Below are 144,179 nucleotides of genomic sequence, written 5' to 3'. Positions count from 1 at the left end.
CTGGAATAACCCATGATGTCTGGGTTCACACAACATCACGCAACCCCCAATCAACCTGATCAAGGGTTGCGTATTCAAAATGGCAGCCACGTGCACCCAAAATGCACCACAGCTTATTGTGGGTTAAATAACCCATGATGAGCGGGCCGTGTCATGTGAACTGGCCAAGTTGGTGATCTTCTCTATGGGTGGCTAATTCTGCCATAGCTCAGATTGGGCTGTGTGATGGCTCAACAGGGAAAGTCACATCATAGTGGAAGTTAACTATTCAGAGCACAAGACTTTACATGATTTGCTTTACAGTGTAATCCTAGACATGTCTACTCAGAAGTAAGCCTCACTGAATATAATGGTAATTACCCCTAGGACAGTGTGTATCCAACCTTAGGCTGCAATCCTTAACACATGTACCATAGAGAAAGACCTATGGATCACAGTAGGACTTATTTCTGAGTAAATATGTATAGGATTGTGCTGTTAGGCTTCCATCCTAAACACTCTTACTAGGTAGTAAGCCCCACATAATGCAGTGAGACTTAATTCTGAGTAAATGTGCCTAGGATCACATTTTTAAAAGAAAAAAACATTTATAAAAGCATACTGTAGTCCCTTTCTTAATGTTTGACATTCTAGTTAAAGTAAATATAATTATTAATCTCTCACAAGGCCACTTTGGGTGTTTCCAGATTATGCTTTTATTGTGCAATCGTATTGCTTCATTCACGGAATTTTATGGCAAGTCCAGATGACAAAGTCTTCTATTTGTAACCGTTGTGTGTTTTCCTACTGCTTCTTCCTGTCTTTATTCATAGGGGGGATAGGCAGGGAGGAGGTGGAGGAGGCCCATTAGGGCTGAAGCCCAACTATATCTTCCCTAATCCCCCCTCCCCCTTGCCCCCCCTTGAGGAGCGGGGAAAGGGAGGGAGGGGGAAGGAGTTGTCTTTTGCACTTTGACATTGTCATGACAACAAGGACTAAGTCATGTGCTATTTGCATTTTGTCTTTTTAACCACAAAAAGGGGGATGAGCCTGGCGGTCATTTGTATAAAGTGGGATGTGTCTGGGGCAGTGGAATTCAAAGTGATGATTGTGTGGACTGAGCACTTCTTTCCTGTTGAAAAAGAATGACTCATCATAAGAGTGCAATAGCAATTCTGACCAGTAGAGGGTGCTGTGGTGTTAGGGGTTGCACAAGATGGCAGATGTCACAAAATGGCTGCCATGTTTCAGGAATCCGAATCTGAAGCTTGCACACCGCTAATTTAAATCAACAGCCCTTGCTTCCAAGCAACTATAGTGAGGATTGGGCTGTAAGTTACACAGTGTTTCCAGATCAGGCCTGGGATGTGTGGAAATGGTAAATGTTGTATATTGATATGTTTTTTAAAATCAATTTTTAATTGTGAGTTTCAACAAAACAAACAAAAACAACAAAACCAAAAAATAGAAAATATAACAACATAACCCTAAAGTCCCCAGTTTCAAATATTACAACATTGGGGCAGGGGAGAAAAAAAGAATAGGTGACACATAAACTTCAGTAAAAGTTTACCAGCTTCAGGTGGTTAGCCAACTACAGCCTCTCCTGGACAGGAATAGCTTGGCCACAATGGTACAGGCACTAATAACCTCAAGACTAGATTACTGCAATGTGCTCTATGTGGGGCTGCCCTTAAGACTGCTCCAGAAGCTGGAGCTAGTACAAAACGCAGCAGGTCAGCTCTTGTCGGGAACTGCCCCTTTTCAGTATGTAACTCCTTTGCAGAGGGAACCGCACTGGCTGCCCATTCACTACCAGGCCAGGTTTAAGATTTTAGTACTAGTGTACAAAGCCCTAAACAACTTGGGTCCAGGATACCTGAGAGAGCGCCTTCTCCCTTACCAGCCTGCCCGGTCACTGAGGTCATAGGAGGGCTTGCTCTTGGTGGTTCCACATGGACCTATGACCCAAATGGAGTCCACCAGGAGAAGAGCCTTCAGTGTGGTGGCCCCCTTTCTTTGGAATTCCCTGCCCCTGGAAGTCAGGCAGGCACCAACACTGCACTGTTTCTGGCACCCCTGGAAGACAGCACTGTTCCAGGAGGCATTCCTTAATTGACAAGTTATGGTTTCTATTGGTATTCTGTTTTTAAAATATCATAATTTGAATCTGGTATTTTAATCTCTTTATCCTTTTACTGTTTTATCTCTTGTGTTCACCGCTCCGAAATTTGTTGTAGATATGGAGCGGTATACAAATATTGTAAATAAATAAATAAAAGCAGGATTTATCCAAATAAAAGTCCATTTGCAAGTGATGCCTACATACCACTCTTTCGAATGTTGCTAGTGTTGTTAAGTCTTCAATCCATTTCATTATAGGCAGTGAGCTTTTATCCCTCCAGTATTGTAGTATCAGTCTTAGCAGCCATGAGGGTGCGAAAGATCCATTTATGCTGACCGTGTGTTACATTCAAAAAGCAGGTAAATATTTTAAGAGAACATATACATCAGTAAATATTAAAGAGCTTTCCAATACAATGTTTATCTATATGATAACTTCCTCCCCAAAGGAGGCAACTATTGGGCATTTCCGAAACATATGAGTAAAAGGACCATTTTACAATTACAAGGTGTAATTGGAGCATTACACCTCCAATAATTAGCCGAGTCTGACAAACCTTTGTTAAGAGACGTGGTGTCCAATGGACCCAAAACAAAAGTTTTTGCTGAATAAGATATCTCTATTTACCTCTGGTTATATCAGATACCAGCTTTTGCACTCTCCTCTTTCACCCTCAACAAGAGGCTCTTTAGATCCTCTTTGCTTTCTGCCATTAGGGTGGTATCGTCTGCATATCGGAGGTTGTTGATAATTCTCCCAGCAATCTTAATTCCGACCTCTGATTCATCCAACCCAGAATTTCTCATGATGTACTCTGCATATAAGTTAAATAAGCAGGGTGACAATATGCAGCCTTGTCGTACTCCTTTCCCAATTTTGAACCAATCGGTTGTTCCATGTCTGGTTCTTACTGTTGCTTCTTGACCCTCGTACAGGTTTCTCAGGAGACAGGTAAGGTGGTCTGGTACTCCCATCACTTTAAGAATTTGCCACAGTTTGTTGTGATCCACACAATCAAAGGCTTTAGCGTAGTCAATGAAGCAGAAATAGACGTTTTTCTGGAATTCTCTTGCTTTCTCCATGGCATATAGAAGGGGAAGAAATGGAAGCAGTGACGGATTTTACTTTCTTGGGCTCCAAGATCACCGCAGACGGTGACTGTAGCCATGAAATTAAAAGACGCTTGCTCCTTGGGAGGAAAGCTATGGCCAACCTAGACAGCATAGTAAGAAGCAGAGACATCACCTTGCCGACAAAGGTCCGTCTAATCAAAGCTATGGTTTTCCCAGTAGTAATGTATGGCTGTGAGAGCTGGACGATAAGGAAGGCTGAGTGCCGAAGAATCGATGCTTTCGAACTGTGGTGCTGGAGAAGACTCTTACGAGTCCCCTGGACTGCAAGGAGGTCAAATCAGTCCATCCTAAAGGAAATCAACCCTGAGTGCTCATTGGAAGGACAGATAATGAAGCTGAAGCTCCAATATTTTGGCCACCTAATGCGAAGAGAAAACTCCCTGGAAAAGACCCTGATGCTGGGAAAGACTGAAGGCAAAAGGAGAAGGGGACGGCAGAGGATGAGATGGCTAGATAGCATCACGGATGCAATGAATATGAACTTGAGCACGCTCCGGGAGAGAGCGCAGGACAGGAAGGCCTGGCGTGCTATGGTCCATGGGGTCACGAAGAGTCGGACATGACTGAACGACTGAACAACAACAACATTACTCTTGCTCTTGGTAAAATTTTATAAAATTATTGGTTATTTTATAAATATAGGTTATTCAATAATTTTACTTAATTATACATTAAAACTGACAGCATGCTTTACTCTTAGGCCTGAAAGATCCATCTTTTTGGAAGTAAGAGTGAAATTTGCCTCCAGTTTTAATTCAGAAAAATAGTGTGTTTCAGCTAACAAGAATTGGAAAGCACTGACTTGGCAGGTGGAGCAAAAATGTCAATAACAGAAAACTTTTTATGCTCAAACCAAAGCAAGTAATAGGATTTTACAGGGCAAAACCCCTATGTATGTCTTGTTGTTGTCTTGTTGTCGTCTGCGGTGATCTTGGAGCCCAAGAAAGTAAAATCTGTCACTGCTTCCATTTCTTCCCCTTCTATATGCCAGGAAGTGATGGGGCCAGATGCCATGATCTTAGTTTTTTTAATGTTGAGTTTCAAACCAGTGTGCATATAGGAATGCAGCCTTATGTCTATTTCCCAGTAGTGGGTTTAACCACACAGCTCGTTTTCCTTTCCGTGGTTGCATGTGTGTGTAAGAAGATCACTAAGCTACCGTTTCTAAGCAGGTACAATGATTGTTATCATGATTTTTGCAAAGGAGTGAAAGACTGGTCATACGGATAGCTCATCAAAACCAGTCCATCATTTTGGTACATATTTTAAAAAATTAAACAACCAGGCCATGTGGCACATTAAGCCCAATGCAGAAAAACATGCTTTTTTGCAGGACACTGTTTTAATTGAACTGCCATCACAGTATCTTTTCATGTCTCTATCCATCATGGCTAGCAGGCTGGTGAGAGCTCAGCTGAACTGGCCTTTGAAGGTGCACGAAGAACCGTTCCGCATTTGCAGAAGCCCAGCCTCTTCAGGGATGGTGGTTTTGTGTTGTTCAGCACAGTGAATATAGGCCTAGATATTAGCTCTGTCAAGCTGAGGAAACCACCACACCTAAAGTTTACTTCCTGTTTAAAAACCATGAACTAAATGAAGTTTTGAAGAGGTTGTGCTGGTGCAGCAGCTCTGTTGAAAACTCATTTCAGGTAGACAGGGTAGAAATACTTTTGCCCGTTGGCTGAAGGGTCTCTTTCCTGCTGGGGACAATGCTGCTTGCTGTTTGCACTTCATCAGGAAAGTCTGTTTGGCCAGAGATGATAGTGGGTCAAAAGAAAAAGAATGATAGTTCTGTCCACTCTGTGAACAAGCCACATCTCCAAGCTCAGGGTGCTTCCGACATGGCTTTTATTCTGCAGTCGCCGTACCTCATTCACAGAATTTTATTGGTGGGGATTCCAAACAACAACGTCTTCCATTTGTAATTCTCTCATGTTTTTCCACTGCTGTTTCTGTCTTTTTACTTTCCACAAAAAATCTGTTCAGGAGGTCAAAACAGAATAGCTGCACAATGTCTTTTGATTGGTAGTGCTAGGAGCCATCCATTTGGAGCATGCTCAGTTTCTCCTAGAATTGAATTTCCTTTTTTAAATGTACATGTTATGGTTTAGAACATTGCCAGAAGGAATGAAAGACTCGAACATAGGAGATTAGTGACAACATGATCCCAGTGTGCAACCACCCCCACCCCCACTCTAACCAACCATTATCCATTATAGGGAAAAGAGAAAGAGATAGAATGGAGTAGGGGAGGAGACCAATCAGTGAAAGCCAGTGTCGTGTAGTCATTACAGTGTTAGACTGGGACTTGGGGGACCCTGGTTCTAGTCTCCACTCAGGCCATGAAGCACACTGGGTGATTTTGGGCCAGTCACTGACTGGGTGCAGATGACATGCACATTGCCTGCCAGGTTGAATATGCAACCCCTGCTTGCAGGTTATCATGTTGCGCAAACCCAGTGGGCATAGGTTATGTAAGCGTTAACTGACCCCAATATAACCCTAAAACAGACCTTGGGTTATGCGAGGGTTGTTTAAGTCTCATATAACCCACTCTCGCTGGGTTTGCACAACATGCCAACCCCCGAGCGCTGGTTGCATATTCAAGATGGCAGCTACATGCACCCCACATGGGCTGCAGCCTCACCATGGGTTAAATAACCCACGGTGGGCTGTTGTGTCATGCAAACAGCCCCACTGACTCTCAGCCTAACCTACCTCACAGGGTTGTTGTGAGGATAAAATGGAGAGGAGGAGGACCATGTAAGCCACCTTGGATTCCTTGCAAGAGGAAAAAAAGGCAGTATATAAATATAATAATGATAATGATGCTGAAATTTGAAAAAGAGTAAATGAAAATGGAGATGCTAATGGTCCAGCCAAGCTTTACAGTTCACTATGTAGAGAATTATTGCTGAAACAAATTGAGAAATGGGTTCTAGATAAAATTCAGTAAACGTGGAATATTCTTTGTTTCTGTCATGTAACAATGAGGAAGTGTACTTGTGCCTGGAATATTATCTACATAGTTTTGTTCGCTTCCCTTTCTCTCTACCCCACCTTCTCTGTTATGTATCCCTTTTCTTTTAGACTTTGAGCACAGCCAGGGAAATGTTTTATGTTAAACCTTTTGTACAGCACAAGAGACGCTCAATGAATGAATAAATAATAGCCTACCTGAAAAACACAACAGCAAAGACTTTGTACAGTTTTGTGAAAACACAACAGCAAAGACTTTGTACAGAGGATTATTTATCTGGAGTAATGGGAGTGACATCCTCTTTTCAGCTTTTGTGGCAATGGCCCTCGTCTAGCATTTTGGTAGCTTGATAACTATTCCAGTAGTTGGGGGAGACCATCGAAATTTACTCTGAGTGTGTGCAACTCAACTTTAAGAAACGCCTGCTGTCAGGGAAGCCCATCTCCTCTGTTTCTACTTTAGTCACTGCTCAGGGCATTTCCTCTGAGGGTGGGAACTTCTACATCTCTGCATCAGCAGTGACTGAATTATCTAGTTATACCTGATGTAGACATATGGCAGAATTATCTGCTTCCATACGGAGGTAGGTTGGAAGAAGGCAAGAACAGTGAAATCATGCAGAGATGCAGTAGGCAGTCTCCTTTATGTGGGTACTTTAAACCCATAGGAAATTTTAATTTAAAAAATTAATGTATGTCTCACAGCACAACACACTAGTGTGCCCAGACACACAGTTTACCATCCTAATCCCATGCATCTAAGTAAAGTGGTGGAATTGACTGGATCAGACTGCAAGCAGCTTCTGGTCAAGTCCATTCACTCCTAAGGGAAATTTTTTTTTAACGGGCTACATTAGCACATATTTTATTTATTTATTAACTAAATTTCTTAATCACCCATCTGGCCGGTCACCTGGCCACTCTGGGCGATGTACAACGGTACAATTTAAAACAGTAAAATTATACATTAAAACATTATTTAAAAATACCCCAACCCACCCCAAATGCTTGCCTGAATAACTAAGTTTTCAGTGCGTGGCAGAAGCTCATGAAAGAAGGTGCATGGTAGAGTTCCCTAGGGAGGGAGTTCCACAGAGTGGGGACCACCACAGAGAAGGCCCTCTCCCTCGTCCTCATCAGCCTAGCTGTCCTGGCTGATGGGACAGAGAGAAGGCCATCCAAGGCTGATCTTGTTAAGCGGCCTGTCTGGTGTTGCTGGAGGCATTCCTTGAGATGGGATGGGCTGGAACCGCATAGGGTTTTAAAGGTCAAAACCAACACCTTGAATTTGGCCCGGAAAACGACTGGTAACCAGTGTAACTCCTTCAGCACCAGAGTGATGTGATCACGCCGGCGGCTGCCTTTAATCAGGCGAGCCACCGTGTTCTGTACCAGCTGTAGCTTCTGAAATGTCTTCAAGGGTAACTCCACGTAGAGTGCATTATAGTGGTCTAGACGAGAGGAGACCAGGGCATGAACTACTGATGGGAGCAGATGGTCGGGAAGGTAGGGGCGCAGCTGCTGTATCAGATGGAGTTGGTACAACGCTGTCCGGCTCACGGCTGACACCTGAGCCTCCATGGACAGCTGGGAGTCTAAAATGACCTGGTCTTTCAAGGGTAGCCGTACCCCATTCAACACCAGGTCAACATCCTTCAACCTCCTCTTGTCTCCCACCAGAAGCACCTTGGTCTTGTCAGGGTTCAGCTTCAGCTTATTCCTCCCCATCCAGCCACTCACCGTCTCCAGACATTTGGACAGGGATTCTACGGCCAACCTTGGTGAAGATTTGAACGAGAGGTAGAGCTGCGTGTCATCCGCATATTGATGACACCGCACACCAAGCCTCCTGATGATAGCCCCCAGTGGCTTCACTTCGATGTTAAGTAGCATCGGGGAGAGGATGGAACCCTGTGGCATCCCACATGTGAGCGGTCCGACACCTCCTCTCCCAGTGCTACCCTCTGGTACCTGCCGGAGAGGAAGGACCGGAACCACCGTAATATGATGTCTCCAGTGCCCATCCTCTCGAGGCGGTCCAAGAGGATACTGTGGTCAACGGTATCAGAAGCCACTGAGAGGTTGAGGAGAACAAGGAAGGAGCATTCGCCCCTATCCAGAGCCCTCCTCATATCATCCACCAAGGCGACCAAGGCTGTTTCTGTCCCATGCCCAGGCCTGAAGCTCGACTGAAATGGATCTAGATAATCAGCTTCTTCCAAGTGTGCCTTCAACTGCATCGCCACCACCCTCTCAATCACCTTGCCCCAAAATGGCAGATTCTAGACTGGGCAAAAGTTGTTCAGAACTTGGGGATCCAAGGAGGGCTTTTTAAAGAGCAGTCTTATCACTGCCTCCTTGAGAGCGGATGGTGTCACTCCCTCCTCAAGGGAGGCATTTACCACCACCCTGATCCCCTCACCCAGCCTCTCTCTGCAGCTCATAATGAGCCAAGATGGGCAAGGATCAAGTAAGCAGGTGGTCGGCCTTACAGATGAAAGCACCTTGTCCACTTCATCAGAAGGAAGAAGCTGGAACCGATCCCACAAAACCGGTTTGCCACAGGCCGCCTCTTGCTCACTAACTGTATCCACAGCGCACGGAGTAACACTCCTAATAATAATATGGAAATATAAGCATCTGTTCACATCTTTTTCTTTTTCTTTTTTAATGGAAAGCTGATTGTCTAAGCAAAATCAGTCACCTGCAACAGTCACCCAAATGTGGGCCCTAAGAACTTATTTATATCATTGCACTTGTATTTGTTCTTAGTGGCCCTGTTTTACATCTTGGCTAGCTGAAATATAATTAAATTGAATGACATGGCCTGATTTTATTGCGGTTTTTGCTCATTCTGATTGTGTTATTATTTTTAACATTGTTATTTGTTTTATGTTTATTGGACTATATATTGTATGCTGCCTTGGGAAAATAGGGCATTTTGAAAGGCGTCTAATGAATGTTGTAAATGAATTAATAAATAAATTGAGAGACGCTGCTTGCAGCAGTGCTGATCACACTCCTGGGTATTTGTTTCAGCTTTCAGGGGCACAGTCTGAAGTACTATGAAAACCTGAAATACTGAGACGCCTGGGTATCATGGTGGGTCAGCTTACTGCAAAGTAAACATGCATAGGATTGCACAGCATAACATATAACATACAGATCAAAGTGGAATAATGAGCTCAAGCTTTGTCAGGGGGAGCTATAAATGTAATCACATGGTCCAGGCATCTAACATCTGAATGGTAGACATTTCCTCTACAGGGCCTTTTCTTTATGCATTTGTGCTTCCTTTGTTCTCCAGCTGGCAAAGAATCTCAGGTCAGAATACATATTAAAGAACAAGATGTTCCCACCGCAGCAAGATTATCTTCAGAACATTACTGGAGTTCTTTCTAGCTCAATGGGTGAAAAAAGTAAATCCCTTATACAGACAATATTAGAAATCTAATATTAGATTCAATGAATTCTATCCAGAGCATCCCACCCATTAATGGAAGGGACTGAGATCCAGCGGAGTCGTCCGCTGAAGAAGGGAGGAGGGTAATTTTTTCTGTTTCCTTTTCCCTCAAGGCACACTGTTCCAGAGCATCCTGTAACCTTCTGGAGCAGCTTTAACAGGACACTAGGGCTGCAGGGGGAAGGAGGAATCGGTGAAAACCATCTCCCCCTCCTTCCATTTGGAGTGTTCTGTGAGTGGAGTTCCACTCATGGAAACTCTGGACTCGCCCTTTGTGTGTCTCAAGTAATCATATGGGAAAGGATGGGTATGTTGGATGATGGATATGGGAGTGACTCAGCACACTTGTGTCTCTCTTGAGAGCAGAGATATGAGAAACTGATCACATTAGGAGCACCATTTTAAACATGTTTACTCAATATTAAGTCCTGCTGAATCCAATGAGACTTACTCCCAAGGACTTGTGCATAGGATTGCAGCCTGTGGGCCAAACTATACATGATGGTAATGGAATTAATGTGCAGCTTTTAATATAGATAATAGCAGCTGCAGGCCACCCCCCACTCCCTCTCCCAGTAGCTGCAGGACTGCAGGGGGTGGAGAAGGAGAGCTTAACCCTTCCCCTTCAACCATGATCCCAACAACAATTGCCTCCCTAAAGCTACTATTTGTATAGGGAAGGAAGTCTTCACTGGCACTAAGAGAAAGTGAATCATTTCTTCAGATCAGGCAGCTGCTATTTGTAGTATATATGATTTGTGGCAAAATAATTATGCCTAACTTCATATGTGATTGGTGTACATGCTGTGATGTTCTCTGTAGAAAAACAGATGTTTTTCTGTTTGGTGGACCTAACATTTTTAGGCATGGAAGTGAGAGGTAGGAGCATGGTACCTTACAGTAGTTTGCAGGTCATCACAAGAAGACAAAGGACGTGCGACACAATCCTATGCATGTTTATTCCGATTTTAATGGGACTTATTCCCTAGTACGATTTCAGCTAATTTTTTGAGCAGTTCTCAAAACCTGCTTCAAGTCCACACTCTCCAACTTGGAAGCCCTGTGTTTAGTATTGCGGGAACTTCACACATGCTCAGAAACTCTGGAAACAACTTCTGATGCCCAGCTCTGGTGATCCCTGACTCAGTGATGCCTTTGATGGGAAGTAGCACCAAGAAACCTTGCTGCAAAGGTGTAGCATTCTCCATACACAGAATATGTAACTGTTTCATCACAGTGGACCAAATGCATATTTTAATCCATACAGGTTCCCGCTCTCCCCCTGTTGCACTATCATCAAATGCAGAAGAATTTTATCTTAAAAAAAAAAAAATCCAATATACAAAGAGCTAACTCATTCTCTGAGTTCCTTTCTACATGAGCCATTTATTGTGCCCTCATGATTCCTCACTTATGGTGGTTTGCAGGTCCTTTATATGACATTGTCATTCTCCAGGCTCTCTCTCATGCTTTGCAATCATTTTAGCAGGGGGTATGTGTGTGTTTCTAATGAGGAAAATCTGGTATTATTTGTGAATGGCAGGATAAAGCCTGGTGTAATTGCGCAATTCTGCTATACCAAGTGCCACCTAGTGCTGGTGTAATGGAACATACGGAAAGGAAGAGAAAGAAAACCCCCTGGGGAAAAACATGTGTAAAGGAGCTAATCTTAATCCTGCAATTAATTTGGAAACAGAAGGCTTAGTAAAGTGGCAGGTTAAAAGCCTCATGTAGAAAATCCTTGAGTGTGGATCCTTATGTAACCAAAATGACACCATCAACATACTAGAGATTTAGGGGAGCCCCAGCAGGCTTAGGGGAACCTCGAAGTTTGCAGAACTACAAAAAAGGTTTAGAAAGATGCCCCAAGGGATGGGCGGGGGGACCAAAAACAGCCTAATGTGGACTGAACATGCTCAGTGGTCATGGGATGCTCTCTGAGTGTTGGAGGGGGAGGGAATGGAAAACTGTGGGGGAAGGGAAGTGCAATGGAGTATCCTGAAAGAAGGCACAGCAAGCTGACTGGAACTCTGAAAGGAGCATACCACACTGCAATATTTTGCATATTCTACATATTTTGTATACAACACTTGTATATTCTAACAGTCAATGTTATGAAGAGACTATCATTTGTTAAAAAGTAGTAATGGGAGTAAATAAGTTTGGAATTGTAATATTAAGCACACCTATTTTATTCTACTTTCAACTAGTATCAGAGAAGAGATATGGCACATGAGTTATGAGCCAAAATATACAGTGATTGAAATATATGGCACACGTCCTTCTACTGAAAAGATAAGTTTTGTATAGGCCGATGTCAATACATCTTCAGATGCAGCTTTATAATACCCTTCACAAGCTTCTGTAATTTATAAAGCAGGCCATGCAAGCAACTGCCTTGCACTGTTGTTTGTCCCATCCTCTGATATTCAGAGGTACCCTGGAGGGTCCACTATCACAGCTAAAATGACATGACTTTAGCTACCTTTTAGATCTGATTTTGAGGATCATTCACAACGACTGTCCAACAAGGCCCAGTATTTGTGAGCAAAATCTGGCACCGGTGAACTCATTCAAGTTTTTGTCAGTGATCTCTGTTAGGTCAGGAAGTCATAGATTCATAGAATACTAGGGTTGGAAGGGGCCTACAAGGCCATCGAGTCCGCCCCCCTGTTCAATGCAGGAATCCAAGTCAGAGCATCCCTGACAGATGGCTGTCCAGCCTCGTCTTGAATGCCTCCAGTGTGGGAGAGCCCACCACCACCCTAGGGAATTGGTTCCATTGTCATATTGCTCTAACAGTCAGGACGTTTTTCCTGATGTTCAGCTGGAATCTGGCTTCCTGTAACTTGAGGCCATTATTCCGTGTCCTGCACTCTGGGAAGATCGAGAAGAGATCCTGGCCTTCCACTCTGTGACAACCTTTCCAGTACTTGAAGAGCGCTATCATATCTCCCCTCAGTCTTCTCTTCTCAAGGCTAAAGTCCATTTAGATGAAAACATTCTTAGATATTTCATCAGACTTAGATGTCCTGGGTAAAAATATAAATAGATGTTGCGTGAAAAGGCAGAAAATTGCCTAGTTGACATGCCTCTGAGTCTGCAGTTTTTAAAAACAACAACCCCAAAGCATAAAATAGATACTGCAATACATAAATAATTCAAGGCAAGTAAGAAAGCTTGTTTCTTCCTTCTTTTAATGTTTTATATTTGATATTAACTTTTTCTAATGACAATGATTTAGAAAGATGTTCAGATGAATTGATCTAGGCAGTCCCATGGGGATATGAGACTGCTGCTGGTGGGCAACAGGGTGGGTGGAGGAAAAATTTGCACCTATAGTAATCACTGACATATTGTCGTTAACTGTTGTCCTGATATATTGTTGTCCTGTCTCACTATCCATTTAAGGGCTCAATCCTATGCATATATAGATAGGGGGGAAAAAACTCCTAGCATGCCCCAGCGAGGTTCTTTAAATGTGCCAACAAGCATGCAGATAAGGGTGATCTGATAGACATTGTGTACTTGGACTTTCAAAAAGCTTTTGACAAAGTCCCTCAACAAAAGCTCCTGAGTAAACTTAGCAGTCATGGGAGAAGAGGAAGTGTCCTCTTTTGGATCATTAATTGGTTAAAGAACAGGAAGCAGACAGATGGAATCAGTGGACAGTTCTCACAATGGAGGGATGTAAGAAGTGGGTTCCCCCACGGATCTGGGACCTGTGCTTTTCAACTTGATCATTAATGATCTGGAGTTTGGGGTGAGCAGTGAAGTGGCTAAGTTTGCAGATGACACCAAACTATTCAGGGTGGTTAAAACAAAATGGGACTATGAACAGTTTCAAATGGATCTCTGCAAACTGAGAGAATGGGCATCAAAATGGCAAATTTAGTTCAATGTAAGCAAGTGTGAAGGCATGCATGTCGGGACAAAAAAATCCCAAAGGAATTGAGGCGGGGGGCTACTAGGAGGAGGGCCTTTTCTGTTGTGGCCCCCTGGCTGTGGAATGAGCTCCTTAGAGAAATTTGCCTGGTGCCCACATTGCTCTCCTTCTGGCACCAGGTGAAGACCATTTTATTCTTTCAGTATTTTAGCATGTTAGCTTCTTAATCTTTTAGCTCTGGTGTTTTAAATCTGTATTTTAATTTAAATCTCTGCATTGAGGCTAGGTTTTATTCTGGTTGTTATATTGTGGTTTTAAGATTTTATATTTTGTATTGTTTTATGTTGTGCTCTGTGGTTTTAATTTTTGTGAACCACCCAGACAGCTTCGGCTATTGGGTGGTATAGAAATGAAAAAAATAATTTTTAAAAACTTCACGTATCCACTGATAGGATCTAGCTGGTGGTCACTAACCAGGAAAGGGATCTTGGGGTTGCTATGGGTAGCTCAATTAAATGTCAATCCGGTGGGCGGCAGTTGTGATCAAGGCAAATCCTATGTTAGGGAACATTAGAAAGGCATCAGAAATGAAACTTCCAGTATAGTAATGCCTCTGTACAAAGTTCTTAAGTACAGCAACATCCACCCTCTCATCACACTGATCTCTAGGACCAAGTTCCCCATCCACTGGGATAACTGTCGAGGAGGAAGTGAGGACAGGCAGTGGGCCATTAACTGCTAGAACTCTTACGAGTTCCATAGCCTTGCTTGGCAGGGTATAACAGTTGTTGACTAGCCTGGAGATGGGTTTGTCTTGGATGGATTGGCTCATTCTGATTTCCAGACTTTACAGAAAAGGTCTGTAGTGAGCAACCCCCCCTACAGTCCCTGCTAGGACATGTTGGGGCGGGAGAGAGAAAGAGAGAGAAAAAGAAACAAACAAATGAGAAAGGACAAAACTCTAAGGGAGCAATTCTATGGCCACTAGACAGCAGCTAGACAGCCATAGGATATCTTGTTTTCGGGGAACTGACCTCGGAGCCTGCGCTCCAAGCTTGGTTCCCGGAGAACTGACCTCCCACCACTTCCATGCTGCTTCAGAGGCAGTGCGGAACAGCCCCATCCTCTGCGCTCACAAGAGGAGTGCGGAATGGCCGAAAAGAGGCGTTCTGGGGTGGGGAGGACAGAAATGCCTGTACGACACATCCAATGCGTCGTACAGCAGCCTCCTCCCCCACTCAGCCCTCCCACGGCTAGACAGCCGCAATTGGCTGTCTAGCTGAAATGCAGGGCAGGAGGAGCACGGAAGGAATGATCCCCTCTTTTAAGAACTCCAGCTCGGCTTGACCATTTAGCTCAGCAAGCAGAGCCAGTCTGGGAGGCTAGGACACCTCCTCCCCCTGAAGAAGCAACTTTTGTCCCTGCCTACAAGCTCCAGATGGAGGCAGCATCCTGAGGTTAAGGAATGCCCTCCATGAGGCTCTGAGAACAGAAATCCACAGAAAGAAACAAATGTCTGTGTAGCAGCACAATTCTATGCATGTTTCTTTGGCATAGTCCCAAATCAGTGTGCTTAAACTGGCAACCAATTGTGGTTTAGCTATATGGAAAGAGAGAAACTTTCAGATTTGGAGCTTTTCTACATGAGGCATTATTGTGTGTTTGTGATTCCTTACTCATGGTTGTTTACGGGTTCTTTAGATGAAGTAATTATCCTCCAGTTTCACTTCTGTTTCTTAAGAGCGCTTTCCCATATTTTTTTAGGGAGAGATGGGAAAATGGGGTATTATTTCTGAAAGTGAAAGAACTACTCCCGTATTTGTGCTATTCCACTATAGCACACTGCCACCTACAGGTTATGTAGCAGTAAAGCAGGAAAGGGAAAGCTCTTTGTGTAGAGCTTGGATCTCAACTTTGTGACAAAACTGAACGTAGATACAGCAATTAACAGCCTCGTGTAGAAAAGCTCTTGGATATAATTTATATTTATCATCTGAAATAGATTCTACAAAAGGGCTATGGAAGGTTACTGTCCTTAGAAAAAGACACTGTACATAATGACATGCTATTCTAGTAGAAAATTACAAGTTTCCAGTTTTTTTTAAAAAAGTTCTGATATGACTCATTATGGCTGACTGAACGATCTTTTGTTTCCTGTGTGAGATCATTGTTTGCTATTGGGTAAAATAGTCTCTAGTAAAGAATGATTTCAAAAGCACAATTAGGAGGTTACTGTGTTCCAGCTCAAATTGTGTTAAACTAATAGACCTGAAAGGCACCTACTACTGAGACACATTCTTTGTCTGCCCAGGACAATATGTCACTACTCATGTATTCTGTGCATGACTAGTTACTTTTTCAGGCAGGATTAATTTTTATTGTTTTAAAATTAATATTTCAATACTGATTACAACTGATAATATAATATTGTGAGAGGAGGAGCCAATAGCCACTGTAAAAATGGTACAAACATACATAGCTAGGACTAACCATGGAATAAAGAGATTTTTTGTACTCAGTCACCTGCCATTTAACAAATTAATTAATTAAAGTTAAATACTTTGCATATTCATAACATTAGTATAGGTGGTGCCTCTTTGAGGACATTGAAGAAACTATGAGACCAGTTACATTTTAATAAACAAACAGCCCTTTTATTCTTACAAGTTTTAAAGCCTTGTTTGGCCTGGGATCTGATGAAGCAGGCTTGCGCATATAGATGTTCACAGTGCAATAGATTAATAGAATCATGGAGTTGGAAGGGACCTTGCAGGTCATCTAGTCCACCTGCCTGCCCAGTGCAGGATCTGCAGTGCATGATGCAACTACAGCATCAGTGGCCGATAGCCATCCAGCCTCTACTTAAAGCCATTAGCCATGCTGGCTGAGGATGATGGGAATTATAGTCCAACACAGCTGGCAGACACCAGGTTGGGCAAGGCTGCTTCTCATAACCTCATGATCTTATTCACCTTTTCTTTGCCTGCTCGTTGATGGAGTTTTGTCTTTAGCATTCCAAGCGCCCATGTTCTTCATATTTTTGAAATTCATTGAACTGAAAGGGATTATTATACCTTTCTAGTGATTAAATCAGCTCTGACTTTATTGCTGGTCTTACATGAGACCTGAGAAGTGCCCTGTAATTTCTCAGAACTGCTCCCTCAAGCTGCCCATTCTTTTCAGGTCTGTGTCAAAAATCAAAGCTGACCAGTCAATGACAGACCAATAAAATAGAATACTTTAGATATGGACAACTTAAAAATATACTGATAAAGGACAGACATCATAATGCAGCTCCTTTTAATTAAGGGGTGCAATTTCCCAAAGCACATTTAATAGCATGCAACTTTGCATGTATTTAGATAATATTATTTATTTATTATGCATTTATTAAAACATTTGTATCACACCTTTCTATTGCATAGCAATGCCCAAGGTGGCTTGCAACCAACAACATAATTTATAAATTCAATAAACTATGACAGCAGCAGACACACAGTTTGGGGGCTCATACTATCATCATCATCATCATCATCATTTACATACCACCTTATCTGCTAAAAAGACATCAAGGCTGTGTACAACAATTTAAAATAATAAAACCCTGCAACACCCCCCCCCCCAGCAAAAACATTAAAAACTACACATTTGAAAAGGCTAAATTGAAAAGATGTATCTTCATGCTATTTCTAAAGGTGAAGACAATGGGGGCCAGTCATGGTTCTTGAGGGAGCGTATTCCATAGTTCTGGGGCAACACAGGAGAAAGCCTTTCACATGTGCCTGACAAACGGGCCTCTGTGGATAATGGTGCCCTCAAAAGGGCCTCTTCTGCAGATCTGAATGCTCATGCAGGTGCATAGTGACAGAGGCGGTCTCTTAGATAGCCAGGTCCTAAGCCATTTAGGGTTTTAAAGGTTAAGACCAACACCTTGAATTGAGCCCAGAAAGCAATTGGCAACCAGTGCAGCTTTTTCAGGATGGGTGTAATATGCTCCTGGTACTGTGCTCTGGTTTGCAGCCTACCTGCCATATTTTGCACCAGTTGAAGCTTCCAGAAACTCTTCAGAGATAGCCCCACATAGAGTGCATTGCAATAGTTTAAACATGATGTAGTAGAGCCATGGATAACTGTTGCCAACCAAGTCAGACTGATTCAGGAACGGTCACAGCTGGCACACCAAGCACAATTGTGCAAATGTACTCCTTGCCACTGCTGCCACCTGAAGATCCTGGGACAGCATAGGATCTAGGAGCACTCCCAAGCTAAGGACCTGGTCCTTCAGGGGGAGTGTAACCCCTTCCAGAACAGTTGAATTCTAGTCCCCAAGTAGGGCTTTCTACTGACCAACAACACATCCATCTTATCTGCATTTAACTTCTGCTTATTCACTCTCATCCAGCCCATTATCAAACCCAGGCAACGTTCAAGGGTTTTCAGCTGCTTCCTTGGTGTTACCTAAGAACAATAGAGTTGGATGTCATCAGCATATTGCTGGCACCTTACTCCAGAGCTCTGAATGATCATTCCCAGTGGTTTCATGTAGATATTAAACAATGTGGGGGAGAAGACAGAACTCTGTGGGACACCACAGGCCAATAGTTAGTCATGGAGTTGAACAGTAATCCCCCAGCACCACCTTCTGGACACGGTCTGACAAAAAAGACTGGAACCACTGCAGAACAGCACCCCAAGGCCCTCTGGGCAGCCTGGCCTCCTGAAGCAGGTCTACCTGAAAGATAGGATCCCCAGGCAAGTAAGCAAGCAAGATGGTAAAGGATTACTGTCAAACCCAGAGCAGTTGCTCTTTCTTCTTCCCCCTATAGCTACTGGAGTGGCTGCTGCTGTTATCCAAAACTAAGCTTATTCTCCTTGAAAAAGATGGTAACAAAGTACCATCAAGGAGCGGGCAAAGCAAATGTCCCAGGATAAGTTATTTCAAAATTTGAGCACCACAATACAGAAGACCCTCTCCTACATATCTTCCAGCAAAGCTTCTTCTGATGGTGGTGGGATTTGGAGAAGACCATACTTTGATGACCTGCAAAAGCAGGAAGCCTTATGAGGAAGGAAGCAATCCTGTAGGCAATTCCAACTATTTTAAGACCTTGAAAGTGATCAGAAATTTGAACTGGTTTCAGAAACAATGCTGTGTCAAAAACACAGTCCAGCCAATGTTAAGCACTTCAAGTTCTTCATTGATTCTGATGGCAAACTTAAAACATGTGCTTAGCTCTTTCATATTGAAATCAGTGGAACTTAGAAGTGCTTCACATGGGCTGGATTTTGCCCCAACCATCTATGATGCTAGAAAACCTTTTTGTATGCAAGAAACATGTTTGTTGGAGGGGATGCCTTGTAGTGATTTTTTGTTTTGTTTTTACCCAAGTCTAGGAAAATTGACAAGGAAACTTTCATATTGCAAAAAGGAAGAGCTGGAGGATCGTTCACAAAATGGAAAGTTTGTATCATATAAGTTATCAGATGGTGAACTCTAAAGATCCATTTTTCTCAAAAACTTTTAAAATGTCAAACTGCTTTGCATAATTAAATACTAAGAGGGAGTATTTATGAAGGTAATAAACGTGAAGCTTTGTTCCTTACATTCCAAAACCTAAAATTCTTTTTAACAGGAACTTTAGATGTCACACTGATTACATGTCCCCTAGCAACCAGAATGTTGTTGAAACGTTAAGTGCGTGAGTCATTCCAAAAAAAAAAAATTACAGTGGGACGTTGTGAATTTTAATGCATGGCACTTTGATCATACAAGAGTCTCTCTTTTTTTAGTTAATTATTGAGTTAGGGTGCAGTCCTATCTGGATAGTTGGCAGCCTCCGAAATCGGAGGCTGTGAGGTATCCAATGCAGGGCGGGCTGGAGCATGGAGTCGATCTTCGCATCTGTGCTACGGCTGCCCTGCATTTTTGGCTAGACGGCTGATTTCAGCCGTCTAGCTGTGGCTTCGGGGAAAGGGAGGGAAGGAGGCTGCATGGCACATGGGAAGCTGCATAAAGCGGCTTCCGTGGTCTGCTCACCACCTCGCCCCTGGGACCACCCCTTTTCACCATCTCCACACTTGGTTTCTGAGCATGGAGACATAGCTGGTGTGGAGAGAACTGTGCAAGCGACAAGGGGACAGGGGAGGGGCGGGAAGCATGGTTTCTGGGACTTTGGTGAATGTGGGACAGCTGAGAGCCTTAAGTTCAAACCCAGACTACGTTTCTGACAAAGCACAACAAAACAGAAGTACTTTGGGAATAAACCTTGCCATCAGCCACAACAGGCAGTGATATGGAACCTGACGAAGAAATGATGCTTCACTCATTTACACTGTAATTTATTTGTACAAAATATAAATTATCACTACCAGTCATTGCACTAAAAAGGGGAAGAAAGAGTAGCTGGTACTACGTTCATGAATTCTGCCTTTTCACACCACATTGCACCAAAAAATCTCTGAGAGATGCAATATGCTTGCAAATTAATGTGGACGTATATATGCATGCATATCTACAATCTTAGTAAGAGATTAACTCTTTACGCATACACAGTCCTTTTGGAGGTCCTGGAGGAATTCATATTCATGGACACACAATTCCTAAGCAGGTCATATTCAGCATTTCATATTGGCAACAACTCTTCCAGTACTTGAATGGTTGGAGCAAAAGTAGAGTGAGCCCTAAAATCCATAAGCCCCACCTCTTCATCGCTTCCAGTTTCTCTAACTGGAAATAAGAACAGCTTCTCTGCTACCCCACTGCATTAAGACTTTTTAAAAGCCTCTATTGGTGCCAGGCTTTAAAAAGCCTGATTGCAGTGGGGGAGGGGCAATGTGTGTGTGTGTGTGTGTGTGTGTGTGTATGTGAGAGAGAGAGAGAGAGAGAGAGAGAGAAAGAGAAAGAGAGAATGAATGGCTGTTCTCACAGCATGACAACCCACTGTGCGCTGTGGTGCATGTGGTTGCCATTTTGAATATGCACCTCCCACTCAGGGGTTGTCATGTCATGCAAACCCGAGCATGGCTTATGGGAGGGTTAAGTAATGGTCCATTTTGGGGTTATGTGGGGGTTGTTTAACTCTTGCATAACCCACGCTTGCCAGGTTCGCACAACACAACAACCTCCAAGCGGGGGTTCCATATGCAATAACCCATGATGAACCCACACATGTCATCTGAACCTGGTCAATATGTACGAGCATCCTATGGCCTTACCCCCTTCTCCAGCTGCTTTTTTGTATTTATTTATTCTGTAGCCAGCCTGTATCTTGCACTGGCTTCAAAGGAGGTGTGTCATCAAACTGACCCTTAACAGTTTATTTTCTTCAAAAACTGTAAGAATGTTTAACAGGGGCTTTTAGATTTCAATCCTAAACACAACAGGGAGTAAGTTCCACTGAACCCACTCAGTAAATATGTATAGGATTGCATTGTCAATCTCCAACTTGATCCAATTTTACTTATTCTAGGATAGATGCAACTCAAATGTATTCATCTATGTTTACTGTCTGGATGAGTGGTTATGGTGGTGGGGGGTGGGGGGTGGGGTTAGAAGGGTCCACTGGCATTTGTGTCTGTGTGTGCATTTATAAGCATGTGCATAGAGTCCAGATGCATCCACTACCCACCCCACTCAGATATTTAACATCTAGAAACCCAGAAGATGAGACTAAAGTATGTGTGGACGCTAACGAAGTTTTAAAAAGGTATCCCAGTATTTCCCCAAATGGCATATTATGGACAAAATTTAGACCTAGCATGATTCCATATGAGGCTTTTATCACATAGTTGCCCTGTCTCATTCATAAAACTTTACAGAAGGCCCAGACCATGTCTTCCAGTTGCAACCCTCCCATGTTGTCCCACCACTTATTCCATTCTCCCCCCGCCACACACACACACACACAAAATCTATTAAGCAACAGAATAGCTGAACAATGTATTTTGATTAGTAGCACTAAGTAGTATCCTATCCATCTAGAAGTACCCTGAATTATACTACGGATAGGTACGGATAGGTAAACAGGGATTATCCTTTGTAAATAGGAACAGTTGGACTGTTTAGTCCATCATAGCAAAAGCAATTTACAGTATTCAAGTCAGGTAAAATTACCATTGTAAACTTGTTTACTGGTGGTCCTTTGCTACCACTGCTGCTTTCTACAACAATAGCCAAACCGCCTTCCCTACCTAAATCCTGAACCACATACTCCTAATTCCATTACCTTTAATTTGTTTTGTTCAGCAAGGAAACAAGAGAGGACTTTGTAACCTATTAGTCACTCCACAGAAGTAGGCAGACACCTACTTACTTGAAGTTTTTGAAGAGACTGAAAAAAACAGGAGTTTCTGAAAAAGAAAAATCACATATGCAAACCCACTGGGACCGAACGCCTGGATATTTTTGTTCAGACTTCTGCATTCATCACATTTTGACCCAAAGATTTCAACGTTTTGTATAAACCTCCTTTGAAAGAAAAAGCAACATTCCTAAGTTCAACTAAGGGGTTCATCACACGGGAGCAGAAATCGGCATCAATACTCCATCTGGTTTCATCACGGGATTAGATCGGGCTCCTTTACACAGTTGTTTCTATCTTGTTATATTCCATTCCCTACCTTTTCACAGGGTGGCTACTTTTCTGCAAAAAGCCATTACATGCACTGGGGGCATCGCAAAATTTCCTCCCTCGTTCCTGCCCCTTTCCCTCCCCTTGCAGATTACTGGTGGTTTGGTTGCAATTGACACACGGTGCAGGTGGACAGCAACCCTACCGAACTGCCCGAACCCTGCCCCTGCAGGCACTGGTTTCCCGGTGAACTGCTGGAATGCCGGCAATGCTGTGCTGTGGAGTAAACAACAAAATTCGGGAGCAAAAGTCAGGGCATTGCATTTAGTCATGGCATGGTGTCAAGCTGGCAGGTCAGTGTACTGACACACCCACCACCCTGACATCACTGCCATCGTCATCATGACCACACCCCAAACAAACCAAAACAACCGCCCACAGCCACACAGCCACAGCAGTTTCTTCACGCTATGGGACAAATACACAGGGAGGTCATGGTGCTTCTGTTGGGCAGGCTGAAAAAAATCCCATTTTTTTTTCTGTTTGGGGATAACACAGGATAGGCAGGGGTAGATGGCAGGAAAATCACTGGAGGATTATGATGTCATATAATGGACCTGCAAACTTCTGTGAGTGGCCAGTCATGAACGTGTGATAGATTGCAGGTGTAGAGATGCCCTAATCCTTTCTTAAGGAGAGAAAGGAGACATAGGATGCCTCCAGACAAGGCTTTTATTGTGCAATAGCCCTGCCTCATTCATGGAATTTTATGTGTGTGTGTATTCCAGATGACCTTGTCTTCCATTTGTAACCCTCCACTGTTTTACCACAACCTTTTCAATCTTTTCACTTTCTGTGAAACATCGGTTAAGGAGGAAAAGATGGAATAGCTGCACACTGTCTTTGGAGCGATAGTGTTAGTTGCTGTCTGTCTGAAAGCACCCATAAACTGGGATAATAGGCCAATATTTTTAAAAAATGTTATTCAGTGCCATGAAATGCACATCTAACAGTGCTTAATGACAATTAGCTAGCTCATCACACAATCAGGGATGTTAAAGCAGCTTTGGACTGTTTTTCATATCCTGGCAGAGGTGGTGTGAAGGCAACACTTTGGGTGTTAGCTTGAAGAGAACAGGAAATGCAGAGGACTGGGGCATCCTCTTCCTGTCCATCAAAATAATATCTGAATCTGTATCAGGAAAATGAGATCAATTTTTCTTTTTTAAAGCCTGATGGTCACACTTTCCTTTTTAGTCTTTGATGCCTCTCATGGCTTAGGCTATTCTGCCAGAAATACTGGAAAGGTTTATGTCATAAACCTTATGGCTACGATGGAATAACTTATGCAAGCATTCAGAAAAGCCTTTGAACAACTGGATCTGAGCAGGCCCAGACATTCAGTGAGATGTCTGATAAAACAGAAGGACAGAGCAATCCTGTCTACATACCAATTATGTTGGGGGGTGGGGGTGGGGAGGAGAGAGACACCACTATGCTGGTGGAACAGCCACTGTATCTTATATCCACTGTATCTTGCATCAATTCGAGGGGGAAATACATCACTAAGAAATTCCCCAAATTGAGGAAAAATGGCAGACATACCCCCAATACCCTTGGAAACACTTATGGATCTCCCGCCCCAATTAGGGACTGTGCCTGTGCGGACTGCTACATGCTACACAGACACTGTGGGAGCCCAGCTGTGCAAGCTGGCATAATCTGAGAACAGGATTGCTTTGTTAAAGGCCTGAAAACATAAGGTCAGAAAAAGAGGTCTCTGTTGCCTTTTGGTGCACAAGTGCCTCAACAAAAACAATTTTTTGGAATAAAAGTTCCAAAACAATTGATCAACTGGGTAGCAACACTTTTCTTGTTGATTTTTCAAGGTTTCTTCTGGTATTTTCAATCTTGCGAGATCAATTTGATCTGCTGGCTTCAGTGGAATGGCAGTATTTGCAATTGAAACATTTGTTGGTATCTAGATTTGGTCCTGCTGCTTTTACTGCCTTGGAGTCTCGTTCGCTATTGGAAATACTTATTGAAGCTGATCAGCTGTATTGATCTACGATTCATGTTATAAATATTTATTATCAATGAATAAATATGGCACAAGTGGTTTACAGCAGGAATGGAACAGGGAATTGGAACGTCTTATTTTGCTTAATCAACGGACTGCCATTTTGGCGTCAGTATCAGACATCTCAGCGGATCTTCAGTTACGCCTTATTCAGCAAAAGCTCTTCTTTCGGGTCTATTGGACGCTACAACATCTTTTTAGTAAAGGCTTGTCAAATTTGGCTAATTGTTGGAGGTGTAATGCAGTCAATGCTTCTTTTATTCATATGTTTTGGAAATGCCCAATGGCCGCCTCCTATTGGGAGGAAGTTATTGTACGGATAAATTAGAAAGCTCTTTAATATTTACTGATGTAAATGTTCTTTTAAATTACTTACCTGCTTCTTGGAATGTAACACATGGTCAGCATAAATGGATTTTCTGTGCCCTTTTGGTTGCTAAAAGACTGATACTACGATACTGGAAGGATAAAAGCTCACCACTTATAACGCAGTGGACTGAAGACTTAGCAACACTAGCAATGTTTGAAAGAGTGGTATATAGGCATCAATTGCAAATGTACTTATATGCGGATATTTAGTCTGCTTTTACTGAGGTTTATGTGTAACCTTCCCCCCTGCTTTTTTTCTTGAATATTGTAATGTTAGAAACTGAGGATTTTGAACATGTTGTATTTTTATTTCATTCTTTTTTTTTTTTAGGTTTTGTAATGTTTTCAGTTTGGTTTGTTTTGTAAAAATTCACAATAAAAGTTTTTTTTTAAGGTTTCTTTTGCTGGGCCAATTAGACTAGGAAAAAGCATGGATGCAGGAATTGAGTTCGCTGAATACCAAGGCAAGGTTTAAGGAATGAATCCTGAAAACTGGAAACAAGCAGCATATTTGTCACAACAGAAAGCAAGCATTTCTTTCCCCCCACAATGTTGTAATTAACGGGGGTGGGGAGAGACCCCAGGATAGAGATATAAAAGCACAAGCATCCATGTTTGCTTAGATGATAGGAATTGTATGTTTTTGAATGTGTGATGTAGTGGAGAAAGTGCTGCACATGAACCAGGAAGACCTGAGTTTTAATTCCCACTCATCCATAAAGCTCACTGGGTGACCTTTGTTTATTTGTTTGTTATTTATAATTAACATTTATATAGATTCCAGAGCAGTTTACATAATTAAGGGCACAATCCTATGCGAACTTGGAGGCGACTGCCTATCCAATGCCGGGCAGGAGAAGCACGGATCGTTCCCTCTGTGCTTTTCCTACCCTGCATTTGTGGCTAGATAGCCGATTTCAGCTGTCTAGCCATGGGAAGGAGGAGCGGGGAAGGCGGCTGCCTGACGACACATAGGATGTGTTGTACTGGCATGTCTGTCTTCCCCACCCTGGGACGCCCCCCGGAATACCCTGTTTTGGCCGCTCCACCCTCCTCTTCCAAGCACGGAGCGTAGAGCTGTTCTGTGCCATCTGCGAGGCAGCACGGAACAGGGGGAAGGTTGGTTCCCGGAAAACCACATATCCTATGGTCATCTAGCTGCTGCCTAGTGTCCATAGGATTGCTCCCTAAAATATAAAAACAAAGGGCTTTAGGCCAGTAACTCTCTCGGGGCATAATTTATCTCACAGAAGTCAAAATGGGATAACTCTATTTACGCTGCCTAGAGATGACCTGGATTATCGATATGATTGCTCCTGAATGTCCTTGACCCAACCACAGAGCCAGGTCTGCTCCGCAGTTTTCTGGAGAGCTGCAGGCAATGAAATGGTTGGGTTGACGACTAGAACATACATGGCAGAAAACACATAACAAGCACAATTGAACACAGGTGAGAAACCATGACTGGGCTTACTCTGTGGAGATGATGGCAGTGACAAAATCTCATTTCTCCACCACCACTGCATCTGCATAGGTTCAGGCAGCAGAGCTAGGGATGTAAGAAAGTCATTTACCTTCTCGACAGAGTGATTCGCGGTGGGGGGGAGGTGCTCCGTGCCTCCCCCCGAAATCCTAACCCCGCCGGCTCCACTCCACGGCAGCTCCATGGAGCCGCCAGCCGGGTGCATTCGCAGGCGCTGTGTGGAGTCTGCGGACACAAATGGCAGCGGCTACCGCAGCTGCCATTTGTGTTCCTGTTTTTTGGCCGTGATAGGCTACGTAAATATTTACGTAGCCTATCACAGAAAAACAAAACAAAACCAAGGGCGCAAATGGTGGCCGCTACGCCATTTGCGTTCCTGTTTTTTTGCCGTGATAGGCTACGTAAATATTTACGTAGCCTATCACGGCCTCCGCAGGGATGCAAATGGCGTCCCTGCGTTAGCCGTGATAGGCTATGTAAGTATTTACGTAGCCTATCACGGCAAAAATAGGGAAGCGAATGGCGGCCGCAGATGTGGCCGCCATTCGCAAAGCAGCACAAATGGCACCAGTTAAGTGTCCCATTTCGCGTGCCTTTCGTGGGGTGGTGGGGCGGGGGCCTTCGAATGCAGTGGCATTCGACTTCACCAAGATCCGTGGTGGAATTCTCTGACATCCCTAAGCAGAGCTCTTCAAAGCTTCGAAGATCATGCCTCAATTAGAAAAAAAAATCGCAGAGAAGCCCTGATTCTCCAAGGATAACGCCTTAATTAAAAAACAACAACATCCAGAGCAGGGGATAGGAGGGGGTAAAACTTAGTCTCATTTGAAGGGATAGAACAACCCCCTGCTCAATGCAGGAAGCCTGATTCCCAGGCAGTCTCCCATCCAAACACTGAAAAGGACCGATCCCACTTAGCTTCCAAGATCAGAAAAACACGAGAACATCCAACCCTTTGCTTGTTGCTGAGGAGATGGGGGCTGCTGAGGAAGCTATGCAATTGGTAGCTGGAAGAAGACGTGGGGCCATTGAGAGCTGTGATTGGACAGGAGGGAAATACAAACACCGCTGCATATGGACAGGCGGGGGAGGGGACTACGACCGGATATGGTAGTGAAGGCGGAAAATCAGAGCACGTTAAGGGGAAATACTGGGATATTAGGGTATTGAAAGCAGGAGCACGGAAGTGGGAAATTCTGGTTCCAATTCGAGGTGGCTACTGCGTAGTGTGAAAGGTGGGCGGTGAAACCTCATTGGAAGTGAAAAAAGACGGTTAAGTGTAGATCCAGCCAAAGAAAAAGGGGGGGTGATGCCAGGGGGTGGGATCACCACTTGCCTAAAGGGTCATCAATATGCAGATCTTTCTCAACTCTTTTGTTTCCATCTACTAATTCCAAGGAATCTGTGAAACTTCTGAACATGTGTCTGGAGGCTGTTTTGGAATAGATGAGGGTGAACAAGCTGAAACTTAATTCTGACAAGACAGAGAAACTGTGGGTAAGGAGGCTGAGTAACCTGGAGTCTGACCAGTTCTGAATGGGGTTGCATTCCCGCTGAAGGACCAGGTTTGCAGCTTGGGGGTTCTGCTGGACTCAACTTACTGCTTCCACTACCACAGGCAGTAAGCTTATGCATACCAGTTGCTGGGGAACACAGGCAGGAGAGTGGTGTTGCACTCATGTCCTGCTTGTGGGTTCCTGGTGGAAGCTGGTTGGCCACTGTGTGAACAGAATGCTGGACTTGATGGACCTCTTGGTCTGATGCAGCATGGCTCTTCTTAACTTTATCTGTGGAAGCACAGACAGGTAGCAGAAGTGGTTAGAAGTGACTTACTCATAGAATCATAGAATAGTAGGGTTGGAAGGGGCCTACAAGGCCATCGAGTCCAACCCCCTGCTCAATGCAGGAATCCAAGTCAGAGCATGCCTGACAGATGGCTGTCCACCTGTTGTGACTGGGAATGGTGGACCTTGCCTCAGTTACTCATGCACTGGTTACATCCAGACAAGACTACTGTAATGTGCTATACATGTGGCTGCCTTTGAAGATGGTTCGGAAGCTTCAGCAGGTGCTAAATGCAGCAGCCTGGATGCTTGTGGGAGCCAAGCATTTGGAGCACGTTACCCCAATATTATCAGCACTGGCTACCTATTTGCTTCTGAGCTCTATTCAAAGTGCTGGTTTTGATCTTTAAAGCCCTAAATAGTTTGGGACCAGGTTACTACATGGACCACTTGCACCAATATGAGCTTCTTCAGGCTTTGAGATTGGCCACAGAGGCCCTGCCCACAGATCCACCAGTAGGCACTATCAAACTGGCAGCAACACAAACCTGGGCCTTTTTGGTGGTGGCCTCCATCTATGGAACCTCCTCGCCCAAAATATATGTTTGGCTCCCTCAATTTCTTTTTGAAGGGCTCTGAAGGGGGTGTCACCTCTTGGAGTTTAAAATTATTTTAGGGTGCAGTCCTATGGGGATAGTTGGCCACCTCCGAACTCAGAGGCGGCTGACTATCCAATGCAGGTTGGGCGGAGCATGGAGGGGATCTTCTCTGTGCTCTGGCCACCCTGCATTTGTGGCTAGTTGGCTGATTTCAGCTGTCTAACCGGGGCAGCTCAGAGCAGGGGTGAGGAGGCCAGACGGCACATAGGAAGTGTCATACTGGCACTTCCACAGTTCCCTCCCCACCCCTAGGAATCCCCCCTTCTCGGCTCCTCTGTGCTGCTCTTCTGAGCATGGAGTCAGGGACGAACTGCGCCTCCTACGAGGCAGCAGGGGAGGGGGCGGGAGTCGGATTTCTGGGAACCAAACTCAGAGCGCCAGCTCCAAGCTCAGTTCCCATAAACTGAAAAATCCTATGGCTGTCTAAATGCTGTCTAGCAACCATAGGATTGCGCCCTTAGAGTATTTTATGACTGTGTGATGTTATGTTGATTGTTATGATGTGTTCTATGCTTCCGTTGAAATCTTTAGGTTTTAGAACATTTTAAAAATATATTGTGGTTTTAGTGATTGAATATTATTGTTGTTTTTCAGTCGTTAAGTCGTGTCCGACTCTTCGTGACCCCATGGACCATAGCACGCCAGGCCTTCCTGTCCTCCGCTCTCTCCCGGAGTGTGCTCAAGTTCATATTCATTGCATCGGTGATGCTATCTAGCCATCTCATCCTCTGCCGTCCCCTTCTCCTTTTGCCTTCAGTCTTTCCCAGCATCAGGGTCTTTTCCAGGAAGTTTTCTCTTCGCATTAGGTGGCCAAAATATTTGAACTTCAGCTTCAATATCTGTCCTTGCAATGAGCAGTCAGGGCTGATTTCCTTTAGGATTGACTGATTTGACCTCCTTGCAATCCAGGGGACTCGTAACAGTCTTCTCCAGCACCACAGTTTGAAAGCATCAATTCTTCGGCACTCAGCCTTCCTTATAGTTGAGGGCAATGAAGCAAGAGGGGAGATGGCTAGAACGCAGGTGGAGGAAAACTCGTGCTGAGTCTGACCGAACACAGGTAAGAGCCCACTATCGAGCCTACTCTGTGGCGGTGAGGGTGGCAAAGAGACAGTTCTTTTCCACCAGCATTGCATCTTCTCAGTGTCGTCCAGCGGAGCTTTTCTGAGTGGTTCGCGGCCTGTTACATTCTGGGCCAGGGAGAGAGACGGTGGAACCCTCGGTAGCACACTGTGACAATTTTGCACGGCACTTTGAGGATAAAGTCGCTCAGATTCGTCATGAATTGGACACCACCATTAATGCAGTTCCATTGGTAGAGGCGTTCAGAGCACCGTCTGGTCCAGTTTTATTGGATGAGTTTCAGTTACTGAGGCCTGAGGATGTGGACAAGGTGCTTGGCCAAGTCCGATCGACCACTTGTGTGCTTGACCCTTGCCCTTCATGGCTTATTAAATCAAACAAGGAGGGGTTGTCCGGCTGGGTCCAGGAGGTTGTAAATTCCTCCTTGAGAGAGGGAGTGGTGCCTGCCGCTTTAAAAGAGGCGGTAATTAGACCACTCCTGAAAAAGCCTAACCTGGACCCAGAGGATGTTAACAATTATAGGCCAGTGGCCAACATCCCCTTCCTGGGCAAGGTGCTTGAGCGGGTGGTTGTAGGACAGCTCCAGGCACTGTTGAATGAAACGGATTATCTAGATCCATTTCAATCGGGCTTCAGGCCTGGTTTTGGAACGGAAACTGCCTTGGTCGCCCTGTGGGATGACCTCTGCCGGAAGAGGGACAGGGGGAGTGCGACCCTGTTGATTCTCCTGGACCTCTCAGCGGCTTTCAATACCATCGACCATGGTATCCTTCTAGATAGGTTGTCTGGGTTAGGAGTTGGAGGCACTGCACTACAGTGGTTCCGCTCCTACTTGGATGACCGATTCCAGAAGGTGGTGCTGGGGGATTATGCCATGGTAATTGTGCCATGGGGTTCCACAGGGCTCTATTTTATCCCTCATGCTGTTTAACATCTACATGAAACCGCTGAGGGAGGTTATCCGGAGGTGTGGGCTGAGGTGCCATCAATATGCAGATGACACCCAGCTCTACCTCTCTTTCTCATCAAAACCAGGTGAGGCAGTGGCTGTTCTGAATCAGTGCCTGGGCACGGTAATGGACTGGATGAGGGCCAATAAACTGAAACTCAATCCAGACAAGACGGAGGTACTGTTAGTGGGTGGTTCGTCTGCCCGGCTAGGTGATATTCAACCTGTTCTGGAGGGGGTTGCACTCCCCCTAAAGGATCAGGTTCGTAGTTTGGGGGTGCTCTTGGATCCAGAACTGTCACTTGAGGCACAGGTGAACTCAGTGGCACGGAGCACTTTTTATCAGCTTAGGCTGGTATACCAACTACGCCCTTATCTGGACAGAGATAGCCTAGCTACAGTGATCCATGCTCTGATAACTTCTCGTCTGGATTACTGCAATGCGTTATACGTGGGGCTGCCTTTGAAAACGGTCCGGAAACTTCAGCTGGTCCAAAATAGGGCAGCAAGATTGTTAACAGGGACTGGCCTGCGAGCTTATATTACGCCAGTACTTTTCCAGCTGCACTGGCTGCCAGTCCATTTCCGGGCCCGATTCAAAGTGCTAGTGTTAACATTCAAAGCCCTTAACGGCTTGGGGCCAGGTTACCTGAAGGATCGCCTCCTCCCATATGTGCCTGCCCGGACCTTAAGATCATCAGCAGCGGCCCTTCTCCGTGAGCCCCTGCCAAAGGAAGTGAGGCGGGTGGCTACTAGGAGGAGGGCTTTTTCTGCTGTGGCACCCCGGCTCTGGAATGAGCTCCCTAGTGAGGTTCGCCTGGCGCCTACATTGTATTCCTTTCGGTGCCAGGTGAAGACCTTTTTATTTTCCCAGGCATTTTAGCTTTCTAAATTTTTATCTTTGCTGTTTTAAATCTGTATTTTAAACTCCTGCACTGCTGCTAGATTTTATTGTGGTTGTATTGTTATATTGTGGTTTTAATATTCTATATATTTTAAATTGTTTTATTGTGTGTTTGGTTTTAATTTTTGTGAACCGCCCAGAGAGCTTCGGCTATTGGGCGGTATAGAAATGAAATAAATAAATAAATAAATAAATAAATAGTCCAGCTCTCACAGCCATACGTTACTACTGGGAAAACCATAGCTTTGATTATACGGACCTTTGTCGGCAAGGTGATGTCTCTGCTTCTTACTATGCTGTCTAGGTTTGCCATAGCTTTCCTCCCAAGGAGCAAGCGTCTTTTAATTTCATGGCTGCAGTCACCATCTGTGGTGATCTTGGAGCCCAAGAAAATAAAATCTGTCACTGCTTCCATTTCTTCCCCTTCTATATGCCAGGAAGTGATGGGGCCAGATGCCATGATCTTAGTTTTTTTAATGTTGAGTTTCAAACCAGCTTTTACACTCTCCACTTTCACCCTTGTATTATTTGGGTCTAAATTTCATGTGAGCCACTTTGGGAAGACTTTTAGCCTTGAAAAGCAGCATCTTCTAAGTAAATAAAATAAAAAGTTTAAGAAACATCAAGCTCATTAGAAAGATCTTACCAGTTGGAAATGCATATGGGAGAACGTTCCCTCAGAAACTCTGTTTAAATCTAAAGAAGAGTTTCTATAAACTCCTCTTTAGATGGTACCTAACCCCTAAAAGACTGAGTCATATATATCCAGGTACAGATGATACATGCCAAAGGTATGGATGTGTGAGAGCAGATATATCACACACATCTTTCAGTATTGTTCAAATATCAAGATCTCTTGGGAAAGGATATTGAGAAACATCAATAAAATGACTGAATATAATCTGATTTATGACCTGCATATCATTTGATTATGTGAAGAATTAGGTACCTCAAGAAGATCTGGAAATGATCATTACTTTGCTAACGGCTGCTAGTACTGCATATAAATGGCAGAAAGCAGATATCCTATTGATAAGAGAATGTACAATGAGGGATATGGAGCTGGTATTTATGGTGAAACTCACAAACATTATTAGAATGAGAAAGGGTAGATATGGAAACAAAAGTTTTATTGGAAAGTGAATAATAAAAGCATAGAGTAAGGTGCAACCCTATGATCTGCTAGGAACATTGTAAAGGTGAAGAGGCTATGTAAACTTATAAGGCAATATAAATAATTATTATCAATTGACTGGAATAATATTATGAATGGCTGAACATTGGAAGCATGCATAAAACCTGACATTTTATTATTTATTTTTTAAAAGCCAAAAGAAGAACATCTTATCATTTAAAACAAAGTATGTACATTTCTGAGTCCAAGTGCAATTGCCCCCACTTCCTACCTGCTGGTTTCCTAGGGGCTTGTTCCCAGCACGCTTCTTTTCCAGTTTGCTTGCCAGATGGCTGGATAACTCTGTGCTGCATGCAGTGGGCAATCGGCTGTAACTTCTCCGTTAGACCACCTGGGGCAACATGAGCTGTTAAAAGTGAGCTGCTGGTTTTGCTCTCCATCTTTCTTAATTTTTAATGGGGTAGAGAAAATCATATGGCCCATGAACATTAGGCCATTTCAACAATCTTTTAAAAAGGTTTATTTGTTGCAGGACTCCAGGTGTCTTCCATAAAGGTAGCAGTTCTGTTGCAAAGCTATCGTCGCGTATTCAAGTTACAATACATGTATCATGAAGAATCTCTCACACAATAATCACTTTTGGACTGCACAACATAAAGGGAAGGAAGGACAGGAAGTATAGGAGAACACAGTGTGATAGAGCACCCGCTTTGCATGCAGAAGGTCCCAGGTTCAATCCCTGGTTTCTCCAGGTAGGGCTAGAAAGGAATCCTGCCTGAAACCCTCGAGAGCTGCTCCCACTTAGTGCCGAAAGTACTGGGCTAGATGGACTCAGTATAAGGTAGCTTCCTGTGATACCCATAGCTCCCTTGGGAGGAGGTCTGACTAAAAAGCACACAGATCTTTATGGAACAAGGGTTCAAGATCTGTCTGAGGAGGAGCAGAAAGAGCTCCAAGTGGGAAAAGGAAGAAACAAGGACAAGCAACAAGGGAAGTCACCGCCATTAGCTTACATAGGATACCATACCATATTTCCTAAACAATACAGCTGTTAAGGGTGTGGCTCTTAACAGCTGTAACTTCCCAGCATTTTGGAGCATGACTGGACATGAAAACCCTTAACACAACATATCAAACTAAAAGGGGTTTTGTTAACTGAATAGTGGAATTAAGGCTAAACTTAGCCCCTCCGTGCCTGTCTAACAACAATCATGCCAGAGGCAAAAGAAGAGCAGGTAGAATTAGAATCCTGATTTCATGGAGTGGGTCACTAACCACCCCACCACAGCAGCGGACATAAGGACATATCAACCTGGTTTGCATTACATGGTAAGCCACTGTGGGTTTATTCATCCATGGGAGCTCTGTGCTGGCAGCCATTTTGCATATGCAAGCTGCGGCGGGGGGGTGCTGTGGCTTGTCGAACTGTGCAAACCCAGTGTGGGTGAGTTGTTGGTGTGATTAACAAACTACCCACAACCCATGGCCTGTTTTAGGGTTGTGAGTGGTTTGTTAGCTATGGAAACAACCCACTCACACCAGGTTCACACTACATGACAAGCTGTGGCAGCCCCTCCCCCCCGCCCGAGCAGCTTGCATATACAAAATGATGGCTGGTGCCTGTCACAGACCCCTGTAGGTAAATTAAGCCACAGTGGCTTGTTGTGACGTGCAAACAGGCCCAGTATGAAGTGTTTGTCTGCCACTAGTCTACAAGCCAATGGAAGATCATAGCTCCATGGCAAAGCACATAGTTTGCATGCAGAAGGTCCCAGGTTCAATTCCTGGCATCTTGCTAAAAGTAGCAGGTGATGGGGAAAAACCCTCTTATATACCATTAAGATGTGTATTACGATTCTCTCTTGCACTAAATGTAACATTGGCGAAATTTGTGAATGTGAGATAAGTCAGTGTAGGAGAAACTAAATCCACATTCTGGTAATTTAGATGTTATATCCAAATCACCTTAAGCAAAATCCAATGTAAGTCTCATACTTGTGAAAATTCCTTGGAGTAATTATAATTTTTTCCCTTTATATTGCAATTATGGCAAAAAAGAAATCATTTTCATACCGAAGACAGTTGGGTATTTACATAGTGGTATATAGTTTGATTTGAAACAGTTATTGTGTTCTGTTCAGTGTGAGTGAATTCTAAGAAAGGTTTTTAAACTCTCAACTCAAAAGGATGCCGGCTTCTGAAGTTTACAGTGTCATCACGTTAGTGATGTTTCTACGTACCCACAAGAAATTAGTTGTCTCGTAAAGACTGAATAAAACTAAATATAGTCAGGAGGGGGGAAAAAAGCTGTTAAGGGCTTGTCTTTCATCCAGCTATTTTTATCCTCAAAGACTTCCTAATCGACATCTCACAACAGCTGGCTTTGAAAGCCGTTTGAAAAGGTTAAAACAATACATTGTTTATCTTCCTTGTGAGCAGTGCCAAAAGATATCCAGATAATTTCTGTTTCCTGCATTTAAAAATTGTTTAGGTAAAGGGAGCATCTGGGATGGTGATATCTACTTCCACTCTCATCAATTGTTTTTGTTGTATTAAAACAAATGGACATTCATATAGGCAATGTGGCGCAACAAAATCAAAGTGATTTTATGACAGCCTTCTAATAAAACAACAGCACAACCTTGTTAACTGTAGCCAATAATATGTCATATTACGTCTGGATTTCCAACTCCCTCTCTCCGCCCTTATAATTTTTGGACAATACCGTCATAAATAAATAAACTCCACATTTTAACATTTCCAACACGTTCAGTTTGGTTCTACAAGTTTTTTCAACCATGAGACATCAGATGCTATTAGTAAATTATATACAATCATATTTAAGATACAAAGATGTGGGTCAAATCCAACTTACGTCCTACTTAGAGCACACCCAATGAAATGAATGGGACGTAAGTTAATCATAAGTCTCATTTATTTCAATAGGTGTGCTTTAAATAGGATGTATCTTGGATTTTACCTGGTTTATATGTATAGTGTGTGTGTTCTGGCATGAAAGTTCTCCCTTAAAACCTGATCTCTGTTTTTTAAAGTAGAGGAAAATGTCAGATAGTAGCAGAAGTGGTGCAGAGAGGGAAACAGGATGAGCCACAAAGCCTGACACACAACAATGCTTAACAAGCTGAGCATGACAAAACATCAACAGATAAAAACTTATGTGTACTGTTCAGGATTAAAATATGGCCATAGGAAGTATCCTAATATTTTTTATTTCATGGAAAATTGGACATGTGGTCAAAGTTAAAACATTTGGTATAGATGTTTCAGCATGAGTCAAAATGGGGACTTTCAACATGGTCACTAGGGGTGCTGAGTAAGACAGGGAGTGGGGAATTTTAGTTTGCTGGGACTAAATATACCTCTGTGGTTTTAAAATGTTGACAGGTAAACAAGCTTTGCAGTTTCACTTCAACATTCTGCATGTTTCTCTCTTTAGTAAATCAAAATGCTGCTGGTGAGACAGACCTCAGTGATGAACATAACACAACATCATGTAAGAATAAATTTTGTGACCTCCTTTAGGAACGTCTGATCTGAGAGGACAACAAAACACTCAACCCCATTTATTGTTCACCCTATTGAACGAGCCACATTAAACTTTTGCTGTGAAAGCTTGATGAATGGCCATGACTCAGCTCCCAGTATTTCAGCTAAGGGGGGGGGGCTCTCCCTCCCACAACTGCTTCTACAGGACCACAGCGAAGGCAGAACCTAATTTAAGAAGGCAGTATGAAAAAGCTGGTTTGAAACTCAACATTAGCCATGAAATTAAAAGACGCTTGCTCCTTGGGAGGAAAGCTATGGCCAACCTAGACAGCATAGTCAGAAGCAGAGACATCACCTTGCCGACAAAGGTCCGTCTAATCAAAGCTATGGTTTTCCCAGTAGTAACATATGGCTGTGAGAGCTGGACTATAAGGAAGGCTGAGCGCCAAAGAATTGATGCTTTCGAACTGTGGTGCTAGAGAAGACTTTTACGAGTCCCCTGGATTGCAAGGAGGTCAAAACAGTCCATCCTAAAGGAAATCAACCCTGACTGCTCACTGGAAGGACAGATACTGAAGCTGAAGCTCAAATATTTTGGCCACCTAATGCGAAGAGAAAATTCCCTGGAAAAGACCCTGATGCTGGGAAAGACTGAAGGCAAAAGAAGGGGACGGCAGAGGATGAGATGGCTAGATAGCATCACCGATGCAATGAATATGGACTTGAGCACACTCCGGGAGAGTGCGCAGGACAGGAAGGCCTGGCGTGCTATGGTCCATGGGGTCACAAAGAGTCGGACATGACTTAACGACTGAACAACAACAATGAACAAGCAGGCTTTCAAAAAGGAGTCCCCCCACCCTCTCTTGCTTGTCTTTTCTGTTTAATTGTATATTTTTTAAAGTTGATGCTTATTGTGTGAATAATTTTATGTAAGCTGCTTTGTGAGGTCAGCTTGAAAAGAGGTATATAAATGCCTTAAATAAATGCATGAATAATACCACCACACTCTCATCTCCACTTCTGTGTTATGGGCTCTTAACGAAAAATCTACGAATTTTTTTTATGTCTCAGCTTCCAGCGACAGCATGCTTTTTACAACAGATCTGATGTATGGCATATGGCAGCAATTTTACTTTGGTTGTAAAAGCGATGGCATTGGTTCTCTCACTGCCTGCCATGAATGCTGTTGAAAGATAAAGCATGTCCCAGGAGATTGTATCATTGTGTTATCTCAAAGGACAATTTGAGTTGCTCTTTTTCTCTCTCTAAAATCATAGAATCATAGAATAGTAGGGTTGGAAGGGGCCTACAAGACCATCAAGTCCAACCCCCGTGTGTAACCCCCACAAATAACCTGTGTCATGCAAGATTTTCTTTACAAATATCTAATGAATTATAGATTTTTAAAAAACAGACACAACAAAACTGACCCTTAACACAATACTGCAAGAAGCAGCACCTAGTATATTTAAGTCTACCATGACAAGAGTTATACAAATTTCTGTGTTAAATTCCAATTTAATTAATGTATTCACATACCATAATCATTTGTAATAGCAATACCATTTTTAAAAATGTCACAAAGGGTTCCGTCACCTCCATGACAACAGTTGGCTAGAGCAGCATTTGTGCTTTTCTTCCTGTGACAAATATCTTTGTAATTATTTGGAGGAGAAGGTTCTTAGCTCAGTACACTGATTGACAGCCACTCTCCAGGGTTTCGGGCAAGTCTTTCCCAGCCCTACTTGGGATCTTCTGCATTGAAGCATATGCTGTACCACTGACCCACAGCCTTTTCTCCAGTTCCTGGCATACATGGGTATAGAGAGGGCAGGAAAAACATGGGAGCAAATGGCAATAAAAACAAAAAATGCAGTTTGTACCTTTTTGGATGATCATTTCTGACAGCAGTGATGGCATTCCAGTTTTGCTAGTAACTAAGATTATCCTGTTATCACCGATCACTGCTGTTGTGAATGACCACTTTGCTTCTCTTAGGCTTTAGAGAGAATGGTCAAGACTGTACTTTTTGCTTTTCATTGCCCTTTGCTCTCCGCCCTCCCTTCTATTCCCTCGGGCTTAGTATATATGCACACCTGCGAACTGAGGATACCACTTCACGCATAGGACGAAGCGGATTCTAGTCCAGCAAAGCTTAAATCGTATTTATAATAAATCGGTCAGTCTCGCGACGCAGCTTTCTGAAGGCAGAGAGTCTGGGGGTGGGGTGGGGGCGGAAGAGAAGTGGCAACGGCAGCCCCCTAGAATCCCAAGCCTGCCACAAGCGAGGGCACACAGAGGGCTGTATCCAATGTTAGCCTAACTTCAGCCCCATTCATTTCAGAGGGTCTACTCTGAGTAGGAATATACAACGCCCGGAGACACGCGGCCGCCCCTGCAGCCCTGAGAGTTTCTGGCAAAACAAAAAGCGCGCGCCCTTGGCGAAGTTGGAAGACGCCCCCCGAGCTGAGGAGCCGCCGCCGCCGCGCCACCATTTCCTCCCGCCGAGAAAAGTTGTCCTTAGCTCCGCCCCCGCCGCTCCGGGCAAAGGCGTTTTCGGCGGCGCTTCGGGGAGCGCGAGCCGAGTTCGGTCGTCCGCGCGAGGCGGTGGCGCGAGCTCCGCTGGAGGGCGCCGCCGGGGACAGGCAGAAATGCGCCGGCGAGCCCGCGCTGGGCTTTCCGCGCGCGGCACTCTGCGGGGCCCCAAAGTCGACCCGGCGGGGCTGAGGTGGGCGCCGACATGGAAGCCTTAGCGAGCAGGAGCCCGACCCAGTAAGTCTGCGTAGAGCCGTCCCCCTCCCCACCTGTTCCTTCATGCAGCTCCCCGTCCCTTCCGCGGTTCCTTTCCCCCTTCGCCGGTCAGCGCGCGGCTCTCGCCTCCTTCCCAGGTTTGCTTTCCGAACAGGCATCTTCCATACCGAGGAGGAGATTGAGCTTTACGTGGTGCGAGAAAACTTTGGATTTTCTTCTGCAGGGAAAAGGGGCCGGCAAAAGTGGTAAAAGATAAGAATATCTGCCCCCTCCTTTTCCATTGCATCTGAACGTGCTGATTCTAAATCGGTAGCAGTAAGCGGGGCTGGTGGTAGCATTTAAAAAAAATAAAATGAAAAGGAGGAGTAACTTACTCTGTTTACCTTTGAATCTGGCAGATTATGCTCCACCACTTCTGTGGGCCAAAATGAACAGGGTACCAATGGCTTAAATCATAGACATCTAAGCAGCATTGTTTTCAATACTAAATACAGAGTTAGCAAGTAGGGAACTGTTGTCTAATAAAAATATATCCCACTCATTATTGTATATAGCAAGGTAATTATGCTTTTGGGAATGGATCTTCAGTGCAGACTACTGGGAGGCTGAATTAAAAAAAAATGTGGCCCTTGTGGGAAAATATGGGGTGCAGGAGAGTCAAAAATGCTTCCCTCCCAAAACAGACATTGGCCGTGGATAGTGCATGAGCACCACCCTTTGCTGCCATAAAGGTAAAGGTAAAGGTGTCCCCAACCAGTCGTGTCCAACTCTAGGGGGTGGCGCTCATCTCCATTTCTAAGCCAAAGAGCCAGCGCTGTCCGAAGATGCTTCCGTGGTTATGTGGCCGGCATGACTGAACACCGAGGTGCACGGAACGCTGTTACCTTTCCTGCCAAAGTGGCACCTATTTATCTCCTTGCAATTTCTTGCTTTCGAACTGCTAGGTTGGCAGGAGCTGGGACTGAAGACGGGAGCTCACTCTGTCACTCAGCACTTGGGTCTCGAACTTCCAGTCTGCAATTCAGCGTCTTAACCACTAAGCCACCACGGCCCCCATTGCTGCCATAGTCAAGGGTTAATTATGTTGGCTGAACTTACAGAAGGAGCCACAGATCCTCCATCCGCCCCCCAGTGATTGCTTTGGGGGAAAAGAAGGTTGAGTCTTCCCTTGCCCTCCAGTGCAGTTGCAGGGTATGTGTGTGAAAGAGAAATTGTGCTTGAGAAAATACACCGTTTGGCATACTGTATCTGACATCAAATCCTTCCCAAATTATCACCTAGGGGCAACCATTTTGGGGACAAATTTCTACACAGATCAGAAACACAAATTGCATGGGGTCCCCACCACTTGATACAAATAGTTCTGTGAATTACTTTTTCACCACTCTTTTAATTTTTTAAAAAACTTCCCGCTGTTCTTTGCTGTATCCAAAAAGCATTTGTTGTTGTTGGACCACATACTTTTTGAAACTTGAATGCACAGCTGAATGAACTATTCAGATTACATCCTGACATTTACTCAGAAGTAAATCCCTTCAAGTTAAATAAGACCTGGTTTGCATATAACAACAACCCAGAGTATGGGTTGAGTATGGGTTGAGAATGGGCTGATGTCATTGAACTGTGGGTTGTCGTTGAATCATGGGTTGTCATTATGTGCGGACCCTGCACTATGGTTTCACTATGGATTGTTAACCACAAACATCCCAGCATTCATAACCTAACAACAAACCATAGGTTCTCTTCCTGGGTTGTTCATGGTTCACAACTCATAGTTAAAACATAGTGTACGGTTCACATGGAATGACAACCCATGATTCAACAACAACCCATCCCCAACCTGTATTCTGGGTTGTCATTACCCGCGAATTGCATCTTACTGAACTTGATGGGATTTAACAACCCATGATTCAACAACAACCCACAATTCAATGACAACCCATACTCAACCGCTATGCTGGGTTCTCATTCTAACCAGGTGAATCTCTTGCTCTATATTCCGATCAATGGAGTATACTCCATTGCTCCAATCCATGTTTCAGATTGTAGCCTTTGTACTCATTGATAGAATGCTTTAAAAATATTATGGGTGGGTACCTTAATCCCTTTAATGTTTTTTTCACGTTTATCTCTTAAGGGTGACTTACACACAGTGGTGGCACTCAGATGAAATCCTAAACAATGTTTTACATTATGAGAACAACATGCCCCCTCTTCCTCTCCAGCATGGCTGCAAGGAGAATATTGGAAGCTTCTGCTTTAAATTAAGTCTGGTTGTGTGTTATCTGGTCCCTTAAACCACAATTAATTAACCCCAGTTAATTAACCACTATGGTAGTGGAAACAAGCCAGCCTCATAAACTATGGATTGAAGCTGGCTTGTTTCAACTAATCATAGTTAAGATTAAGCACAGTTTGTCTGGGCTTGGACAACAAAGCAAGCTGTGGTTAATTTAAAATGTAAAGTGAAACTTCTGTACTCCTTGTAGGTGTGTCTGAGGAGGAGTGGGGAGGGGAAATAGGGCAAGTCCAAGGCTCACTGTGGCTCGTTTTTGTTATACTATGGTTTTGCATTATGTGTGAACCAGCCTAGTGCTTTTTTCTTACCTTGATATGTAATATGAATATCAAACCTGCCCTGCTGAGAATGTACGTTTGATTTCTTTTCTATGTTCTGTTTCATTAACAATCGTCACATATGACTCACGTAGCATCAGAAGCAGGCTTCCCAACCTGGTGGTCGCCAGTTGTTTTGGACTACAATTCTTACCAGCCCTAGCCAGTTTAATCAGTGGTTTGGAGTTGTAGTTGAAAACATTTGGAGGGCACCGTGTTGGAGAGGGCTGCTCTTTGTGATATTCCAAATGGAGCTAAGTTTTTAGAAAGACCTTCTTTGTCTTGTCCCCAAATGGTCATGCTTGTCAGGAGTCAGTCTTTGTATTTGGGGACACCTATAAGCAACATAGAAAGTCTGACTATCAACTAATTATAAAGGACAGATTGAACATTAACAACTTTTCACAAAACATTTTTTTTCTTGAATATGTTGTTTCTTGGGCTGACAATATATGTGCAGAATGCTGCTGCTGAACAAGGACAGCAGAAACTCACCTTGATAGATGGACCATCATATTCTTCACCAACAAGAGTCTTACAGAATGATAATGAAATGTTCTGGGGTTTGGATGTAGAGCATCCAGTGCAAATTTTTGTAGAGAACTGCAACATCGTTTCTTGTCCCCTCCAAACCTAATTCATGTCCGTTAATGTGAACCAGAGGCCTCAGTAAGACTTTGGGATGTAATTTCTTTCTGCCTTTTCTCTCAATTGTACAAAAACTTGTGGATTTTTATGCTAGAGGAAGTTTGTGCTTACCTTGGTCCCTGTACTGTGTGAATAAGGGCTGGCTTATAGGTTATGTTTTAGTTCATGGTTAAATACCACTTGGGGTTGGATCCAATGTGAGCAGATGTCCGCTGGTGCAATGGGATTTCCCCATCCTCTCCTCCCTCCATGCACATCGCAAATCTGCTTCAGAAGGTTCCCTAACCCTCCGAAGCAGATTTAGTGGGATGTGGAAGAGGAAACCTGTTTGACTAGCAGTTTCCGTTCGGCTAGCAGATGACCAGCATTGGATCCAACCATGGGTGCATATTCTGCAGTGTGCTAATGAACTGCAACTGATGTTGCAATCCACTTGCAACAGGGCCTTTAGTGTATTGGCGCCCTCTGTGTGGAATTCCCTGCTGGCTGATGTCAGGTAGGCAGCACCATTGCGTTGTTTTCCGCATCTGCTACAGACATTTTTATTTAAACAAAGCTTTCCTGAGTAAAATACCAGCTATGGTTTTATTGGTATAATCTAATTTGTTTTTATTTGCTTATATTTTGACATATCTATTTTTTCCCACTGTTCACTGCTTGGAAATTTTTAAGATGTAGAGCAGTTTATAAACGTTGTGAATGAATGAATGTTGCATTGCTGTAAGAAATTTGAAATTTGGAACATAAACTATCATGTATGTATTTTGTAAACTCTATAGAGAAATATCACAGAGTTTCCTTGAAGGTAATAAAATATGTAGATTTCCTACTTGTTCTATTTCCAAAATATGTGAGAACAGAAACACAGTGACTGGGTTTGTATGACATGCCATGGCTTGTCTTGGGTTATTCAATCTGATAGGGCCTAATTTGAATGTCTTTATCCTCCTCCTACGTTCCATCTTAAGACTGTAACTACTAAATGCAGACTTCCAGGCTTGAACATTGGCCATTTTTTTCCCTTTTTGCTTTGTTTGCCATCTTGCCTGATGAAGATTTCTGGAGAACTGAAAATCTTGTGACCTTTAGTTGGCCTAATAAAGGTATTGTCAAAATATGAATTTTGGAGTTTTTCTTATTGTTACTATGGCTATCTTTGCTTTTCACAATATGAGATAGAACTTGGAGGTCAGTAACATATTCATTCAATTTATACCCTACCTTTCTTTCCCAATGTAAACTCACATGGCTGGGTTCAGACAGCACAATAACCCACACTCAAGGGGTTACTTCAGCCCAGCCACACTAACAAACCATGGTTTATTAACTACAAACAACCCACAGTTCACAACCCAACAACAAACCATGGGTTCTGTTCATAGGTTGTTTGTGGTTAACAAACCATGGTTTGTTAATGTGGCTGGGTTCAGACAACATGGTAACCCATATTTCAACAACAACCCACAGTTCAGTGAGAACCCACACTCAACCCATACTCAACCCTTGCATCAAAGGAAAAATGCAAGAATGAATTAGTGTACAATGCATAAATAATTGGCTCGATCCTTTTGGCTTAGCTCTTTTGAATTAATACTTGCTGTAACTCTTAGGTATAATATACTATCAGAAATAGGTTATTGAGGGGAACTTGTTCCCCCTGCCCCATGAGCTGACTAAAGTTTCAGTAGCTGAGGTGGCTTTGAGTTGTATAGCTCCACCTTGATTCTCTGGCTATTTTAGAGTATGAGAAAGAGAAGGAACCCAGAAATTGGCTCTTGTATATATAATTATTTTTTAAAAATTAAAAAACACCCATGGAAGAAAGTATATTTTAGGGCCTCTACCAGATACAGAAATTGGCTTAATAGAATTATTTTCCTAGCTCTAAATTTTTGCATTGCTTTGCTAGGATATTTAAAGGGTGTTTTGTTGAGAAGCGGGAGAGTGAATTCATTTTTTGTAAACTACCTTAAGAATATAATTGAAGGGCAGTTAAATAATTACAATAAATAAATCAATTTGGTTAATTTCTTAGCTGTTGTGAAATTACCAGTAGCTAAAGCTTTGAAACAGAAATTGGTATTAGTTGTTGAGTCTTAGTTAGTGAAGGTATGGGATATAATCAATTTAACAGATCTTCCTAAATGTTAAGTGAAGTTGAATTGGAGCAATAGAGGAGACATGTCAGATCTTTGAAATGTATCATTGTAGTTTTATAACTATAGGAGATGGATTCCTTAAAGTCCATTAGGCTTATGTAAAGGCTTGAACTCTCATTTTGACCTCATGTGGTGGTGGTGGGTAAGTGGCTTCGGGATAAGGGGTTTGGAGTGGAGAAACTGATAGCAGGGGAAGATTTTAAGTATCCTGCTCTGTCTCTGTTCCAAATTCCCACCTCCCAAAATGTCCTAACGCCCCAATCAAGCCTCTGAACGGTGAGAGGATGAGGGGCCGCAGCTCAGAGGGAGAGCACATGCTTTGCATGCAAAAAGTCCAAGTTCAATCCCCAGCATCTCCAAGTAGGGCTAGGAAAGGATCCTCCCTTAAACCCTGCAGACCTGGCAGTCGGTGTTGACAATACTGAGCTAGATAGACCAACAGACTCAGTAGAAGGCAGCTTCCTATGTTCCTAACTCTACCAGTGTGAGCACTGGGTTTTGGTTTCCTTTGAATAAAGTCACTAGAGACATAAGGCATTTTGTAATATTTGTATTTATTTACAAAGATACAGTACATGTTGAGGTTCACAATATTAATACCCCAGCAGATACTAACGCCCCATCAGGTTTCCAGGTGAATTGCCAACAGAGCATTCTTGCAGAGAGCAACTCAGCTCTCTGTCTCTTTCAGTCCTGCCTATGGCTTTCTTACACCATCTTAACTTTTATTGAGACATATAATTGTATATTACTGGCTATCAACAGTCCTTGATCAGGTCTTAAGAGGCATTGCCTCAAGGCAAACTACAGCAGTAGCTCTACTCACAGAAATCTTATTAGAGACAAGAATTGCAGAATTGGAAGGGATCTCAAGAGATGGTTGAGACCAATCAACAATTTATAACACAATTGTTTTATTTGGATGAACTGAGCTAATTCCCCTGTCTTGTAATTTGAACCTGTAGGACCTGAGCTAATGGGTTCAAATTACAAGAAAGGGGATTTTAACCAAATATTACAAAGCATGACTGTACGAATTGTTCAACTGTGGAACAGACTGCCTTGGAAGGTGATGGGACTCTCATTTGTTAGAGCTTTTTAAGCAGAAGCACCAGTTCTCAGGGATGCTGTAGCACCGGGGTTGCAGTAGATGACATTTGAGGCCCCTTGTATGAGTCTCTGACTATGTGAGGTGTGATTGTTGGCTTTTGTGGATGCTTAAAGAGTTAAACAAAAATTGTTGAGAATTCTTAATGAAGAGTTCTGTATGCTCTAAGAACCACTTGTGGCTCAGAACAGATGGAGCAACTATATTTGTGGAAGGGAATGTCTTCTACAAAAGGGGGAACCTTTGATACATTTTCTCAGTAGGAAGGAAATGCCTGAATAGTCCAATTCCTGTGAGCCTAATAGTAAAGTGTTGTCTTTTCCAACCTGCTGCAGAGGCTCTTGTGAAATGGTGTTCTCACATGTGACTGTTGCTTTTTTTTTCCTTTAGGAAAGCTTCACAAGGATGCAGCATTGATCCAAAGGCAGCTGTTGAGCTGGAGCAGATCTGTTGCCCCCATTCAGATCTTGCCAAAACTGCTGAGTTCAGTGTAACAATGTCTTTGGGGCACTTAGCCAAGGGAGCCAGCCTAGATGACCTTATTGATACTTGTATTCATTCTTTTGGTGAGTTGGGTTATCTGCCTTTAACTATTTTCAGTCTGTTTTGCTGTAGCATTTTGGGCACTTTATTTTGCACTGTTTTAGATATAATCAAGTGTGACTGACATTATTACTCTTATGCTTTGCATACATTGTTATGTGAGTTTGTGTGTTTGTGTGTGTGTCTAGAATGTTTAACAGTATAAGTGGTGTCCTTGCAGAAACTGACAAATGCACCAGAGTTATCATCTTGATGGAATTATTTCATCCCCCCTCCCCGTTTCCAGATCTGAATAAATATTAGGCACATAGATAATTTTTAAGAAATGCATATGGACTGTTGCAGAACTGAATTGAAATGATCAAATCTGGGTATTCTTTTATACTGTCTTTTTGTAAAACTTGCATCTTAGCACAGCTAAATGAATGGTTGCAGTGAAGGGGGAATACTTGTTATTTCAGCACCGAGGGAATTGTTTAGCCTTCTTGTAAAAGGGAAAGAAATGAAGTAAAAAAGCTCAGTGGTATAGCTTTTAGCTAGCATTTGAATTATTCATGCTTTTTACTTCTTTGCCTTACAGAATGCCTTTGAACAGATTTAGCATCATGCAACCTAATCCTATGCATGTTTACTCATGAGTAAGTCCTACTGAGTTCAAATGGGACTTACTCCCAAGTAAGTGTACATAAGATTGCAGCCTTAGATGTTTACAAATTAGTATTCTCATTCGCTATTTTCATCAGTATCTCTATTAGCTATGTTGTAATTGTATTATATCATATTGATAAAATAGACAAGTGCATTAAAACCATTAAATTATAAATGCTGGAAGTCTGATAAGGATTTTTGTGTGTGTGGGTATTCCACACTACTGTCTACATTTTCACTTGTAATATTTTTTATTTGTGGTGGGATGAATCTATTGGAACAGTTTGTTTCATGCCCCATTTATTTTTACAGTTTTAATTTTTTATCGTTTCTGTTTAATAACTATAAAAATACAGTTGGGAGTGTATATTATTCCAGTGGCAAGTAAGTGAATAGCATGTTGTCTTTGTTTGTAGGAGGGAGAAATAAAGGATGTACTGTTTATCAAGTGCAGATGATTGACCAACCCATTTGAATTATTGTTCATATGCATGTGGCATAATGCAGTTTGATAGCTTTCTTTCCAGTGAACAATTTAGGGGAACTGAATAGGCTCAGTACTCTACCTTCCTGAATCATGCTCCAAACGATGACTAATCCTCCCAGCACTTTCAGAGGAAAGGCATGCACCTTATTTACTTATGGCAAAGCATTTACAAAGCAAAATGCATACTAGTTGAAGAATTTGACGGTATCAAATTTCCAGTAATCATTTTTGTTCCCTGCTTTGTGTTTCTATGCTATATGTAAGGCACATAATGCATATGCTTTATCCACGATGGCAGTGAAACTAAGATCTCATACTTCTGCAGTCACCTAAGCAATGTATATTATTTCTATTTTTGTTCAAAATGAATTGAATTAAATAAACTGTTGATACCACAGAACTTATTCTGTTAGCAGCCCTCTTGCCAGTGTCTTAAAACAAATGTATCAAGGGCAAACTCTCATTTTTTGCCTTAACATTATTTATGACACAATCCTATTCAGATAGGCGGCCGCCTCCGAACTTGGAGGTGGCCACCTATCCAATGGAGGGCAGGAGAAGCACGGAGGGGATTGTTCCCTCCACGCTCCTCCTGCCCTGCATTTTCGGCTAGACAGCCGATTGCGGCTAACTAGCCACAGAAGGGCTGAGTGGGGAAGGAGGCTGCTGTATGACACATTGGATGTGTCATACAGGCATTTCCGCCCGCCCTGCCCTGGAATGCCTCCCGGAATGACCCTTTTTGGCCACTCCGTGCTCCTCTTGTGAGCGCGGAGGACGGGGCTGTTCCGCTCTGCCTCCAAGGCAGCACGGAAGTGGGGGGGAGGCCAGTTCTCCGGGAACCAACCTCGAAGCGCAGACTCCGAGGTTGGTTCCCGGAAAAGCAGATATCCTATGGCTGTCCAGCTGCTGTCTAGTGCCCATAGGATTGCTCCCTTTCTGATTTCATTGCAGCTTTCCTCCAAGTAAGAATTAGGATTGCATCCTAAGGTTGTATTTCTATGCTCACTTACTTAGGAGTAAGTCTTATTTGGGACTTACTTCTGTGTAATCATGCATAGAATTGGGCTGTAGGCCATAGCAACTGATTTATCTATGTTGTTCTAATACAACAACAAGCAAGGATTACAAATTACATATACTAATGCTATTAAAACATTGACACATTATGTTCAAAGGTTATATTTTCATTTATTTTTGGAGTCAGGTATTATTACTATCTTCCATAATTTTTTTTCATATGTTCATATGCAGTCATTGCAGTTGAACTTTACAAGGTTCACGCTTAGTTTAAAATCTGGGGGCTACCACAGAAAAATTATGAACATTGCTTTTCCATTGATAGACAAGATACAAATATAGTTCTCCAGACCAGTTTGATGCTATTTTAAGAATGTGCATTGTACTGAGTATCTTGGGACTTCCCAGTAGTTTTAAAACAGTCATGAATTGCAGGTGGTACAACCGGATAAGGAGCTTTAAGGAAGTTTTTCAGTTATTTTTGGAAGCCATAAACATTGCAATGGAGGTCACTAGAAAAGGAGGGAATTGCCAGAATTCTGCTCTACTACTTCAAATGCAAGAAGTTTATTTGTTGAGTTAATAAAAGCAACAGACTGTACAGTTGATCCATTGGTACTGGTGTCTGTAAGCTATTTGTAATTCTGATTCTTAACTCTGAAGTTTACAAAGGTCTTGATTTCAGCGTTACCTGAGCAGAATATTTCATTTTGTTTGTTTTAGTATGGTTAAAATGTTTGAACTGTTGTGGGATGAACGCTTAAAATTTTTGTTTAAATAAAACTCACTGTTATTTGGACCAAAACTTGGCCATCAGAAGGTTCTGACCATGTGCAGCGGAATTTATTCATGGAAACTTCATCTGTGCTTTAAATGAGTCCCATGTCTAATATGTATATGGTTCCATGCCTCTCAGTAACTTGTAATTCTGTTGTTGGAGGGGGTTTTTTTGTGGCAAGGGTAGAACTCATGGAACTGTCTCCAAAATTGCATTTGCTTTGGAAATATGAAAATGGTACTGAAATATATGTTGTCCATGACTCAGAATTGTCAATTGCATGAAGTCCTAACAAAGGACTGAACTTGACAACTACCATTGTGTGACATATGAATCTCAGTTTTCATTACAAATTGAGAAAATGCCTGTCCCTTACAGCAGCACATAAAAAGCTAAATCAAAATTATATTCTATAGATTAGTTTATATTATTTAAATTGCTTAGAAATTAGTTTTACTTCCATCAGCCATGCTTATTTGGCATTGCTCCTCTGGAATTTTCTTCGGTTGGGAAAGGTTGGTAGGTGTTTCAGCATTAACCATATCATTAAGGTAAGAACAAGGACTTGGCAGAAACCAGCTATTTAAGCAAACACTGCTGCTTCCAAGGTTAAATTTGTCTTCCTGTTCCAGGAGGAGGAAGGGATTGTCTGTGTTTTGTGTGAGGTGGGTCCTGACAGGTAGAATTACAGCCATCTCATAACCCATCATCTAACTATTCTGTCTTTCTGTCATCATGTTGAGAGGTCCTTAGCTTCTGAATCTTTGTTTAATTATGCATTTGGATTTTCAAGCTATACTCCTTAGTTAGCAGAACCTTTTAAAGACAGTACTACATGTTTTATCCTTGCCTTATATTTAACAACTCTCCTGGTAGCCATAAGCAAAGAGGAATTCTATCCCGTGAGTGAACTGGTAGAGGAAGGAAGGATTTCTCCATCCCTCCTCCACCAGTCTGCTTGGTTTCTGTGCTGGCTGAGGAAGAAGGGAAGCTAGTCAGTCCCTCAGCTCCATTCCGTCTCTGCCAGCACACTTGGTAGACTGCAGTTTGTTTTACTAGCTGGTTTCCTGGCTTTCTATATTGGACATGGAAGAGGTGGCTTCCTATTCTCTATGGACAGCATGGAAACATAGGATAGTATCCTTTTAACAGGCTAGTCAAACTTTTGCAGGGTTATTTACAGGGATGTTTTATCTAGAGTGCCCCTGCCAAAAAGAGCAATTCTGAATTCATGTCATAGTCCCTTATTCTGCAGATAGAACTGCATGGGAACTAGGCAGACTGGTTCCGTACTTGATTCCTGCTATTTTAGAGACTTGGGATGTAGTATCTATATGTTTGTTTTTGCAGGATTTTGATTACATAATGTATCTTAAGGCATTTAATACATAGGTTTTTTAAAAAGTTTTCTCTTGGTGTGTTCTCTTTAAGTATAAATAACACCATGATGCCATTAGGGATGTCAGAGAGATCCGCAACGGAACCAAATGAGTATTTTTATGAATCCAGACTGCAGCAGACTGGCTTTTCCCCTGTCAGGTGGATTCTGCAGACTTGTGGACTGTTTTTCTAACCTTTGGGAATTTTGCTCAAATTTTATCATAGAAAAATAAGCAAAAATTTAAAAAACTGGCCAAAATGTGCATTTCCCCCATAGGCTAAAGTGTGAAAATGCCCAGTTGGGGAGGATTTGTGCATTTTGTGGGGAATTTACACATTTTTGGACATGTGAATTTGCGCAAAATTTGCAATTTCACAAATTTGGAAACTAGAAAAAGATCAGTTCCATCAATGGGCAGACAATGGAATGAAAGGCGCCTGACAACCCACGAAATTTTACACAGTCCATACATTCCTAGATGCCCTTTTTCAAAATACATCATGCCCTTCTAATCTGGTATAGATTGAACTTCGACTTGAACATTCAGAAACATAACTAATTAAATGTATTTGCAAGAGTGAAGGCTTATCAGTTTCACAATAAATTATTGGAAGTAATTTCATTCATGAAGATCTTTAGGAAATTGTAACAGTAAGTTATACAGCAGGACTTAATATATTATAATGTATAAATGTGTATTAAATATATGAAAAATACCTTTTTCTTTTTTTCTTTTAACCAGTACATGTCTGCCCTTTTATATCTTCAAAATATCAATATATATTAAACTGTTAGTGACCTGAGCTGTACACTTAGGATTCTAAAATGTTCAGGTGTTAAGATTTATTGTTTTGTATTAAAATGAGATTAATCTTTGTGCTTTTAACTCATCCTAGTGTAATTCTGTCAAAAATGGCATAAAAGCTTTAATGTTGCTTGGCAACTGAAATGAAGTTAATGGGGAAGTAATCATATTACAGGAACAGAAGACTTCTTTAGAGCCCTTTAGAATGCTAATTTAGTTAACCAGAACTGATTGTGTTTAACTAATGTAAAACAGCTATCGATACATTAACATTTTCCATAGAAGCATCTCTTTAAAAATTCAGACTTAATTGTTTTAAAAACAATTTAAAATTGCAAATCACTGACTTTTAATGAGCTACAACTGCTTACATTTCCTGAAGAATTAATATCATATAGCTTGATGGAAGTTGTTAGAATGAAAGTAGTAATTTCCAGTGTTTGAAATCATACGGATGGAAAATATTTTCTTTCATAAAAAGCATAATCTAGTGACTTCTAGTTTATTGTCCAGAGAAAGATAGCTCAACTGTCCCCCTGTACTCTTATTCACAATGTGATGCACTGAGCCATATACCCTTGCCATTCTAACTATATTTCTCATTACACATTCCTCATCATGCATAGCCCATGATGCCGTAATACCGTTGTGTGTCATAGCATGGGTGGAGACTGTGTATCTGTTTATTTAAATTCTATCCTGTACTATCAAAACTGAGAGCCATATAATCTTTAAAAAGAATTACTTGAAAGGTAACATCAAAAGAGGTGGGTTAAGAACCTATTAAAAAAACATTAAAAGCTTGGTGGGACCAGTAAAACATATCTCTGGAGAGAGTTCTACAACAAGGGTGCAGCCACTGAAAAAGCCCTGTCTCATGTCATGACCAAGCAAGGTGATGGAACACAGAGCTGGGCATTTGATTTTGACTGTAACTTACAGGCAGGTTCAAGTGGGAGGAGGCAGTCCCTCAGATATTCTAGCCCCAAATTGTTTAAGACCTTATAGGTAATAACCAGCCTTGAAACAAACAGGAAGCCCGTGAAGATGGAACAGGCTTGGTGTAATATGTGAGTGCCAGAAAACCTTCTGGCTGCACTTAGCACTAATTGCAGCTTCCAGACACTCTTCAAGTGCAGCCCCATAGTGAACGCGTTACAGTAATCTACTCTGGGTGTGACTAAGGCATGCATTACTGAGGCCAGAGCTTCCTTCTCCAGGAAGGGATGCAGCTGGTGCACCAGTTGAAGCTGGGTTATGGCATTCCTAGTCATAGCAGCACCTGGATGATATCCAGGCATAATGCCAGGTTTAGGAGCACGCCAAGTTCCAAACCTGCTCCTTAGAGTACAACCCATCCATAGCAGGTCATATTGTTTTCATTCCCAATTCAGCTTGTGTACTGACCATAAGTACTTCTGTCTTGTCTGGATTAAGTGATGCAGTAAAACAGCATCCAATTCATCACTGCACCCAGACACTGATTCAGGGTTTCCCAACCTCCTTGGCATTAGTTGGGTGGGATATCATCAGCAGATGGTTGACGCCCAACCCCAAAACTCTGGATTACCTCTCCCAGAGGTTTCGTGTAGATATTGAATAGCATTGGGGAAAAGAATGGAACCCTGTGGGACTCCAGAGGCCATTGGCCAAGGAGCTGAGCCATAATCCCCCAGCAGCACCTTCTGTGAAAGCCCAACCATATGGGACTTAAGCCACTACAATGTTACCTCCTAGCCCTGTACCATCCAGAAGTCCCATGATTGATGGAATTCAAACTTGCTGAAAGGTCCAGGAGAACCAACAGGGATGCACTTCTCCTGTCTAGCTCCTGGCAAAGGTCAACCACCACAGCAGCCAAGGCCATTTCAGTCCCCAAATGAGGTCTGAGTCCAGATTGGAAAGGATCTAAATTAGGCCCCAAACAGGAAGGTCTTTGCTTGCCAGCAGAAGACAATCAGAGAGGCAGGTAAATGGGTGTCCTTAGGAAGGGAGTTGCAGAGCCACTAAAAAGCTGTCTCCTGTGTTCCCACCCAGGCACACCTCAGATATTGGCAAGACATGGAGAAGGGCCTTGCTCAAGGATCGTAATATACAAGCAGGTTCAGACTGGAGAAGATAATCTTTTAGGTAACTTCAAGGAGATCCCAAGCTATTTAGGGATTTATAGGTCTTACCCAGCACTTTGATTTGGGCTAAGAAATGAACTAACAGGTGAAGCCAATAAAAAACATTTTGCAGAGCTAGCTCCAGGTTTGAGAGTGTCCTGGGCAAAGTGTACTCTGCTTGGCCTCCTCCTCTGTTGGTGGGCTCTACTGGGCTTACCTGGTAGCAGCAGTGCTCTGAGTAGCATTAGGTGGCTGATGCCATTTTAATTTTCCACAGTGTCCTAGAGTGATGCTACATCAGTGGTATTGTGAGAAATTAAAATGGCAGCTAGACTCAGTTGCCTGGTGCTGCTAAAAGCAGTGGGCTGGGAAAAAGTTAACTTGGGGTTCCAGGCAGGTGTTACCGGTGGGCCCTAGTAGTTGTCCAAGGATGTCAAGTTCTGATGCTGGTCCTGACTGTTCGGAGTAGCTCAGTAGACCAACAGTCATCAGCAGCCCTCCATTTTCCATCACTGCTATTGCACTGAAAGATCTCTAGCAGAAGATAGATCTCCAGATATTTGGGACTTTAACTCCCAAAAGCCCCTGCCAGGATGGCCAGTGGTCAGGAATCCTGGGAATTGTAGTCCAAAAACATTTAGAGATCTACTTTCTGCCCTGCTCCGCGAGCTAATAGTTGCTAAAGGAGTGGCTCCTAGGGAAGGGGCCATAGTTCAGTGGTACATATGTTGCATGCACCAGGCTCCAAGCTCGATCTTCAGCAACTCTGGGAAGCGCAGGGAAAACTCCTGCCTGTGACTCTGGCGAGCGGCTGCCAGTCACTGTCGACAATACTGGGCTAGATGGACCCATGATCTGACTCAGTATAAGGCAACTTCCTTACGAGTGGCAAAATCCAGTTCTTCAAAGTTCTATCAAGGATCATCTGCCATATGATGGTTCCTGTGTTTGTTATGATTTTGTACAGAATTCTTGTAACTGTTTTGCACAGTGGAAATTTTGTTAGCCACTTTGTGCCAATGAATCTAATGAATACTGATAATGCATCTGGAGTGTTTTGAATGTGCTAAGGAGCTTATTATTTTGCAGGCCAACATGATACTTTATTCACTCAGTAGCTCTTCACCCTATCAATTGCAGTGCTAAAAATGTTATTCTTTTGATTTAAAAGGAGGCATTTTAATGTAAAGTGCTTCTTCGTATATTTTTGCTATGCTTGTTGTCATTATGGAACAGTGGGTTAAAATGTAAAGTAATCAGGAATAAAGCTGTAGTCAAATAGCAAGGCAAAAGACACTGTGCAACACCGGGCCTGTCTGCACGATCAAGCAGCCCACCATGGCTTACTGAAGCCACAGTGAGCTGTGGCACCTGCCGGCAGCCATTTAGAATATTCAAGCCATGACTGTGGCTTCTTGTGTCGTCTGAACGTGGCAGGAATGGGTTGTGTGTGGGTTAAACAACCCTTGCAGAACCTGTGGCTTGTTTTAGGGTCATGCAAAGGTTTTTAACCCTTGCAGAACCCATCCCCACCAGGTTTGGATGACACAACAAGCTGCAGTTGCAGCTTGAATTTTCAGGGTGGCGCCTGTGGGTGCCACAGCTTGTCATGGCTTAAATAAGCCATGATGAGCTGCAGTGATCATGTGAACCCGGTCATTGATTTCTGCTATTTGTGTGATTGTGTGGATGAATTAATAATCAGTATATTGCGTGATGGAAAATATAATCTTTATTAGCAAAATGCCTCGAGAGTTGTGTAGCAGAAATGTGAGAACATTCTCTATGTTTTTAGGAAGTTTGAGTGCCGCTGTTTTTAAGTGCAAATTGCGTAGAGGCCGACCATCTTCTGGATTTCTGTGGAGTTGGGCTTGTTGAAACATGCTAGGTAACAACTAGAACTCAAATAGCAGAAGGCCAGGTCAAATCCAACTAAACACAAGTACAAGTTGAATTTAGGGCCTATTTTGTGGTAGTGATGGTGGCAAAGAAAGTTGCTTTTTGGCTATTATTATATCTCCCCAGTGTCATCCATCAGAAATTTACTAGGTAGTTAAGGCCTCTTGCAATCTAGCCAGGATGAAGACAGAATGGAACCCTCAGACGCCCATTTTGGCAAATTTGCAAGCACTTTACAGATGAAATGTCTTGCATCTGCTCTGACTACAGTACCCCAGTGACAGAATCTGTTTTGGTAGTCACTCAGGTTCAGTGTAATGATTTTGTGATGCATACTTCTCAGTTTCTACAACCTGAGGATATGTGCAAGGTTGTTGGAGGCATGAGATCAACAACATCTGTCTTAGAACCATTTTACATGTGCCTTAATCTACCAGGATTAAGGTACTGGGTTAAGGAGTTATTTAGTGGGTAAATGACTCACGGAGGGCCCAAACCCGGATACTTTAAATCCATATCTAGCAGCTATGGCTTTCTTTCATCTTTACACTAGCATAGGCACAGGGCCCCTGATCTAGAGTGGGGACCCTAGCATGAGGGGTAGGACGGCCTTTAAGATCTAGATTGAGGTCCTGTGCCTACTCTAGAGTAAAAATGAAAAAGATATAGCTACTAGATCTGAATTTAAACTAATGTCTGTTTTGGCCCTGAAAAAAAAGCTTGTGTCCTGCTTCCTTTTAAGGAGGTGGTAGTGAGATTCCTTATAAGGAAACCATAACTTAGTCCATGTGATTTGAACAATGGAAACTGTCTCTAATTTGGGCAAGGCCTTTGAATGTGGTAGCTAGTCAGCTCTAGCTTTTCTTGGATGAAACTGATTTCCTACCTGGCTATGGGGCTGCCTGTGTTGTCATGGTGATGACTTTTGCTGGGAGATAGACAGTGGGAGTGTGATTTTATTAAATGTCCTCTCAATAGCTTTTAATACTATCTATCATGGTATCCTTCTGGACCTCCTTGTGGGGATGGACTTAGGGAATTATGTTCTGCAATGGCCCCAACCCTTCCTGAAGGGTCGGTCCCAGAATTTGGGGCTGGGGGACTGATGCTGTGTCCTATGGCAAGGATTGTAGGGTTCTACCTTATACTCATGAACTTATACATCTCTCACTCCGGGAGTGAGCGGAGGACAGGAAGGCCTGGCATGCTATGGTCCATGGGGTCACGAAGAGTCAGACATGACTTAACGACTGAACAACAACAACAACAACCTTATACTCTGTGATTTTTAATATGTGCATGAAACTGCTGGAAGGTCATCCAGAAACTTGTTGCCATCCATCTCTTGTCTCTATCATCTGATTCTGGAGATGCATTGGAAATGTGAAACTGTTGTCCTGGGGAGAGTTTGGAATGGATAGGGTGAACAAACTGAAGCTTAATCCGACAAGGTGTGGTACTGCTAGTTGATAGTGCTAACAATCTTGGAAGAAATATTCAGCTTGTGTTAGATGGAACTGCACACCCCCTGAAGAAGCAGATTTGCAGTGTGGGAGTGCTCCTGGATCCATCCTTACAGGCAGATGTGCAGGTGACAGTGGTGGCCAGGAGTTCCTTTTACCAGCTTCATCTGGCTCGCTAGCTGTGCCCTTTCCTTGGGGAGAAATCAGATGTAACCACAGTCATTCATGGCCTAGTAACTTTCAGGTTGGATTACTATAATGCACTCTATGTGGGGATGCCTTCTGTACCTAATGCAGGTAGGCATTATTTTTTACTTTGTGTTTGTGATGATTTCTCTGTGTGATGACATGTTTTATGGTATTACATGTTTTTATGGTTATGATTTATATTTGTGATTTGTAAGAGCAATCCTATTGCCCATAGACAGTGTGTGGGGGATGCAGGATGCAGCAGATCTCCCACTCCACCCCCCCGTGGCAGAAAACTCCATGGCAGCTCCTGATCTGGGGAAGGGAGGAAATGAGTGTGCTGAGAGAGGGGAGAGGCTATGGATCCACTGGATCCAACAGCCTCTCAGCTCCTGTCCCTTCCCCAGAGATTGCAAAGGTGGGCAGGGAGGCAAAAATAGCCACTGTTGCTCCTTCTGCCCAGCTGGCAACAGCTGGCTGGGTTTAGGATGGACAGAAAGCATCAGAGCCCTCCATCATTTGTGCATCTAGCCCATTGCTCTCTAAGTCTCCTTGAGTGTGCTTGTCACAGAAAGGAGGAGTAAAAATGCAAATATAAACAGACCTATCATTGTAATTGCAATGCTCTTTAAACAACTGCCAGTGTTAACACATTATTTCCAGAGAATAATCTGAGGGTGCACAATGCTGTTAATTGTTAAAAGTAAGCAGGTCTTGGCCAGGTCAGTGGCTGGATGGGAGACTTCCTGGGAGCTTTTAAATAGAGCAGACTATAAGTGTAATAAATGCCATTTAAAATTTATGACTTGTGCTGTTTCAGAAATGTCTGGGGGAGTACAAAGGCTAATCAAAGAGGACCTCTGACATAGCAGATTATGGATCCTGCCACAGGAGAACTGCATTTCAAAGGAAAGAAATCTGCTGTGAAGCATTATTTGGAGACATGCCATTTCACTACCTTTTAATGCTTTTGCATTAAAGTAGTGTGGTTTTTGTGTTGGATAGCAAGGTATTTGTTACTAAAGCTGCAGTTCCTAAGCATGCTTGGAATTATGTTCCACTGAAACCAACAGGACATCTAAGTAAACAAAGATCTGGTTCACACATAACAACAAACCATAGTTGTTGTTATGTGCGAACCCAGAACTATGACTTAACTATGGGTTGTTAATCATGAACAACCTATGAAGAGAATCCATGGTTTGTTGTTGGGTTGTAAACTGTGTGTTTTTTGAACTATGGGTTGTCATTATGTGTGAACCCAGAACCGTGGCTTGTTCATGGGTTGTTTCACCAGACTACAGAGGCAATGGGCAAGACTGGTAAAAAATAAATAAATCAGCTGCTCTACATGCCACTACTGCAGTGCTGCAAAGGTGTGCGAGATAAAGGAAGGGAGTGGGTGAAAAGTGCAGGAACCAAACAACCCAGGAATGGAAAAAAAAATAACTTGCCATTTGCTTGATTGTCTGGCAGCCAAATCATTGGTTAACTCTGGTTCAGTAACAACCCATGGGTTAATTACACCATGGCTTTTCAGTACGTGTGAACCAGGTCATTGTTAGGAAGGGTAGGGGGTGTCTCTTGATTTATCCTCTCCCTGAAATGCATAAGGTGTCTATGTGCTGTTTGTTCTAATACTAGGTACAAGGATGAGCATGAGAAATAGGGCTTGAGAAAGTAAAAAAGAGTAAAATTATGCAGTATAAGGGTCAGTCTAAGCTCATCTACTGAAAACATTTGAAGTTAGTATAGAACATTAGAATACAGAGTGAACTGATTCAGCATTCATTGTAAAGATGAAAGAGGAATTTCCAGGTTGCAAGCTGGCAGCCCTATAATGAACTGGATGATTATATAATGAATTTATTTAAAACATCCTATTTAGAATTTTATGGTGGTGTACAATCAATTATCACAGCATAAATAATGAAACAGTAATGAAACCGATGAAGATGCGCCTGATCTCGTCTGATCTCGGAAGCTAAGCAGGGTCAGCTCTGGTTAGTACTTGGATGGGAGACCGCCTGGGAATCAGACTTCCTGCATTGAGCAGGGGGTTGGACTCAATGGTCTTGTAGGCCCCTTCCAGCCCTATGGTTCTGTGATTCTAAACCCGTTAATTAAAACATACACAAGTTAAAATAGTGTTGAAAAGACTGGAAAATGGATGCCAGGCAAGCCTCTGTATGGGGGACATTCTATAATTGGGATGCCACTGCCAAAAAAAGCCCTGTCCTTTGTTGTTATATATCATGCCTCTGTAAGGTGCCTGAAAAAGGGCCTTGGCAGAAGATCTTAATGCATGGGTAGAGTTACCTCATAGCTTTGCTTTAAGGACGTAATGGTGATGGTGGTGGTAGGAGAACCATGTACCAAGTACTAGAATCTGGGGTCATCCCATGAAGCTGATTGGTGGGAGATTCAGTACATATAAAAGGAAGTACTTCTTCACACAGTGTATAGTTAAACTATGGAATTCACTACCACTGGATGTAGTAATGGCCACCAATTTGGACGGCTTTAAAAGGGGGCTAGACAAATTCCTGGAGGAAAAGGCTATCATTGACTACTAGTCTTGATGGCTGTGTGCTACCTCCAGTACCAAAGGCAGTGAACCTGTGTATACCAGTTGCTGGGGAACATGGATGGGAGGGTGCTGTTGCACTCATATCCTGCTTGTGGCTTCCTGGTCGACAGCTGGTTGGCCACTGTGTGAACAGGATGCTGGGCTAGATGGACTCTTGGTCTGATCCAGCATGGCTCTTATGTTCTTATGTTAATGCGCGTTGCCTTGAGCTCGTTGGAGGAAAGGTGGGATACAAATGAAAATGAAACCAATAGTGTATATCACGTGGACAAAAGTTTTCTGGAGCTGACAAACCACTGAATATTGATAACAAGAGGAAGGCTGTGTTTTCAAGAGAACTTTCCTTTTACAATGTATGGTTTTATTTTTAAAGTAGAGTAGCTACACCACATTTAAAAGCAGGTTCTTAATGCAAACTGTGGCAATTTACTCCCCCCCCCATTTTAACATTCACTCAGTAGGTTGCTGCTCAGCAGGCTGTGTGGTTTCACTGACAGGTATGCCAACGGAAATGAGAGTGAGTCTTGGAAAGCTTTCAGCTTTTTAAGGCTAAGATAAAATGAACAAGCATAAAGTGCATATTGAAATACACTACCATGTGGAGATTGACACACACACACACACATATAATGTGCTAGTTATGTTCTGATGTTTGCATGCATACAACATACATGCTGAGGCCACTGACTCTGGGAGATTTACTTGGCATGCATACAACATATGTGCTGAGGCTGAACACATGTGGCACACGCTCAGTGTGGTTTTCTCAGTCAACAGGATGGTGGTGATCTGAAGGTGGGAGATTTAACGTCTGTTCCCTTGTCATGGTCAAGTCATTTCCTGTTGAGGTTTAGACTTTCCATGGCTTTTCCCCTCTGCAGTGATGGGGGGGTCTGCTAAAATGGTCTGCCCCTGGAGGCTAATGGATTGTAATGGATTCCAGAAGGCTCTTGGGGATTTTCTTGCTGGTGTGGCTGGCACTGGTCACTTTCTGAAACATGGTGGTGTCCTGGGCAGTTGACATGGTCACACCTAAGCACCCTCTCTCTCTTTGCAGAGCCCAGGCAGTGCCTTTGTATACGTCTGTGCTGAGGGCAATAAAGCAAGTGGGATGACAGCTAGAATGCAGGTGTCAGGATTCCCTTAGCCCCCACTTCACTTCACGCCCAAACATACACAGACGAGAGGCTTCAGTCTACAGCTTTTAATCCATTACTTCACAGGTTCGTACAGATGCAAATTCTCAGAGACTCTCCGTCTACAAGGAATACCTTCAGGGGATTCAAATGGAATTTACGAGAGTTGCCCGTCATTTGAAGAAGGAGGCGGTCTTGCTAGCCTAACTTAAGGGGGGGAGGTCTCTCTTTTGTTGTGAGGCCTCTAAGCACAGCTTTTCATGCAAAGCCAATTGGGTAGACCGTCTGTGTTCCACCCCTGCCTTCTCTCTCTTTGCTCTGTGCCTGGCATCTATTAGGTCCTCCTCCTGTTCGCTGTCTCTCATGGGGGTGAGGGGTGAGGAGGGACCCTCAGGCTCAGCCATCTGGACGTTTGTAACCTGAGAAGCAGGCCTATTCATATCTGGACTAGCCTGGGAAAACACCTCCCCCATGTCTGATGGTTCTCCTTTAGAATCTGAACTGCTATCTCACTCCCTGCACTCAGAAACACCCCTGACAGCAGGTGGAGGAAAACCAGTGCTGAATTTGATCAAACATGGCTTAGAGACCATCATTGAGCCTATTCTGTGGTAGTGGGACTGGCAAAGAAACATTTCCCCCCCTCCATTGCATCTTCAGAGTGTCACCCAGCAAAGGTTTTCAGGGTGGTTAGGGGCCTATTGTAATCTGGCTTAGAGAGAGAGTTGGTTGTATTCTTGGTAGCACGCTGTGACAAGTTTGTGCAACTCTTTGAAGATAAAGTCATTCACATCTGTCATGACCTAGATTCCACAGTTAGTGCAATCCCAGTAGTAGAGATGCCCAGAACACCATTTAGTCCAGTTGTATTGGGTGAATTTCAGTAGTTGAGGCCTGAGGATGTGGACAAGGTACTTGGTGATGTTTGGCCAACCACTTGTATGCTTGCCCCTTGCCTCTTTTGGCTTATTATACCCAGTAGAAATGGGTTGTCCATCTGGGTCCAGGAGGTTGTAAATTCCTCTTTCAGTGTTGGAGTGGTAGCAGCCTCTTTAAAAGAGGCAGTAATCAGCCCACTCTTAAAGAAACCTAACCTAACCTGGATGCAGAGAATCTGAACAACTATAGGCTGGTCGCTAACACCCCTTCCTAGACAAGGAGTTTAAGCAAGTTGATGAACTATGGCTGAATGGATGGATTTCTAAATCCATTTCAATGTGGTTTCAGGGCTGGATTTGGAACAGAAACTGCCCTGGTTGCCTGTGGGATGACCTGTGCCCAGAGAGGGAATAGGGTGAATACAACCCTATTGATTCTGCTGGACTTCTCAGCAGCTTACACAACCATTGACCATAGTGTCCTTCTGGATAGGCTGTATGAATGGGGATGTGGGGTTACTGTATTGTAGTGGCTATGCTCGTACTTGGATGATTGATTTAAGAAGGTGCTGCTAAGGGATTATTTCCCTGCTCCATGGCAATTGTGCTATGAAGTTTCACAGGGCTTCGGAGAATGATCTTTGCACCCCAGAAGACAGTGTGGCCACTGCATTTTGAACCAGCTCAGGTTTCTGGATTGTCTTTAGAGGCAGCTTTTCAACATCTACATGAAACCACTGGGAGAGGTTATCTAGGGATGTGGGCTGAGGTGTCAGCAATATGTGGCTGATACCCAGCTCTACCTCTTATTTTCATACAGGTGCTTCTGTACAGTGTTTATAATTATTTACATCTAGAAAAATAAGAAGTCTTTAACAGATGTCTAAAAACAAGGAGAGAAGGGGCCCAGTGGATTTCCACGGGAAGGATATTCTATAGTCTCAGCACCAAAACCAAAAAGACGCTGTTCCATATATCCTGCCATCTGATCTCACTCAAAGGGCTAGATGCGCCTGATCTCAACGAATCTCAGAAGCTAAGCAGGGTTAGTCCTGGTTAGTACTTGGATGGGAGACTGCCTAGGACTCAGGCTTCCTGCACTGAGCAGGGTGTTGGACTCAATGGTCTTGTAAGCCCCTTCCAACCCTATGATTCTATGAGTCTAAGGGCAGGACAGAGAGCAGACTTTCTGAGGTCAATCTGAAATGGTGGGCAGGCTCTTGTGAGAGAAGACAGTTCCTGAGGTAACCTGGCAAGCTCTTTAGGGCTTTAAAAGCTAAAACCAGAACTCTAATAAGTAACCATTGGAGATGGCATAAGGTTGGAAAATAATCTTTGCACCCCAGAAGACAGTTTGGCCACCAGATTTTGAAACAGGTCCAAGTTTGATTGTCTTTAAAGGCAGACACACAGAGATCATTGTAGCATTCTGGCACAGAAATAACTAGGGTGTAGGATAATTGAGGCCAGGTCTCAACTGATCCTTTAATTGAAGCAAGTCACTGGTTTGTCACCTCTACTACCTCTCCAGGAGCAGATGTCGGAAAAGAATGGTAGTTTCATCAGCATACTTACAACACTTTAGCCAAAATGTCTGGATGACCTCATCCAGTAGTTTCATGTAGATATTTAAAGGTATGAAGACAAGATGGAATACTGTAGTACTCTGCTGTGGGGTATAACAGTAGATTCCCAGCACCATCTTGTGTGACAGACCCTCTAGGAAAGATCAGAACCATTAGACTTGGTTCCATATCCCCATCAGCATAGAAGGCTCAGGAGTATACGATGGCCAATTATATCAAAAGTTGTTGAGAGATCAAAGAGGATTAATAGGATCACACTCCCCCATTCATCTCCTGGCTCACGTCATCCACCAGGGCATCCAAGGCCATATGACAATGTCTTATACATGGTGCTCTAGCCAAATGTCACCAGCTACCACTGGTCTGAAATGTATATCTTGCAGGGAAGGTGTAGGTTGAGAGGGTCACCTCTGTGCTCTAGCTATGCATTAGCGATACTGGGGCTTCTGTTGGTTGAAAGACTTTTTGTACATGCTTTGCTAAGTATTGCACACACACACATATACACACCATATTTATATTCTGTCCTTCATTCCAAGGAACTCAGGGTAGTGTACATGGTGTTGTTCTATTTTTTCCTCACAGTAGTCCTGTGAGATAGCTTAGACTGAGGGAAGGTGACTGTCCCAATGCAATTAATGGCTGAATGGCTCTGTCAAACAAGCACAAGTCCAAGGCACACTCTCTAGCTCAGAGGTTGGCAACTTGTGGGTCTCCAACTGTTTTGGGCTACAACCTACAACCCCTATCATTCCTAGCCAGCATAGCCAATGGCGAGGGATGATGGGAGTTGTAGGCCAAAACATCTGGAGGGGTGGAAGATACCCACCCTTGCTCTAGCCTCTGTACAAAAATGTGTTGGATTGTACCAACGATGTAGATGTCTGGTCTACACATTAGCTTCTCCACATGGAGGCCACTTTTGCATTACAACATCTGCTTTTAATTTAATGGTGAGCTTTCACACTAGCACTGGCAGCAGCTGTTGGCATAGTAACCTAGCCATGCTGATCATAACTACTTTAAACTCTTGTATCCTACGATATGTAATGGTCTACTGCTCCTTGGTTTCTGGCCTGTTGCTGAGAAAAATGGCAATACTCACAATATTACTAAAATCGGTTGTTTTTTTTACAATATAACTTTGAATATAAGCAAAAGTTGGATCTCAGATCTTGCTGAATACTTCTTCTGTCCCATCTGAACAGGTCCAGAAATTCCCTTAAACCAAGTGAAATTATTAGGAATACTTTAATGAAAATTGGTTGTCCATTGCATAGGGCCTGAAAATAATAAACTAATGAAAGTAGGAAATATGAACATCAGGAAAAACTTCCTAATGGTCAGACCAGTCAGACAGTGGGCGGGTTTGCACATCACACTAAGCCACCTTGAGAATAAGCCAGTGTGGGTTGGTTGCTCGCTAATCTGACAGATGATAGGGTGTCTTGTGGCTTGCTGTGGCCTGTTTCCCCCCTTGGCTCCCAGCATGTATCCCAGGTGGCAGAACTTCTTGTTTCCTTGTTCCCTACGTCAGCACCCTTTCTGCAGTTGGTCAACTGGTGTTTCCAGCTCTTGAGGGACCCCCCCCTCACACACACATCAGATTGCCGAACGGAATTAGTTTTCTGAGCCATTATAAACACGTCAGCACGTTTGTAACTCTTGTCCTCAAGAGCGCAAGACCACCTGCCTGCTATTTAGCCAAGCATATCAATGTCCCCCTCTTGATAATGTCCTAGTCAATATCATCACTTCCATGCTTCCCTTGCTAGTGAACCCCTTTTTTAAAAACGCTGCTTCATGTTCTTCTGAAGTAAGAACACCTATCCCTAAATCTCATTTTTTTCCTGCAGCTTCCAGCTGCTTTCAACTTTCCCACCACCCCCACCTTTTCGTACTTGTTGCTTCTCTTCATTGGTCTCTGTTGCTAGCTGTCATATATACATGTGGGTTTCAGAGCAGTGAGCAATATCGTTAAACATACACAAATGTCATGGCAAAGCAGTAAAATGGAGGGGGAAATTGTGCAAATTTCAAGACAGAGCAGTAAAACAAAGGGGAAAATTGTGCAGATCTCATACCAGAACAGTAAAGTGGAGGGGGAAATTGTGCAAATTTCCTAGTAGCAGATATTCACTCCTGCACACTTGCACAGGACTGAAAATAATAATTTTAAAATTGTGAATGCGTCTGGGAATTTCTCTGGTCTTTGTTCTCGATTTTTAGGAGCATGGTGCAGAGGGCACTGCGAAGGGATAAGGGAAGATGGCGACAGCACTAGTGAGATTGCGAGGAGTGGCAAGAGTTGTGAAAGGAAACCTTGATGACTTATTCCAGAAGATATTTGTCATATGTTGAAGGAGGGCCTAAACCTGATTCAACTTCTGCTGCATATTTAATTAATGGAGAGCAGATGGCATAGAAGTTTTCTGGTTGTAGGGTATGTTCACCAAGTTGCTTTGAAAGCTTTTCCATTAAAGCAATGTCCCAAAGTTTTGCCATCCAGCAGGGATAGTTCCTTTTCCAAGTTCCATTTCACTGCTATTTCTATTCACACAGCTACCCAAAGGAAAGCTTGCAGTTCTCTGTGCTTAAGAACTGAATTTCATGGATTGAACCCTCATGGATTGTCAAGCACAGGGAAAGCTCTATTTTTTGCTTTGTAATATCCCCTGCCTTAATAAAGATTTGATCCCAAAGTGTTTGTGAAGGTTTACAGCCCCGCTACAGCTCTGCGTTGCCTTCAACATAATGGGCTAGTGATTTTGTAAATGGAGCTGACCTTTTGAGGCTGGGGGCTCTAATTTTGATCAGAGCAGTGGTGCGGAGGGAGGAGGTGTTTCATCTTCCTATTTTCCTATGCCACCCCCCTTCCAACTGGGGACAAATGGTGTGGTGGGAGGGTTTGTTTGTTATATTTCTATCCTGCCTTTCCTCCAAGGAGTTTGTTGTACATGTTTCTCCCCCAATTTTATTATCACAACCACACTGTGAGGTAGGTTACGCTGAGAGTTGGTGACTGGCCAAAGTCACGTGGTGAACTGAATAGCTGAATGAGGATTTGAACCTGGGGAGGATAAGGCTATCAGTGGCTCCTAGTCCTGATGGCTATAGGCAACCTCCAGTATCAGAGGCAGAATGCCTCTCTGTATATCAGGGAAACATGTTTGGGATAGTGCTGTTGCACACATGTCCTACTTGTGGGTTTCCCACAAGCAGCTGGTTGGTCACAGTGTAAACAGAATGCTGCACTAGATGGACACAGAGACTGCTTTACAGTATTAAAAAATTGGGAGATCAGGACACAGACTTCCTACTTTATGGGTGCTTCCAGAAGCAGGGCTCCTAGAACGTCCAGTTGAAAGACATAGTAGCTATTCCATCATTCTCTCCTTAATGGATTTTCTGTAGTAAGGAAAAAGACTGAAAAATTGGTGGGGAAGCACAGGAGGGTCACAAATGAAGGCAATGTCATCTGGACCTCCTGTAAAATTCCGTGAATGAGGCAGGGCAATTGCACGATAAAAGCCTCAACTAGATGCACCCTGTGTCTGTTCTGGCCCTAAGTATTGCTTCTAGAGTATATAATTCTGTTTTGGTTATTTTACCTTTATCCATATCTAGCAACATTTTAAAAACCACCTGTTAGAGAATGTGTTTTACTTGTTTCATTGCAGTTTATATTCTATGCTAAACTAGCAAGGAATTTTCATTTTTATTCCTGACCATCACTCTATCTTAAATTTTGTATGAAACTGTAATCTTTGGCCACAAGCCACAAAGCTGTAGGTGGTTATCAACACTTGCAATGTAAGTTTTGGTTTCAGTGTAAGTACTAGGGCATTGTTCAAACCAATGCACCCTGCAGCAAACTGAGTGCTAGGTTTTTACAAGTGCTTTTCCTGGTGCAAAAAAAGTTAAAAGGTGCCATTTGGCATTTTTGGTTTAATTATTAATTCAGTCCTACTCTTGGATTTACTTCCATCTAAGAATTGATCCTTTAATGATCAATGTAAGTCCAAGGAACTCGTTATGGAAACAGGTTCAACTCGGCTATTGAATAACAGCTGTGTGGTTGTCAAGTTAACTGGTTTCAGCTTACTGTTGCCTTGTATCAGTATCTATATCTTATGTTTGATGTAAGAATCTGATTGTGTGATTTGTGGGAGAGTGCTATAATTGTGCTCGTGTCCTGCTTTTGGGCTTCCCATAGACATTTGGTTGGCCGCTGTACAAACAGAATTCTGGAGTAGATGGGCCTTTGGTCTGATCTTACATTGTCATGTGCATGTGCTTCCATCCCATTCTTGTTTCCAGTGTTGATACATTTTGTTGCTCAGTAAGTCATCCTGTCTCCAGAAGGTCTGTGAGCAGGCTAAACCAGGAGCTGGGACATCTAGCACAAAGTGTGTCAAGAGATTTTTGTAATGTTCCTAATGACACTGAGTTGCTTAATATTTTCAGATTCGGAAGGAAACCTCTGTAAAAACTACCAGCTGCTGAAGGTAACATTGACCATGCACCGACTTATCATCTCCTCCACTGAGATGCTGCGAAAACTAATAGATTTATATCCTTTTAAACATGAAGGCCTGGCATGCTATGGTCCATGGGGTCACAAAGAGTCGGACACGACTTAACGACTGAACAAAAAAAAACATTGGCAAGAAATGTATTAATTACTAATTCAGAAGCTATGATAACCAAAGGATTTGTGCCAAGTTGGCCAAATCTTTTTCAGAATGGGTACTAGCCATCAGCAATTGCTTTAACTACTTCTGAAGAAAGAAATTGGTCCTTAGAATTACCATTGATTTTAATTCTAATACATGATTTTGATCTCAGATTCAGTGGGTGAATTTGCATGTTATGCTAAATCACCCTGAGAATAAGACATGGTGCGCAGATGGCTAACAGACGATTGCCTGCTTGGTGGCTTGTTTCTCCCTCAGTCCGTCTCAGTTCTCCTGGCTGCTGCCAGCATGTATTCCAAGGGCCTTTATGGCAGAAATAATAATTTCCTCGTTCCCTATGTCAGCACCCTTTCTCCAACTGGTCCGCTGGGGTTGTTGGCTCATGAGGAAAACTTCCCTCCCCCCTCTCTTGCATCAAATCGCCAAAGGGATGTAGGTTTCTGAGCCTGTATGAATGTGGGTACATGTTCACAAACTAAAAAAAAAATATTTTAGGGGTCTTGTGCAAGTGCACAGGACTGCAAGACTGCCTCTCCGCTCTTGAGCCCAGAATAACTGTATCCTCCTCTTGTCAATGTCCTTGTCAAGTTTCATCCTCCACTTGGGGCTTCCTGAGCGAAACTTCCCCTGCATCAAATCACAAAAAGGAAATAATTTTTGAACCCTTATAAACATGGAAACTTCTTCGCAATTTAAAAAAAAAATGGGGGGGGGGCTTGCACAACTCCACAAGACAGTAAAACTGCAAGACTGCAAGGCTGTCTGTCCAGTATTTAGCCAAGCATACTAATATCCTCCTTTTGTCCTTGTCACTTTCATCCTCTGCTTCTGGGCTTCCCTTGCTAGCAAACATCTTTTGTTTTTAAAGGGTGCTTCACATTCTACTGAAGTAATAACACCCACCCCTAAAGTGCCTTCTTTCCTGCAGCTGCCAGCCACTTTTGGTTCCCTCCACTATGCCTGTCGTTTTCCTGTACTGGTACCATTGCTAGCTATTAGATGTACATGAGGGTTACAGATCAGTAAGCAGGATTGCTAAACATACACAAATTTCAAAGCAGAGCAGGGACAGGGTGGGTAAACATAAGCAAATTTCAAGGCAGACAAGTGAGGTGGATTGCTAAAGAGAGGCAAATTTCAAGGCAGTGCAGTAAAATGGAGGGGAAATTATGCAAAATTCATAGCTGCAGACATTTGCTCTTGCGCACTTGCCAAGGACCGAAATTTTAAAAAAGAATTGTGAAAATGTTCACGACACTATTGGATGTTCTTTGTTCAAAATTTCTGTGAAAAAAGAAATTAAAAATCCATCCTGAGGCAGAGGGCACTGAGAAGGGATGAGGGAGAATAGTGATAACACTAGCAAGATCGCGAAGAGCAGCAGGGGTTTTCGCACCTCTTGCTGGGTGGCTCTCTAGCTGTTTCCAACAACCCATGATAAAATCACCCTGCTGGGTTCGGATGTCACAACAAGCCACCCTGAGAACAAGCTACTCTAAACAGCCCTACTAGTACTGGGTTCACATGAACATGGAGAGAAAATAAGTCATGGTGGCTTATTTTCCCTCCCTGCGTGTGCCGGTTGTGAGCCGCCTAATTAGTATAGCTACCCTTGCTGGGTTTGGGTTGTTGTGCCATCCAAATCTGGCAAGGGTGCGTGGCTGGAGTGGTTTACAAACCACCCTGAAACCCATGGCTTATTTTCCTTCCATTATCATACAAACCTTCTGTACAAGCCATGGCTTCTCAGGGTGATTTGTTAGTGGAAAAAAACCTGTGATGGAAGAACTGCTGCAGGTTCAGACATCACGCTAAGCCACCCCGCAACCACCCACAATAACAACTCACCATGGCTTAGTGTGACATGTGAACCAGGTCAACAAGTAAAGTAAGAACGCAGTTGAAATCAATTAGCTTGATATGACACCATTGTAGTACTTTCTACTTTATTTACAAATATATCCTTAAATAACTTCACTAAGTGGGCTTTTTCTGCTTCAGAATGAAAGGTTCCTGTTCCCTTTGCAGAGTTTGCCAAAACCACTTTCAATTCCTTTTTGAATTAAATTGTTCCACAAAGTTTGCTGATAATCTTTGTTACTTTTTCTCCAGAAGCTTTATTTAATTTTAACTTTCTTATTCATTTGATGGTTTTTCTTTTTGTACTGTCTCAACCTGACAACCTATTTGTCTTTTGCTGTTCTGCTTTCGAGATCAAACCAATCCTTATAACTTAATTTATTTTATAATGAAGTATGGACCTTTTCAGATGTTACCCCCTTTCCTTTATGTGCAGTTAGATGGTGGGTGGTCCTCTGGCTAGCATGCTTCTTCCGCTGTCCCCCTGTCGGAAAAATCCTATTTTTCAGATAGGATTTAATGAGCTTATTTTCTCTTGCCTTTTGACAAACTTTCCTTATCAGCTGTCTACATATCTGGATGCTTTGGGAAATAATTCTTCTTTGCTTTGCCATAAGATATGTTACCTTGTAAGGTAAGAACACTTTCCCTTTTTTAACAGGTGGCTTCTTAAATAAAGTACATGACAAAAATTGTTTGTTTCTATCTATCAAACGTTATGAAATGAAGAAGAATGATAATGTTTGGGTTTCTTCAAAGTGATGGCTATAGGACAGTAAATAGAGCCTGTAAAGCCTCTATTGCAGGAAAACTATGTTTTAACTATGTATTACCTGGGGAGGTGGTGGGCTCTCCCACACTGGAGTCCTTCAAGACGAGGCTGGACAGCCATTTGTCGGGGATGCTCTGACTTGGATTCCTGCATTGAGCAGGGGGTTGGACTCGATGGCCTTGTAGGCCCCTTCCAACCCTACTATTCTATGATTCCCCAGGCTCAAAAAGCTGTAGCTGATAAATGCAGCTCTTTACCCACAATTGTGATTATGACTGGTGTGTAAGTTGTGGTTATATGAAAAAGACAGCACCTAAATGGGCTGGGACAAAGAAGGGCTATCTAGTCTCAAATGAACCTACCTCAAATAGGCATTTGAGGTCTTGCTTTGGGTAGCTCCACCTTTTGAAGTTGGATGAATGGTTACCAGAAATTGCCTTCTTTGTAGTGATCCTTCAGCCATGGAACTCCCTCCTCAGGTACACTTGGTATGCTTGTCTGGCACATACATTCTTATCTTTTCAGCAACCGTCCCTGGTTTTTTTATTTCAGGCTGTAGTGTTTTAACCTTGGTGCAATGTGTATTTTTATATTATTTAGCATCAGTGGTAAGCTGCCTTCAAAGTGGAGAGGTGGGGTGGGGATAGACCTTTTAAAATAAATAAGGTATAGTCCCAGTGAAACTTTGTTCACATATGATATATTTCTAAATCTGCATGTCTGCACCATTTATGAATTTTTTTAAAAAAGTTTAAATTTTATTGACCTGGATTCTAACATTGGTGGGCAGAAGTCCACTCACACAATGGCATTTTACGCCTCCTCCTACTTGCTGTAGCCCCCTGCACCACATACAAATCAACTCTTGAAGGTTGGGAAACCCTCAGGAGGAGCATTGGATGTAGTATTTGGGGACTACAACTGGAAGAGGCAACTGGAGAATATCAAGAACCCCCCTCCCCTTGAAGGAATGTCTTTCTGTCATTCATATAGGGCATCTTTGGATCCAAACCACTGAGCTGGGTGTTACCACTTTAGAAGCTGAGTGGTTCACAGCTGTACTATTCATTAGCTCTTACTAAATTATAGAACGGTATTCTACAGGCCAAACCATACATGACATTATTGATGCAATAGCACAGGCAATTGTGTGAATACAGCCATGAGGACTCTGTTCGAGTTCAGGACTGCAGTGAGGACAAAGGGTTAAATCCCACACCTATCCTGCCATGGTTGTGATCAGGAACTCCCTGCCACCTCAAATGCTACTTACTTAAAAAATATTCACACTATTGCAAATTGTGTCTATAGAGTTGCATCTGGTTTGCTCCTGCATTTAGAAATTAGACAAATTGTGAAGGAAAAAACAACCAGTTCACTGCCAGTTAGGAATTTTTTTTCCTATTTCCCCACTCTTTGAAGTTCTATGAAGACTGCACTCCCCTCTCCAGCACTGATCCAAAAATCCTGCAATACAAAAATAAATGGAAAAAGCAGCAAAAATATAAAATAGTAGTGGGAGACTTCAACCCTCAGATTGATTGGTATTGTATGGGTCATTACACTTGAAACTAAGTATAGGTACAGGAAATCAGTTATGTCTCCCATTGATTTCAGTGGGACAAAAGTGTCACTAAAGGTGCAATCCTATGTATGTTTAGACAGAAAGAAGTCCTGCAACTCACAGCATGCCCCAGTGAACAAGGCTGGCTGGGGAATGCTGGGAGTTGTAGGACTTTTTTCTGTATAAACATGCATAGGATTGCACCCTAAATTAGTCTGGATCCAACCCATTATGTCTTAGAACAGTGGTGGGCAGAAAGTAGATCTCCAGATGTTTTGGACTTCAACTCACAGTATTCCTGCCCATTAGTCATGCTGGCAAGGGCTTCTGGGATTTGAAGTCCAAAATATCTGGAGATCTAGTTCTGCCCACCCCTGTCTCAGAATACTAAGGCTGCAATTTCTGCATACTTACCTTGGAATCAGCTGCACTGAACTCAATGGCTCTTAACTTATAAGTAGACATGCATAGGATTGTGTTGTAAGTCATGGAACCAACATAAGGAGAGGTGACTCATGATTTAATCTTAAGTAGTCCCCAGAGTTTGGTGTATGATGCAAGTGTAGTCAAAAAACAGTGACTGCAACTCTTTCAAATTAAACATGTGTTGGTGGAAAATTGCCCAGAAAATCCAGTACAGTCATATATTTAATTTCAAAAAGGGAAATTTCCCCCAAATGAGAGGCTTACTTAAAATGAAGTAGAAATTTTAGGGCTGGGGGTGGGGAACACAGCTTCTAGCAAACTGTAATGAAGTAATGAAGATATTGAAAAGCAAATTGCTAAAGGTATGAAATATACTTTAAAAATTATTTAAATATAACAGGAGCAGGAAGCCAGCTAGTGAAGCAGTCAGGTAACAAATGAATACAAACACACACAGAACTGAAGAGAAGTTGCATAAATACTCTGCTTCAGTCTTCAGTGAAAACTGGAGCCACATTGTAGCCATTTTTCACCCCAGAGTATGTGAAAAATTAAGCTACATGGAGATGACAAATGATGGCCCAGTTTGCACGATCACCACAGCTTAAGCAAGCCACTGTGGCTTGTTTAAGCCATGGTGATTGTGCAAATCAGTTAAATGTCACACTCAGCTGAGAGGTCTTAGCAAACATGAAATATGTAACTTGGAAGATAGCCACTGTAACACCATTTTTACTCACTATTTTTCATTTTGCAAGTACGTAATAGATACTACTTTAAAAGGGATGCTAAAATTGTGAGGAAAATCTGGAAGATGTGTTTCTAGAGAAGGATTAAGAACTACAGTTTATAACTACTTATAATGTACAGTTATAAACAGAACCAAAAATGCTTTCTTTTGTTGCCAACAGGTATTGGGTAAGAGAATTCTGGGTCATGTTCAAAACAGATACCAGTCTTACAAACACAATGGAGGAATTTCAGGAATTGGTGAGAGCTAATGGTGAGGAGTTACACTGTCGCCTAATTGACACATCTCAAATGTGAGTGTCAAGGTCTTAATATATTGGGAGAAACGCACACACATTGCTGTTAATCTTCCTGAAGAATAAAGTGTAATAAATAATCCATAGTTTTGAATATTTCCTTCTCTCATACAAGAGGGACAATGAAAGACTTCTGTTCAAGTTCTTAGGAATAATTCTCTGAGCAATCTGTGACATGATGGCTACTTGGACCCCAAATACATGGGCAGAGCTCCATGTGGCCAGTGGGTTGCTTGGATTGGCTTCTTTTTGTGTGAAATTGCTTCTCCCTAAGGTAGTGTGGCAGTGTTTATGGCCATGCCATCTCTTTTGTGTGTGGGGAATCTATAATTGGACAGCAGAACTTGCCAGGGACATAGAAGTGTCACACAAATGGCTTACCACATGAAGCTGTGTCCATGTGTGATTAAAAATGAAGCCACACTGCAATCTCAAATTCAGCCTTCGAAAAATGCTTAACATAAAGACTTCCACCACTCATACGAGAAACCTAGATATGTGTGTGTGTGTGTGTGTGTGTGTGTATCTATATCTGTATATCTATATCTATATTGCAATCGGCTTTGGTAAAGCCAGTACCCAGTGATTGGTTTGGGAACAATTGCTGCTGCAGTATTGCTGAAGCTAAGCAGCTGTGGACCTCATCAATCCCTTGGATGGGAGGCTATTGTGGGAAATCTATGTAAAAACAGAACATACTACCAATATAATACAAACAGCTAAAGTCAAGATTTTACTACCTGATTTTACTGAAAACAAAACCAGATTTTTAGCTTGGAAAATTTAAACACAACAAGACAACCCCCACCCCCCAACCTCCACCCCAAAATACAAAACTCATAGACTAAATGTTTGTTTAATACTATTTGAAAGTTTCTCTGTTAAACCTGATGTTTTAAACAAATTATTTATAAACTTGTTATCACAGCAGTTCTTTTTAAAGTGGTGCAATCACACCATCTTCTGTTTGTGAACATACAAGAATTACAGATTCAGAAACAGATTGCGGAATAGATTCTTTCTATTCCTGTGACAACAGGAATAGAAAAGATAAGTGGGCTTTTGCAACAAAATATTATAGTATGGACTGCTTCTGTTCAGGTTTCTAGGCTCTCCAGATTTTCCCCCTCCATTTTGTTTTTTTTCTGGGAGGAGGGATGGACACATTTATGCCCAGTCCCAGCTACATGAAAGTTTTGATTTCTCTGTTGAGCAACTCTCATTTCCATCCCTGGAGACATTTTACAATGACCCAGTTTGCACATAACAGCGACAAATCAAAATGGATGCAGTGTGTGCCCAGCACACATCACGGCAAATTATTAATTGTTAAATTAATTAATTAACCCCCGATTTGCCATGCCGGGGACACGCCGTGTCCATTTTGAACATTCAACCTCCGATTGGGTCGATTGGGGGTTGCTACATGATATCTGAACCAGGACACTGTAGGTTAATCATGGGTTAAACAACCCACAGTTAATCTACATTGGGGGTTTTCACACAACACGCTAACCCACACTCACTGGTTAAGTGTAGGTTGTTGCTGAACCATGGGTTGTTTGTTGAACCGTCGGTTAGTGTGTTTCTGAACCTAGGACATTTTCCACAGGGTGGTATGTTAACCATGCAGTGTGGCTTGTTAACCACCTTGAACAACCCAGCAACAAACCATGGCTTCTCAAAGTGGCTTGCTCTAGAAAAGTAAGTCCCATTGCATGGTTAACAAGCCACTCTGCGGAAAATGTCCTGGGTTCAGACAACTTGCTAACCCATGATTCAACAACAACCCACACTCAGCCACTGAATGTGGGTTAGTATGTTGTGCAAACCCAGTCAGTTAGTAGTTCAGTTAACTGTGGGTTGTTTAACCCATGATTAGCCTATAGACTGGGTTCACAGAACACAATAACCCACATCCAGGGGTTGAGTGTGGGTTGTCATTGAACCATGGGTTGTTGTTGAAACGTGAGTTATAATTTTGTCTGAACCTAGCCATGCTAACAAACCATGGTTTGTTAACCATGAACAACCCAGAGTTCACAACCCAGCAACAAACGATGGTTTCTCTTCATGGTTTGCTGGTGGTTAACAAGCCATGGTTTGTTAGCACAGCTGGGTTCAGACAACATGACAACCCACATTTCAACAACCACCCATGGTTCAACGACCATTCACACTCAACCCATACTCAGCCTTTGAGTGTGGGTTATCATGTTGTGCGAACACAGCATACTGTCTGGGTTCAGACATCATGTAACAACCCCCAGTCGGAGGTTGAGTATTCAAAAAGGGCTGTGGAACACACCCGGCACTTGTTTCAGCAAATTGTGGGATAATTAAGAACATAAGAATTGCCATACTGGATCAGACCAAGGGTCCATCTAGTCCAGCATTCTTTTCACACAGTGACCAATGAGCTGCCCATGGGAAACCTACAAGTAGGACATGAGAGCAGCAGTACCCTCCTGGCCATGTTCCCCAGCAGCTGATCCACATAGGCATACTGCCTCTGATACTGGAGGTTGCATAGAGCCATCAGGACTAGGAGCCACTGACAGCTTTCTCCTCCAGGAATTTGTCTAAACCCCTTTTAAAGCCATACAAATTGGTGGCCATCACTACATCGTGTAGTAGTGCATTCCATAGTTAATTAACCCACGGTTTGCTGCTGTTATGTGTGAACAGGCCCATTTGCTTCTCAGTGGGAATAAGGAAATGACCTATCCAGACAGTAAGATGGTTCTGTCTCCTCTTTTGATCTCTCTTCCTGACTTCTCCTTGTCCAGACACTCCATTCCATTATCCCTCCCACATAGTTGTCAGGGCTGTTTCTCTCCATCAGTCAGCATTCTGTGTCACTGAATTATCATCAGGCTGTTTGTGGGTGTTCCGTCCTCCAGGGTGCAATCCTATGGCCATCTAGACAGTGTCTAGATGGCCATAGGAGTTTTTGTTTTCTGGGAACTGAGCTTGGAGCCAGGGCTCAGAGCTCAGTTCCCAGAAACCTGACTCCTCACCCCCTCCCTTGCTGCCTTGTAGGCAGCGTGGTTTGTCCCCAGCTCTGCACTCGTAAGAGCAGTGCGGAGCAGACGAAAAGGAGGCATTCCTGGGGGAGGGGAGGGGAGGGGAGGAGACTGCGGAAGCGCTGTTACAATGCTCCCTATGTGCTGTCCGGCCTCTCCACCACACTTCGATGCACCCTGGCTAGACAGCCAAAATTGGCCGTCTAGCTGCAAATGCAGGACAGCTGGAGCGCGGAGGAGAGGATCCCGTCCGTGCTCCACCCGTCCTGAATCTGATAGTCAGCCACCTCCAAGTTCTGACTATCCCCATAGGATTGCGCCCTTAGGCTTTTTTTCGTAAAATTTTTTATACCCCTTCAAACTTGAGCGTGCTATACTTTCCTCTTTTGGGTGCATGAAGCAGTTTTGTCTACGTTTGCACAAACATGGGAAAACTTGTATTAGAAGAAACAAGTTGGGCCCCTGCAAGAAAATGTTGCAGTGTGAATTGCTTCTGTTTAGTGTTCCAGCCACTCCATTCTACTGCCCAACATTCAGTCAGCAGTCTGAGCCCAGTCTGCCCGCCCCCATTTGGTTCCCCCTCTTCTATTCTGGGCTTTGAGGGATGGGGTGGGCACACTTGTTCCCAATCCCAGCTACATTACATTCTTTCATTTCTCCACTTATGTCTGTTGGCAGCTCTCTCTTCCATTCCTGGGGACATTTAAAAATAGCTTCTCAGTATGAACCGGGAAAAATATAGATCATACGTCTTTCCTGCCACTCCATTCTATTCCCCTGCTCCCAATTCTATCCATTTTTTCCCCTTTTGCTCACGCAGCATTCCATGCCATTGAATTGTTATGGGTCTGTTTTGGATATTTGTTTGATTGTGCCCCCTTAGGGTTTTTATTCTTCTAAAAAATGTTTTAGCTTCTGCAAATCTTGGAGTTACCGTGAATGTGCCAGAGCTTCCCGCTTGTGCATGGGTGGTGCAGTTTTGGCTACATAAATGTGAACATGGGAAAACTTGAATCAATATTAATATATATGACCATCGTATGATGATATACATCAGCAATGGGCAGAAAGTAGGTCTGGATCTACTGGTGGACCTCTGGGTGATTTGCAGTAGAACTGCAAGTATTTCTGATACCCAGTTGTTTAACAATAGGAGCAACAAATGATTCCCAGCCCTGATATTACGCTGCTAAAATGAAGAAAGCTTGGGGTAACTGAGAGTGGATTCTTTGTGGAAGTACTATGAGCTCCATTCAGTTCTGGTACTCAGAACAAATTGCTGGGCTCAGAGTTCTTGAATTCTAAGCCTGTGTCTTTTGGACTAGGCTCCATTTGGTGTATCTCGGGGTTCTAATAAAAAACCAAAGTAGATCCAACAAGCCCGAAGTCTGTCTACCCCTGGTATACATCAATTGAGGGACAAATGACATGTGATCCTGAGGCTTCAATCCTGTACCCAGTTATCTGTGAGTAAGCCCCATTGAACTCAGTGGGACTTACCTCTGAGTAGACCTGTGTAGGACTGGACTGTCAAGCCGTGTGTAATTTCTCTCATTTTTTTTTCTTTCTTTTATAAAATACAGCTGTGAAGGCTGCAATCTACAGTGGAAGACTAGGGTATGCCTGTGAAGGGGCTTGTCAAGTCTTTCCCTTCTGGAGGTTTTCTGTTAAAACTGCCCACCCCCACCCCCAGTATGTTTTCACTGCAGGAGAAGTTAACATAAAGATAGCATCTCCTCCTTCTCCCATATTTATAAATCAACCCTCAGTAACTACTAAAACAGTAATAAAAAAACAGGGTAAACCTAATAACATCAGTCAGTCACCTAAGCACAGGAGTAAGCAAATCTCCATTGAAATAAAACCAGAAACAGTAGTATGCTATAGTAGTAATATATCTCATTATTCCAACTCATCTTGTATTTTTATTTATTTACTGCTTGTTTTAACTGGTTAAGTATAGATCTGAGGGAGGATTGCTCTTAACTGAGGTTCACTTCTAGCAGTTCTCTCCTTCAAAGAAAAAAAAATAGGTTATGCAGTGATACCTTATTAGACAGAAGGATAGTTACTAGTCTCTTCAGTAGTCCAATATATGTAAAATGAGCATGAGATTATTCTTTGCTGCAGATAAAAGGTAATTATGACAGAATCATTTCATACTACTGTCCACAAGGATTTGTAACACAAATTAGCCTGCTTCATTAGTCTGCTTCAGGCATTACAAAATTCTAAACATGGAGGGCAGACAGGTTCCTGATTGTGTGGAGCTCTGTAACTGCATTCAGCCAAATATGGTTACATTTTCACTTCAGATCTTCCTCATCAACTTGGGGTGGTCAGGGGTGGAGTGAGCAGTGTTGAAGTGGCCATCCCAATTTGCCCTCCATACTTGGGACGTTTGTACCACCAAAAGAGGGCTATACAGACCACAAATACTACTTTCTTCCTTTAGTTATTACCAGCTGCGTGATTTCTGTCAGAAGAATATGTAAGTAAATTCTGCTGTATGAGATAAAATATCACATCTCTCTCTCTCTCTCTCTCTCCCAAGAAATGCTCGAGATTGGTCCAGAAAGATCACACAGCGGATAAAATCCAACAGCAGTAAGAAACGAAAAGTCTCACTGCTCTTCGATCATTTGGAACCAGAAGAATTGTCAGATCACCTTACCTACCTTGAATTCAAGTCCTTCCGACGAATATCAGTGAGCTGATGGCTTTTTATAAGTTAACTACCCAAATGGTTTCTTTGAATAGGGTGTGTATATAGATGGTTCAGTTTTAAAATAGTTTGATGGCAGTTGTGTGCTGCAGTGAGAAACTTCTTGGAGCTTCCTTGTGATCTTGATGAGTTGGTGCAGAAAGAAGAAAGGAGCGTTAATGAGATGGTGGTCTTGTAGTTGCACAAAGTTTTCCACCTAATTCCTATATTTCTGGGAGCAAGGAAAGAGATTACGATGAATGCAAGTTGGTAAGCACTAATAGTGCCTAATATATCACTAATATATGTGATTACATATTGCTTTTTATTTCCTGTATTTTTGAGATTTGTGCTCCATTCGAGATGTGTCATATTTTGACGCACCTCAAATGGAGCATAAACATATAAAACACTGAAATAAAAAAAATGGGAATATAGAACAATCCTGTGACCCCAAGACAGTGGCTGGAGCACCATAGGATGCTGTGAATCCACTCCTCAAAGGCCGAAGATGGAGCTCTAGACCCGAGATGAGGGGGCCTGATCATAGATTTCCCACCCTTTTCTTCCTCAGTCCTCCCAGCTACCATGGAAAGCTCCACAGAGGTTCCTCTATAGAGGTCAGGAGGGTGGAAGGCAGGGGTGTGTGCCGGTAGGTGGGACAGGGAAAGGAGAGGAGTGGCTCTCAGGCCCTGGCTTCTGCCCTGGCAGTGTGCAGCAGCTAGATGGGGTCAGAGGCCCATCTAGCAAAAATTACGGCAAAGGAGGAGGCTGTAAAAGCTTCTGTTATCCCTCCCACCCTGCAAAGCTCTGGCCAGCAGGGCTTTGGATTGACAGGGCTCCAACATTGGAGTCCTCCATCCATCAGCCATCAGTCTCGTAGGATTGCACCCCTAAGCACGTTTCATTAGAAAGTGTCAGGATTCCCCTGTTGCCTACTGAATCCTCCAATAGCCAGAATCAAGACAAAAGGGCTGCTTTCCAAGGCTTTAATTCCATTCATCCTAATGAAGCATACAGATGCTAATTTCCTGAGATTCAGAGGAACTACAAAGGAACAGCCATATAGGGGTTTCTAAGGGTTAGGACGTCAGTTGATCTCCGTTTGGGAAAAACACGGCAACTCTCTTAACTTAAGGGGTGGGAGGGGAAGATCTCCCCCTCTCCCGTGATGCTTCTGGGCGCAGCTGTTGACGACGAGCCAGTCGGGCTGAGCGCCTAAGCTTGGCTCCTGCAATCTCTCGCTTGTGCCTGTGCCTCACGTCTAAAAGCTGAAGTTGTCCCGCCCTTTCCATGCCTGGGTCAGTGTTGCTCCCAGAGATGTGAGCAGGGGGGGGGCTCCCCCTCCAGCTGCGCCTCTAAAGTCTGAGAGAGCTCCTCCCCCATGAATTGTATCTGCTTCTCAGAATCAGAGCTGCCTTGGGACTCTGTGGGCTCTGATACAACCCTGACAGAAAGGCAAGTTGTACCTAAACCCTCACCTTGCAAGGAATGTGTTATGAAAAGAAAAGGCTTCCTTTTAACTAGCAGGTTTTCAAATGTTAAATATTTTTTTTGGAACAGGGTGGCAAGCGTCACTTGCTGTTAAATGAAGTATAACCTCGGAAGCTTTAGACAAGTTGCGCTCCCACTAGATAGAAAGGCACTAAAGGAATTATATTGTTAATGGGTTGTATCCAGTGGTGGCTTTGTGCTAATGTAAAGTGCTTCTGCTTGCACAAGATGGTGTACCCAATTACTGCCAATCCCCATGCCTGTTGCAAGCCTGTGCTCCATATTCCATACTCTTCCAAAGGGTCCCCCAAACCTCAAGATCAGCTTTTCAGGAGCTGCAGGGGGGAGAGGCAGTTGGTAGGAGGAATCAGGCCTCCATCTTGCATGAGTGGAAGTGCTTGCCCTTAGTTCAGGTGTGGGTGGGAAATGTTTGGCCTGCAAAGCTTCCCCTCCTTGCCCTGATCCCATTGGCAAGAATGGGATGCTTTTTTCAAGCCTATTTGCCACACGGGAGGCTCTTTATTTTCTTCACTCTTTTGCTTGAAAATGCCTAACCATAGTACTTTAAAGCTGTGGAATGAATCCCTGGGCAAAAAGAACCAACAGCCTCTTCAATAATTGTTGTGGATACTCAAATGTAAGTTATAGCAGTTCAAGGAACAAACTGTAAAAATTCTCACTTAGTCATGCATCAGTACTCTTTATTTCAAGCTGTAGGTCATGACTTTTCTCATGTGCTAAGTTAAAATCTAACAGCTTTGGAATCTGTCGTCACATCTTTGTGCTCAGACTGCTACCTGTAAGCAGAAAACTTATTCATCCTACACACATACACTTATATAATGCTTCACATTTTGACATTAATAATTTTTGGTCCAAGAAGGATAATGCCTTATAAAAATCTCAGCTCCTGATAGCACTAACAGTCTATCAACTTTTTGTAGATGTTGATAAAATAATACAGAAATCATTTAATTTGATCTCATTTATGCATGGAATAAAGCATTCCATTTTATGAGTTATGTATATCAGCACAGTTTGAGCTACTAAAAATTATTTTCCTGCACTAGAGCACATTGCTAACAGTACCCTACAGATTGCCCATGTTCTCTACCTTGTCTTTTTGCAAAGGTTCCCCTTGCATAAGATAAATTTCAAATGGCATAAAAGCCAGTGCATGGATTACTTTTAAATTAGGCAAGGCATCTTACAGCTGATCTGACAAGCTGAAATAGAGGCTTGAAACAGCCACTTTATAGGTATTGATCCATGTCCTGCTTGTACATAATGCATAGAGCCGCCTGGCATGTGGGTTGTTCTTATGGAGGGTTTCCACAACATTACCAAGATCTGGCAGAGAGATTCTCAAAGTGATGCAGGACAACTGCATGTTACAGCACTGTACATGTTATATGGAACTGTTTTATGGAGCCATCATGTGGCCTTCAAAGACTTCATGTCACTGATACAGGTCAGAAGAGATTCTCTGATTTATTTTCCAGGCTACTTCTAGTCAAAAATTGGCTTGCTTCAGATTATATTTTGATTGCTCTGTTTGCATTTCCATCAGCAAAGATGAGCTCGTATAGACTATTTCAAGTTATAGAAAAATATATTTGTCTTATGGCAAAACCATGGGGTATGAGGAGTATACCACTAAAAGGAGAATTAATGTTAATTTTCCTCTGTCCCCTTCCCTCTTTCTTTGTTGGAAGTTTTCAGATTACCAGAACTACATCATGAATGGCTGTGTGAAGGACAATCCAACGATGGAACGCTCGATTGCTCTTTGTAATGGTATTTCTCAGTGGGTACAACTAATGGTACTCAATAGACCAACACCACAGCTTCGAGCTGAAGTATTCATCAAATTCATTCATGTGGCCCAGGTCAGTTCAGTTATAAATTGTTTGGAGTTTGGTTTATTCTTCCTTGATTCACTTAATAACAGGCGTTCCATTCAGTCCCTCCCTCCCCCATCACTGAAAAAGCCTCCCCAGCATTGCTGCCAGCACCCACCACCATTTGGTCCCCCTGGCAGTGCTGCAGCCACCAGTCACACCCTTCCCCTGGACAGGCTTACCTGGTGGTGTTGGGATGAGAGCTGACAATAGATAACTACGGGTACTGACATTGAATAAAATTGTTTATTTCATTCAGTGCATTTTAGCCATCTTTCAAGACTGTATTATCATCCACTTGTTTCATTGAAATATACTAGAGCAGGAATCCTCAACCTTTTTTGGTCAGTGGGCACATAGAGAATGTTGTGAGAATGTTGTGGCCATTCTCACAAAGTGACTGCCATAGGGGGTGCCCATTCAGAAAATGGCTACCATGGTGGGTGTAGTTGGTCACAGAACACCCATTTGCCAGAAGGCAAACAGGTGAGAATAAAAGAAAAGTAACTTGCCCAAAAAACAAATGAACAAGGCAGAGGTGGGGACTGAGCTACAAAACACAAACCCATTATTTCAAATCCATGTTTTTCTGCTCCAACAGTCATTTCACAGAAAGAGTTGTGTTAAATAGAAAATTTGAAATTTCATTGAGGCAATGTCCCTGTCCAGTGATATCAGTCAACAGCGTACATTTGACATAATAAAAATACTGAATAATGGTTGCTATTTGTTTTTTTTAATACAGAAACTTCACCAGTTGCAGAATTTCAACACATTAATGGCTGTGATAGGTGGTCTTTGTCACAGTTCAATTTCTAGACTTAAAGAAACAAGTTCTCATGTTCCTCATGACATTCATAAGGTTAGTTGTACTCTTCACTGTATTCTGTTTATTTTACAATATTTATACACTGTTTTTCAACCATAAGAATTTTTAAAGCGATTCACAGTAATAAGATCAGATTGATTAGCAGATGATATTGCCCTCAGAATGATGGATCCCAAAAGTATACCCAGTTATTTATTATTTGTGTTACAAATTGGAAATAATGCTTGAATTATTCATTTCAAAGAGTTTTGCTGTTGTGACTAAAGCTTATTTTTTTAAAAAGAGAGGTTGTCTATAGGATTGTGATGAAAGGCTGTATAACAGTCAGGTTAGTGGCCTCATTTTGGAGAAGACAGAAATAGAGAAAGACAGCCTTCTCTGTTGTGGCCCCCACATCTGTGGAATGCCCTTCCCAGGGAAGATCTGGCTGGCATCTTCATTGCATACATTTATGGCATACTCCTATGCATGTTTAGACAGAAAAAGTCATACAACTCCCAGCATTGGCTGGGCAATGCTGTGGCTGGGATTTTTTTTCTGTCTAAACATTTAGAGGATTGTGCCCTTAGAGGTCAGGTTAAGACTATTCTTTTCCAGGAGGCATTTAATCTTTAATCTGTTGCTCTGATTATTAATTTTACTGCTGTCTCCTTAAGGTTTTAATATTGTTTTAATGTTTAATATTGTATTATTTTGATACTTTTATTGTTGTATTTTTGTTTTGTTTTATGTGTGTAAACTGCCCCGAGGGCATTTGCCAGTTGGGCGGTACACAAATAAAATAAAAAACAAACATTTGGATGTAACACTAAATGATAATTTAGCACAGCCTTCCCTACTCTGGTGCCCTCCAGATGTGTTGGAGTACAACCCCCATCATTCCCACCCAGCATGGCTAAGCTGGCTGGGAATGATGTCAGTTGTAGTCCAACAAATCTGGAGGGCACCAGGTTCGGGAAGGCTAATTTAGCATTACAAGAACATGCTGCAGTGAACCTTGGGTTCATGCACTCGTCCTTTTCCTACAGCTCCTCCTCTGATAACTGATGCGTTTGGAAGTATTGATTTTTAGGTTAACCACAGTTTAGCATGTTGTCTGAACCTGGACAAACTCTGGTTAATCTTTACTATGCTTAGTTGAAACAAGGCAACTTAAAACCATACTTTAGGAAGTTTGTTTCAAGTAACCATATTTTGGATGATACACTAAACTGCAGTTAATCTAAAGGAAGTGGAGGCTTCCAATCTCCTCCTTGTGGTTGTGCCAGAGAGTGGAGCTGAAAGCATTTGAGCTCAAGAGTCACACAGGCTCATTCTTATAATGCTGAGCCATGGTTTAGTGTTATGACCAAATGGAGCCAGTATATTTGCTTTTAATGTAAATACAAATGTGCTGGATTAATTGGTTTGTTATATGTTTCTAAAGTAGCCCTAATGATGAGTGTAGCGAATTAACTAATTTTGCTTCCATTTATTTCCCTTTAAGGAGTTCAGTGAAATGACAGAACTTCTGTCGTCCTGCAGGAACTATGATAATTATCGGCGTGCTTACAATGAGTGCAGTAACTTTAAGATCCCCATACTTGGAGTACATCTGAAAGACTTGATCTCCCTTTATGAGGCCATGCCAGATTACTTGGAAGAGAAAAAAGTTAATATACATAAATTGTATTCTTTGTACAATCATGTCAATGAACTGATACAGCTTCAGGAAATGGGTCCTCCCCTGGAGGCTAACAAGGATCTTGTTCATCTCCTCACAGTAGGTCTCTGTATTTATAGGTTGTATTTTACTTTAACTTGATTATTCTGTGGGATTACTTAAATGTCAGAAAGCTTTGACTGTTAAACCAGGCTGGGAAATTTAAGCCAGGCAGGGTATTGTTTCCTTTAGGCCTCTGTTCAATAGTGCAATGAAACATCAGTAGGCAGGTAAGCCTTTTGATTTCAGGAAAAACAGCATAAACAACTTTTCTGAATAGGGCCAGGGGCCAGTGGGTTCAAATTCCCTGAGGTTATGGGCCTAGTGTAGTTGCACTGAGCCCTAAACTTGTGGGAGCACTGCAGCAGTAAGATCTGAATTAACTGTAAGGGAGCAATCATATGCATGTTCAGACAGAAAAAGTCCTACAACTCCCAGCATTGCCCAGCCAGCACAGTTCTGGATATGCAAGCAACTGATGCAGAAATTTATCTCCAATATGGACAACTGTTGTGTTTCCAGTAAAGCAGAGCCACATCTATAAGCCTATTTTTACATGCAGATGATGCTCGTTGGATCAAAATGATTCTGTTGCACAACTATGATACATATTCCCTGCAAAGAGAATGTAACCTTTCCAAAATACAGCATCCATACTTTAGGCTTGTATCCCATCGAATTATTTTTAATGGGGTAATACTGAACTACCTTGCAACAACTACGTAAGGCCACTGAGATAGTGCCTATGAAACATTGGACACAGTTCTGGGGTTCTCCCCCAAACAAATTTGCACTGGGAGAGAATTTTGAGAGAAGTCTTTGCCTAACAACTGGTTGATACCACAACAGTGGATCCTAGGAAAAAGAGCAGCTGGTTTTAGCGTGGCCCCAGTCTCACCTTAACAAGTTTTCGGCCATTCCTTCAGCACTGGGATTTGTATGGACTAGTGCTGGAAAATGTGTTCATTTTGTGTTGCTTCTGCACCCAGACCTCAAATTGCTGCCATTATTTATACATTTTAAATGGTTCTGTGTGGTATATTGTAAACTATTTTTTTTTTTGCGAACAGGCAGGCTGCATATACACAAAAGACAAACTCACCAGAGATGCTGCAGCATCTTGGATAGTGAACTGTTCTTGTGTTTGTTTTCAGCTGTCACTTGATCTTTATTACACTGAAGATGAAATCTATGAACTTTCATATGCACGAGAGCCAAGAAATCATCGGGCTGCAGTAAGAATCCTAACGAATTATTCCAAAATAGTATAAGTTTCTTTCTTGTGTAGCTTCTGTGCAGTCAGCCTAGATGTTGATTCTTACTGTGCTATTTTTATTAGATTAATATAGGTTTGAGTTTAATTTATATGCTGCTTTTCTACAAGAATTGCGTTTTTATGTATTGTAAGCCACTTCAAGCACAACAATAATGTTTCAGAAAAAAACACCATAGCATCTAAACATTTCAATTTTGCATTAACAATATTTCAGTTAATATAATACCTTAACAATCCACTCAAAAACTAAAATTTAGCCTATTCCAATTATAAATATCAATAAGTACAAGTTCCTTAAGTCAAACAAACAAATAACACTAGCAATATTGATTACTACACCAGCTACGTCAAACTCAGTCTAGAGTAGATAAGAGTTTAACAGGCAACTTAAAACCAGTTCAGCACCTTCAAAGCAGTAGCAAAAAATAAAATAAAATGCCTATTGCCTTAATAATCTAACCTAGAAGCCAGTGTGCCAAAGCAATCAGAAAGAGCTACAGGAAACACCCAGAGCCACACATTAGCTGGATCTAGAACCCTCTGAACAAGGCTCCCCATCTCACCATGAGTGAGATAGGAGCTTGAAAAGGGGCCGAGCTGAGCCCTAGCACAAGAAGTGATAGCGACAAGGGTTTATCAGGTAGCTGTCATTCCCCAAGAGCCCTCAAGCCGAATCAGTCTTTTCACTACTGGCTTCACAAGAGGCTAGAAAGCGAGTAGGATAGCCCCTGGCTACTCCCCAAAGTGGTGATCCACTTTGGAGTCACCCTTTGTAGGCTATCTGCTGCCTGCTGTGGGCCTCAGAAGCAATGCTCTTGCCTGCAGAAGTGGCTGTTGAAGTTACCCAATGTCTCAGTCCTTCAGAGGTTGGACTTTGAAACTTAGAGCACTGATGGACCTATGGCTCCGTTACATGCTCGTCCTGTGGCAGATTAAGGGACTGTGAGGGGTTGGGGAGGACTCTAGATGACAGCCATCTTCCTTCAGACCTAACGGATGCAGGTGGCAACACTTCTGTACTGTAATATGCACCAGGGTAGGTAAGCGATAGAACTCTTAGATGTAACAATTTCTGAATGCAAATTGTTTATTTATTAATTATATTTCTATATTGCCCATTAGCTGAAGCTCTCTGGGTGGTTCACAAAACAAAAATTAAAACCATAAAAGACAATAACATACTAAAATATAAACACATTCAGTTTAAAGCAGAAGAAAACCAAAGTAGGGGCCAAGATAAAAACCAGCAACAAAGATCTAAAAATGCATTAGCACAGTTTTTAAAGGGTAAAAAGCCTGGGAAAATTAAAAGGTCATCACCTAGTGCCCCAAAGACCACAGTGTAGGCACCAGGCAAGCCTCTCTCTGGGAGGTCATTCTGCGGCTGGGGTGCCACAACTGAAAAGGCCCTGTCCTTAGTAGCCACCCATCTCACCTCATTTGGTGGGGGCACCTGGAGAAGGGCCTCTGAGGATGACCTTAGGGTTTGGGCAGGTATATATAGAAGGCGATGATCCTTCATGAGAATATTACAAATACAGAAAAAAATGTAACTCACCAGCTGTATTTTAGTATTTTCTGTCCTTATGGGAATAATATGCCAGTGATGTTAATAGCACATAGCTAAGATATACAAATCTGTTGTGGCTCCCTGGCTTGTTATATGCTTCTAATAAATGCCCAGTGCTGAAAAAATTGTAAGGATATTCTGAAACATGTAGTAATAAACTGCTCTTAGAGATGGAGTGTTGGGGCAGTATCTACCTGTGTCATTCCACTAGCGCAGATGATGTTGTGCTAGTGGAAACTAGATTCCAAACTATGTGCAAGAATAGAATCCAACTAAGGGTTCATTTGCACAATCATGGTTGCACAACTAAGTTGTGCAACTGAAAAGATTTGGTGGAGCTCCTCTAGTGCTATTTGAATTTGCGGAATGACACTGCCCTTGGTAACCAAGCATCACCATTCTGTTTCTTGCAATAACACAAAAAGGAAATTTTAAAGTATATATCTATAATTCTTATTTTAGCCTTTGACGCCTTGTAAACCACCAGTAGTAGCAGACTGGGCCTCTGGTGTAGCCCCCAAACCTGACCCAAAGATCATTAGCAAGCATGTTCAGAGAATGGTAGATGTAAGTATATCTTATTATTTTACCATACGTGTTTTATATCAGCCACTTGCATTCCTGTTTTGGCTCCAAGTTCATGATACATTCACCATGGGAATGACAGTCCCTGTTGCAAGATTCCTGTTCCTCTCAGGCCCATCACATGGTCTCACTTGCAGCATGAATTGGGACCATCATGCTGTGAGCTCCTGTGCTAGCAGCTGCCAGTGACCTGGGGCAAAACTAGGTAAATTTGTTGTGTGATAACCCAAATTCACATTGGTGAGTGCTACTGTTCTGAACAGCTGGAGATGAGAAACTCACCATGGGGCTGCTGATCTCATAGGTGACTATAACGTGTAACCCAGTGATAAGAAAATGCTATCCTAAAAATGACGCGCTTGTATGTTTTCCATATCTATATGTATATTGTCCTTAGGGCTATATATAACTTGAAATTCATGGTGAACAGGGAGGGTGACGGGTGTGGGAGCGGGAAGCTGGTAGGTTAGATGTAAGGGAATTTATGAGATATTAAGGGAGCGAAGGAGGAAGCATAGGGAAAAAAACAGGTAGCCTTGTAGCGTGGTGTTACAACTAAATTCTTTGCTAAGTTGTGTAAGTTACATGAAGTCTTTAAACCATGGATGGGCAAGTTATAGCTCTCCAGATGTTTTGGCCTAGAACTCTCATCAGCCCTAGCAAGCATACCTAATGGTGAAGGATAATGGGAGTTGTAGGCCAAAACATCTGGAGGGTCACATGGTGCTCACCCCTGCTTTAAATCTTAGAGTTAGATTTGCACTTGACAAATCTGCAGGATATAGTATATATGCTTATGCAGAGGGTAAGTGGAGAGACCATATAGTCAGTACAGCTTGCAGAGGTCATTTTACTCCATTGGCAGTAGTGAAGTGGCTATATGTCAGTCAAGAATCTTACTTGTAAAACACTGCATAATTTTTCCTTGCATACTGACAAGAGAAATAAAGACTGCATTATAAAGACACGCCCACAATTTATTTCCAGTATTTAACACCATACCAAAAATGTATTTATAATACTGAACCAAAAAAGTATTTAATTCTAAAGTTAAATCACTATAAAACATCACAGGATTTATTATTTTAATAAAAAGCAGGTACTTTTAAAAACCAAAAGTGATATTTAATTTTTTTACATTTAATTTTTTTCTGTCACTGTCCAGTCAGTTTTCAAAAATTATGACCATGATCAGGATGGATACATTTCTCAGGAAGAATTTGAGAAGATTGCCGCAAGCTTTCCTTTCTCATTTTGTATAATGGACAAGGACAGGTGCGTACATTCCGATATCATTTATGCATTTACTTTAGCCTTTACAAAATGTGAAGATGCTATGTCTCTCTCTTAATGAAAAGGGAATGGGCAATCAAAGTTACTTGAATTACTTGTAGTTAGGCAAGTCATCTTCAGTTTCATCTGTCAGCTATAATTTGTCTTACAGCACATATTGGGGTAACAGTTTCATGGTTTGGAGCTTATTTTGTACATTCCTAGAAGTAGTGAAGGAAGCAGTATGAATGAATGATCAACCTGACCATTAATCCAGATTGTTGAATTTGAACCTATGGGACATGAGGAAGTGTCTTGAATAAGCCATCTGGCGAATAGCCCTTTAACAGACGAAGAACAACAGTGCAGATGCCAAGCACAGCAGTTGTGTATGACCCACACTGCTTGCTTAAGTGGAGACATCCAAAGCAGTGTTGGAGCTATCCACTCTGCTTCCAGTTTCCCAAAGAGTTTGGTGACAGATCTCGTGTATAGCCTGTCATCAAGCCAGGCGTCATGCCCCCACTGAAGGAGTCCTCCTCAGAGGAAGAGCTAGAGGCCCCAGAAGCCCAGACCATGGACTGCCACCAGGCCCACAAGAACCTGAGCCCTCGGGGGAGGTGGTCGCAGGGCCATCTCTGTCAGGAGAAAGGAACTCTGCCTCAGAGGCTGAGCAACCCCCTCTTATGCCTTGATTTAGACCACACCTGTTGTAGCCTGACCACCATTGGGTAACCACTTGTAGGTTTGAAGGTTTGCTGACTTCATTGCAGTTAGAGTTTGCTACAGTCAAAGCAGGACACCATGCACTGTTTCTTACCAAATGCCTTCGGTTCTAGCCTCATTCTGCTCTCTTCAGGGCTCTAGTTGGAGTTGGTCCTCTTTCAAATGGAGGAAATCTAGTACCACACAGTTGTGGTGATTGATTCTGACTTTGGGACCAAGATGGTAGCATGCAGCTCTTTGACACTAACTAGGAGGTTAACAAGGATGCTGCTGTGTCTGAAGGAATATATTATCAGTGGTAGCTAGAAGCTGCTCCTGCAATTGACATTTTGTAATATCTGTGTTGTCTACACCACCTTTCTCTGAAGTGGAGAAACCATTGATGATTGATCCTGTTGAGGTGCTAGTCTCACTGTGGAATGGTGAGACACAATGGGCTGTCAACATGATCACTCCTGAGTGCTCTCTTCAGTGCTGTGGAGTCCGAGGTGTTCCCTGGTTCTCAGGTGAGCTCCAGGCAATGAAAGGGGTTGGGAGACAGCTAGAGCATAAGTGGTGTAAGACTTGTTGTGAAGCTGACTGGACATGCGTGAGAGTGCATAATCGTGCCTACTGCATGGCGGTAAAGGCAGCAAAGAAGGCCTACTTTGCTGCATCCATTGTGTCCTCAAGTAGCCATCCAGCAGAACTTTTCTGGGTGGTTCAGGGCCTATCATCGTCCCTACTGTATCCTATGTTGGAGCCTCGAAGGCCTACTGTGATAATTTTCCAAGTCACTTTGAGGATGAAATTGCTCAGCTTCGTGTTGACTTGAACATTGCTTGTAGTACTGGTTTGGTGTCCAGTGCACGGTGTGGTTCAGCTTTATGGGATCAGTTTCAGTTTTTGCAGCCTGAGGATGTAGTTGAGATGCTTGTAGCTCTCCAGCCTCCAGCCTATAACCTGCTCTCTCAACCTTTATCCCATCTGGGCTTATTTGAGCTAGCTGGGAGGGGTTGGCTTAGTGGATCCAGGGAGTGGTGAATGCATTTCTGAATGGAATGGTGTCCACTGCCTCTTTTAAGGCAGTGGTGAAAAAGCTCTCTCTGGATCTAGAAGTTTATACCAACTATCACCCAGTCACTAATACCTATTTTCTGGACAAGGTGCTTAAGAGGGTGGTGGCTGGGCAACTGAAGATGTTCTTGGAGGATACTGATTATCTTGACCCATTTTAAACTGGGTTCAAGCCTGGTTTTGAGACAGAATCGGCTTTGGTCTCCCTGATGGATGACTTCTTGTGGAAGAGACAGAGGGAGTGCAACTCTGTTGATCCTACTGGATCTTTCAGCGGCTGTTGATACTGTTGATCATAGTATTCTTTGGGATCATCTCTGTGAGTTGGGAATTGGAGACACTGTGCTACAGTGGTTCTGCTCCTACTTTCAGGGACAGTTCCAGAAAGTAGTATTGGGGGATTGTGCCTTGGGTCTCTGGCAGTTAAGCTGTGGGATGCCATAGGATCCCATCTTGACTCCTGTGCTATTTAACATCTATATAAAGCAGCTGGGCGTGGTCATTAGGAGATCTGGGGCAAGGTGTCATCAGTATGCTGATGATTCCCAGCTCTATTCTTGGTAACATTTGATTCATGAGAGGCTGTGCGTGTTCTGAACCAGTGCCTGAGTGCAGTGATGGGTTGGATGAGAGCCAACAAACTGAGACAAGACGGAGACTATGGATGAGTTGGTCTCAGGTATGGGAATTGGGGAGTTTGCCTCTTCTAGACGGGATTGCACTCCCTCAGAAAGAACAGGTATTCAGTTTGGGGGTGCTCCTGGATTCACCATTGTCATTAGAATCCCCAGTGGCTTTGGTGCGACAAGTGACTATTACCAGCTCCAGTTGGTATATCAGCTACGCCCTTTCCTGGACAGGGATAGCCTGGCCATAGTAGTCCATTCACTGGTAACCTCACATTTAGATTGTTGTAATGCGCTTCATGTGGGGCCTCCCTTGTGGTGATCTAGAAGCTGCAGCTGGTGCAGATGCAGTGGCCAGGATGCTGAGTGGGGTGCCTGGATGTTCATATACTTCACCAGTGTTGAAGCAACTGTGCTGGCTAGCCCTGTTCAGATGCGCATGGGTGTGTGTATTTAGGGTAACTACGGGGGAGGGGGGTTAGCAAAACCTCAGTGCATGCATCTGTCACACGAACCGGAACCATGCGGTGCCGCATGGTTCCTGTAACTACCCCCCTTCATAGTTACCTTAATCATTCCCCCACTGCCGGTGGCAGTGATCCCAGCAGCCCGCATGCTGCCAAAACGTGCATGCTGTCCGCTCTAGCTGTTTTGATGTGCTGGCGACTATAAAGTTCACACTGGCTAAAACATCACCAGCAGTAGCAGACACTCTAGGCTGCTGTCTCTATGGTCATGGCCTGTAAACTGCCCAGAGGCCATTTAACGACCGGGGAGCATGACAAATGTCATGGTAAGTCACCCTGGGGCTGTTAACTGTGTTGCAAGGGGGTGGTTAGCTGGAGTGGTTACAGAACTGCGGTTAGCGGGTTTTTCTCCCCCACATGACACGCAAAGCCACCGTGGTTAGTTCAGATTGCCTAACCATCATGGCTTCACATTACACATGAACAGGGCTGCTACCTATTAGCTACCGAACCAAGTACAAGGTCTTGCTGTTGGCACAGAAAGCCCTGAAAAGCTTGGGACCAGGTTACTTGGCAGATCGCCTTCCCCAATATGGACCTGTGTGATCATTAAGATGGAGGAGGGCTTGCTGGTTGTACCAAGACCTGCAGATTGCCATCTCGCAGCAACCAGGAAGCAGGCCTGCTCTGTGGTGGCACCCACCTTATGGAATGACCTCCCCACTGGTATTTGGGAGGCACCAACTGTAACATGCTTTAGGTCTCATTGAAAGACCCATCTCTTTAGCCAGGCCTTCCTTGAATGAGTGTGTTTCCCAGTTTCTTTGTTTATGGTCTTGTATTGGTTTTAATGTGTTATCAATGTTTTATATTAATGTTCTAGCAATTATTATGTATTTTAATGTATATCACAATGATTTTAACGTATGCAAATCTTGTAAACCATTTAGAGATATTTTTAATTTGGTAAGTGGTATATAAATCTATATCATCATTATTATCATCATCATCATCTGATTGAAAGATGATACATGAGCCTTCCTCCAAGAGTATTAAGATATCAAAGGAACCCATAAGGAGATTCTGTTGCTGAAAATTCTTGGGAGTGAAAATGCTGAATAATGCAAGGATGAACTCCGGGGTTGAAAACTCAGCTTTTTGTAATGGACTAGCTTACATTATCACTGATATGAAGCAGGTAGTGTTATGTGCTGTAGTGAGAACCATCCCATCAGACAGCTGGCTTAGGTGTCAATGTCTTACTGTGGTTTTAATGTTCTGTATATTTTAAATTGTTTTATTGTGTGTTGTTTGGATTTAATTTTTGTGAACTGCCCAGAGAGCTTCGGCTATTGGGCGGTATAGAAATGAAATAAATAAATAAATAAATAAATAAAGTAAGTAAGTCTTGGGTGATAATGCACTTAGTGTAGTCATAGTTTGGATCTCCATCTCCTGTTGCAGACCAAACAAGAGGCTGCTTTTGGCTGCTTCCCTCTTCCCTGCTCATGCTAGAGTTCTGGAACAGGGGAATCCTGGGTTGGCACAGAAGTTGCTCACCTTGAAAGAGGAAGCAGTGTGGGATGCTGTAGAGGTGAAAATGCCATCAGTGCACCAGTTAGTACTTGTTTTTGTTTTTCAGTCCAGACCATGCTATTCCAGTGCTGAATGGGCTTTATGTAACAGATCTGGAACTGCCGCTCAAACAGTGGACCTTTAGACTTGACTCTCACTCTGTTCTGGAAATTATAGTCGGCTTACACCCACATGCTTCCATATGGGCAGAAGAATTGTGGATAGTCACCTCTTCTTGAAAAGAGTGACAGTGTCTGCACCTTTTGTTTGTTTGTTCAGTCGTTCAGTCGTGTCCGACTCTTCATGACCCCATGGACCATAGCACGCCAGGCCTTCCTGTCCTGTGCTCTCTCCCGGAGTGTGCTCAAGTTCATATTCATTGCATCGGTGATGCTATCTAGCCATCTCATCCTCTGCCGTCCCCTTCTCCTTTTGCCTTCAGTCTTTCCCAGCATCAGGGTCTTTTCCAGAGAGTTTTTTCTTCGCATTAGGTGGCCAAAATATTTGAGCTTCAGCTTCAGTATCTGTCCTTGCAATGAGCACTCAGGGTTGATTTCCTTTAGGATTGACTGATTTGACCTCCTTGCAGTCCAGGGGACTCGTAAGAGTCTTCTCCAGCACCACAGTTCAAAAGCATCGATTCTTCGGCGCTCAGCCTTCCTTATAGTCCAGCTCTCACAGCCATACATTACTACTGGGAAAACCATAGCTTTGATTAGACGGACCTTTGTCGGCAAGGTGATGTCTCTGCTTCTTACTATCCTGTCTAGGTTTGCCATAGCTTTCCTCCCAAGGAGCAAGCGTCTTTTAATTTCATGGCTACAGTCACCGTCTGCGGTGATCTTGGAGCCCAAGAAAGTAAAATCTGTCACTGCTTCCATTTCTTCCCCTTCTATATGCCAGGAAGTGATGGGGCCAGATGCCATGATCTTCGTTTTTTTAATGTTGAGTTTCAAACCAGCTTTTGCACTCTCCTCTTTCACCCTCAACAAGAGGCTCTTGAGATCCTCTTCACTTTCTGCCATTAGGGTGGTATCGTCTGCATATCGGAGGTTGTTGATAATTCTCCCAGCAATCTTAATTCCGACCTCTGATTCATCCAACCTGGCATTTCTCATGATGTACTCTGCATATAAGTTAAATAAGCAGGGTGACAATATGCAGCCTTGTCGTACTCCTTTCCCAATTTTGAACCAGTCGGTTGTTCCATGTCTGGTTCTTACTGTTGCTTCTTGACCCTCGTACAGGTTTCTCAGGAGACAGGTAAGGTGGTCTGGTACTCCCATCACTTTAAGAATTTGCCACAGTTTGTTGTGATCCACACAATCAAAGGCTTTAGCGTAGTCAATGAAGCAGAAATAGACGTTTTTCTGGAATTCTCTTGCTTTCTCCATGATGCAGCGAATGTTGGCGATTTGATCTCTAGTTCCTCTGCCTCTTCGAAACCCAGCTTGTACTTCCGGTAGTTCTCGGTTCGCGTACTGCTGAAGCCTAGCTTGTAGGATTTTGAGCATCACCTTGCTGGCATGTGAAATGAGCGCAATGGTGAGGTAGTTTGAACACTCTTTGGCGTTGCCCTTCTTTGGAATTGGAATGTAAACTGACCTTTTCCAGTCTTGCGGCCATTGTTGAGTGTTCCAGATTTGTTGGCATATTGAATGCAGCACTTTAACAGCATCATCTTTTAGGATTTTAAATAGCTCAGCTGGAATACTGTCATCTCCACTAGCTTTGTTGTTACTAATGCTTCCTAAGGCCCACTTGACTTCAATTTCTAGGATGTCCGGCTCAAGTTCAGTGACCGCACTATCATGGCTATCAGGGACATTCAGATCTTTCCTGTATAGTTCTTCTGTGTATTCTTTCCATCTCTTCTTAATCTCATCTGCTTCTGTTAGGTCCCTGCCTTCTTTGTCCTTTATCATGCCCGTCTTTGCACAAAACGTTCCCTTGAGATCTCCGATTTTCTTGAAGAGATCTCTAGTCTTTCCCATTCTGTTGTTTTCCTCGATTTCTTTGCATTGTTCATTTAAGAGGGCCTTCTTGTCTCTCCTTGCTATTCTCTGGAACTCTGCATTCAGTTGGATATATCTTCCCCTTTCTCCCTTGCTTTTCGCTTCCCTTCTTTCCTCAGCTACTTGTAAAGCCTCATCAGACAGCCACTTGGCTTTCTTGCATTTCTTTTTCTTTGGGACGGATTTCGTTGCTGCCTCCTGAACAATGTTACGGACCTCCGTCCATAGTTCCTCAGGCACTCTGTCTATCAGGTCTAATCCCTGAAATCTATTCCTCACCTCCACTGTGTATTCATAAGGGATATGATTGAGGTCATACCTGAATGGTTTAGTGGTTTTCCCTATGTTCTTCAATTTAAGCCGAAATTTTGCAACAAGCAGCTCATGATCTGAGCCACAGTCAGCTCCAGGTCTTGTTTTGACTGACTGTATAGAGCTTTTCCATCTTTGGCTGCAAAGGACATAATCAATCTGATTTCGATATTGACCATCTGGTGATGTCCATGTGTAGAGTCGTCTCTTGTGCTGTTGGAAAAGAGTGTTTGCTATGATCAGCATGTTCTCTTGGCAAAACTCTATTAGCCTTTGTCCTGCTTCATTTTGTACACCAAGCAAGGCCATGCTTGCCTGTTATCCCGGTGATTTCTTGACTTCCTACTTTAGCATTCCAATCCCCTATGATGAAGAGGACATCTTTTTTTGGTGTTAGTTCTAGAAGGTGTTGTAGGTCTTCATAGAACCGATCAACCTCAGCTTCTTCGGCCTCAGTGGTTGGGGCATAGACTTGAATTACTGTGATGTTGAATGGTTTGCCTTGGATTCGTACTGAGATCATTCTATCGTTTTTAAGATTGTACCCCAGTACTGCTTTTCCCACCCTTTTGTTGACTATGAGTGATACTCCACTTCTTCTAAGGGATTCTTGCCCACAATAGTAGATATGATGGTCACCTGAATTAAATTCGCCCATGCCTGTCCATTTTAGTTCGCTGATTCCCAAGATGTCGATGTTCAATCTTGCCATCTCATGTTTGGCCACCTCCAACTTACCTTGATTCATTGATCTGACATTCCAGGTTCCTAAACAATATTGTTCTTTACACCATCGGATTTTCTTTTCACCACCAGACACATCCACAGCTGAGTGTCCTTTCGGCTTTGGCCCAGCCGCTTCACTCTTTCTGGCGCTACTTGGAAATACCCTCTGCTCTTCCCCAGTAGTATATTGGACACCTTCCGACCTGAGGGGCTCATCTTCCGGCGTCATATCTTTTAGCCTTGTGATACGTTCCATGGGGTTTTCTTGGCAAGAATACTGGAGTGGGTTGCCATTTCCTTCTCCAGTGGACCACATTTTGTCAGAACTCTCTGCCATGACCTGTCTGTCTTGGGTGGCCCTGCACGGCATAGCTTATGGCTTCACTGAGTTACGCAAGCCCCTTCGCCACAACAAGGCAGTGATCCATGAAGGGGGTCTGCACCTTACCTGGCTGCTTTCAACATACTTTGGACTTACCTACCTAAAATGGCATTAGTACTTGGGGGAGAGGAGTCCTAAAACTAGGTTCATAGTTGCCTGTTCTGGTTGAAAGATAGATCTGGATGCTTTCCCTTCTTAGTCCTAGATGTTTTGAAGTGATGTTTGTCTAATGGCTTCCACTGTTATGCAGATTACCCAGTTCTCCTTCAGTGCATGCCCTGTTTTCAGGGTCAGGATTAGATCAACCATTCTGTCACTAGTGTTTAGGGAGCTGGGCAGGGCACACAAATACACCCCAGCCAGATTTAGGGGAGGCAGAAGAGCCCAGCAGAGATGTGGGAGTTTATATATAGGCACATACAAGTGGGTTCTGCAACAAAAGGTTGTGGTGCTCTTATTCAGAATGCCTGCCTGCCTGCCTGCCACCCAGACATGTCCTTTCCCAAGATTCTTGTTTGCATTCCCCCTCTTCCCAACAATCAGTCAGCATTCCATACCCACTGAGCATGCTGAGTCGTGAGTGAGCAGTTATGTGTCTCCCCCCATTTAGGGTTTTCTTTTTCTAAAGATTTTGTGTACTTCTGCAAATCTTGGGGTTTCCTTCTAGCCTACTGATACCTCATTCTTATGTGTGGATGGTGCCATGTTGGCTACAAAAGAGTTCACGTTTGGAGAACTGAGTTCGCTATTAGTTTATAGGATGCTCCTTGCCAATCACCTACATGCATGTCACCACTCACACACACAAAAAACAAAGTTGTGTGCTTGTAAGCGTGTGTGATTTCAAGTTCTATACATAATCACACTTCCTCCCTCTTCTAAGCCCACACGCTATCAGCATCTTGGTGGCTTGGAAGCTGGGTTCTAACTCAGGGTGGAGAGGGCCCCTGTCTCAGGCTGCATTCCGGAATGGGGAGAGGCGTCTCTCAAGGCTACTAGTTGAATTTCTCACCAATTGGTCACCCTGGTTCACCGTCCTTTGTGTGACTATTTAAGAACAACAGTAAGGAACTCGATTATCTGGCTTGCCTTCAAAGGGTTTACTTTAGAACAAGAGAGCATGAATTCTTTCATGTTTAGGGGATCCCTGTTGTGCATTTTTCCTCCTCCTTCGAGCCTGTTCATTTGTCCAAAATGGCATTAGAAATTGTAAAGTGCAATTTGAAGATACGGTGTTAGGAATTATTCCCTGGGCTTTTCCTTTGTTTTGATAATTGTGCAGCATGTTCTGAATCTACTGAAAAGGCAGCTCCTTAAGCTGTTTTTGCTGAATTTTAAATGAGCTGCTGCAGAACTCGTGATCGGCTTGATGGGATCATGCGGGGTGTGTGTGTGTGTGCGTGTGTGTGTTGTGTGTGTGTATGTATAATGTATTTCTAGATATTCTTTGCTGTGAAAATTAATTAGTGCATTTACCTTAGTGGGTTGGCAGATGTGTGGGTGGAGAGAAATAGACGGGGAGAAACTCTGTTAACTCCTTATGCTCCTAGAACTATTAAGCCTCAATTGACCCTCTTCCTTGTTTATTTGCAGGGAAGGTCTGATTAGCAGGGATGAAATAACAGCCTACTTCATGAGGGCCAGCTCAATCTATTCTAAATTAGGCCTTGGCTTCGCCCACAACTTCCAGGAGACCACTTACCTAAAGCCTACATTCTGCGACAATTGTGCTGGATTTGTAAGCTTGGGTGTGGGGGGCGGGGGTGTTTTAAAAGTAAATTATACCACATGATGTGCATAACAAACTGTTATTAGTGCATGTTTTATTACAATATCAACTCTAGCTTGCTGCTAGTGTGGCTGAATTAACTCCACCTCTTGTGCCTCTAATCGTATAATTGCTGTTGGGTGCCTGAATAGGGAGGGCTTAGTTTGTGAATAAGGTTCCAGGTTCAATTCCAGGCATCTTCAGTTAAACTTGTAGAGCTTTGAAAGTCCTATGTGTGTTCCTGGAGTGCTGCTCCTGATCAGGGCTAGACCGGCCAATAGTCTGGCTTGGTACGAGGCAGCTTCATACACTGAAGGTGTTCAAATGCAGACGTGACAGGCTTTCTTGGCTAAGATACAGGTCTTCATAGAGACATATGCACAGGTACCAGGGGAGGTACAGGGTTTCCAATACCCCCCACCCATGTATGTTTTTATTATTTAGCCCAGGAGAATGCCTTAAACATAACCCTAGCCTTCCTTACTCACAGTGAGATGAAGCTGTGTTCATACTCCTTACACTGATTGCCTGCAAAAGGCTGCTCTGTGCATCCCCCTGGAAAGAAGGGTTTTTTTTTTACTCCTCTTTGAACCATTCCTGATGGTTATTCAAGTACACTGTGCATACTTGCCTCCATGTTGCTCTTTGAGTACACAACAGCATTAGTTGCACATAATTAATTTTAGTATATCTATATTCTGATTTTCCTCCACCATGTGGTTCCCAGGTGGTTTTCTATTGTGGCATTGACTGGGTGTCTTTGAATTGTAGATCGTTGTTGAAATGTGGGTTGCTGTGTTGTTTGAACCCAGCTGCACTAAACACCATGGCTTGTTAACCATGAACAACCCATGAAGAGAACCCATGGTTTGTTCTTGGGTTGTAAACTGTGGGTTCACAGTTTGTAGTTAACAAACCATGGTTTGTTAGTGCAGCTTGGTTCAGACAACACAACAACCCACGGTTCAACAACCCACATTCAGTCTTGAGTGTGGGTTATCGTGTTGTGTGAAACCAGTCATTAACTAGACTTGCTTAGCTTCCACAAGGTGGCTGCATCAACTGCCCTCAGAACATGCTCTTGGACCATATTTACATAGTGTTAACAGTTGTTTTCTTGTCTTTGGGAGGCTTAATATGACGTCTGAGAGATATTACCTTTGGCCCAGGGGTTGATACTGATCCCCTTGCACTTCTTGCACCATAGGCTCTAAGCTATACTCTGTGGCAGCAATGCCCAGTTCTTCAGCTTCGGGGTAGGCGGCAGACTTTCCCTGGACATGGTGCTTGGAGGAAGTAGGGATATACGAAAGTCACTTACCTTTTCGATGAGGCGATTTGCGGTGGGGGGGAGGTGCTCCGCACCTCCCCCCCAAATCCTTCTCCGGCCGGCTCTGCTCCGTGGAGATTCCGTGGAGCCTCTGGCCGGGGCCACCTGCAGCTGGAAATCCGGCTGCTGGGCAGCCTTCCTTCTGGAAGAAAAACAACAACAACTGCGTACGCAAATGGCGGCAGCTACGGCGGCCGCCATTTGTGTTCCCTTTTTTTCGCCGTTTTAGCCTACGTAAATATTTACGTAAGCTATTACGGCGGGGGAAAAAAGGAATGCAAATAGCGCCCACTACGCTATTTGCGTTGCCCTTTTTTTCACTGTAATAGCTTACGTAAATATTTACGTAGGCTAAAACTGCGAAAAGAACGGAACGCAAATGGCGGCCGCTGTAGCTGCCGCCATTTGCGTACGCAGGTTTTTTTGTTTTTGTTTTTCTTGGCTTGCCGTGATAGGCTATGTAAATACTTACGTAGCCTATCACGGCGAAGGGCAGATGGCAATGGTGGCCGTGGCAGCCGGTTGAAAGAGCAGCTGCCGCCACCAGAGCCGGAGCCGCCGCCGTCTGGAACATCAGCCCCAGGTAAGCCTCGTCCCAGGGGGAATCTGCGGGGGGCAGGCTGTTCTGCCATGGATTTCGGGGGGCCGAATGCCAGTGCATTCAGCCTCACTTAAATCCGTGGCGGAATTCTCCCCCATCCCTAGGAGGAAGGCAGGTGTTATATTTCACCTCTGTGATTCTATTATTTGATTTTTATTCCATCTTTTTACCAAGAAAAATGGCACTCAAGGTGGCTTACAGTAACAAATAAAACAATAATAAAAAATAAATACATCAAAACACAGTTAAAAACCCCACAGCAAAAGAATAAAAACTGCATCCAACCCAACGGGTCCGCTTGTCCACCAAATGCCTGCTCGAATAAAAAGGTCTTTGCCAGCAGAAGGACACCAGAGAGAGTGCAAACCTAGACCTGCTTGGCAGGGAGTTCCACAGCCAGGGAGCGGCCACTGAGAAGGCTCTCTCTCGCGTTGTCACCAAATATGCTTCTGAAGGTGTCAGTCTCGAAAGAACGGCCTCCCCAGAAGATCGTAAGACCTGGGCAGGCTTGTATGGGAGAAGGTGGTCTTCCAGGTAGCTTGGTCCCAAGCTGTATGGGGCTTTATAGGTCATAACTAGCACTTTGAATTCTGCCTGGAAACAGAGCAGTAGCCAGTGACGCTGTCATAACAAGGGAGTCACGTGCTCCCTGTAACCAGCCCCAGTCAACAGTCTGGCTGCAGCATTCTGGACTAGCTGAAGTTTCTGAACAGTTTTCTAAGGCATCCCCACATAGAGCACGTTGCAGTAGTTCCAATGGGATGTAGCAAAGGCATGTGTGACTGGCCAGTTCAGTCATATCTCCTCTCCCCCTCCCCTCTTAGTCTGGCACTCTAGCCTAAAGTACCCAGCCTCTGCAGTGATGCAAACATCTGGGGCCACCTATCAATTCCTGGTAGTTAAGATATTGGCTGATTAAGGAGCAGCACCTGATACTATCCATGTAGTGGAAACAGTAGAATGAGCTAGGAAAAGATCAGTATGGGGTTCGTAGGTGGACTAGAGCAACTAATTATTCTTCATCTATGGCAGAGATTAAAAGAACTTCTTACAAAGAAGAGATGATAAGCATTTCATGGTTGGGTTTTAGGAGGGTTTGTGGGAGATATTTTAATGCAGCTCACAGTTAAAAATACGGACCTTGCTTTTGGCGCTTGTGGATTGTTTTTTAATTCTCTCAATCCTCTGAAATAGGTAAAGACTGGGTGGTAATTCACTAAGGGTGCAATCCTGTGCATGATTAGACAGAAAAAAAGTCCAACAATTCCCAGACTGGGAGTTGTAGGACTTTTCTTTTGTCTAAACATGCATAGGATTGCGCCCAAAGACAAATAAGTATCAAGAGGAGACTGGACTGTAATCATGACAGATCTTGCTTGTTTTTGAGGCTTTTTTAAAATGTATTTTTATCAGGGGTAGTGGCAACTCTTATCTCCCTCACTGGCATTCCTGTTTGGAGATTTAGTCTGCTGCTAATGGGAAGCATTGTTTTTGACAAAGGAACAGCCACAGGCCTAAAAAACGGGCGGGTGGTCATTCTGTTTGGATGACTTCATGGAACTGGAGTAATGAACTGGGGTTAAAGAAAGGTATAAATCTACTGTCTTAAGTTCAGTGCAGTATTATAATACATCTTTTCTTACATTCTCAGCTTTGGGGAGTTATTAAACAAGGATATAGGTGCAAAGGTAACAAACATTCTGTTTTACTTGATAAATAAACTTTAAAAATGGCTTGTTAAGGGCAGCAGTAGTTCTACTTGGAGTGCCTTACCATATTTTTTCTTTTGAATAACCTAAAAATTGTCTTTTGATAGACAGCATCCACATTTGCAGGAAGTTTAAAGAGCCCAGCTTCTTCTTTCCCACTTCTCAAATTTACAACTACCTAGAAAAGAACAAGGAGAATCGATTCAGGGCAAGTTTTCTGGAGTGTCTCCCCTCTTACACGCACACATTTTTGGTTATTGCATGATAGATGATGTATCATTTGGCTATTAGGTAAATGTAAGTAGCATATAACACTGTCATGTGTTCTGAATGCGTTAAGTATTATATTAAAATATGAAAGTGGCACTACAAGTAATACATAGTAAAGAAAAGTAGTATGTGCTTATTACAATTTACACTGCAATCCTAAACACTTTTATTAGGGAGGAATGCTACAGTGGACTCAGATCAACTTGAGTAAACCATGCATTGGCTTGTGCTGTAAGTTTGTTTTGTAGCATATTATGGGGCTTTTGCAGAATGTATAGGGGAAAGATCTGACTTCAGGAAGTGGGAGAAAAGGTATTGGTGTGAGACTAGAGCTCTTCGTAGTTTTTACTTCTAAGCCAATGAACTGACCTTGTTTTAATTTGTTTGCAGATTGTGGATTGAACTGTCACAAGCAATGCAAAGATCTAGTTGTATTTGAATGCAAGAGAAGACCCAAATCAACAGCTGTGGATAACAGTCCTGCCTCAGCCCTGGCATCTAGCCTCTGTCCCATGGGACTCAAAGAGCACATGCATGGTAAGTAGATTTCAAGTTTAATGAAGAATTCTGGTATTATTTTATTGCTACGAAGGAGCCAGTTTCATCTCCAATTCCATACCACCAATTGCTGAATGATTAAATAGTTTTTACTGCTTATTTATTAGGGCATTTTTATGATGATAGCTGGAATCAGCTAGTGATGGTTTTGAAAGCTGGCCTTGCCACTGTCAACACATCTGCTCTTAATTAATGCTAAGTCCACTGGGTAGTGTCCTATATGCCACTGTGCCTCCACTAGTTCTGTTGTGCCAGTGGGACCCACTGCTAGTGCAGCACGAATTAGTGCTTCCGAAAGCAACCCCAGAAATTAGCGGAAACACTTGCTTCTGGAACGGGACAGGTCAACCCTATTCTGGAAATGAGTGTTTCCACTTGTTTCTGGTTGTTTCAGGAACCGCTGGCTTCCCATTGTGCTAGCAGTAGGCCTCACTAGCACAAGGGCAGAGTAGGATACTGCCCACTCAGTCCAAAACATTCCCCATGGTGAGGTGATGAGATGTGGGCAATTATCCAGAAGAACTGCACTTAAAGAACAAATGCACTTTGTAACTGTGAAAGGTGAGATCACCTGTCCTGACACTTGGTATCTCTCTTTCTGTCTGAAATGAGCACAAACTAAGGGTGCTTCCAGACAGAGAGTTCCTAGTGCTACCCATCAGAAAGCACCTATTCTGATTTTTTTCCCTTAATAGATTTTCTCTGGTAAGAAAAAACAGACAGAAGAAGTGGTGGGAAAACAGGGGAGGGAGTGGAAAACATTGTCTGGACCCCCAGTAAAATTCTATGAATGAGACAGGGCAACAGCACGATAAAAGCCTCACCTGGAAGCAACCTGGAAGATTAAGTAGGAAAGATTCTTTGCATAATCCTATCCTTGTCAGTATTTACCAAACCGTAATCTTGAATGAAGAAAGGAACATAAGAAGCTGCCTTATACCAAGTCAGGCCATTGGTCAATCTATCTCAGTATTGCCTACACTGACTGGCAGCAACTCTCCAGGGTGTCAGACAGGGGTCTTTCCCAAACCTAATGCCAGAGATTGAGCCTGGTACCTTCTACATACAAAGCATATTCTCTTATCACTGAGCTGTGGTCCTTTTAGTAACATTCCAATCATGTTGTTATATTCCGTCATGATTTTAGAGTTGTGAGTCATCTTGCGTACCTTTTTAAAAAGGTAGGATGGCAGGATATAAATGCTTTAAAGAAATTCTCAGTAACCTTTATAACTGGGCCGGTATTATTATTGGGGCTGTCTTCACAACACCCACGGTGAGGCTGTGGTATGTGCAGCTGCCATTTTGCATGCGCAGCCTCCACTTGGGGGTTGTTGGGTTGTGCAAACCTGGCGAGCATGGGTTATGCAAGGGTTCTTTAACCCTCACATAAGTCATGGTCAATGGTCATTGTGCACGACACAACAACCCCCGAGTGGCAGTTTCATATGCTATCTGGTGCTCACAAGTGCTGTGGCTCGTGCAAACCCGGTCGTGATCTCAATATAATAATCATGCCCTTGTTTCTTTTCTTTGCTTCACCATTTCACTTCAGAGAAATGGAGCGATGAAATGGACTGCTAAAAGTGGGCATCAATGGGTAGGAATAGAGAGCTGGGAAAGACATTTGCACTGTAAGCAAAACGTTTCACCCACTGTCTGCATTGGCAGTAGAGCTCCAAAAGAACAAGCAATTCACTTGAATGACTGAGCTGCTTTCCTCTCCCATGTCATATTAACTTTGTGTTCTGTGTCCCCCCCCCCCCTCCCCATAGGGCTGGAGGAAGGAGGATTTCCATTTCCTAACGGAGACGTGGTTGAACACAATGAAGGGAGCAAAGACAGAACTATTATGCTTATGGGGGTGTCTGCTCAAAAGATCTCAGTAAGGCTAAAGCCATCTGTGGTACACAAGAGCACGCAGACTGACCTAATGCTGGCACATGCCGAAGGGCTCTCTAGACAACAGAGCAAGCCAGAAACGCTTCCTGAAAACAGCCTACTCCAGCCGACTCCTTTTCCCCAGCTGACTCCTCTGTCTCCATGTCCAAGCCCAGTTCTTTGCCGTAAAAAGGCTTATGTGAAATGGGAAAACAAGGACTGCAGTCAAAAAGCAAAGGAAGAACCATATCCTCTAAAATCCTCATGCCAGAGACCATGTCCTCTAAAACCCACATACCAGGAACTAGAGCAGGTACTAAAGCAGTTGCTGAGAGTTGTGGATACTAACACAGCATAAAATGTTCCCTCTATAAAGGATGAGAGCCAGTGTGGTGGAGCGGTTAATGTGTTAGACTAGATGAGGGAGACCCAGGTTCAAAATCCACACTCAGCTATGAAGTTCACTGGGTGGACTTGGGACAATTGCTATCTCTCAGCCTAACCTACCTCACAGGATTGTTTGGGGGATAAAATTTGGGTTGGGGGACAGCAAAATGTATCACCTTAAACTACTTGGAAGAAAGACAGGCTATAAATCTAGTAATGAAATAAATGAAAGCTCCCAAACATCAATCCTACAAATTTAGAGTGGGAAAAATTTCAATAAAGTTCCTGAAATCTACCCAAAAGAAATTGCCAGGGTGCAGACAATTGAATTTTGGATATGCTTTTTAGAATCATAGAATAGTAGGGTTGGAAGGGGCCTACAAGACCATCGAGTCCAACCCCCAGCTCAATGCAGGAATCCAAGTCAGAGCATTCCTGACAGATGGCTGTCCAGCCTCGTCTTGAATGCCTCCAGTGTGGGAGAGCCCACCACCTCCGTAGGTAATTGGTTCCATTGTCGTATTGCTCTAACTGTCACAAAGTTTTTCCTCATGTTCACCCGGAAACTGGCTTCCTGTAACTTGAGCCCATTATTCCGTGTCCTGCATTCTGGGATGATCGAGAAGAGATCCTGGCCTTCCTCTCTGTGACAACCTTTCAAGTCCTTGAAGAGTGCTATCATATCTCCCCTCAGTCTTCTCTTCTCAAGGCTAAACATGCCCAGTTCTTTCAGTCTCTTTTCATAGGGCTTTGTTTCCAGTCCCCTGATCATCTTTGTTGCCCTCCTCTGAACCCTCTCCAGTTTGTCTGCATCCTTCTTAAAGTGTGGTGCCCAGAACCGGACACAGTACTCCAGATGAGGCCTAACCAGTGCTCAGTAGAGAGGAACTAGTACTTCCCAGGATTTGGAAGGTATGCTTCTATTAATGCAGCCCCAAAGAGCATTTGCCTTTTTTTCAGCCACATCACATTGTTGGCTCATATTCAGCTTGTGATCTACAATTCCAAGATCCTTCTCGCTTGTAGTGTTGAGCCATGTATCCCCCATCTTGTAACTATGCATTTGGTTTCTTTTTCCTAGATGCAGAACTTGGCATTTGTCCCTATTAAATGTCATTCTGTTGTTTTCTGCCCAGCACTCCAGTCTATCAAGATCACTTTGAATTTTGTTTCTGTCTTCCAGAGTATTAGCTATCCTGCCCAATTTTGTGTCATCTGCAGATTTGATCAGCATTCCCTGCACCTCCTCCTCCAAGTCATTAAAAAAAATGTTGAAGAGCACTGGGCCCAGGACTAAGCCCTGTGGTACCCCACTCGTTACCTCTCCCCAGTTTGAGAAGATCCCATTGATAGGCACTCTTTGAGTCCGATTTTGTAGCCAACTGTGGATCCACCTGATAGTTATTTCATCTAGCCTCCTTTGAGCTAGTTTGCTCATCAGGATATTATGGGGCACTTTGTTGAAAGCTTTGCTGAAGTCAAGGTATATTATGTCCACAGCATTCCCACAGTCCACAAGGGAGGTTACCTGATCAAAAAATGAGATCAGATTCATCTGACAGGATTTGTTCTTGACAAATCCATGTTGGCTTCGAGTCATCACTGCTTTATTTTCAATGTGTTTACAGATGGATTGCTTTATCATCTGCTCCAGAATTTTCCCAGGGATTGATGTCAGCCTGACTGGTCTGTAGTTCCCAGGTTCCTCCTTTTAACCCTTTTTGAAGATAGGGACATTATCCCTCCTCCAGTCATCTGGCACTTCCCCCGTCCTCCATGATTTCTCAAAGATAAAAGACAGTGGTTCTGAGAGTTCTTCTGCCAGTTCCTTTATTATTGCAATTCATCTGGTCCTGGAGATTTGAACTCATTCGAAGTCAGTAGGTGTTCCTTGACCATATGCCTATTGATCTCAAGCTGCAATCCTGCCCCTTCAGCCTGTACTTCATCTTTGCCAGAGGGGTCAGAGACCTCTTCTGAGAGAAGACTGAGCACCTCTGCCTTTTCTTTATCATCTGTTATCATTTTGCCATCCTTATTTAATAGCTGAACCACCATTTCTTTCCTCTGTTTTACTATGCACACAGCTGAAGAAAGCCTTTTTGTAAAAACTTGCATCAGCTGTTAATGGCTTAACTTGATCAAATGTAACTGAAGTCCATTTTTCCAAAACATCAATAGTCTTTTCAGATATTCAAAGGGAGTATTAGAATTTAATAAACAAAAGTTACTATTTATTGTTAGAAAAAAGGCTTATCTTTAATACTCTTACATTTTGTATTAGAGTAACACACTAGAATAACTACACAAAATAAATAACATGGAGCCTTAACAATTAAAATTAATCTTTACTGAATAATCACCTGAAGTTTTAGGTTGATTAAGGCTGCAGTCCTATACACATTTACTTGGGAGAAAATCCCATTGAATTTAGTGTTATTCATATATAAGTAGACATGCGTAGGATTGTGCTAACAGCACTAACTACTAACAACCCAATCTGTGCACATTTATTCAGAAGTAATTTCCACGGAGTAAAATGGGACTTGCTCCCAGGTAAGAGCGCGTAGGATTGCAGCCTAAACTGATTTAAACGTTGCAGCCCAGATCAAACGTTTTAAAAGACCAGGAACATTAGAATGGTCAAAAGTCTGAGCCTGAATTTGCTTGTGCCCAAAAAATCTATGTGGCGTTTAAATTCTGATATCATGTTTATCATGTGTATCATTCCACAAGAATCATCCCAAAATCCAGTACTAAAAAAATTCTTAAAATTCCTAGGCGCACACATTGGTGGGTTTAGGATCCTGGATGACTATATATGTATGCTATACTTTTTTGAGCCCTGTGAAAGGACACCTGTGAAGGAAAATGCAAGTTGGAACTGATCCTTGGGGGTGTGGGGTGTGTGAAATGAAACCAATATGCTACCTTTTGACTTTTTGCTTGCAAGTATTTTGTGAGCCGTAGCACAGCAGCAATTTATGTGAAAACGAAGTCTGGAAATACTGCTATCCTTATTGTACTTTTAAGGAATGCATTTTCCTCACATTTGGATTTATTCTTTGCAAATCATCCATAGTACACAGCAGGATACAAAATAGGGTGTAAAATGCCCAAGGGTAAAAAGCCCGTTTTTGTCCTTTCATGGAATTCGGGGCCTCTTAGTATATTAGCACTTCCCCAACAAAGCAGTGTTATCTATGAGTTACTTTCATGTTTAAAAATGCTACAGGGGAAAATCGAGTCCATTTACCTAGCTTGGAAGATAATGCTTGTTGCAAGGCTTTGGATGTGGCTTGGCGGACATGTACCTCTAGGCTGGATTGCATGTATTCATTACATCTTTGGGCATTTGAGTTACTTGGTGGAGCCATTAATCATCACTCTCTTCCTCCTTTCCTGCAGGATGGAGTGCACAGGGTGAGCCGAAGTTCCATCTAGCAGAACAGACATTTTAGAAAATGTCTTTTGCACATGAAAGTGTGTATTTACCAACCAGGCTTTCAGATGCATTCTTGAGAGATGCAATAGAAATAATGGCTCCTTTCCTATGCAGGCGGCTGTGTATCTTTCATTCCATTTACTGTTAAAGCTGTTATAATTTGAGCATAGCGAAGTACACAGACCTTGAGAATAAGATGCCAGCCAAGCAAGTGCTGCTAAATAGGACTGAAAATACCGAAACCGTTTTTCAAGCAGAATATTCTATTCTTATGGCACCAATTTGTATTTTTGTTTAGGAAAGAAATATTCTTACAACAGAGAATGAGGCTTTAAAACTGCGGCTTAAACAGGCACATAAGAAAATTGAATTCCTCAGCAGTCGAAGAAACCATATATTGGACAGCAAGGAACGTGGAGACTGCTTGTAGTGAAGAAGCCAGGACCTCTTCTGTAGAACATGGTAGGGGTGAATGGGGCTTTAATGTGTTTGAGTACATGTGGAGTTCAAACCACTGGATCTCCCTGTCCTTCCTGTTAATAATATGCCTGGACGCATGCATTCTCTGTTAACTGATTTAAAATAATTTGCCTCCTGTTTGGAAATTATGAAGTTTGGAATTCCTCTTAATTAGGGCAAGGCATACTCTTGCCGTCTTCATAACAAGGTAGCTAAATTCCATTGCTGGATAAGAATGCCTGAAGAGATATCTCAAGAGACCTCTCCATTTTTAGAACTGGACATTGTCAGCAAATTTGGCAGCATGGACTGGAAAATGAAGTTAACTTTGGGCAATGTGAGGGGACAAAAAAAACAGTGTTGAAAATAGCTAGGGAAAAGCTTGCCCTAGCAGACTGTGTTTCTAGCCACAGAAATATAGGACAAGATTCAGCCAAAGGTTAATGCCGATTGATTTCAATTGGATACTGTTATGCACGTGAGTCACTCTCTCCCTCCGAAATTAATGGATCTTAAAAGTGGCTGCTCTTATCCTCTGTTTCTCTTACAAGAAACATAGCTTAGAAGAAATCATGATGAAGACTTTACACCACACAGTCCCGTTGGTTTCACATGCATAAGCACTGACTTCACGCTCTCGCAGCAAAATAAATGGAACTTTTAAGTGCTTCACTTTTGGATGGATTGTGCCCTTAAATTTTAATTGGCAAGAAAACCCATTTCTTTATGGGCAATGATCTCCATGAGTTAGGTGGTTCCTAAATATCCTACCAATTTAGATTTGGAGCAAAATCTGTGAGAATACTTCTTGGGCAAGGAGTACTTTCATTCTACCCACATTCATCCAGATAGAGCTTGTGCAAGAGAGATTTCTGGTGGGTTCTGGCATAACTGATCCTTTGCTTTGTGAAGCTTAGTAATTGGCTTCATGCTTTTAAGTTACTAAGGCCAGATCTTTAAAAAGTGATCAGTCAGGAGTAATCTGTATAGAATTTTCAGTATTTCAGATCCTAATATATGAGAATACAGAGGCCATGATATTTTAGATAACTTTAATATATTATGGTAGACAAAGGGATTTGATTCTCAAGGCCTGTTTAGACAAGGACTCCCTTCTATGAATCTTCTCAGAGAGAGATCTGGAGTAGACCTTGGATCACATTCTCTCTGTCTCTGTTTTCCCCTCTCTCTGAGCATTTCTACACAAGATCCCCTCCTGTCTCTTCTGGCCACTATAGCAGCTTAATTCTCTTACAGAGAAAGTGCTGTAAGAGACTTCAAAGGGCAATAACTTTCTGGTGAAATTCTGGAGTTGTGCTATTTTGCATTGCTGTCTAGTGGCTGTATAATGAAACATATAGAACTTGTCCAGAAAGAAAAAAATAGATGGAATCACTTGAAAAGGAACCAACCAGATGTCCCTTCCCACCTTCCACCCCTGTCAGTGTGAGCCTGGCAGGGCATAGGAAAAGGTAGTTTCTGCACCTTGGATTGTTCTTCCCTCCACCCCATAGCTAGTGATAGCAGATCATGCAGGGGAGGCATCTTCGGACGGGAAGTCTTGATTTCCATAAGTAAATGGCTAGGTTTGCACAATCATGGAGGAGAAATAAGATACGGTGGCTTATTTCCCCTCCCTTTGTGTGCTGGTTGTGTGCAGGAGGTTAGCATAATGACCCCCAGCAGCGTGGCTTGCCTTGTTGAGCGAACCTGGGCAGGGTGGCTTGTTGCCATGGGAACAAGACACCCAGAAGGTTCTGGGTTTGTACAATCACAGAGGAAAAATAAGCCTCGGTGGCTTATTTCCCCTCTGTGATCATGCAAACCAGGTCATTCTGCTCTTTCATAGGCAGTTTCCCACTTATTTTCTCACTTTCTAAAGATATACTCACTTGAACCTTCTCCCACTATAAAAGTGGTTACACTCCTATTCCAGTTATTGTGAGAGAAGACATCCCCTCACTTGCAGAGTCCAGTATGTATACAGCTGTATGCTGGTAATAGGGTATAGAGGACCGACAGCATCCTTCAGGTAGAGCGTTTCTATTCACAAGTAATACAGAAAGAACATGAAGGTTGAAATGTAAATACATCTCCTTGCACAGCTCTCACATAAATGTGGCATAGTTGCTTGCGTGCCGAGTTCGGATCTAGAAACCCAGGTTCAAATTCTGGCATGGATACGAAGATGACTAGATGGCCTTGGAAGATAGATTACTCATCACTCAGACAAACCTTACTTCACAGGATGGCTGTGAGACTAAAATCCTGCTCTTGGAGAATGGATGGGTTCAAAATTAATACTTCAGAAACTGGGTTCCTGCACATTCAACTCCTGTGGACAAATAGCACAGCAGATGCTGAGAACCATTTTTCTGTTGTCTTGTGAAAATCACTTTAGATTCTCATTCGATAATTATTCTAGAACTGACAGTTAAATGATACACTATGAAATATGGTATCAGGCACTTGGGAACTTTATGTAGCTTCTATTTGTTTTCAACCTCTGTTTAAAAATCTGGTTCCAAACAAATCCCATAATTTATTTTTACAAGAATGGAGTATTATTTGCCCAGTTATGGTGGTATTTGTACTTTGTGTTCCAATATATATGTTTACTCCTTTTGGAGTAATTTCATTGTTAAATAACCTGTTTTGTACCTTAATTTGTAAGGCTCAGCATGATCTGCTTGTAAGATTCTTTATATAAGAAGCTTCTGTAATTTAAATTTGTGTGATTCAGAAAGTGGCTGCAGTTCTTAATGTTATGTAAATCTGATAAGGTAATGTAACTACATTTCACTGACTGTAAATACTTGTATATAATATTTAAAATTAATCACGTGATTTCCTAAAATTGAACTGAGTTGAAACGTAGGCATTATACACTAAACATGAAAATTTTAAGAACCATAGAAATGAAAACACAACTGACACTTCTAATTAATGGTTGTTTTCCCCTTTTCACACACTTGTCCTCCTTTGGTAATCTCCTCTTGTGTACAGGACAGCTTTCGTAACATGTAAACCCACATGGGATCGTATAGCATCCAGCCCAACTAGTATTAAGTCTGCATTAGAGGTAGGGAACCTTTTCCGCTGGAGGTCTGCATTCCTTCAGGGAAAAGTGGCCAGAGTCCCCATACTGGCAGTGGGTGGGGCCAAAGTATTCACACATACATACACACTCCATTTTCATTCACACAGACCTTGCTCCTTTTCTGTGCTGTGTGCTGAGAAATGGAGCCCCTTTTTGATGTGCAGCAGGGAAGCAAAGCTAGCTGCTTATGAAGGAAGGTATCACTCTTGTCCTCCATAGGCAGTATGCTTTGCTTTTCTGCTGCACACTGAAAAGTTGGCAGGGCATGGGGTGGTCCCTTTTTCAGCACACAGCAGAGAAAGCTTGCCTGCCTCCTGGTCACCAACTTTCTCTGTTCCCCCAACAGAAATGGGAGTTCTTGACTGGGTAGGCAGGCAGGAGCACGTGTGACAAAGGGGAGCGGTGGCTAAAGCATTTCTAGAGGCTCTAGGTACCAAATGTTATTATTGGTTTTCCCAGGTTTGCCTGCCTAGCTCTTAGGGAACAAGAGAGACAGAGGCTTTGACTAAGGGGCAAGCAGGCAAACACAGGAAAGTCAACCATGGAGCATCATCAGGTGCGGACAAGGCCTGGGAGACCTTTACAGTCCTGATTCTGAAGCCTTGAGTTCCGAAGTTTCCCACTCTGCTCTAAATATAGACTTGTGAGCAAATGTAATTAAACTCATATTAAAATCTTTGAGTGTTTTTAAAGTGATTGAACTAAAGGCATAGATCTGGATTCTGTCTTGTCTGGGAAAGGTGGTGTGAGGTTTTGTAGGACAGTGTCTTCAGCGTGCAAATGATACCCAGGTATAGCTTACCTTCTCAAATCCTAGTGAGGCAGTGGAATCTCTGAATGGGTGCTTGACAGTGAGTTCTGAAATGGAGGAAAGCTACTGTAAAACTCAATCTAGTTTAAGACAAGTATATTCATGGTTAGTAAATCTGGTAACAGGTAGACAGGCATGCCCTGGATACGATTCCTTTCCATGAAGGAGCAGCTGTGCATTTTGGGAGTGCTTCTGTGTCAAGATAGTCAGGTAGCCATCATGGGTAGGAGAGCATGTATCCAGCTATACCTGGTGCAGTAGTTGCACCATTTCCTAGAAGAAAATTGCTTCCTTCACACATGTTTTAGTACCCTAGCTTCGATTACTGTACTGCACAATAAGTGGGTCTGTCTTTGAAGACTGTGGAAACACAGAGAGCTTCGGCTATTGGGCGGTGTAGAAATGAATAGGAAAAAAAATGAAACCTCACTTGGTTCAGAGGGCAGTAGCCAGTCTTAACAGGGACTAGCCAGAAGGAGCAAATTAATACCAGCCCTAAAGGAGCTGCACTGGTTTGCCAATTAATTTCTGAGCATAATTCAGTGTAACCTTTAAAGGCCTGAATGACTTGGTTATTAGAAGGAACACCTTCACCAACTGTGAGCTGAGGAAGCTCTGCTATGAGTTCCACCACCATTTGAGTTATGACAGGTAGCAACCAGGACTACAGCCTTTTGACTTTGGCCCTTCCCTTGCTAGCACTTTCTTGCTCTTTTGAAGGATGGTGAACGGCATTCTGTATGGAAGCTTTTTGCCTCCCTAATCTGGGCTGCAATTTCACATCAGTGAACTATTAACTTTAACTTCTGTGTTGCTTTATTACTCAATGTTTTGGTATTGAGCCAAAATATTTTGTGCTGTCCTATCTAGTCCTGTGAAGGTCATAGTTCTGTGGATGGTTACACTGGCACCCATGAAACTCAGTGGGCTTTACTTCTGAGCAGACTCACATACACAAAGGTTGTTACCAAGTCTCTAATACGCTGCCCATCTGTGACATCTTCCTCCCAAGCTAAATCATGTGCAGTTTATGCAGAGGCTTCACTGCCACTCGCATGATACGGTAGAAGATTTTAATAAGTACTGTTCATATCAAGAAAATATATGTATCATCATTAGTGCCAGCAAATGTATTTGCTACTGTTCAAGCCAGCACATTATGCATATTTACAGCAACTGTTCAGAGCCATTGAAAAACAGTATTCAAGCATTCAACTGTTGGACAATCCATACATTCCTCTCAGCACTCCCATTGTGCCATATCCACAAACCAGACCATTACAAATCTGGGGAGTCTCTCAGGATGTGGTTATACACTGATATTAAGCCATTTTGTACCTAATATTGTTCAAAGATGACCTTTTAAAAAACAACCCAGAATGTGATGTTAGCAAGTGTTTGCATTTTTTCTTAAAATAATCTTTCACCTAATGGTATCTGTAGAATTATGACAAAGAAACAAGAGTTTTAAAATGTACAGGATGTAAAAACTGGCTAAGTGCAAGTTTTGTTTGATATTTATTAAAGTTAAGTTACACAATTCTTTTTTGTACTCTGTAGTGAGACTGTTTCTGGTTGATGTGGTCAGATAAAGAGTATCTACAGACTTTTTGTTGGTTGCTAGCTTGTAGGTAATTATTGGCCAGGTGCAAGCCCCTTATTTTTGACATGGTAATGTGTCAAGTTCCCCCCCCCATTGCATGCAGATATTTCTTAATGCAGGTACCCCCCCATGTGGTGACAACAGGTATTTAGGCATGTTAATACTTGAGAATTAAGCATATGAAGAATCTGCTAGTTGTCACATGTCTCAGAGTGAATACCAGCTATTGATATGTAGAGCACGGGTTTCAAGTGAATTGTGACAAAAAGGCAGCCTAAAAGTAGGGAACATTACTCTTCCTTCCGTGGAAGATTTAGGAGGTATCTCAGGGGCCAACGGATGCTGCAGACTTCCCCCTCCATGGGCAGAGAGGGAGGTCCACTGTAGCAGTCCTTTGACTGGCAACAGAAAGCTTCACCTCCATGTGCACCCCCTCAAGCGGTGCTTCTCTGGCACTAACAGCAAAAAGTGGGAGGCATGTCAGGGGCATATTGGGCAAGGCTTTGGATCCACTGGATTCAAAGTCCCCCCATTCCTCATGCATGGCCTAGGAATGTTGGGGGTGGGGGGGCGGAGAAGGGGAGGGGAAACTTTGCCAGTCCTTGAGTTGGCAAAGTTATTTAAAATAAAAGAAAAATCAGTGAGAAAAGGGATGGGGAAAAGGTTTAGTGCCCTCCCTCCACAGTTTCTGCTCTGGCAAGCATGAGCCCAGCAGCGCTAGGAAGTGATGGTTCTCCCCCCACTACACACACCCCCCCCAGCCCGACCTCCATAGGATAGCTGATGCCAAACATTGATTCTTTCTAGTAATCAAGCTCATCTTGTGCGCGCGTGTGCCTGTGTTGCCCTTGTGCAATGCTGTACAAGGATGGCTCATGCCTAAGTGCTGCTATGCTCGATTTTCTACAGGTATCCCGCACAGAATATTTTGGAAATTCATGAATGCTGTAGGGAGAACTTCCCGCTAGGAACATTAGATAGGAAGCACAAGTCACTCACATACTCTTGCTGTTTTTCTCCCCACCCTCAGCATTTTGTCATCTGATGCCATTTTAAGAGATACGCCCATATCATATGTACCACTGGTATCCAGTGTGCAAGAAGCTACAATGATGTTACCATACTTTATTTGTCAGTGCTCACAAATGTAAACAATCTACTTCTTAAACACAATATTCTCCAGCTGACCATCAAAAAGCAAGATTTTCAGTCGAGGCTCCATTAATGTGAACAAACATTCATAGGAAAAAATGAAAACATAAAATTGAGTTGTTCTTAACACAAACTATTTACATAAAACTTAAGTTTTACAAAATACACTATTCAGGTTTAAAACATACAAAAATTTATAGAAATGTTCAAAAAATAATTGAGATTAATTTATTGCATTTTTAAAAAGAGACTGACAAACACACCTACATAGGGATCAAAATTACCAATAATTGGCCATGTTTTACTTTTTCTCATACGTCTTCTGATTTGGGAAGGGTAGGATATGTTAAAAGAGTAATAAATAATTTTTAACAGTTTAAAAACCAACATGGCTCTCTTAACTTCCCCTTCTGGAAGAGCAGTGCTGTATGAGCTGCTTTCCACACATGACTAGTTAAGAATTCTAACTTAGGATGTATGTGTACATAAATCTGTATGCGAGACAGAAAGAAAAATAATTTTCTGAGGAAGGAGTGTAGGAGAGACAGGTAAGGAGCAACTGAGAGAAATCCTCCTTCCATTTATTCTATTAGCATTGTTTCCTGCCACTGCTTACATGTATACATCAAGCAGGAGTTTACAAATTTGGCTAGCCAAGCCAAAAACTGCAGTAGCCAGTCCCACCCCCACCCCCTTGGAAAACCCAGGAGGTGAAACCGTGCACCCCCATGGATTCTAATGCCTGAAGGCATTAGAGCACCTTTACGCATTGAAGTCCCTACATCTGCCTGGTCTTTCCCAACAGAAAGGCTCAGTGCCTGAGGAAGTGTGCCCCATTGGACTCTGCTGACTAACAGAGAGCCCAATGCTCCCTCCCCTTCTTACTCTGGAGCAGGACATGCGAATGGAAGGTAGGTGTGTGTGTGTGTGTGTGTGTGATGCGAGTTGCATGGCAAAAGCTCTTTGCCTTTGGCCACACATGTGCCAAATAATCCCGAGTCTTCTGCTCAACTGTCCAGACAATCCCCACTCATCTCTCCAGCTTCAAAATTGGAGGAAGGCTGGCCACTTGTCACACTCACCAGCACTCAGAGCTGTATTCACCATAGTGAGAGGAGTTATTGAAGCTTGACTTCAAGGAAGGAGCGCCATAGCGTTGCAAGTAAAGGACTGGGTTAAGAGGAAAGGGCATGGCGGGAAGGAAAGTAATTTGTGGTTTCCAGGCACATCTGTACACACATTAATCCTGCCATCCTGCTCAACAGCCAACTCTGTCTGGTAGAGTTAAGCACACAGAGGAACAGTTAGTTATACTGAAAGTTTCTAGCACAGGGTCCAAGAGTGATTTTTATGGAACGTCCGATGAACAGACATTTTTCTTATCAGGACTGATCATCACCAAGCATCAACAATTACACTCGCCATGGCGAGCAGGGCACTGCCCTCTGGAGAATGTAATGAGTGAAAAGCTTTCCTCCCAACTCGGAAGCTGCAGAGATGCGCAGGGAGGTCCCAGCAGCTTCACAGAAATCCAGAGCTCCCCCCGCCCCGGGAAGTTGGAGAGGAAAGCTGGGGTGGGGAGTTGGAAGAGTAACCCTTACCTCTTTTCCCCAAGAGGGGGGATGCTCCAACAGAGGGCCCAGAGCCCCACCACCAAGCAGTGGCTGAAGCAACACACTCCCTTTCTTGCATGCAGGGAAGAGAGCTGGGGTGGGGTAGGGGAAGATACTTTAATCATGAACTCTTCCTCAGCAAAGGGGCTCTGAGCCCCTTTGTCAAGCTGAAGCCGGAATACTCATCTCCTGCCTTCCTTGCAGGACCGGGCTGGGGTGGGAGGTTGGGTTCCTTTGCTGTTGGGCAGAGGCTCTTGCCTCCATCCCAATGGCAGGGGGAGGCACCTAACAACCACAATTTTTGGTTTATCACCACTGCAAAATGTGTAGACTGCCACCTCCTGCATTTTCAAGGAAACCTGGTGCAGCGGTTCAATTTTTAATTAAAAAACATACATTCCAGCTAGCAAAACTAGTCCTTTCTGCATAAACGTTTTAAGACCAGAGGACAATTTTAGCATATTATGCTTGTGTTCTTTGTAAGAGACAATCACTGAGGTCTGACCACTTAGAAAAAAATATTTTTAAGACCCATATTTCTGGTTTATTTCATTAAAAATCCAGAAGCTCCAGACAGTCTCAAAAATAGTGATTGCTTCTTTAACAGGTAACATTTTTCACTTAATCAAAACATTTAGGGTCACTTCACACATGACACATCTTCTAGATGGGTATCACCTGCATAGAACCCTGTACATAACCTATGGGCTCACTAACAAATGAGACAAGCTCAATACGTGTCTATTTTGTTGCATATTCACACCACAGGAACTCTCCACCTATCATGGCTTCCAATCTCATATAAATCAGATAGATGGAAGTCATACCTGTGCTGGAAATCCATCATGTGCAAAGTGGTTTATAGTGAACTGAATAATAGTAATTTATCAATAAGGAGGACCAACATAGTTTAGATGTCATGCTGCTAAGTCAACCATAGTTTATTCTGGGCCTCCTGCTCCCAGGAAACAGTATGTGTCAGGTATTAATATCTCCTATAGCCACCTCCCCGTCCACCATATGGCTCTCCATACCCACCTCGCCCACTGTAATCACCATGCCTTTGGAAACCCCCACCGCTCCTCCAACCACCACTGCCGCCACCTCTTCCACCCCCACCTCCCCCCCAGCCGCCCCCACCCCCACCTCCTCTACCTCCCCCCCTACCTCCTCCCCCTCCTCCCCAACCCCCTCTTCCTCCTCTACCACCACCATCCTGCCTCTTCTGCCATGGGGGCATTTCAGGAGGTGGCGGGTCAATTTCTGTTGGTCTGCCTCCACGGTCTGGTACTCTTCCCATCAAGACCTGCAAAGGAAACAAACGACCACTCGTAAGATTATACTTCCCTATGGACCCTAGGGCATTATTTTATTTATGTATTAATTAATTAATTACATTTCTGTACTGCCCAATAGCCAAAGCTCTCTGGGCAGTTTACAAAGATTAAAACACTTACAAATACAATATACAGATTTTAAAAGCCAATTCCATAAAACACACACAAACAGAATATACAAGAACATATGTAAAACAACTCAACAAGCAATCTCAAAGAAGACAACCATAACCACACACCATTCTAGGATCAATTAAAACGTATCATATGCTGCCAAATGCCTGAGAGAAGAGAAAGGTCTTAACCTGGCACCGAAAAGATAACAATGTTGGTGCCAGGAGGACCTCGTTGGGGAGATCACTCCAAAATTTGGGGGCCACCACCGAGAAGGTCCTATCCCTTGTCGCTGTCTTCCAAGCTTCCCTCGGAGTAGGCAGCCAAAGGAGGGCCTTAGATGTTGAGCATAGTGTATGGGTAGGTTTATGTCACTAGCACAGGGTCCATGAATCAAAATTACCATGCTCTCAGTCATCAATATGCTTCCCCAAAATAGTGTAAGTCATTGCCTATGACTTTTAAACACTCAATGGTAAATAATTATATAAAAGTAAATACTGTTACATAATTCTTTAACTGCAGGACCACATTAAGTACACAGTGAAAAGATCAATTTGTGCATGAAGAGAAAAAGCTAACAGCCCGTACAGTACTTTATGTAATGCAGCAATGCATGGCAGAAAGGGATGCCTTGATATTTCATAAAAAGGAATTGATGTACAAGACAGCATGGTTTATAATACATCTCTCTTGGACATGAAGAAGTCTTCTACCCTACTAAGCTTATGTCCAAAATAACTGTACAGAAAAATAGCACTTTTGTTTCTTTGAGTAGCTTATTATTTGTTGCTTAGGGCTAGGGCTTTCACCCACTCGTATCTCATCAAGGTATTCTATCCACTCATGGTACCCGTTTAACTACATACTGCACACACATCAGGGTATTTCTCATATTGCATGATGGTTCCCACAATAATTCCTGACTCCTTGATAAACCCACCTGTACAATGTACATTCAATGTACATCCAAGGCAACCCATTCAACATCACAGTAATTCAAGTCTATGCCCCAACCACTGAGGCCGAAGAAGCTGAGGTTGATCGGTTCTATGAAGACCTACAACACCTTCTAGAACTAACACCAAAAAAAGATGTCCTCTTCATCACAGGGGATTGGAATGCTAAAGTAGGAAGTCAAGAAATCACCGGGATAAAAGGCAAGCATGGCCTTGCTTGGTGTACAAAATGAAGCAGGACAAAAGCTAACAGAGTTTTGCCAAGAGAACACACTGATCATAGCAAACACTCTTTTCCAACATCACAAGAGACGACTCTACACATGGACATCACCAGATGGTCAATATCAAAATCAGATTATGTCCTTTGCAGCCAAAGATGGAGAAGCTCCATACAGTCAGTCAAAACAAGACCTGGAGCTGACTGTGGCTCAGATCATGAGCTGCTTCTTGCAAAATTTCGGCTTAAATTGAAGAACGTCGGGAAAACCACTAAACCATTCAGGTATGACCTCAATCATATCCCTGATGAATATACAGTGGAGGTGAGGAATAGATTTCAGGGATTAGACCTGATAGACAGAGTGCCTGAGGAACCATGGACGGAGGTCCGTAACACTGTTCAGGAGGCAGCAACGAAATCCATCCCAAAGAAAAAGAAATGCAAGAAAGCCAAGTGGCTGTCTGATGAGGCTTTACAAGTAGCTGAGGAAAGAAGGGAAGCGAAAAGCAAGGGAGAAAGGGGAAGATATATCCAACTGAATGCAGAGTTCCAGAGAATAGCAAGGAGAGACAAGAAGGCCCTCTTAAATGAACAATGCAAAGAAATCGAGGAAAACAACAGAATGGGAAAGACTAGAGATCTCTTCAAGAAAATTGGAGATCTCAAGGGAACGTTTTGTGCAAAGACGGGCATGATAAAGGACAAAGAAGGCAGGGACCTAACAGAAGCAGATGAGATTAAGAAGAGGTGGAAAGAATACACAGAAGAACTGTACAGGAAAGATCTGAATGTCCCTGATAGCCATGATAGTGCGGTCACTGAACTTGAGCCGGACATCCTCGAGAGTGAAGTCAAGTGGGCCTTAGGAAGCATTAGTAACAACAAAGCTAGCGGAGATGACAGTCTTCCAGCTGAGCTATTTAAAATCCTAAAAGATGATGCTGTTAAAGTGCTGCACTCACTATGCCAACAAATTTGGAACACTCAACAGTGGCCACAAGACTGGAAAAGGTCAGTTTGCATTCCAATTCCAAAGAAGGGCAACGCCAAAGAGTGTTCAAACTACCGCACAATTGCGCTCATTTCACATGCCAGCAAGGTGATGCTCAAAATCCTACAAGCTAGGCTTCAGCAGTATGTGAACCGAGAACTACCGGCAGTACAAGCTGGGTTTCGAAGAGGCAGAGGAACTAGAGATCAAATCGCCAACATTCGCTGGATCATGGAGAAAGCAAGAGAATTCCAGAAAAATGTCTATTTCTGCTTCATTGACTACACTAAAGCCTTTGTGTGGATCACAACAAACTGTGGCAAATTCTTAAAGTGATGGGAGTACCAGACCACCTTACCTGTCTCCTGAGAAACCTGTACGAGGGTCAAGAAGCAACAGTAAGAACCAGACATGGAACAACCGATTGGTTCAAAATTGGGAAAGGAGTATGACAAGGCTGCATATTGTCACCCTGCTTATTTAACTTATACGCAGAGTACATCATGAGAAACGCCGGGTTGGATGAATCGCAGGTCGGAATTAAGACTGCCGGGAGAATTATCAACAACCTCCGATATGCAGATGATACCACCCTAATGGCAGAAAGCAAAGAGGATCTAAAGAGCCTCTTGTTGAGGGTGAAAGAGGAGAGTGCAAAAGCTGGTTTGAAACTCAACATTAAAAAAACGAAGATCATGGCATCTGGCCCCATCACTTCCTGGCATATGGAAGGGGAAGAAATGGAAGCAGTGACAGATTTTATTTTCTTGGGCTCCAAGATCACCGCAGACGGTGACCGCAGCCATGAAATTAAAAGATGCTCCTTGGGAGGAAAGCTATGGCAAACCTAGACGGCATAGTAAGAAGCAGAGACATCACCTTGCCGACAAAGGTCCGCATAATCAAAGCTATGGTTTTCCCAGTAGCAACGTATGGCTGTGAGAGCTGGACTATAAGGAAGGCTGAGCGCCGAAGAATTGATGCTTTCGAACTGTGGTGCTGGAGAAGACTCTTACGAGTCCCCTGGACTGCAAGGAGGTCAAATCAGTCAATCCTAAAGGAAATCAACCCTGAGTGCTCATTGGAAGGACAGATACTGAAGCTGAAGCTCCAATATTTTGGCCACCTAATGCGAAGAGAAAACTCTCTGGAAAAGACCCTGATGCTGGGAAAGACTGAAGGCAAAAGGAGAAGGGGACGGCAGAGGATGAGATGGCTAGATAGCATCACCGATGCAATGAATATGAACTTGAGCACGCTCCGGGAGAGAGCGCAGGACAGGAAGGCCTGCCGTGCTATGGTCCATGGGGTCACGAAGAGTCGGACACGACTGAACGACTGAACAACAACAACAATGTACATGGCTAGTTACATGCATTTACCATATATACCTATTACATGTTTAAGGGATAAGAAGACATTTCATGTGTATAAAACCAGGGAGTATGGGAAGAGACCCCGTAGATACAGATGCAGCTATGACTATGCAAGTTGCACACTACCCTCTTACATAAATACTGCTTGCAGGATTCAACTTCCAGCACACTCCCTGTATTGGCTCTGAGCCCAGCTACAGTGGGCATTCCTTCGACTCTCATACTATCATACAAGGAGCATTGTGTGATATCATGTCCAGGCTGGAACAAAACCAATAGAATGATTAGAAAGCCTCTAGTTATGGGAAAACTATCTCCCCTTCACATACAAAGCTTAATGGTTAATGCCTGACTTTTGACTCCATGGCAACATGTTTCTCTGTACTATAGGGCCCCAATGTACAACAGTCCCATCCTTCCCCATGCAGACTTCATGACTTCAGTACCAAGTCTGGCTTCCCACCTTCCTATTCCCCCGTACAGACAGGCAGGCAGACAGACACACACACGCTGTTTGTAACATTTTGGCTGCAAAGAGATTTTGGAAGCTTGCACATTTGTGACCTTTCGGTTGGCCTAATAAACGTATTGCCTCAATTCAGATTTTGTACAAGAGGGTTTGTTTTCTTAAAGTTTGTCTCTCGCTTGCTTCTTATTACATTTTAAAATGTGTTGAGCACTTTTCTGCCAGCTTTATTTCCTTCACATTTGTGAGGCCAAAGACAAAACCTCTGTCAGTTATCGAACAGCCCTACAGGTGGCACACTCCCAATTCAGGCACTGTTAAAACTATGGAGATTTTATCTGACCTTGAACAAATCTCGCAAGAGAAGCGTCTTCTGACTGCAAGGGTATTTTACATTGAACACAGTAGTTTTGCACTTGAGCCCCAATCAGACAACCTCGAAGTAAGCATAACCCTCACTCGGCGCTTGAGGAGCCATGTTCAGCAAGAAGAGCTGGAGAAGGGAGGCTTCACAGATGATGCAGGCAATAATTGGCTACTAGTCCTGATGGCTATATATATCTCCAGTATCAGAGGCAGTATGGCTATGTACAGCAGTTGCTGGGGAACATGGGCAGAAGGGACTCATGTTCTGCTTGTGGGTTTCCCGTGGGCAGCTGTGAACAGAATGCTGGACTAGATGGACCCTTGGTCTGATTCACCATGGCTCTTCTTATGTTCTTATATTTCTTTGCAGGATTTTCATGTAGTTGCTACAGCAACAAAAGAGTTTTGTGCAGAAAATGCACAAAAACCAGAGTGACTCAAATCCCACACACACTCTCAGAATAACAGTAACCTATCTCATTGGATTGCCACAAAGACAAGTATGTATGTATGTATGTATGTACGTATTAAATTTATTAATCGCCCATCTGGCTGGTCACCCTGCCACTCTGGGCGATGTACAAAGCATATAATAAAACAGTTTAAAACAATAAAATTCTACAATAAAAACATTTTCTAAAATACCCACCCCAAATGCTTGCCTGAACAACCACATTTTTAATGCACGGCGGAAGCTCATTAAAGAGGGGGCATGGCAGAGTTCCCTAGGAGGGAGTTCCACAGAGTGGGGGCCACCACAGAAAAGACCCTCTCCCTCATCCCCACCAGTCTAGCTGTCCTGGCTGATGGGACAGAGAGAAGGCCATCAGAGGCTGATCTTGTTAAGTGGCTTGTCTGGTGTTGCTGGAGGTGCTCCTTAAGAAAGGCTTGGCCAGAACCATATACGGTTTTAAAGGTCAAAACCAAAACCTTGCATTTGGCCCAGAAAACAACAGGTAACCAGTGCAACTCCTTCAGCACTGGAGTGATGTGATCTTGCCGGCGGCTGCCTTTAATCAGGCGAGCCGCTGCGTTCTGTACCAGCTGCAGCTTCCGAACCATCTTCAAGGGTAACCCCACATACAGCGCGTAACAGCAGTCTAAACGAGAGGAGACCAGGGCACGAGAGGAGACTGATGGGAGCAGATGGTCAGGAAGGAAGGGGCGCAGCCGCCGTATCAGATGGAGTTGATACAGCGCTGTCTGGCTCACAGCTGACACCTGAGCCTCCATGGACAGCTGGGAGTCCAAAATGACCCCCAGGCTGCGGACCTGGTCTTTGAAGGGTAGCCGTACCCCATTCAACACCAGGTCAACATGCCCCAGTCTCCTCTTGTCTCCCACCAAAAGTACCTCAGTCTTGTCAGGGTTCATCTTCAGCTTATTCCTCCCCATCCAGCCACTCATCATCTCCGGACATTTGGACAGGGATTCTACGGCCAACCTTGGTGAAGATTTGAACGAGAGGTGGAGCTGCGTGTCATCCGCATATTGACGACACCACACCCCAAACCTCCTGATGATAGCCCCCAGCGGCTTCACTTCGATGTTAAATAGCATCGGGGAGAGGATGGAACCCTGTGGCACCCTACACGTGAGCGGCCACGGGTCCGAAACCTCCCCTCCCAGTGCTACCCGAAACCTCCCCTCCCAGTGCTACCCGAAACCTCCCCTCCCAGTGCTACCCCCTGGTACCTGCTGGAGAGGAAGGACCGGAACCACCGTAATACGGTGTCTCCAATGCCCAACCCCTCCAGGCAGTCCAGGAGGATACCGTGGTCAACGGTATCAAAAGCCGCTGAAAGGTTGAGGAGAACAAGGAAGGCGCATTCACCCCTATCTAGAGCCCTCCTCGTATCATCCACCAGGGCGACCAAGGCCATTTCTGTCCCATGCCCAAGCCCGACTGAAATGGGTCTAGATAATCATGGCCTTGTAGGCCCCTTCCAACCCTACTATTCTATAAATCTATGAATCAGTTTCTTCCAAGTGTGCCTTCAACTGCATCGCAACCACCTGCTCAATCACCTTGCCCCAAAATGGCAGATTCTAGACTGGGCAAAAGTTGTTCAGAACTTGGGATCCAAGGAGGGCTTCTTTAAGAGCGGTCTTATCACTGGCTCCTTGAGGGCTGATGGCATCACTCCCTCCCCAAGGGAGGTGTTCACCATCGCCCTGATCCCCTCACCCAGCCTCTCTCTGCAGCCCATAATGAGCCAAGATGGGCAAGGATCAAGTAAGCAGGTGGTCAGCCGTACCGATGAAAGCACCTTGTCCACTTCATCAGAAGGAAGAAGCTGGAACCGATCCCACAAAACCGGTTTGCCACAGGCTGCCTCTTGCTCACTAACTGTATCCACAGCGTGCGGAGTAACACTCCTAATCTGATCAATTTTATCTGCAAAGTGCCTTGCTAAGGCCTCACAGGAGGCCTTAGAATGCTCCAGTGGTTAAAATGCTCCAGTATGTTAAAAATTAAGCATTTCACACAGCAGAGGACTTACACAAACACTGGCATAAGTTGGTAATGGTTTGGCTAGCTCAAGAAAACCCCTGGAATTGCTGTTACGTTAAAGGAAAGTATACCTTATTGATTGCACAAGTTTCTCGTGTAGATCCACTGCTTGTCCTTACAATCTTTGATAAATCTTCGCGAGCAGCTAGGAGATGGGCTAATGAAACAGTTGATTTAGGAGAAAGACCGTAGCGTTTGGGTTGATAAATCCTTGCAATATCGTCTGTTTTCACCTAAAACAAAATTGTTAGACACACTTCATAGTTACAGAAATAGCAAACAAAATTGTGGTGGGGGGGGGGTGGAGCTTTACAGTTACTGTAAATAACGATGCCCTACATCGTTATTTATGTCCAACATGTTGCTAATTACTATGCTGCAGTCAACTATCACATGAGATCCCAGTGACAAAGGAACAGCTGGCAGAAGGCCTAAAGAATGACACTTTACCATTTGAATAATACTATAGAACAGGTAAGGAGGTAAAGTGAATCATACATGCAACTAGAGCTTTCTTTTAATTTTTTGCTGCCGAAAAAGCAAGCTAGTTTCCTGTTTATGCAGCAGCTGGCCTCTCCAGCTGCTCAACATCAAAGAAACCAGTTACATCCATAGTTCTTCAGTGCATGTGATCTTTAAAGCACTACCTATAATATCTAACACGATCCCTCAAAAGAAAAGAATGCTGAAGAATTATTTCAGTGCATAAGGTAGAGAGACTCAGTAAAAAACTACTTGCAATGAATGTAGGGGAGAAACCAGTAGCTGGGATTTTCTTTCTCTTGCACAATACAAAACTGCTATATTTACAGATTGCACATCAGAAATAAAATGTTTGGAAAACCACAGCAGACTCAACTACCAGGAAGTAAACAAAACATATTTACCTTTGCTCTGTCAGACCACCCAAAGGACTGTACAGTTACATCTAAGCGCTTCATTAACATACGACGGCGGCATTCATATTCACTGAGAAGAGCTTCATTGATTTTGTCCAGCCTTCTCTATAGCAATGGAGCACAAAACAGTTCAGCAGCAATATATAATACAGAAACCACTAAAAAATAGACAGAGTGCTTTTAACTGGCAAGTCTACAAAAATGTTATTTTAAGTAGGCAAAATCAAACCTGTACCAACTCATAGAAAAGTGCATTCCATATGAAGACACAAAAATGAAGAGTAACATTTAATTATAACAGAAGATATGTATGCCCATGTAAAGAACCAGAGACTCCATTTTCTATTAAGCATCCATTTCCTATAACAGCTCTTCTGAGCTGCTTAGCCTTGTGAGAGGCCTGGGGGAAGAACAGCAAGAAAGTATTTGGCTACCTGGAGGGAGGATGGGGTCTGGCCTATCTTTTGTGGCTCTGGCCATCTCTGGTCTCAAGGTCGTAAAATGCCCAGTTCCATGGGATGGAGAGAAATGGGCCTGTGTGAAAAGTGTCACCTCTCCTCTCCACTCTCCCATCAAGGAGGGAAGTGGGGGAGGAAGGTTGGAGAACCAGAGAGGGTATAAACTGGGGAGGGCCATAGTACTAGTCGCCTTTTGTTCCTGTTTGCCTCGGGGAAAGGAGGTGTTTATAATGTGGCTTATGAGAAAGCATGCATAAGTCAGCAGCATAAGCTTTGTTATTTTTTAGTTTGTATCAGCATTCCCTTCATGGATCACTGCCTTGTTGTGGTGAAGGGGCTTGCGTAACACAGTGAAGCCATAAGCTATGCTGTGCAGGGCCACCCGAGACGGACAGGCCATGGCAGAGAGTTCTGACAAAATGTGGTCCACTGGAGAAGGAAATGGCAACCCACTCCAGTATTCTTGCCAAGAAAACCCCATGGAACGTATCACAAGGCTAAAAGAGATGACGCCGGAAGATGAGCCCCTCAGGTCGGAAGGTGTCCAATATACTACTTGGGTATTTCCAAGTAGCGCCAGAAAGAGTGAAGCGGCTGGGCCAAAGCCGAAAGGACACTCAGCTGTGGATGTGTCTGGTGGTGAAAAGAAAATCTGATGCTGTAAAGAACAATATTGTTTGGGAACCTGGAATGTCAGATCAATGACTCAAGGTAAGCTGGAGGTGGTCAAACATGAGATGGCAAGATTGAACATCAACATCTTGGAATCAGCGAACTAAAATGGACAAGCATGGGCGAACTAGAGATCAAATCGCCAACATTCGCTTGATCATGGAGAAAGCAAGAGAATTCCAGAAAAATGTCTATTTCTGCTTCACTGACTAAGCTAAAGCCTTTGATTGTGTGGATCACAACAAACTGTGGCAAATACTTAAAGAGATGGGGGTACCAGACCACCTTACCTGTCTCCTGAGAAACCTGTACGAGGGTCAAGAAGCAACAGTAAGAACCAGACATGGAACAACCGATTGGTTCAAAATTGGGAAAGGAGTACGACAAGGCTGCATATTGTCGCCCTGCTTATTTAACTTATATGCAGAGTACATCTTGAGAAATGCCGGGTTGGATGAATCACAGGTCGGAATTAAGATTGCCGGGAGAATTATCAACAACCTCAGATATGCAGATGATACCACCCTAATGGCAGAAAGCGAAGAGGATCTAAAGAGCCTCTTGTTGAGGGTGAAAGAGGAGAGTGCAAAAGCTGGTTTGAAACTCAACATTAAAAAAACGAAGATCATGGCATGTGGCCCCATCACTTCCTGGCATATAGAAGGGGAAGAAATGGAAGCAGTGACAGATTTTACTTTCTTGGGCTCCAAGATCACCGCAGACGGTGACTGTAGCCATGAAATTAAAAGACACTTGCTCCTTGGGAGGAAAGCTATGGCAAACCTAGACAGCATAGTAAGAAGCAGAGACATCACCTTGCCGACAAAGGTCTGTATAATCAAAGCTATGGTTTTCCCAGTAGTAACGTATGGCTGTGAGAGCTGGATTATAAGGAAGGCTGAGCGCCGAAGAACTGATGCTTTCGAACTGTGGTGCTGGAGAAGACTCTTACGAGTCCCCTGGACTGCAAGGAGGTCCAATCAGTCCATCCTAAAGGAAATCAACCCTGAGTGCTCATTGGAAGAACAGATACTGAAGCTGAAGCTCCAATATTTTGGCCACCTAATGCGAAGAGAAAACTCTCTGGAAAAGACCCTGATGCTGGGAAAGACTGAAGGCAAAAGGAGAAGGGGATGGCAGAGGATGAGATGGCTCGATAGCATCACCGATGCAATGAATATGGACTTGAGCACGCTCCGGGAGAGAGTGCAGGACAGGAAGACCTGGCGTGCTATGGTCCATGGGGTCACGAAGAGTCGGACACGACTGAACGACTGAACAACAACAATCAGCATTCCAACTGTCTTGTACTTGTATTAATCTCTTTGTACCAATTCTGCTTTTAACTTCCAATCCTGTATCAATATGACTTTGTAACTTCCAGTCTTGTACCAATTTGCTTTTGTAACTTCCAATTCCCCTTTTCCTATCTTGAAAATAAACTACTTATCTATTCAAATGGTGTGCTTTTTCCAGTTTGGGTCAGTGCTAAATCCAGGGCTGTTCTGCAGTTGGTGCTACTAACTTTATGTTGTCCTTGGCTCTGAGACTCAAGAGAACCGGTTTGGTCTCTGATTCGGCAGAGCTAAGGAAGCTAAGCAAGCCTGGGAATTCCTCCATCCTAAGCTGGTGGCAGTGGGGTGGTGGAAGCTTTCCGATAGAAGTAGTTTGGCTTTGAATCATGATTTTTCATCTGCCTTCCTTACAGCCTACTAAATATACGTGTTAAAAAAAATAATTTTACCATTTGATCTGGATTCAAGGGCGTTTTCAGTAGAGGTTTACCCACATATGTATTTGGAATTTTTGATAAAACGTCCTTAAGCTGAAAAAAGAAACACAGACATACCTTAACATAAAACTGCTAATAGTGCAAACCTATATATATCTTTTCAAGACAGAAGTCCTATTGAATCGAATGGGGCTTACTCCCAGGTAAGTAGGTATAGGCTTCTCTGCATCCTGGAATGCTTCCCATTTTAACAAAAACACATGACATTCCACAGCAATTAAGCTTATAGTAAAGGAGGGGATTTTTGACTTGCAGATATACAGTGGACTATATTTACATATATGACGTTCAAATGCAGAAAATGCACTGTACCTTTGATTCTATATTACTTAAAAAGAGTGGAATGTCAGAAGATGACGATGACTTTGGTAGACCCAAGACATCACAGATCATCTGGATTTCCTGATGGATTTCATTATTCTTTGCCAAATGAGAACCTTTATGTTGTTTGAACTGTGATATCTGCAAAGCTTGAAGTTCTGTACTTAAAAATACTACAGTAGGAAGGAGAGAGAAGGGGAGGAGAGATAACATAAAAACTTGAGAAGGATTTATGTACATGTATGTTTCAGTACGTAAGATTAATTCTCTAGACAGATTGGCTGGGATATAAATGTGAAATAAATGAAATAAGACAGGAAGCAAATGGAGAAAGATTTAGAAGCAAGGTCGATGTTATAATTGTTACAGTTGTTTTAAGTAATAATGAATTATGAAAATGTGTTTGAACTATGTCTTGATAGAACTTCCTCTTAGATTAGATTGTCTATAACTTGTTAAGAAATCCACACCTAGAGTTATCCACCCTTTTTCCCTTAAGGGAAAAGTATGTTGGGTCATACTGATACACCGCTCCACAATCGCTTCAGAAAAGTTTAGAGATATTACATGAAGCGGTACATAAGTATTACTAATAGGTAAATAAGTAATAATAAATAAATAAAAATTTGCCATGACACAGGTCTGCATGTGGTGGCATTCTTGCCAGGCACAACAGTCATGGACATAACAGCCAGCTGATTCCAAACGCAGCTCAGGTCACACAAAGCTTTCTCTGCATACATATGAACATGACTGTGCAGAGCAGAGGTGGGCAACTTGTAGCCTCTAGATGTTGATGGACTGCAACTCCCATCTGTGCTAGCCAGCATAGCCAATGTTGAGGGATGGTGAGAGTTGCAGTCCAACATGATCTGGAAGGCCACAAGTTGACCACCCCTGATGTAGAGGAACTGAGCAGCAGGAACCAGCTCTGGGGCTTTCTGCCATGGTAGGCAGATATTTGGCACCATGCCTGGGCCTTTTTCATTCAACGGTTAGCTACTGTACTCTGGAATCAAATCGCCATGCAGTGGCTGCAACACCTGAGATTAGATGCAGGTCCCATACTGCCAGAAAAAGGGGACCTCTTCTCTCCCTGGAAAGCTGTGTGGTACAAAATAATCACATGCAATATCGCAAAAAGAAACACTCTAGTAACTTACATAAGACTTTAAGACAATCATCTTTCTTTTTTAATCGGTCTTTAATTTCTCCTGATACAAGCGCAGAAAATGGACAAGCCAGTTCTTTTAAAAAGCCACTCATCTCAAGTTGTAAACTTTCGATATCTTCACCACCTTTAAAAGAAAGGGGGTGGGGGAATACATATTTTTAAACCCTCCAATCTATTTCCAGTTCAAAAAATGGTTTGGCAACCAGTTTAGGACTTTGAAACCGTTCAGATAAATTTTACAGAGATTAACCTTAATCTTTTATGATAGTAATGTAATGCAATGCAATTTCTATTGAAAACAATAATATGTAATTTGAGAAAAAAATAACAGGCTATTTGAATGCACTAATACCATGTCCTCCAGAAAAGTCCATCTGCTAAAAGGGCAGAATGAATTTCAGTCCCTAAATATTATTTTTCAGAGACTTGAAGTGCAGGCATGGAGACACAGTTTGCACTTGTTTGAATAGGACTTTTCTCTCAGCAGAAAACAGCAACAAGTTCAATGCCAGCATATAAATCTGTAGTGGGGCCATATTTAGAATACTGCCAATAGTTCTGGCCGTGACACATCAAAAATGGTATCACAGAGCTGTAAAAGATACAGGAAGGCAAGCAAGTGTATTTCCAGATAACAACCAAATGCACACTGTATTACTTCTTTTTGCTTATCTAAACAGTAGCCAGATTCAGAGTCTTATTGCATAACATGTCTCTCCAACGGAATGCATTACCTTCTTCATAATGGATAACTATGCTGGGGAAACTAGCTTTAGTCACCACCTCTGTCCACTGACTAGGGGTCCCAACACAGCAGTGAGAACATCAACTGACTATCCCTTTCTTTGTGAGGTGTGAACGACCGACCGCCTCTTCCATCGTTACTACTTTGGCATAAGGAAGAGTCACTCCCCACTTAATTACAGTTTCTGACAGTCAGTGTTACTGCAGAAAACGTCTCCTGACCACCCCTTTCCAGCTAAGAACTACCACTTGTCGTGGCTGTGGAGGGAGAAGGCAAAATTGAGAAGATGGTAATTTCACCTCATTTTTACTTTGAAACTTCACCCGCCCCTCCCCCACATCAAAAGGAGCATGCAGGCACAACTGCTGGAGTGAAGCTGTGTGCAGGATTTTTTAATTTAAGAAAACAAAATTGACCTCATTTTTATCCTCACGCTTTCGCCTTTCCTATAGTTTCAAGGCAAAAATGAGGCAAAATTGATAACTCATCTCTATTAAAAAAACAACACCTTGAAAGGGTAGTAGTAGGACACAGCACCACTTCAGGAACGTCACAACAAAGAGACAGCATTGTAGATCACGTAATGGAGCAATGTAGGTAAGGAGGTCGCAAACTTACCTCCAACCCATACATGACAATAGCATTATCTGAATTCAGATCTTAGATGGTGCTACACTTGATATGAAAAATGCAGCAGTTTTAAAACTGGAATCAGGCATGCAAGAAAGTAGGATGTATCGACTGCAAATAGGGATGGCGGAGAATTTCTCCCCGAAACTTCGGGGGGCCGAGCGCCAACGTGTTCGGCCCCCCGAACAAGTTTCGGGGAGAAATTCTCCGCCCCCCCCGCCCCCTGCACCCCCCCCGGGACGGGACTTACCTTTGCCGAATGTCCCTCCCAGCAGCGGGTCCGGCCGGCGGTTCGTCGGGTCTTCGTCAGGGGTGGGGGCGGCAGCCGATCTTTCGACTGGCTGCCGCCGCCGCCATTGCAATAAAAGAAAAAAAAAAACGCCCCCGTGATAGGCTACGTGACGATTAACGTAGCCTATCACGGCTAGATTTGCAAAGTCAGCCATGATAGGCTACGTAAATCGTCACTTAGCCTATCACGGGTGACTTAAAAAAAAGCGCGTACGGATAATGGCGGCCCCCATAGGGAGCCGCCATTCCCGTTCCTTATTTGGTCGCTGTAGTCTACGTAAATGTTTACGTAGACTACGGCAAAAATAAGGGCAACGCTATTTGCGATTTACGTAGCCTATCATGGCTGACTTTGCAGATCTAGCCGTGATAGGCTACGTTAATTGTCACGTAGCCTATCACGGGGGCGGTTTTTTTTTTTGTTTTTTTAACTTTTTTATTTCGCGGCTGGGCGAGGCGCCTCCTCCCCGGCCTGAATTTCGGCAGGGCGAGGCGGGAAGCCTCCCCCCCGGCCTGAATTTTGGCCGGGCGAGGCGGGAAGCCTCCCCCCCCGACCTGAACTTCGCGGGGGGAGCAACGAAGCGCCTCCCCCCCACCGCGGGAAATCTTCGAGGACAGGTAAGTGACTTTCGTCCACCCCTAACTGCAAAGCTATGTGCTGGTTATGAAAGTCTGCCACCTAGTGACTGAGGAAGGTACTGTAGGCTTCAAACACAGCTACTTTTAAATTAATTAATGCTTTTCAACAAAGAACTCTGTTGTGCACACCCCTAGGGTCCCCTTGGCATGCATGCCAAGTTTCAGGTGTCTGGGTGTCACGGTCACTCACAGACACACAACCTGTCTTATTATTATAGACAGGTGTCATGTTAACATATATTTATTTATATTTATTATTAAATTTATTAATCGCCCATCTGGCTGGTCACCCAGCCACTCTGGGCGATGTAAAGTGTATAACGAAACAGTTTAAAACAATAAAATTCTACAATAAAAACATTTTCTAAAATACCCTAACCCACCCCAAATGCCTGCCTGAACAACCACGTTTTTAATGCACGGCGGAAGCTCATTAAACATCACAGCAATATGCCAAAAATTATTTCAAAAGACTTCCATTGTAATTCTCTTTCCAAACTAGAAACATAAGTTCACGAGATATTTTATAAATGAATTACAAATGATGAATTGGCTGTGACAAATACACACATTTCCAACAGATTAAAATCAAAATCGCGGAAATACCAGCTGTTGAGGAGATGCTTTCTTCCAGGTTACATAACGGCTGTATTTGGGAACTTAGCCAAACACACAGCTCACAGAAGTCTTGTGAAGCCAGACCAGTTTCTGCTGCTTTATTAAGGGCATCTTCATCCAGAAGAGGGCCTTTATACCTAGGGATTAAAACACAAAATGCAAACCATATAAACTAACAAGTACATAAATTAATTTGTAAAAATCAAAAGAAGTTTCACTGTGAAATAATTCTCATTGTTACTCATTTAAAAGATGTTTAATGTAAACAGCATGTTAATATGAATATGTTTCAGTGACAACAAATCTGTAAAGTATATAGGGAAGCAACATTTAATTTAAAATTCTGTGTCTCAACATTATTGTCTGTATTGACAATAGAGGCTTTCTGAAAAACCTTGACAATACCTTTCACTGTTATGCCATTTGTTCCCTCCATGACTTGATTTTTGCCACAGAAATAAACTAAATCAGTTTGAATAAATAAACGGAGGGGGCAATCCTATTGGGATAGGCAGCCGCCTCTGAACTCAGAGGCAACCACCTATCCAATGCAGGGCAGGAAAAGCATGGAGGGGATCGTCCCCTCTGCACTTCAGCCGCCCTGCATTTGCGGCTAGACAGCCAATTTCGGCTGTCTAGCTGTGGGACCTCGGAGCGGCAAAAAAGCGGCAGCTGGATGACACGGATGTGTTGTACCAACATTTCCGCCTTCCCTGCCCTGACACACCCCCAGGAATGCCCCATTTTTGCCGGTCCGCACTCCTCTTCTGAGCGCGGGGCCATTCCACGCTGCCTACGAGGCAGCGCAGGAGGTGGTGGAGGTCGGTTCTCAGGGAACCAACCTCGGAGTGCGGGCTCTGGGGTTGGTTCCTGGGAACCGACATATCCTATGGCCACCTTGCCACTGACTAGCAGCCATAGGATTGCGCCCTAAATAAACTAAAACTGTGTGACCCAGTTTTAATTGATCATCTGTGTTTCAGTCTCTCAAACACATTTGCATATGGAAAAACAATATTTCTGAAGCACAAAACTTGTTTTCGCTGTTTATTTGCTTATACTGGCTTTCTGTAAAAAAAACACCAAGGCAGTGAACAACAGATCAAAACAATAAGGACAACATTTTAAATGATGCACAGGTGTCATATTGGGCATCATCTTAGAAGAGGCTTTCCTTCTATGTGAAAGGAGAGAGAATGCCTCTTTCAAGATGGTGCTTGTCATCTGCAGTTTTTATAAGCATCTGTATTAAAAATATAATTTAAAAATAAGATTTTAAAGGTGCAATCCTATGGAGAGAGTCGGCAGCCTCTGAACTTGGAGGCTGCCAAGTATCCATTGCAGGGTGGCTGGAATGCGGAGGTGATCTTCACCTCCACTCTCCAGCCACCCTGCATTTCTGCAAGTCAGGCGATTTCGCCCATCTAGCAGTGGCGCTTTGGAGTGGGAGGGAAGGAGGCTGGGGCAGCCATAGGTAACGTCCTATGTCCACCATCAGAATCTCCTCCCTGCCCCTGGCAATGCCCCCTTTTCCCGTCTCTGCGCTCTGGTTCCAAGGATGGAGACACAGCCAGAGCTCCGCTGGCTCTGAGGGGGAGGGGAACATGGCTTCTGGGCTCCAAGGTCAGAGCCCAGAAACTGAACAATCCTATGTCCCCTAAGATGCTGTCTAGGGGCCACAAGTTCACTAAATGATTAAACGTTCCAGTCCAATTATTTATAATAATCATCTTTCAGTTTTTAACCCTTGCAAATGTATGGCTCCCCATGGCAATTTTTATTATAATTTTTGAAAAGCAAAGCACAGGAAATATTTTTAAATGTTGTCAAGGTGCACGTTGAATTCCAAGGGCAACATCATACCTTACATTGTAAGATGTACATGTAAGTTTTTTTTTAAGTATGCAACTAAAAATGTTAAGTTTAAATATGACAAAGATATGATTCCAAATATATGCATTATATAGGCACACTCACAAGAAAGCTATGACTGGTTACAGTTCCCTGTTTAATGTACACTCAATGACAAACTTGGGTTTGCATCTGTGCAATGTGTGAAGTGGCCATTTTGTGCATAGGCTTCCTGTTCATTTCAATGGAAGCAGACTCATAGGGTTGGAAGCAGCCTACAGGACCATCAAGTCCAACCCCCTGGTAGTGCTACCATGTGTGTGAACCAATAAAAAGAAAGCAACATTTCATCAAGTTAAGAATAAAATACAAAAAGTAATCTAAGACTCCCCTCCCAAACACTGTAAAACAGAAGTGCATGTTAAGCGTTTGCAGCTGCAACATTTGTCCTACACACACTACCAATAATTTAAGCCCCACTACCTCGCCCTTTTTCTTTACACACATACTCTTCCAATGTCTGATGGATGAACAGCAAGTCCAATTTTGCCATATGACAACTTCTCATGAAGTTGCCACCACCATGGAGTTTAACAGCACACATGAACCATAAAACTTTAAATTCTTTTATCTCAAAAGTGTCCATTTCTTTTCTCAGTGAGAAAGCCACAACCCAGTGCAATTAAGCATGTTTAAGGTTACAATGCTAAGCAACCTTACTTGGAATCTGTCCAGTACTGAAACCAGCAGGTTTTCTTCCAAGTAAACATAGTAGGATGGGCCTGCCAGTGGGACAGCCATTCATAAACACTTGCACCCACGTACGTTTTTAAACAAATCATTAACACAAAACTACATTAGTTTCCTACAAATCTAACTCCCAGGTTCTAGTCTTTTAAAAATTTCAATCCTCTACCTATATTAGCAAAGTTGTTAGGTCAAATACCAAAGTGGGAGAGCAAACCCATTTGACCGAACTGGCACACATTTGGAAACAACACTGCAAAAACAGCAACAAATCAGATGCACAGCAGCAATTGCTACTGGGTGAGAAATTAGATAGCTCTCTATTAAATGGATACATCAGGAAAATATAGGAACAAACGTCGAGCAACGAATATCATTCTCAAATTATTTGATATTGACTTACACACACACACACACACACTGAACAAAAAGCCTGGATTGGCTATAAACAGTGCGAGATCATTTTGTACCCAATGTTTGATTAGCAGAATTTGCGGGTTCTTCTCAGAAGAGATGCTGGACCTGGGAGTGTGTCATGCTCATAAGCGCCTCCTGCAAGGCTATATGAACAATTCTCCCACGCACCCATGGGGCAAAGGGAAGCCAAAGCCCCCCCAGATGTTACGAGGAAAGGTGAGGGCCGCTTGCTGAGCAAGGGGAGGGGTCGGGGAAGGCGCGCTGACTGGGACTACGCGATGGCGGGGATGGGGGCGCGCGATTATATCCGCCTTTCTGGATAGCTCGGGCGCCGCCTTTCTATGAACCGGATTGAATACGCATCGTAAGTATTTCTTCCTTCCAGTCGCCAGGCCCGCCACCCCCTGCCGCGTCTCACCCCAAAGCCTCGAGCGCGTCCAGAACGTCGCACTCCATTTTCAGATCCTGCGCCAGCTCCTTCATGGCTGGTTCTGCGGCGGCCTCAGTCCCGCCCCCTAGCGCGAACGGCCCAGCGTCCCAGTCAAACGAGCCCGTCTACCCCCGCAGCCCAGGCTTCCGGTTCCTGTGTCCTTACAGCCGTCCACCGCCCCACGCCGCCGTTGTCGCTTGTCCAGAATTACTAGCCGACCTCAGCCCCTTCACGGCACATTCTCCTGCTTCCTGTGGATCTGCGGAGACCCACTGCAAGGATCCACTGCTGGCCGCTGACATGCCTATCGATTCCCTCAAAATTAAGAGGCACTCGAGTGCAGGAGATCTTACATAATCCGCAGCAGCACGCAAACGGCGTAAAATCCAACCTAACTCCTACTTAAAGTAGACCCATAAATACCATTCACTTCAGTGGGTCTGCTCTAAGTAGGAGTTAGGTTGGATTTTACCCACTGTTAGAAAGTCGCTTTGGATCTGTAGGGAGTCACTTCTAGTTTCTCAGAATGAGCTGCCCTGCTGCAAGGGACAAATTTGTTCTCTCCACTCCATTTTTCTAATGCCTAAACCTTCCACTTCCCCAATCCAACAGAATTTAAAGGCCACGGGAATTTTTTAAAGCATGTATGTATTTACAGTATTGAAATTGACTAGACCAAACTGCAACCGGTATCTGGTCTCGTTTTTCTCTTAAGAGAAACGTTAAAAATGTTCTTGAATGATGGCTTTAAAGGCTGCATGAGCATTTGTGGTTATGCGAATAAGCATCTAAGCTCGCTCGCTCTCTCACACACACACACACACACACACACACACGTCTAGAACTTTTGGCTGGGCTTGCTAGCCAAGGCAAAAACGGGACGCCCAGTCGGAATGGAGCCAAGCGCCGCTGTCTACAGCAAAGGAACAAAGCCCTCCCGAGCACGGATCCTCTTTCTTCTCACTTCTCTTTCCAGCAGCAGGAATTTCCCCCTCCTCTCCTCCTGGAAAGAGAAGCAGGAGAGTGCTCCCCAAAATACTACACAAACTTGCAAAACTAACGTGACTGGAGACCATGGCAGGACACAAGATAGATGCATAATGGGGAACGAGGGATCTGTAATTCCGTTCATTCATTTATTCGATTTCTGCACCTCCCAACAGCTGAAGCTCTCTGGACAGTTCACGAAACAAAACTTAAAACCATAGTAAAATACAGTATAAAAACCTTAAACTTAAAGAAGAATAAAAACAGAGTAAAAACCAGGGTAACTGCCAGCAGCAGCTCAAAGATAAAAAAAATGCACTAACATGTTTTAAATGAAGCTTTTCCTTTCATGAAGGTGATTTATTACTGTGGAGCAAGACAAGTGATTTCTTCTTAACTACTGTGTAAGGCCAGCCCTCCCCTTCATGGATCACTGCCTTGTTGTGGCGAAGAGGCTTGCGTAACTCAGTGAAGCCATAAGCTATGCCGTGCAGGGCCACCCAAGACGGACAGGTCATGGCAGAGAGTTCTGACAAAATGTGGTCCACTGGAGAAGGAAATGGCAACCCACTCCAGTATTCTTGCCAAGAAAACCCCATGGAACGTATCACAAGGCTAAAAGAGATGACGCCGGAAGATGAGCCCCTCAGGTCGGAAGGTGTCCAATATGCTACTGGGGAAGAGCAGAGGGTATTTCCAAGTAGCGCCAGAAAGAGTGAAGCGGCTGGGCCAAAGCCAAAAGGACACTCAGCTGTGGATGTGTCTGGCGGTGAAAAGAAAATCCGATGCTGTAAAGAACAATATTGTTTAGGAACCTGGAATGTCAGATCAATGAATCAAGGTAAGCTGGAGGTGGTCAAACATGAGATGGCAAGATTGAACATTGACATCTTGGGAATCAGCGAACTAAAATGGACAGGCATGGGCGACTTTAATTCAGGTGACCATCATATCTACTATTGTGGGCAAGAATCCCTTAGAAAAAATGGAGTAGCACTCATAGTCAACAAAAGGGTGGGAAAAGCAGTACTGGGGTACAATCTTAAAAATGATAGAATGATCTCAGTACGAATCCAAGGCAAACCATTCAACATCACAGTAATTCAAGTCTATGCCCCAACCACTGAGGCCGAAGAAGCTGAGGTTGATCGGTTCTATGAAGACCTACAACACCTTCTAGAACTAACACCAAAAAAAGATGTCCTCTTCATCATAGGGGATTGGAATGCTAAAGTAGGAAGTCAAGAAATCACCGGGATAACAGGCAGGCATGGCCTTGGTGTACAAAATGAAGCAGGACAAAAGCTAATAGAGTTTTGCCAAGAGAACATGCTGATCATAGCAAACACTCTTTTCCAACAGCACAAGAGGCGACTCTACACATGGACGTCACCAGATGGTCAGTATCGAAATCAGATTGATTATGTCCTTTGCAGCCAAAGATGGAGAAGCTCCATACAGTCAGTCAAAACAAGACCTGGAGCTGACTGTGGCTCAGATCATGAGCTGCTTCTTGCAAAATTTCGGCTTAAATTGAAGAACGTCGGGAAAACCACTAAACCGTTCAGGTATGACCTAGATCATATCCCTGGTGAATATACAGTGGAGGTGAGGAATAGATTTCAGGGATTAGACCTGATAGACAGAGTGCCTGAGGAACTATGGACGGAGGTCCGTAACATTGTTCAGGAGGCAGCAACGAAATCCGTCCCAAAGAAAAAGAAATGCAAGAAAGCCAAGTGGCTGTCTGATGAGGCTTTACAAGTAGCTGAGGAAAGAAGGGAAGCGAAAAGCAAGGGAGAAAGGGGAAGATATACCCAACTGAATGCAGAGTTCCAGAGAATAGCAAGGAGAGACAAGAAGGCCTTCTTAAATGAACAATGCAAAGAAATCGAGGAAAACAACAGAATGGGAAAGACTAGAGATCTCTTCAAGAAAATTGGAGATCTCAAGGGAACGTTTTGTGCAAAGACGGGCATGATAAAGGACAAAGAAGGCAGGGACCTAACAGAAGCAGATGAGATTAAGAAGAGGTGGCAAGAATACACACAAGAACTATGCAGGAAAGATCTTAATGTCCCTGATAGCCATGATAGTGCGGTCACTGAACTTGAGCCGGACATCCTCGAGAGTGAAGTCAAGTGGGCCTTAGGAAGCATTAGTAACAACAAAGCTAGCGGAGATGACAGTATTCCAGCTGAGCTATTTAAAATCCTAAAAGATGATGCTGTTAAAGTGCTGCATTCAATATGCCAACAAATCTGGAACACTCAACAGTGGCCACAAGACTGGAAAAGGTCAGTTTACATTCCAATTCCAAAGAAGGGCAACGCCAAAGAGTGTTCAAACTACCGCACAATTGCGCTCATTTCACATGCCAGCAAGGTGATGCTCAAAATCCTACAAGCTAGGCTTCAGCAGTATGCGAACCGAGAACTACCGGAAGTACAAGCTGGGTTTCGAAGAGGCAGAGGAACTAGAGATCAAATCACCAACATTCGCTGGATCATGGAGAAAGCAAGAGAATTCCAGAAAAACGTCTATTTCTGCTTCATTGACTACGCTAAAGCCTTTGATTGTGTGGATCACAACAAACTGTGGCAAATTCTTAAAGTGATGGGAGTACCAGACCACCTTACCTGTCTCCTGAGAAACCTGTACGAGGGTCAAGAAGCAACAGTAAGAACCAGACATGGAACAACCGATTGGTTCAAAATTGGGAAAGGAGTACGACAAGGCTGCATATTGTCACCCTGCTTATTTAACTTATATGCAGAGTACATCATGAGAAATGCCGGGTTGGATGAATCACAGGTCGGAATTAAGATTGCCGGGAGAATTATCAACAACCTCCGATACGCAGACGATACCACCCTAATGGCAGAAAGCGAAGAGGATCTCAAGAGCCTCTTGTTGAGGGTGAAAGAGGAGAGTGCAAAAGCTGGTTTGAAACTCAACATTAAAAAAACGAAGATCATGGCATCTGGCCCTATCACTTCCTGGCATATAGAAGGGGAAGAAATGGAAGCAGTGACAGATTTTACTTTCTTGGGCTCCAAGATCACTGCAGACAGTGACTGTAGCCATGAAATTAAAAGACGCTTGCTCCTTGGGAGGAAAGCTATGGCAAACCTAGACAGCACAGTAAGAAGCAGAGACATCACCTTGCCGACAAAGGTCCGTCTAATCAAAGCTATGGTTTTCCCAGTAGTAATGTATGGCTGTGAGAGCTGGACTATAAGGAAGGCTGAGCACCGAAGAATTGATGCTTTCGAACTGTGGTGCTGGAGAAGACTCTTACGAGTCCCCTGGACTGCAAGGAGGTCCAATCAGTCCATCCTAAAGGAAATCAACCCTGAGTGCTCATTGGAAGGACAGATAATGAAGCTGAAGCTCCAATATTTTAGCCACCTAATGCGAAGAGAAAACTCTCTGGAAAAGACCCGGATGCTGGGAAAGACTGAAGGCAAAAGGAGAAGGGGACGGCAGAGGATGAGATGGCTAGATAGCATCACGGATGCAATGAATATGAACTTGAGCATGCTCCGGGAGAGAGCGCAGGACAGGAAGGCCTGGCGTGCTATGGTCCATGGGGTCACGAAGAGTCGGACACGACTGAACGACTGAACAACAACAACAACAACAAGGCCAGCCCTACCATTAGGCAAAGTGAGGCAACCACCTCAGGCAGCAGATGCTGTGAGACAACAGCAGCATCCTTCTCAACTGCTCCTCCTGAGCTCCTGACTCTTCCCCTCTTTTGAAGGATAGAGCTGTGTAGGCCACACAGCCTGTCCCAGGCCCCCTAAATGAGCCTGCTGTCCTCAGGTGGGATGAAGAACACTATCCCATCACCAGTGTTGAATAAAATTCTACTGCCATTCAGTTGGCTTCCATACATGGAATGGGGAGAGGGCTCCATCTTGTCCCTCACCTCAGACAGTGAAATGTCTTGGTCCAGCTCTGCTTCTGTGGTACTAGCCCTGATCAGCATTAGTAGTGTGATAAATGTACAACTACAATCAGGGCCAGAAATATTGGAACAAGGATAACTGTTTTGGCAGTTGGCCTCTGCACACCACCACATTGAAGTTGAAAGGAAACACACCCAGATGGGAGCGAAGTCAGGACTTTCAGCTGTAATTCAAGGGGTGTGACAGAAGTGGGGCACTAACCATTCAGGAAGTACAGCTAGTGGCATACCCCCCCCCATCGTTGGGGGTCATAAGTAATGGAACAAACCAACATCATTTCAAACTTAAGGATCGCCTTTAATATCTGGATGAAAATCCTTTGCAGTCAAGGACTGTCTGAAGTCTGGAACCCATGGACATGACCAAATGCTGAGTTTCCTCCCTCGAGATGCTTTGCCTTGGGTTGAGATCAGGTGACTGGGTTGAGATGAGGTGACTCACTTGGCCATTGAAGATCCCACTTCTTTGCCTTGAGAAACTCTTGGGTAGCTTTTGCTGTATGTTTGGGTCATTATCCATCTGCAATATGAAGCGGCATCCTATCAGTTTGGCAGCATTCGGCTGAATCTGAGCAGAACGTATAGCCCTATACACTTCAGAATTCATCCGGCTGCTTTGATCAGCAGTCAGGTCATCAATAAACACCAGTGACCCGGTTCCATTGGCAACCATACATGCCCATGCCATAACACTGCCTCCACGTTTGACAGATGATGTGGTATGCTTTGGATCATGAGCTGTTCGTTTCCTTCTCCATACTTTTCTCTTTCTATCATTCTGGTACAAGTTAATCTTGGTTTCATCAATCCAAAGAATCTTATTCCAGAACTGGGCAGGCTTTTTTAGGTGTTTGCTGGTAAAGTCTAATCTGGCCTTTCGGTTCTGGAGTGTTACCAGTGGTTTGCACCTTGTTGTGAAGCCTCTGTATTCATAAAGCTGTCTCTTGACTGTAGATGTTGACAATGACATGCCTACCTCCACAAGGGTGTTCTTGACCTGTCTAGATG

At 43.2% G+C, this 144,179-nt stretch overlaps 2 protein-coding genes across 6 annotated transcripts; one reads left to right on the top strand and one right to left on the bottom strand.

Moving 5' to 3' along the window:
- The first annotated feature begins 38,666 nt into the window (after nt 1–38,666).
- Nucleotides 38,667–114,993, top strand: RASGRP1 (RAS guanyl releasing protein 1). The gene is made up of 17 exons (XM_084844664.1): nt 38,667–38,863; nt 45,764–45,939; nt 67,352–67,457; nt 70,013–70,075; nt 73,115–73,246; nt 78,830–78,983; nt 82,189–82,362; nt 83,120–83,236; nt 84,690–84,965; nt 86,060–86,140; nt 88,214–88,318; nt 89,502–89,611; nt 99,087–99,231; nt 102,844–102,880; nt 103,562–103,708; nt 105,505–105,923; nt 109,741–114,993. Exons 1-17 carry the CDS (start codon nt 38,832–38,834, stop codon nt 109,870–109,872), a joined length of 2,406 nt encoding a protein of 801 aa, XP_084700790.1. The 5' UTR covers nt 38,667–38,831; the 3' UTR covers nt 109,873–114,993.
- Nucleotides 114,994–116,525: 1,532 nt separating this feature from the next.
- On the bottom strand, nt 116,526–138,344 carry TSLIG3B (tRNA splicing ligase complex subunit 3B). 5 transcript variants are annotated; one of them, XM_084844700.1, is made up of 9 exons: nt 138,200–138,320; nt 134,755–134,903; nt 131,833–131,967; nt 130,661–130,842; nt 130,301–130,381; nt 127,415–127,531; nt 126,599–126,760; nt 125,366–125,456; nt 116,526–119,486 (listed from the first exon to the last, which is right to left on the bottom strand). In XM_084844700.1, the coding sequence occupies exons 1-8, from the start codon at nt 138,262–138,264 to the stop codon at nt 125,394–125,396; spliced, it is 954 nt and encodes a 317-aa protein (XP_084700826.1). In that variant the 5' UTR covers nt 138,265–138,320; the 3' UTR covers nt 116,526–119,486; nt 125,366–125,393. The 5 variants fall into 5 exon arrangements, 4 of the variants coding, with proteins under 4 accessions (XP_084700826.1, XP_084700804.1, XP_084700814.1 ...); XR_014789249.1 differs by lacking the exon at nt 125,366–125,456 and adding an exon at nt 123,990–124,398 and having other exon boundaries at nt 119,414–119,486; nt 138,200–138,321; XM_084844709.1 differs by lacking the exon at nt 116,526–119,486 and adding an exon at nt 124,314–124,398.
- Nucleotides 138,345–144,179: the final 5,835 nt, after the last annotated feature.

Source organism: Heloderma suspectum, chromosome 1 (genome assembly GCF_057233095.1).
Source record: "Heloderma suspectum isolate Gila_16-S chromosome 1, 16-S_ref, whole genome shotgun sequence".
Lineage (NCBI taxonomy): Eukaryota > Metazoa > Chordata > Lepidosauria > Squamata > Helodermatidae > Heloderma > Heloderma suspectum.
Note: the sequence above shows the minus strand (reverse complement) of the source record. Positions and strands in the feature narration are given on the sequence as shown.

What these genes read in the sequence shown, in the direction of transcription:
- RASGRP1 (XM_084844664.1), top strand. Translation starts at nt 38,832, where the DNA reads ATGGAAGCCTTAGCGAGCAGGAGCCCGACCCA. An exon ending in TTCCTCATGACATTCATAAG is followed by an intron (nt 83,237 to 84,689) that starts GTTAGTTGTACT and finishes TTTCCCTTTAAG; the next exon opens with GAGTTCAGTGAAATGACAGA. An exon ending in TGTATAATGGACAAGGACAG is followed by an intron (nt 89,612 to 99,086) that starts GTGCGTACATTC and finishes GTTTATTTGCAG; the next exon opens with GGAAGGTCTGATTAGCAGGG.
- TSLIG3B (XM_084844678.1), bottom strand. Translation starts at nt 138,264, where the DNA reads ATGAAGGAGCTGGCGCAGGATCTGAAAATGGAGTGCGACGTTCTGGAC. An exon ending in GACGCGCTCGAGGCTTTGGG is followed by an intron (nt 134,904 to 138,199) that starts GTGAGACGCGGC and finishes TTTAATCCCTAG; the next exon opens with GTATAAAGGCCCTCTTCTGG. An exon ending in TGATTGTCTTAAAGTCTTAT is followed by an intron (nt 130,843 to 131,832) that starts GTAAGTTACTAG and finishes TTCCTACTGTAG; the next exon opens with TATTTTTAAGTACAGAACTT.